General features: G+C 48.6%; 3 protein-coding genes across 4 annotated transcripts; 2 read left to right on the plus strand and 1 right to left on the minus strand.

The window, feature by feature from the left end:
* The first annotated feature begins 1,651 nt into the window (after positions 1-1,651).
* Positions 1,652-46,891, plus strand: LOC116949150 (plexin domain-containing protein 2-like). Its single transcript, XM_076069219.1, has 14 exons — positions 1,652-2,847; positions 24,916-25,109; positions 30,177-30,317; positions 31,292-31,361; positions 34,328-34,450; positions 36,473-36,591; positions 37,624-37,723; positions 38,485-38,580; positions 39,413-39,494; positions 40,820-40,880; positions 41,835-41,991; positions 42,872-42,910; positions 43,762-43,907; positions 44,575-46,891. Exons 1-14 carry the CDS (start codon positions 2,730-2,732, stop codon positions 44,683-44,685), a joined length of 1,557 nt encoding a protein of 518 aa, XP_075925334.1. The 5' UTR covers positions 1,652-2,729; the 3' UTR covers positions 44,686-46,891.
* A 4,784-nt stretch (positions 46,892-51,675) lies between these two features.
* Positions 51,676-99,598, minus strand: LOC116949124 (LIM zinc-binding domain-containing Nebulette). 2 transcript variants are annotated; one of them, XM_032966349.2, is made up of 8 exons: positions 98,714-99,598; positions 95,002-95,136; positions 71,722-71,816; positions 69,604-69,688; positions 68,097-68,204; positions 63,108-63,327; positions 59,756-59,838; positions 51,676-58,500 (listed from the first exon to the last, which is right to left on the minus strand). In XM_032966349.2, the coding sequence occupies exons 2-8, from the start codon at positions 95,068-95,070 to the stop codon at positions 58,327-58,329; spliced, it is 834 nt and encodes a 277-aa protein (XP_032822240.2). In that variant the 5' UTR covers positions 95,071-95,136; positions 98,714-99,598; the 3' UTR covers positions 51,676-58,326. The 2 variants fall into 2 exon arrangements, with proteins under 2 accessions (XP_032822240.2, XP_032822241.2); XM_032966350.2 differs by having other exon boundaries at positions 63,114-63,327; positions 98,714-99,597.
* Positions 99,599-111,853: 12,255 nt separating this feature from the next.
* On the plus strand, positions 111,854-121,620 carry LOC116949082 (uncharacterized). The gene is made up of 3 exons (XM_032966345.2): positions 111,854-112,588; positions 117,013-117,602; positions 118,363-121,620. The coding sequence occupies exons 2-3, from the start codon at positions 117,017-117,019 to the stop codon at positions 118,674-118,676; spliced, it is 900 nt and encodes a 299-aa protein (XP_032822236.2). The 5' UTR covers positions 111,854-112,588; positions 117,013-117,016; the 3' UTR covers positions 118,677-121,620.
* The last annotated feature ends 2,825 nt before the right edge of the window (positions 121,621-124,445 follow it).

Raw genomic sequence — 124,445 nt, forward strand, 5'->3', positions numbered from 1 at the left:
TGGGGATTCTCATACAGTATTTGAATGCCAATAGCAGAACTAAGAACGTTGATGTATTGGAATGACGATTATATTGGCATAATTCACAACATTACGCCTGGCAAGTGGTAATTGGAATGTTGGATGATGACTGTGCCCATCATTCTTCTAGGGTGGATAGAAATTAGTTTAATTCTGTGGCAAGTAAAATGGTGTCACTGGTTCACGTCACGGGAATGTGGAATGTAATCTTGCTTTGAAGCTTTTGTAACTGCAGGAATCCATACTCTTTGGTTCTTGCGGTAATTTATTTTATTTTATACCTACGTCACTTTACCGAAAGAACCAAAGAGAATGTGGCATGTACTGTAACAACACTGTTTTTTTGTAAAAGAAAAGAAACTGAGATCTTCACGCCAAATACGCGAGACTTTAGAGTGAGTGTGGAGTCTCCGTTGGGGGCAGTAGCGGGTAAATCGACTCTCACGCCGAAAGCGTGAGAGTGTTGTGTGTGTTGTGTTGTGTGCTGCTAGTAGCTGGCAGACTCGGGGAGCCACAAGCCCCGGACAAACAAAGGCTCTCACGCCGGATGCGTGGGCTGCGAGAAAGGCTGCGTGCAGATGCAGCACTTGTCGTAGTTTTAAAAAAATGGGAGAGCGAGAGAGAGCGACATGGAGTAGGAAGAGAGGGGGTAGAGAGAGAGGGGGGGGGGGTAGAGAGAGAGAGGGGGGTAGAGAGAGAGGGGGGTAGAGAGAGAGGGGGGTAGAGGTAGAGAGAGGGGGGGTAGAGAGAGAGAGGGGGGTAGAGGTAGAGAGAGGGGGGGTAGAGGTAGAGAGAGGGGGGTAGAGAGGGGGGGTAGAGAGGGGGGGGTAGAGAGAGAGAGGGGGGGCAGAGAGAGGGGGGGTAGAGAGAGAGGGGGGGGGGTAGAGAGAGGGGGGTAGAGAGAGGGGGGTAGAGAGAGAGGGGGGGTAGAGAGAGAGGGGGGCAGAGAGGGGGAAGGGGTAAGGAGAGCAAAGCGAGAAATCTTTTGTTAAATCTTTCATTAAAAAAGGGGGGGTTTACCTAAAGCAAAGCATTCAAATAAAAACTAAATGATGAACGAAGCACAGTGCCGACTACACCGAGCATCTTCTTGTTTCCTCTGATCGTAAAAAGAGAGGCAAAAAAGAGAGTGGAGTGTGTTGTGTGCTGCTAGTAGCTGACAAGATCGGGAGCCACGAGACACTCCCCCCACACCACCACCACCCTCCCGGGGTAAACAAAAGGCGGCGGGTGTCGACGTCAGGACGGAGAAACCTCGCATGGCGGAGTGAGCACGGCAGCAGCAGCAGCAGCTCGGCTGTGCCCGCCCACTCTTCCTGCTCCTCCTACTCCTCCTGTTGCTCCTCCCTCCTCCTGTTGCTCCTCCCTCCCTCCTCCTGTTGCTCCTCCCTCCCGCCTCCTGTTGCTCCTCCCTCCTCCTTTTGCTCCTCCCTCCCTCCTCCTGTTGCTCCGCCCTCCTCCTGTTGCTCCTCCCTCCTCCTGTTACTCCTCCCTCCTCCTGTTGCTCCTCCCTCCCTCCTCCTGTTGCTCCTCCCTCCTCCTGTTGCTCCTCCCTCCTCCTATTGCTCCTCCCTCCTGTTGCTCCTCCCCCCTCCCTCCTCCCTCCTCCTGTTGCTCCTCCCTCCTGTTGCTCCTCCCTCCCTCCCGCCTCATCATCATCAGCAGCAGCAGTGGAGTCATTATCAGCAACCGCAAGCAAGCAGCGGGGTCCGTCGCGACTCAACACGGCTCGCTGTGTCGCAGATTTGACCCCGCCATCTCGCGAGTGCGGTGCAGGGAAGGAGGTTTAGCGGCTTTGAAGAAGAGGGAGAGCGGAGATAGATAGCGAGCTGCGTGTGTTGTGTGTTGTTGTTGTGTGGCGAAGTTTTCTTGGCGTTGTGGTGGTGGAGGTGGTTCTTCGTCGTGGCGTGGAAGAGAGTGGTTGTGGTTTTGTTGTTGATGGTGGTGTCGGCGGCGGCGTTGCTAAACTTTGTTAGGGTTGTGAGCGGTGCCGTGTGAGCGTTGTGGGGTTTAGTGCCCACGGTGGGGTTGTTGTGTGTTGGTGGGTTGTTTTAGGTTGTTGTGGTGGGGTGGGATATTCACACACGTGTGTGTGTGTAAGCCTGTTGTGCATCGGCAATACTGCCAGTGTGTGTGTGTGTGGTGTTACGCTGGTGTGTTTTTGTTAACCGTGTGCGTAACGAAAGTGTGTTTGTTGCGTGTCTGTACGGTGTTAGGTTAAGGCGTATTCGCCAGGGTAACAACTGTGTGTTTGTGATAGCGTATTGGGTGTATTGTTTTTATATCGTTACGCATGCCTGTAACGGTGTTGCAAGTGCTTTACGTGTGGTATCGGGACACACTGCTTGTGTTGAACTCATAGGGCGTGCTATTTGCAATCACTTATTCCAAAGCCTCGGCGTATAGGCGCGCGTGTGACATTAACACGGGATGTGGTGAGCGACATTTACTGGGTGGTGTGAAGTTTCAAGGTGTGCACGATTTGTGGGGTGCGTTTCACATACCGTGTGTGTGTGTGTACAGGGCTTGTGTGTGTGTACAGGGCTTGTGTGTGTGTGTTAACACAATACTAGCTAAGAGTGAGAGAGAGAAGGGTGTGTGTCGGCGAAAGGACACAACACCCCACACAACAAACACAAAGGGTGAGAGAAGTTGTTGGGGGGGAGGGAGGGAGGGACGAGCGAGCTGCTTTGCACACCTGCAACACGATGGGTGCCCAGCTGCTACCATCATCATCATCACCACTCCTCCTGCTGCTGCTGCTACTGCTGCAGCAGCTGCCATCGCCTGCCTGCGGGATGGCCTACAGGGACGAGACCAGTCACGGTGAGCACATCTGCCCTTGGCTCCCTGCTTGCCCTCCTCCCATTCATCGATTCGTCGCGTTGGCCACCTTGTCAAGCTATGAAGAAGAAGAAGAAGAAAAAATGGGGCAAACGGCCAGAACGTCTATTTTTATACGTATGTTTTTCAAGACCGTGGTGGTTTACTAATGTGTGTGTGTGTGGGGTTGTTGTTATTTGTGCCTGTGCGCCACTGCCAACGGCAGCGTTGCCATGCAAATGTTTATTAATCGAATGCATCATCCGTGACTTGTTCATCTCGCCCGCTGGTGTCACATCCCGTGGGGATGAAATGCGAAGAACGGTCGCTCGGCTCCGCTGTTTTTTTTTCTTCTTCTGTAGCCGATGTCGATTATAAACAATCGATTCGTTCTGATGTTGGCCGAGCACTTGGGGGGTGGTGGGGGCAAAGTTGGACGATTGGAGGAGACGTTGCCCCGCCGTTTTGCAATGTCCATTTACTTAACTCCCGAATTAGCACGGCTTAATACTTACTAATTTTATTTTTCTACCTCCGTGACTTTACCAAAAGAACCAAAGAGTATGGGGATTCCTGCAGTCAAGAAAGCTTCAAATCAAGATTACTACGACTAACTTTTCTTTTTTAACCAGGCAAGGTCCACTGAGCGATAATATCTCATTTTCAGAAGGGACCCGGTCGCAAAAAGTTATCTCGGCGAAAGTGGTTTATCGTCATTGTGTAAAAATTTAGAGCAGCCATAAGTACTCGTTAAGCTCACGTTTACTGTAAATGCGGAGGGGGAGGAAAAAACCGGAGGAACCGGAGAACAATCCACGTGACCACGGGGAGAAAACACGCAAACTCCAAACATAGAGCAGGCGTCGGGGTAGGGATCGAACAATCCACGTGACCACGGGGAGAAAACATCCAGACTCCAAACATAGAGCAGGCGTCGGGGAAGGGATCGAACAATCCACGTGACCACGGGGAGAAAACACGCAAACTCCAAACATAGAGCAGGCGTCGGGTTAGGGATCGAACAATCCACGTGACCACGGGGAGAAAACATCCAAACTCCAAACATAGAGCAGGCGTCGGGGAAGGGATCGAACAATCCACGTGACCACGGGGAGAAAACATCCAAACTCCAAACATAGAGCAGGCGTCGGGGAAGGGATCGAACAATCCACGTGACCACGGGGAGAAAACACCCAAACTCCAAACATAGAGCAGGCATCGGGGAAGGGATCGAACAATCCACGTGACCACGGGGAGAAAACACGCAAATTCCAAATGTAGAGCAGGCGTCGGGGTAGGGATCGATCAATCCGCGTGACCACGGGGTGAAAACACGCAAACTCCAAACATAGAGCAGGCGTCGGGGTAGGGTTCGAACAATCCGCGTGACCACGGGGAGAAAACACGCAAACTCCAAATATAGAGCAGGCGTCGGGGTAGGGATCGAACCCACGACCTCTTGCACACCAGGCGAGGGAGCTAACATCTGACTTCTTTCGCGCACCGTAAGTAGCCAACTACGTACGGTGCCAAAGATTTACCGGCTACATTTTCACTGCACTGAGTTTTGTACTCTACAAAACGACTCTGAATCGTTACAAAAAAAAACCAAGGCCCGTTGTAAATGAGTCTTGAGACTCGGGTGGTCCGGTGGTTCACAAGGTCCGAGCGATGAGCCGGCACCGCTGTGATCCTGGATTTGAATCCAGATTTTCTTCGGTCACCTGTGATCTTTTTAAAACCGCGTTCCCCGGTCGCCGATGACTGCACCAGAAACAACCCACCGTCGCATTTCGTTTTTGGTCAGCAACTCAATTTATCTGAATTCCAAGCTCCCCTGAGAATTGCAAAATGTATAGGTTTGAGTGTCATGGGACGAATATGTTTAATCTCACGTGACAAGCTAGTGGGAGAACTTGCTTCCCGCACATGACTGCCTGGACCAGTGGTAACTTCACGGCATGATTATCAGTGGTAGTGTAAGCACTTTCATAGCCACTTCTGTAGGCCATTCTCTTATCTACTGCTTCGAGAGATGCGGATGGCTGCTTTCTCTTGTGATTCGACGGCACAATAGGCACGCACAAATAAATTTGTGCTTGGAAATGCGTCTTGGGGGATTTTCTGGATAAATTACTTTAATATTGCCGTGTTATTGTACTCTGCCCGTAACGATTTTGTTGATTACTTTGTACAGATTTGGTCATACAATCGGACGGCGGACGGAGTGTGCGTGAATTAATGTGAAATGTTGTGGTACTTGAATAACAAGACGTGGTTCTGTATTTCCACTTAGGTTGTTTGAATACTCTTTCCCCACCCCCCAAACTCGGTAACCATCATGAGAACCAACACACTTGTGACCTCAACCCAGACTTTTAACATCTTACCCATGCAATGCCCTAAACTAAGCCCATAACCACACCTCAAATGTTAACTGCAAACTATATATTACAGCGCAATGGATCAGCTGTGAACGGTGTTTTTAGCAGAAAACCGGTTTAGCGTTCTTTTGGAAATTTGAGAAGCCAGCCAAACGTTGACGACCCTTCCAGTAATCTCGCCATGAATGTAGTAGTGGTAGTCAGATGTTTATCACAGTCGGCCGTGTGACGCTTTCTGAATGTATCGCCATCGGACAGATATAGGAAGCATGTTGCATAACAAATGTTGTTGTCAATGGAGTTGGTATTTCTTAGCTGCTGCCCTCTGCTGCAGCTGCATAACACTGTGCATCACGATGTGTCTGTGTATATAGCATGTATTTGTAAGGTTAAGGATTTTGATTTATTGCGTGCCTAAATGTTCCAGCATCTCAGAGCACCTTGCATCACATCTCATTTCAGTCATGCCAAAAGGTCAGTTGTAGTTTGTGTTCTTCTAGCCAGGGGGAGAGACCCCCCCCCACCGATGCCAGCTTTTCCCTGTGCAGCAGAAGGGGACACAGCACTGACAAAGCAAGTGGTGGGCATTCGTCTGGCCAACGGACGAGACCAGTGATGGAATGTCAGCTAAAAAGAGGGAAAACGCCCGAGAGGATGGCCTCCTCTATGCAGAGTGAGCAGTGTGGCGTTAGCTCGGGTGCAAGGGCGAGACTGGCATCGCAAGACCTCGAGGGGACGGTGCCGATTTGAGAATTCCTTCATCCAGCGGTGGATTGATCTTGGCGGCGGCTGTTGTTGATTGATGATGATGATGAATATGTCTGGGGAGTAGGCAGAGGATTTGAATGGCCTGGCAGGCAAGGTGGAAGATGTGGCTATAAGTCAGGTGTTTGTGCTGGCAGATTGCTCAAAGATAATTATGATACCAGCACTGGGTATATACGAGTCCTGCTGCATCTTATGTATGGAAGACACCACTAGAACCGGTTTGTGACCGCACCCTCACTTGTTGCCTTGCTGCAGCATTCGCGGTGCAGAACATCGATGGATTTATTTTTCCCACTCGTAAATACGCGACCACTGTCTTACACGTAAACGGCAGTCAATGTACGAATAAGACTGGCCACCGTCGGAGAACTGTGGAATTTTGACCAGTGGCTCAGGCCTGCCAGTGACGTTAAGGGACGACCCAACAATCCTCTTTGAAAGTATTGGGACACACTGATTTGTCAACACCATGCAGCAAGGCACGAGCAACCTAAGATGTGTGATTCGTGCGTGTTTGTCGTACGTATGGAGTGGTATCGGTGTAAGTCTGAAACAACCCTTTATGACCACATGTTACAAACTTGTGCCACAGTAGTCAACAGTGATTCTCGGTTCCTCTTGATTTACAAACGGAGTGTCCCGAGACATCTCCAAGGGTACAGATTGCGAAGCGCTCCTCGTGTATGGTTGTGAACGACGTAGCTTGGAGGACTGGTGCGCGTTTGCAAAAACACGCGGTTACGTATGTATATATTTTTTCTAACTTTTTTGCTACAGTGTGATATCCGAGCGAGTCAACTTAACCTTTCGCTCGGGGTGGTGGGGGGGGAAAGCATTTGTGAAAAATACGATGGGCGAAAAAACATGTCCCGACCCATCTAAGATACGAGCTGGTTCCTCGCTTGAAATAGATGTCCCCTCAAAGTTTGACAGCGGTGGGAAACGATCCAAAAGTAAATTTATATTCCCCGCGATTGATGCGACCTCTGCCGTCGCCTGCGACTAAATGACATCAGCTGCGGTGAGTCTGCATTTTGAGGTCTGTGCTGGCGGGGCGGGCGGACTCGTTACCCGTGGAGCCAGGCCTGAGTGGGAACGTCAAAAGTGTGGGAAAGGAGTCGTGGACCACGAGCTCACACCCCCCCCCCCCCCCTCAGGTCGGGCTGGTACGCGAGCTGGCGAGACACGACTCGCATTCGTTCGCCTGCTGGCACGGGGCCACCTCCACCGGCGCTTTTAAGCGCCCATTTGTTTTTTAAAATTTTCACTGCTTGCGGCGTTGGTCGCCTAATCGTCCGTCTGCCGTGCCTCCTTTTTGAGTGCAGTCGCACCACTCGGGCTGAGGGATGATGAGGTCGTGTGTGACCATAAGGATGTTAGAAAGTGACGCCGCAACACTGTATGGCATCTTAAAACAATGTAAAGCCATGCATTAGTTGAATCGATGTTTCTATTGTAGAGGGGTGGGCTTGCAGTTGCTCTGGATATTACCATCTCCCCTCTTCCCTCCCATGTGTGACCCTGACATGGATATATATATAACTTTTACCAGAATCGTGGACATTCATAAAGAAAATGGAACAAAAACATAAAATTGCATCAAGGAGTGTGGTGGTGATGCATGCTAGGATCACACGAATTAGACTGAAGAAAAGTAAGTGGGCTTTGGGCGCAGGCCATGTTTCTAGGAGGGACAATGATTGGTCGGTGGTCGAGACTAACGTTGGAGTGGAAGTCCAGGGAGAGAATGCCCCCAAGAGGGCGTCACCACAGAGAAGCTCGTAGCGATGAAATCAGCTCGTGTGCCTTTTGAGGGATGACACTGGCTTGGGCGGACCTTCATCGAGCAATGGATCTGTCATGGCTAATGACTCTATTTGTGCAGCTGCCACACCGTGTGGCTGTTCTTTACACGCAATGCGTGCGATTTGGGTGCCCGATCTGGATTCATCATGCTCACAATGTGCAAGCAGCAACCGTAGGAAGCATCTCCCAGTGAAATCAAACAAAAATGTGTGACCGGCCCCTTCATTAGAGGCTCCGCATCGATGGGACTTGTTTACCCCAAGCTGCAGATTGAATCCGCCCCGTACGTATTGCCGCTGTTGCTGGGGTGGCGCAGCAGCGTTTTTGACGTGGCGCATCAAAATGTTTGCCCATAGCCACGGGTAACGAACAGCGGAGCAGGACTGAAATGAGTTGATTTTTGTTGTGCGAGCTGGCTGTGGGTGGCGGCAATTGTCAGCGTGCCACGGAGCACAGCTGTTGGATTTGTGCTCGGGTCTTATTGTAAAATTCCTATTGCACAATTGTTTTCAGCGCTATGGACGAAAAGGCATTTAAAAATAATAATTGTTCACTCGGTTGTAACTAATTTACGTAAAACTTGTGATTTAAAAAAAAAAAAATGTTGGGCTTGTCATTTTTGTTTGGGAGTTTTGTCTCCACGGTGTGGCGTTTTCACATCACGATTTTTGTTGGTGTCTTCGGAGCACTCGAGCAGTGGCTGTGGGCACGCTGCACGAGGGGACCCGTCGCGGTGACCTCCGCTCGATTCCTGGCCGTGGCTATCGTCGGTGGCCAGCAACATCTGAACCGGTCCTGGGTGAAACCCAGCTGTTCGCCGATGCACACTCGCCACGTGTATGGTGATGGTGGGGAGCGTCGAACAATTTCCCCACGACTGAACATGGCCCGAGGGAGACTTGTTTACCAGCAGGGGATTTTGTATTGCATGTTGTCTTTTCATGAAATGAAAGTCCTTGTGCTGCAGTCGCTCATAAGGCCCTACGATCTTACAAGCAGTGTCTTAAGGATGTACGGATTTTTGACACTGCGTGCGGATGTAATTATGAACGCCCAAGATATGAGAATTGGCATTCTGAAAAACCTTCTCTCCCAAATCCGTGAAGCGTGTTAAGAATAAGATCCCGCCTAACTCCACCGCGCGTCATTTCGCACCATGCCTTGCTCCTGTCAAGAGCGCAGTAGTAGATTGAATCTCTGGCCGTTGCCTTTAGCTATGCATGACAGCAGATGTAGGAGTAGTGTTCTGGATTTCTGGCTCTGGGCATCGCTATCCTCGGCCCACCGATGAGTGAAGGCTTTTTTAATGCTAGAGTCGGAAATATTATTGCCGCGTTTGCCCTTTTTCACGTCCACTTGGCGGCTGTACCGTTGTAGGTGTAATGGTGGCAAAATGTTAACTTACCTCTACCTGGTATGGAGGAGGTATTGGGTTTGATTCCGACCCTGACGCCTGTGTATTTGAAGTTTGCATGTTTTCCCCGTGGTCGTGTGGATAGTTTATACATTTTGTTGTTTTACCTTGCCTCTCGATTATCGATTTTGAGCCTCTAGTTGTCTTTTCTGGTGACTTGCTATGTACCCCGTGTCCTTGCTTTCATCGAGTGTGATTGTAAACAATTTGGTGTGCAGTGTTTTAATTTATATTGCATCGCTATCCTGCGATCCTGCGACGCGATATCAGTGGCTAGGCATGGCCTTCATCCAGCAGTGCGTTTTAACTGCAGTGTGCGAGTTGTTAGCTCTGCTACGAGCCGGGCCCGCCTCTAGTTGGATTCGTGGCCATTGCTAACACCAGTGGGGAGTGACATCCGAAACAGTCCTTGGCACCCGTTTCACCAGCTCCCATTTTCACCGGCGTGGTGAGGGTATGGTTCATCAGTCCTTGCGACAAAAAGGCATGGGGAAGGCCTCTGTGAAGGGCCATTGTAATCCGTACAATTTTAAGTTGCATCTCCAACACAATTGGAAATACAGTGCAATGTTTTCAGTATTATTGTTTTTAATAAAAAGGCCAAATACCAAGCAACAACAGTTACGGGTGTGAGATCCCGTGCAAGTATATGCCAAATCTGCCGGTTAGCCTCCAAATGCGGAGTTGTGCGCAGTGCTTACTGTGTACCGGACGGGAACCGAAGTGAAAATGGTCGCACTGAATTGGGCACAGATGCCCTCCACCTCCGCCTGCATCGCCCTTTCCGGCCCGGGCACGTATGCTCACCCGCTCGCCCACGCCACGACCGTTGGCACCCACCGCTTCACATGTGTGATTGCAGAGGGGGAGAGGAAAAAAAAACTACTGGGATTGGATAAAGGTGCAAATAATCAAAATCTGTGTCTAACAAAAAAATATATCTTTCCAATCGTGCGAACAACGTCTCGTGGCCAAAAACAATCCGTTCCACGACCAGCGTGTGTGAACATTTAACGCATCTGCCTGAACAGCTACTGGCCGCGTTGGCCCTCCGATGGGGCAGTTGCCTCTCCTACCTTCCTCCCTCCCTCCTCGTTGCCGATGGTCGGAGTGAGAGGCACAGTAACTACATCCTAACGGGGAGCGTCTGCACGTACAAGCAGCGCATTGTGTGGCACTGCTGGCAAATGGGCCAACCCCGGCACAACCACCACCACCGGCGGCAGCGGAGGAGGCGGCAGCGTCTCCGCCCCCCACAAAGGGCCGGTTTGTTAGAGCTAGGAGCACAAGGCCCCTGTCATCATCGCTAAAGATGCCCGCTCCTCGTTATCTCTGCTGGGCACCGGTGGTCGCTTCTGTTGCCTGGATCGTGCCGGGGGAAGTGCGGTGGTCGGGTCCGCGAGTGCGTGTGCGCACTGAGCTACGAAGCCCAGCTGAACTGGTCCTGGGCCTCGCCGAGGTCGCCTCTGCCCCAAATGAGTACCTGGTGCGGTGTGTAAAACATCACCGCTTGGGAGACAAAGGCGGCCGCACGTGGAGTTGGCCACCCTCCCACCTCGTGTGCCGTGCCGGCCTTCATAGGCGCTGCTCGCTAACAGCACTTGCCCCTACGAGTCTGTTAAGGCTAGACGCGGGGTGGGGGAGGGGGGTCTTTGTGCGAGAGTTGGGGAGGCCGTTCCCTGTCTGTCCACGCATGTTTTGTTGTGGGCGCAACTTGGCTGGGAATGCTGATGCTTGCTTTCGAATCTAATTGTATGCAATTCCGTATTCGACACAAGGGCAAACCATTAAGTAAATGTCGCATATTGACGGTTTTTTTCTCCCCAAATTAGTTTTGCTGTCTGCATTGCGTTCTCAGAATAATAAGATTTCTATGCTGAAATTAGCAGCAAGCAGTGCATCACCCTGTGTCAGAACAGCCCCAGATGACGATGTCGCAATATTACTTGTTACATGTGTAGTGGAGTGTTGTGGAAACTGCGCGATTGCATGATCACACGGACAGTGTGGGTTATCTTGGGTCAGCCTGTGGAGAAGGCAAAAACAGTGTGGGTCGTGTTAGGACAGCCAGGTGCAAAGGCTGGGATGATGAGGTAACGGTTGGGCCAATTAAGCCAGAGGATCAGCAACGGCGGTGATTGGCTGTGGCTGTTGTCAAGGGCGAGGAGGCGTCGAGATGTCTGGAGAAAGGCAGGTGTTTGAGGACGGGAAGCTCTGCGGAGGCACGCGGGCCAATTAATTAGCGATAATGAGAATGGGGATAAATTGGGGGGGGGACAGAGAGAAGGAGAGTTGGAGTTGGGACCTGGACGAGGAAGACGTGGAGTTTGGAACCAGAGTTTGAAACCGAAGTTTGAAACCGGAGTTTGAAATCGGAGTTTGGAAACGGAGTTTGAAATCGGAGTTTGGAAACGGAGTTTGGAACAGAGAGTGAAGCAAGACGAAGTAGTTAGCAGTGGAGTGAGCGTTGCGATAGCGGAGCTGAAGACGCTGTGTGCGGAGTTGCTGAACGGGGAGTCGCTGAGTGCGAAGAAAGTGAAGTGATAGTGGGGAGACAAAAGTGGTGAGCGAGACAAGCGGAGCACGGCGAGCGAGCCGTGGTGACCAGGATACTGTGGAGTGTGGAGGACATGTTGAATGTTGTAAATAAAGCGGTGTTCGAAGAAAGACGGAAGTTGTCCGCGTAAAGTCGAACACTGCACATGTTCCAATAACCTCTTCAATCCACACGGGTCCAAACTTTTGTTTGCACTTAAGCGAACGTGTCATCACGTCAATAACACCAAACGTGGTAATTCTCATTGGAAATGTAGCCAAATTTAAGTGAAATCCAAATTAAACGAGTTTTTTTTTATTGTTGTTGTGCATTCGTTGGTGACTGGGCCTAGACCATCAACTCCGCTGCGCTGGAACCCGGTTCAATCACCGGCGTCTGCAGCTACGCATTTGAATCCTAACATCACGCGGTGGTTTGTTTTTAACGGCACGTCTTTTTGATGGTTCTTCATCGTTTTCAAAAATGTGGGTCATAACAAAACTAAAAGTAAACACATTTTTACTTGACCCACTGAGCTACATAGCTCTTTTTCAGAAGCTGCTTGACCACAAATGATAGCCCAGTGAAGCAGTTTAGAAACATCGACAGTAGAAGAGACGGCAACCTATTTGCTCTTCTGTTTCACCACGCACCGTTATCTAACAGCACAGCCCTCAAAGCCTTGGCTGCAAGAGCACACTTGAACCATGTGTGTTTGTTTTCATAAAAGTTCTTGGCTGGCCGCTCTGCGTGTGTGGAGAGTGGTGGTGCAGTGGTTAGCACGCTGCGCTACGGACCCGGCGATCGGATTTGGATTTCTGCTCGTGGCCGACACCGGTGCCGATTATCATGAGCCGGTCATGGGCCTCCACTCTGTCGACTTGGCCTCAAATGAATACTTGATGTGTGTGTAAACATCGCCACTGGGGAGATTAAAGGCGGCCGGGTGTGGTGCTAAACACCCCCACCCCCTCGTGTGCCGTGACGGCCTTCATAGTTACTCACTAACAGCACTTGCCCCAAAAAGTCTGCAAGACCAGGGGTCCGGCAACCAAAATAACGAGCCATTTTTTTATTTGGTTAAAAAAACTCTATTTCAAAAGCTGCAATGCACGTGGTGAATACCAGATGGTTGGTCCTTAACGAATAATATCACGAAACGGTTTCCGACCCCTGGTCTAGACTACAGGGGGAAGAGGGGACAAGATCTTGGTCTTTGTGCGTGTGCATAAAACTTGGAAAAGAGAGACTCTGTGTGAGAGAGGAAGCTGACAAGTGGCAGAGAAGAGAAAATATAAAAGGAGACATTGAAGACTAGGGTCTTTACAGTGAAACACCTGCCTAAACATTGAAAGGCCCGTGTCAATATTAAGGAGCTCTTGGCTATGATGACAGTTTTTCGTCATGAAGGCTCACAGCTCCCCACCTTTGCTCTTTAAAGTATAATTAAATGTCCACTCCCTTGGTCAATCCGCTGCTGGATGAAGACACCCCACCCACCCATACATGTCAGTCATGGAATTGTGTTTGGCCATACTTCCCCGACGCTGGTCAGTGCGGATTTGTGACGGTTTGAAGGTTGGGACCGCTTGGAAGTGTGGTAGAACGTTGTTTTTTTCAGCGCTCCGCTGTGGATGGGTCTGGTCAGGGGCCAGGTGTCGTCTAACCGCCGATGTTAGCCTTGGCCGTGTATCAAACCTAGGTCGCCAGTCTCGTAGCGCGGTGTGCTTAAGCGATGCGCCACCGAGCTGTTTACCGCAATCGTAAAAAAAAAATCTTTGGAAAATCCCCGGCTTTTGGTTTTCTGCTCTCGATTTAAATGCTCGCCATGTGCAGCTGCGTTGTTATAGATTGGTGCGTTTAGGACTCGGATAGATTTTCGTGGAAATATCAGAATCTGAGTTTATAATGGAGGAGGAATCCGATGAGCTATCCTATAAAGAGTTCTTTCACAGGATGTCCAGTCGGGGCAGGGGGTCAGAACGTTACAACAACAAACAATACAAAAATATGATCGGAGTGCAAAGTAGAGGTAAGGGTAAACCAAATCGCTTCAAAATATACCTACCAAAACTGAACTCTTTACCTTACCAGGTAAGGCCAAACGGAGGTATTAATGATTTTTTCTGTGGTTTAGGCTGGTGGAAGACCGAGAGCGGAAGATGACTGTCGTCAAACAACATTGTGTTCCGTACTACGGCGTTATGGGTAATTAAATGTATCGTTGAATAGCATTTCGCGTGCATTCGGAGGTGCTGGTACATTTATTACGCCTCCTGATGGTGAAATAATTGTAATGTTCAGTTCTGCTGGATGAAGGCCTCCCCCCACTCCGTGTGAGTCATGGGGGTGTTTGTGACCCTACTGCACCACGCCGGTCAGTGCGGGATTGGTGACGGTGTGGAGGGTGGCTCGGGCACCGGTCCAGATGTCACTTTCCACCGACGTTAGCCTGGGCGCAAGAATGAAACTTACGCCACCGGGCTCGTAGAGTGGTACGCTCACTACTGCTCCATCACTCCTGACGGAGATGCAGATTTGATGTTGGTGTGCGTTGCACAGAACGGATTTCTCAGAATGAAGGGCCGAGGAAGCCTGGTGACGTGGAGTTGCGTGTGCAGTCGTTTCGCAGTTGGCACGCTGCGTTGCGAACCCGGTGACCCGAAGATCAATTCGAGCTCGCAGTCACCAACACCAGTGACTATTATCTACACCGGTCCCGGGCCTCCCATTGGTCGACCCGGCCTCAAATTAGCACCTGGTGCGGTGTGTAAACATCGCCACTAGGGAGACAAAGGCGGCCGGACGTGGTGCTGGCCACCCACCCCCTCATGTGCCATGCCGGCCTTTGTAGGTGCTCTCTATTAGTACGACTATTTAAAACCATTTTTTATTTTACCAGGTAAGACCCACCTAGCTATATAGCTCTTTTTCAGAAGTGATAGCTCAGCGAAATGGCCGATGCGGACATTTATAGCAGTCAAATACTCTAAACGCATGTTTTTAAATGTGGAGGGGAAAAAACCGGAGGACCTGGAGAAAAGTCCACACGGCCATTGGGAGAACTTGTTTACTCCAAATATACAGGCGTCAATGTTGGGATCGAACCCACGACCTGTATACCAGGCGAGGCAGTTAACATCTCGCCACCGTGGCAACTGCTACGGGGGGGGGGAGGGGATGTTTGTCTTTGCGTGTGTGCGCGGCTTGCTCGCTGCCACACAACTTGAGTGACACGCCATCCCATGTGCGCCCTCGTCCGTAATCTTTAACAAATGTACCGCTGTGACTTGCGCCTGGCAAATAAGGGGACCTATTTGTCCAATACGCGGGAACACCTAAGTCCTTGGGCTCAATGGTGAAATGACAGCATAAGTACACTTTACCCTCGCTTCAAATGCTTAATCTCACCATCGTTATACATGGCAATAATGAAAATGAACATGTTTAAGTAAGCAACTCGGTATGTGTATATACAAATAATCCCATTTATTGCCATGGGAAATCCTCGCCAAGCCTCTAGACTCGTTTTCAGGAAGGTCCCACATTGGGATATTTGGCCCAATTTCATTCATGAGCAGTGTGGGAGAAACCGGAGTGGTAGGGGTTGGCAGGGGGGGGGATCCACAACTCTGCACTGATGGATTCAACAATCCATTACACTAAAACTTGGCCACCTTGCAGCCGACCAAACATTACTTGGCTAATAATAAAAGTACTGAATGTTTCGGTGTAACTGTGAATATTTTAGGAGCTGACTAATAGAACAAAACTATTAATGGATACTCGCTCGCAAGGAGTCTTCACTCTACATCAGCTGACCACACGTGCCCATGTCATTTACAGGCCTACAGAGACGCCTTGCAGAGCGCGGCATCCTCGTGCACCGCTAGCGTTTGCCTTGCAGAGCCACCCGTGGACAGATACCCCTCTAAGTTGACAGGGATTAGAGGAAATCAGAGTCGTGTTTCAAAGCCTCCCGACGTGTCTCACCAGGATCACCAATGCAAGGTGTAAAATAGCTTAAAGCACCCTCCTCTGCGGGAGATGGAGCTGTCGCTTCACAGCATGCGTTCAGCTGCCGGGACGAATGTAAGAGGGGCATTGGAAAACCCCCAATGGGGCATCCTTATAAATGGCTCGCCCTGTGTAACGAAGCAAACTCCCCTCAAGGACTGTACGTGCCACAGGCGCGAGTGCGGTGACACCACCAAGACAATGTTGTCACTCGCTCGATGACCTCACCGCAGCGGTGACATGGATCACGTGCGCAGTCTGTCCGGCTACGCTTTCGCCACTGCTCGCTCTGTGAGCCCAGACCAGGTGTCCCGCTTGTCCGCACCCACTGTGGCTGGGGGCATCACTTAATTGGTTCCAATGACTTTTGTGGTCAGTAACGGTGAGTTGAGTGAATGCCGTGTAAAATTGGTGCGGGTTATCAAGTAATTTGCCGTGTGCATACATCGGTGTGACCTAAAACGTTGTGCTACCTCAGGTGGACTCGGGAGGAGACGAGGCGATGATTCGCTCGAACGCCGATGGAATAACTTGTCGCCTCCATGGGGTTGCGATCTGATTTGAGAATCTCGAAACAAATCCAAATTGTTGCGTCTCGTTTTCGCCATCTCGTTTTATTGTTTTTTTTCTTCCCCCTGCCTTATTTATACCCTCGTCTATTCTGTCTGCCTAACGGCGGTGGCGTGAATAATGTAAACTACCTCGCCTTGTATACAGGAGGTCGTGGGTGCGATCCCGACACTGATGCCTGTATATTTGGAGTTTGCATGTTCTCCCCGTGGTCACTTGGATTATTCACCAGGTCCTCTGGTTTTTCCCTCCCACATTTAGAATCAACATGCGTTTAGAGTATTTAGCGGCTATAAATTCTGCATTGCAAGCCACTTCGTTCAGCTATCATTTGTGGCCAGGTCACTTCTCAAAAAGAGCTATACAGCTTCTGGGCCTCAACTTGTAAATAAAAATAGATACTTGGCGTATATTATAATCGATCCTCGTGCTCGCAATTCCCTGGCATCAACAACGGTGTTGACCACGTTGACTAAGACCTGACATTCTTGACCTTGAAGAATCCGACTTTGACCGATGAGCCGTCAACATCCACCGCTCACGATGGGCCCCTGCGGCGGCGATCGTTCGCGACTCCCCGCTGAGCGGTGCCCATCGTTGGGGCGACGAGCGTTTTCACCGGTGGCGTGGAAGATCGGACGAGCGTTTTCACCGCTCGTCCGATATTCCATGCCACCGCCCCCCCCAGGTTTAATCTGCAGGCCGACGTGCAGTTAATAGGGTTTCTCTGCAGCCGGTCAACCAATGGCACCTGGGTCTGTTCCGTAACCTCCTGCCAGCGGGCGTTCGATGCTTCACTTGGCCTTAGAGCGCGCATGGCTTGGAATAGGCGCCAAGTTTGACGTCACTGCCACTTGGTGGTGAATGACGTTGTTGTTGTCGGGTGGATGAGTGAGGTCAGTGCGTTTGTTGTGACCCTGCAGTGTGGTGGGTGAGGGGCCTAGTTGGTGGACGGTGGGTTGTTGAGTGACGGTGTGTTGTAGTGACCTGCAAGTGTGGTGGTTGAACGCAGCAGTGTTCGTGGATGCGATGAAACGGTCTGGTAGCCCGGGTCTGCAAGTCCCAGCAGAGCGATGTTACGTGGAGAGTCCCCCCCCCCTACACTCTGCGTGCAGCTCCCCCCTCCCGCTTCCCGTGCCAGCGGGTGCCAAAAATACACCCACGGCTGTTGGGGTCGCTGCCTCGGTGACATTAATGCAGTGTAATGAGAGGCCTAAGTAATTTGAAGTTGATGCCGATCCGGGGTAGGGATGGTGGAGGCGATCATCGTAAAAGTATTAACTTATCTTGTGCCACGTGGGTGGGGTTGTTTGACCATACCTCACCGCACTGGTCTGGGCAGGTTGGAGGCAGGGAGTGCAACAAAATGGGGTTTTCTGCACTATCCTCTGGTCTCGCCGCCATGTCAACAACCCCTGGTACTGGACATCTGTGAAATAGAGCTTCATAGCTCATCGGATTTCTCCAGGATAAAGATTCTGATTCCGGTGACCAAATCGGCAGAGATGCGTACGACCCCGTCATGCTAAGCAGGGGTGAGCCTGGAGAGCGTTCTATTGAGCAACCCACCAATCGCCTCATGTTATTATCCATAGGGCTGCATGGCCACATTGTAGCCACGGTGCCGCGGTGGAAAGAAGTTAACTACCTCGCCTGGTACATAGGAAGTCGTGGGTTCGATCCCGACTGACGCCTGCTATATATTTGGAGTTGGCATGTTCTCCCCGTGGTCGTGTGTTTTTTTTTTTCCGGGTCCATCGGCTTTTCCCTCCGCATTTTTTAGAAACGTGCGTTTTGAGCGTATTTGGCTCTTTATAGATTTCCACGTGATAAGCCACTTCGTTGGGCTATCATTTGTGGTCAGGTCGCTTTTCAAAAAGAGCTGCATAGCTCAGTGGGCCTGACCTGGTAAAATAAAAATGGTTTAGTTTACATTATGGGTAGCAAAACGTATTGCTGCCCGGTACTTATACACGCTCCCATGTCTCTGCTACCCGCCTTCATCGCCCGCAGTAACCAGCGTTGAGAAGTATGGCCAAATTAATTCACTACCCACATAGCATTGGGAGGCCCTCATCCAGCAGTAGATTGACGGGAAGGCCTGTACGCTGATGCACTACAATGCACTCCGTGTGTGTGGCAGTGCAGTGGTTGGCGCGCTGCGCTATGAAACCGGCGACCTGGGTTTTGCGTGTGCTTGTGCGAGTGCCGCTGTCTTGGATCGTCTGCACGTTCACGCCCTGCACGTGGTCGGGTTTCCACCGCGAGCACGCGGCCGGACACGCCGGTGGGCGTGCTGCGTTGTACCTTGGGGGGGGGGGGTGGGGGTAGGGCACAGACCACCGGTGAGCCGGACAGATTGACATGACCAACCTGGCTGGCACTCGGCCAACATTAAATCCCGAACGCGCTGGACAGGGGGAATAAAAATTAACGCCGCCCATAGATGCGGGGCGTGAAGATCTCCGATTACCCGGCTGCCTGTCGCGTGATGTGTGTGCGCGCCCAGGCAGAGCCAACACCGCTGCTTTTTGCCTTCACTTGGCATCCCAAAGCCCTTCAAGAATGTTAATCAAACCCTAAATATAAGACCGGAAAGTGCGTTATTTATATTTTGCCAAGATCTCCTTTTTCTTATTTTTAATAAGTGAGTGATTTTTTTAATATTGCACAATTTTATGTTTACCAGCGTTTGTCAGGATTGATTGCATGTGTTTTGCACAGTTCAGGTTATTATGACCCCACATTAGTATCTGTGTCTTGTGCTGATTTGGCACCTTTGAGCGAACCGATTGCCCAAAACCGTCTTGTTTCAGAAATGCATTGCTCCTCATACATGTAACCCTCTTACAATTTAGTTTATTGTTAACTTTCAGCCCTTTGTCCACCACTGGATAAAGGCTTGCCCCCACACCGTGGTGATCATCGGGGTTGTTTGACCATACTTCACCACACTGGCACTTGCGGTTTGGTGAAGGTGGGGAGCATAGAAATTCAGTCCAACATTTACTGCACTGGGCCCACTGTTGCCCACACCGTAGGCCTGCGGCAGCCTCTAACACCTGTTTTATGAATGGTGGTTGCCCATCCCAGCTCGTACTTGACTGATATTTTCCTGCACTTTCGAGTCCTTGGGTAGGTTTCTAGTTAAAGACCCGGTTGCCAGTTGACTCGTCTCCTCCATACTGCTTACCGGGGGGATAAAATATCAAACCACTTTGTGGAAAGTCTGCAGTGGTTTGTTATTAAACTAAACATTTTTTTTATTTTACCAGGTAAGGCCCGTTGAGCTACATAGCTCTTTTTTTCAGAAGCAACCTGGCCATAAATTATAGCTCAACAAAGTGGCTTATCATGCAGAAATGTATCACAGCCAAATACTCTGAACGCACGTTGATTCAATAACGCATGTTATTGCGAGACTGCTCTGCTCTGGCAGTGGCATTTCCATCGCTGGAAAAAATAAAACCCATCGCAGATTAACCTCAGCTGGCAGTGCTGTGGGACTGATGAGAAACGCTCCGAGTGTGATGCTCTGATTTAAACCAAGATTAGTTCTTGGTACAGTCTTAGGTTAATGAAACTGGATCGGTGAAATGCCACGTGGCACGAGAGAGAGAGTAATTACCTTTCAACCCTTCACGCCGTCCATGTTCCCCTTCACGCCGCACGTGGTTGTTGTGTAGCTGGTGCGGTTTGTTGTGTTTACCGCGAGCAATTGACCGACCCTCTCAATGGCAATGCGTTTTGAAGCTCCACTCCACTCCCTCGTACACAGCAAGCTCTCGACGGCTGATGGGTTCAAGCGTGTCATCAAGGGTGTGTGGTGCATCGGATGTGCCGCTGCTCCCCATCGTGAGCTCTGTCTGTTTTTTTTTTCTCGCTTTGATGTTTCCACTTTTTTGTTCTTTTGTGAAAATCGAATGAGGGTGGCCCCATGGGCAATGAGGGCCACCATAAACTTTCACACCCCCCCCCCCCCCCCCACTTTGTTTTATCGCCGCGTGACCGTGAGTGTAAAAATTGTGATTGAGGCTTCGGAGAGCGCCGCACCCCCATCAATGTTTCCTCGCGAGTCTCCGTTGTTGCGCGAGACATTCCGCAGCAGCTTCGGCAGTTTGTCAACTGCATCATTTCCGGTAATTCTCTCTCCATACCTGGTGCTGCCACAGTGCAATTTCGGCCGTGGCAATCGGTAGAGCTGCGTTTTTTTTGTAGACGTTCATGTGGTGCCATGTGGTGTTTACCATGGTTTTGTGCCGCCGTCGCCGCTTGATCGTTTTTATCGGGGAGAGTTTTTGTGGTCTGGTGCGGTCACGTGGCCAGCAAAGAGATGAAACTACACTCTGGGCTATATAACTCATTGTATAAGAAGCGACCCGGCAAATGATTGCTCTGAGAAGTGGCTTTATCACGTGGAGATGTATAGCAGCTTGATCTAAATGTGGAAGCGGGACACCGAAGGAGCCGGAGAAAAATCCACGCGACCATGGGGAGAGAGACATGCAAACTCCATATATACAGGCGTCAGGGTTGGGATCAAACCCACAGTCTCCTGTACACCAAGCGAAAGAGAACATCTCGTCACCGGGGCACCCACTCGTCTACCCACCCCCCCCCCCCCCCCGGATTATATTGGGGGGTAGGTGCCTACAATGTAAGAGTCAAAGTCGCAGCCTTTGCGGTCATGCACAGGGCACGGCTGGGAGGGGCACACAAACCTGCTCCTTCGATGGCCGTGGACCACCGTTGGAGCGAAAAGCGTGGCTCCGCTGGGGTCGATATTGGCAGCGATGGCGTGTGACTGCTTCGAACCACAGCGTCTCGCACGCGAGACTGAAACAGGCGGCTGGTGGCGGTGGCGCAGTTGCCCTGTCAGCGGCCTTGGCAAGCGATCCCAAAATAAACAAACATGCCACAAAGGGCAAGTGTGTGCAACACAGTGCAGTCAAAAATATTTAAATTCCAAACACTAGCGCCGGAACTTCCTGTTGGCTTTTCCAACTATTAAGATTTTTTGAGAATACGTTTTTCCCCTTTTATTCAACGGTTTTACTTGATTCCGCTTTGTCATGGTCAAATCTTGTAATCAACGTTTCATCCACTTCCTGTTGTCCAATCAATTCCACATTTTGCACACGTACTCAGATCCGGTGACGATGCATGCCAGTATCCAAATCGACATCAATTAATCAATTCGCTACTTTAAAGCAATTAACTTTTTGTATGGACGCCTTGTTATTTATATATATTTGTGTAGGTCAAAAACGCCGCGGTCCCTAAACTGTGGAATCGGCTCGCACAAAAAGTAAGCGCCGCGTGTCTCAGGCGCCATTGACGTACTTCTCGACCGTGAGTTAAACGAAGTTGTTAAAAAATCCGTTTAATTTTTTTAAAGGGGTTTATCTGGCAACAAAGCAGGTGTTAAGTTGTTAAAACACCAAACTTAAACCTTTTACAAGGAATCATGTCTACATTGACCACAATACTTGTGGTCAAAATGCAAACAAAAAAAATACTCTGATAATATATGGCTGGTCTTTGAAACTGATTGGTCCACATCAGAGACGGCTTTCTTTTGAACGTCGTTTCAAATGGTGTTAGACCAGAGGACGCCAAAAGGCGTACAGCACAAAGATAATGCACTATCAGAGTAATGAGAGCTTGGGGTGAGCATCTACATCATGGGACCTCCTTTGCCAGTACACCTGTTTTGTTTAACAGATAAAAGGGGAAAAACTTATTCTCATATTTTGGTACTGGGTAACAACTCAAGAGGGCAGGATAGTCTCATTTGCAAGAGTGACCCAAAAGTTGTTCTGGTTAGTGACCATACTTAACTATGCTGATCAAGCTGCCGAGTCCATGTACGTGTGTATGTCGAAGTGCTTTCGCACCATACTTGGGCAACTGTGCTCATCGGAGGTGCAGGGGGAAGGACGACAAACTAAACACAAAGCACTTCTAAAGGAATGAGTTGTCATAATCTAGATTTAAAAAGTCCACAGCTCCGGTGGCTTCCTAATATCGGAAGGAAAGTGTTCCAGACGGCCGCAGAAGCGCATCCGAAAGCGCGCGATGTAGTGACCGTCTTTGTTCGATGGCTGGCCATAGGCCACTGCAAGGATGACCGGGGTACGTGTAACGGCTTATGCTCCTTCGACGAGATCAGAAAAGTGGGGGGTTTGTGAAGGCGGGCAATGTAGAAGTAAAATAGAACAGTGGATTTTTGCAAATCGTACGCTAATTACGCTTTGGTTCTTTCGGTAAAGTCGCATAGGTGTGGTTGTCCCACCTGATGACGGGCGCTTGTGTTGCGCCCGAAACGTCGTGATTTAATTGATTAATTTTTATTTCATTTTTTCGCCTACGTGACTTTACCAAAAGCACCAAAGAGTGGATCCTTGCAGTCACGAAAACTTCAAATCTAGAACGTACACTAATTGTATGCTATATGCTATATATATGAAAACAAATTGATCTCCCCAAGAAAGCCTTGTCCGAGTCTAAATTATTTTTCAGTGGGCTGTTTGGTAGGAAATCGGGAGGACTTTGAGGGGGGGGGGGCGGGGTTGAACCTACTGGGTTCATGAGGTGAGGGTTACGGGTGAAATACTCGGCGCTGCCATCTTGCCCTGTAGCCCCATGCCTGCTGCAGACTGGCAAGCCCTGGTGGTCTCCCGTGCATGTACTGACCAACCCCGAAACCAACGGGACCAGAAGATCTAAATCCATTCTGGAATGGATTGTGAATCCCGAAACTTTGACCGGACGTCAAATTTTACGGCACGCGCGGTTGTCCACTGGCTCATGTCGGGGGTTCATCATGAACGTGGTTCATGGGGGTCGGCTCATGTGTGGGTGCTGGGTGGATGGTTACAGCGTGGGACCGTGTGGGTTGGCGACGGCCTTCATCCAGCAGTGGAGTTGTTGACAGCCGCTGCCGATGACGACGATGATGATTATGATGCTTGATGGCCGTCGTTGAAAGCTGGGTTGGTCTGGTGTGGTGCTCTGCAGCCTGGAGATGAAGCCATGCGCTGAGGAATTGGAAGCTGCCAAAGGAGTCCGTTTTAGATTCGTCCTATGTCTTAGTTTTGACGTTTCACTCTCGTCCTGTTATAGCATCGACAGCAAAATTTAAGGAAGAATCTGATGGCGGTGGAAGTGAGGGGGCGGGGTTGTTTGGGATGTGTGAACGTGACGTTTGAGGAAGAGGGGGCCCACAGCCCTCTGCGAGTTGAGCAGTGGCTTAGTAACGACGTTATCAGCCCGGGGGGGTTCGGCAATCTGTCAGATGGGGCCACAATATTTGATTTGTCTCACAGGGTCGCACCGAGGCTATTGTATATCCCGACGACACTCGCCTAATCGCATCATTATGCTCACGGTCGTGAACATTTAACGCAGTAGGGGCGCTCCGTCTTCGCATAATGCAGCCACTACAGCTCCGGAGCACCTCTCTGCAATATAATTGACGTGTACCTAATCAAATTAACTATCCCAAAAACGGAGTTCTACGTCGAATGTTCTTTTACTCGAGCGACAGGGTGATTTGTCAAGGGGGCCCCAGCTCATAGCTTTTACCAGCAGGTGGGGGGCCAAGGCGCTCCCTACCCTCACGGTCGTTACACTGCTGGAGTCGAGTCAAACTCAGTGTGGCTCTCCGCCCGCTCAAACAACATTTTGATGGGTTTCGGCTATGTCGGCAGCTCCTGGGCCAGTTGAGGGAAATTCCACGTTCCTATGGTGGGACCCAGCCTTGATTTTTATGAAATGATCACTGTTGACTTGGTACAAAATGGTGTTCATTGCAGTGTATGGCCTCGGTGGTCTGTAGATGGCAGAAATAGCTACGGACTCTTGACTGTCTGTGCGGAGCGTTGCTTGACCTGCACGCATTCTGTGACCTGTCCGTGCCATGTGAACTGTGCATGGGACATTTGAGACAAAAATGATCCCCCAGTATAGCCTTAATAGTGTTGGGGCAAGTGATGTTAGCGAGAACCAAATGAAAGACCTGAACAACAACCGAAATTCGCCACTAAGTGGCGGTGACATCACCATGGTGCTTGTGCCAGGCTATGGTCAGTTTAAGGCCACGAAGTGTTGAACACCTGCTGGCAGGAGGTCACGGGACAGACCCAGGTGCCATGGGTTGACTGAGATGACTGGCCGATGCACCACCTGTGCCCCCCACTGTGCCGACTTGTTGTGTTTTAGCCGCCCGGCGCTCCACTCGTTGTGAGTATCCGCTCCTCTGCCTTCCATTGTTGCTAGAGGGCGGCTCCATCCAACTGCCCAGTAGCATCCTTCACGAGCCTCATCCACAGAGGCCGATCTTAACACCACTGGTACTGGTCATTGGCAAGGACATCGCACACTGCGTGATCTGCGCGCTCTGCGAACTCTGACACCACGTGACTTTCACGCAGTACGAGACCTCCGAGGCCACGTGAGCCATGCACGTACCGCGTGACTGTGCACCGTGCGTGACCTCTCGCGCCCTCTGACCTCTAGCGCACTCCGTAACCTCTTGCGCTCCCCTTGACCGCTCGCTCTCTGTCTCCGCGCAGGGCTGGCGTTTGTGGCGGTCGGGGCAGCCCGGGGTGGTGCGTCGCGCTCCGCCAGGGACGTGAGCCCCCTGCCCAACGCGGCGTCGGCATCGCAGCCGTTGAGCACCGGAGTCAACGACGTGGACGACGACAACGAAGACCCCTGGGGTGGCGAGAGCCAGGACGGCGCCGACAACGGCACCGCTCACTTTGAGGTACTGGACATCTGTGGGGTGGGAGGGGGAAAAGAGCTTTTATAGCTCATGGGATACCTCCTGATATCAAATGTTGCGATTTTTTTTTTTCCGTATGGCGGCCGCTCGGCCCTCGCGACAGAAGCGCCGCCGATGCGCCAGTCAGCATTGATGGATCGGCTGTCGTAATAATAATATTGTTTTACATTTGTTAAAGTGGCGCATTACATTCATAGATGCAAAAGTGCCGCCACGTATGGAAACCAAGGAAATAAACGGAACCTGCAGGGTAAACGATCAGAGCTACGCGGGGGCTAAAGGCCACTTCAAAGTGGTGAGTTTTCAAGACAGACTTAAATATAGCCACCGACTAGCTTATTAGCAAAGCGTTCGGAAGCTTGGGGGCTGCAGTGGCGTAGGCCCCATCAGCCCCAGGAAATGAGTGTTGACCTCGGAGTACAGACATACCTCTTATAGTGCTCAATGCATTCTTGTTCAATGGAGTGCTATGCAAAAGAGCGCTATAGGAGGTCATAACATGCTTCCAGTGGAGATGTGTACTAGCAGCACTGTTTTTTTTACCCACGAGTGCTACGTGATGGCTTCATTGGGGTTTTGGTAATAGCCTTAATGATACTGTACACATGATGAAGGTATTAGAGCACTTTATAAGTTAATATAATAACTTTTGACAATGACGTGAACAAAATACGATGAGTTATGTACTGACCGGTGCATTTGGTTGCAGCTTGCGTAAGATTAACCACCGTCTGCCCTAAACACACATTCCGCGGGAAGCCGCACTAACCAATGGGATTGCTCGATCTGTGGATAGCCAATGAATCGACGCAGCGATGAACCCTCGGTGAATCGATACTCTTAACGTGGCTGTCGGATTGACTATGATCAGATCGATACAACAGACACCTCGATTCGGCTTCCGCAAGACCATATGTGGGCAAAGGCACGCCCCTGCGGGCAAGGCCACGTCTCCTTTCTTCCATATGGGCTGATCTGCGCAGTAATTCTCCTCCGGTACAAAGAGCGTTATGTCGAAACGAAGCGATAAGAGGTATGCCTGTACTTGGAAGAAGCCGATCCAAAGATCTCCATAGGGTGGACGACAAGAATTCCAGGAGCAGGGGGACACCATTGGATCTGACCCCTGGGGTGAGAATTCCATATCTTCCCCAGCCACATTGGGTCATGGATTTTTTTATTTTTTTTATTCCCCGTACCTTTGGAGATGTGGCCAATCATTATATAAGGGGGTGGGAATGGTACGCGGACCCCTGGGGGTACGTGCCAATGTCCCCAGGGGGTTACGCGAGGTGATTTATAAATGTGTGAATAATCATATATAAAATCTGCCATTATAAAATAACTGCGCTAAAATGTGACTCTATATTGGAAGCAGCTAGAACGACATAAAAGGCCTTTATGAACACATTGATGGTGAACAATGTGGTTTCCAGGAGTGACCAGCGAGTGCGGACATATTACGTTACACGCGCAGAGCGTCCGTTAGTTTATTTTTTATTCGCTTGCAGTTACTCGCAGCCAGTTGATTTACCTCGCAATTGACAATTGGTTAAAATATTGATGTTCATTATTCATACTTTTTTTCTCAATTGTGTTGGGTCAAGCAAGGGGGGGGGGGTGGGGGGGCGGGGATACATACTCGGTTGAAATAAAATTCAACAAGTGGGAGTATAGTAGTTGCACAAAAAAGGGTTGACAACAACCACTGATGAAGGTACGATTTGTGAAGTAGATTGTTACCTGGGCATGGTGCGTCAAACATTGAGCCCTCCTTCTTATGGGGGAAAAAACCCGTCGTCTTAAATTGATGAGGAGGGCACAGTTTGCTCGAATAAAATCTCCACTGTGTCAGATGTACTTGGGCAAGAAAGCATTGGAATCCGCGCTAGCCAGGTGGTGGTGCCATTTTAGTTTTGTGTAGTGCGTTGAACCGTCGACCTCCATAAATGAACCAGTTTGTTTCAAACCGTAGACTATTACCTTCCAATTGGACAAGCCACCGCATTAAGATTTGGATAATTTTGAAATGTTCACTGCGAGTTGGCCTAACTTTTTTTAGAACTGCTCATTCTGTGAACTCAAAACCGAGGTTGCATGGATTTAACGGTGAAATTCTGATGGGGGGGTGGGGGGTGGGAGCCTTGCCTTGGCAGTCCCTTAGGGCGACGGATTAAGAGCCTATTAGCGTCATTGCTATTGGCAATACCCCCTTGCCTGTTCATTGTCACTTACCACAAGCATGGGATTTCATTAACAATGAAACGTTGCAATGCTGTTCCTTTTAATGCAGCTGCTAGAAAAGAAAACTGCAGACTCGTTTTAAGTAACAAAAACAAACCTGTGGATTATTCAGTGATTGAAGTCAGTTGGCGTTCTATAGAACCTGCATTTAACAGGCGGCGTTCATTTTAGTTTGGTGACGCAGCGCGCTGCCACGGCACAGGCAAAACCGCTCGTCCAAGTGGGGATTTTTTTTTTTTTAAATGAGAAATTCATTTTTTTGGCTTTAAGCTGAACATATGTTAAGTTGAAACAGCAGGAAATGCTTTCCTTGTCTTTTGTACAGTCTGCAGAGCTCAAATACACATGCCTTTTTTGGGGGAGGGGTGTGGGGATCGAGGCCTCGGCAAAAGGCTCGGGAAGGCTCGCGACCCGAACTCGGAGCCAAGAGAAACAGAGATGTTTGTACTGCTGGGATTGAAACCCCAATATTATGGACGTTTCAACACATTCCTCGGCTCAACGTTCTGTGTTTATGCATGCCGTTTTTTAGATGTGTAGAGATCGTGGCAATATTTATTAGCTTATAAATGGTAAACACTGCAGGCATGAAACGCGTTGATTCTATTCCGCTTTCTTTTTTTTTACGCTGAATAAATAAATTTATTTTGTTTGTTTTTTTGGGATTTAAATTGGAAGTCTTCAGATTCTTGTAATAATGATGTGTTTGCCCTGCATTTTAATGACATTGACTCTCAAGCGAACATTAACAAGCCCTTCTGAAACCTAATTTTTCCACGTGCCGTGGGAGTGGAGGCCGTTTAAATCGAAATCCTGTAGTGTTGGGTGGAGCGGTGGCGCAGTGCTTTGCACACCACAGTACCTTGCCGATCTCGCCAAGGAGCATATGGACCATAACGTGAACTCCCGTCATCCTCGCAGCGGCTTTTGGCTGGCCATCGAACAAAGACGGTCACTGCATCGCACTCTTTCAGATATGCTGCTGTGACCGTCTGGAATGCTTTTCCTTCTGATATTAGGAAGCCTTTGGAGCTATGCACTTTTACATCCAGATTGAAACGAATTTCCTTCTAACTGCGCTTTTTGCTGTTTAGTTTGTCCTTGGCGTGCTTGGCTATGTACAGTGGTGAGAGTTTTAATAAAATACGCACACATTACTTACAATGGTGCAATGAACTCTGGCGAGCCGAGTTCAATTTTGGACCACTGCTAACATTGTGGGGGAGGGGGAAGCCTTCATCCAGCAGAAGATTGAAAATTTTTCATAAATTAAGCGGTCACTCGAAGCGACCTCAAAAGCAGTTTTCAGTGATATCCTCCTATTCCTCCTACCAGCAAATGCCCTTCGCACGCGGGTCGATGGTGCTGCTCTACGAGAGCTCCGAAAGTACTATAAACAATGTTTTTTTCTATTTTACTAGGTAAGAACCACTGAGCTATATAGCTGTCTTTCAGAAGCGACCTGGCTACAAATGATAGCGCGACAAAGTGGATTATCATGCGAAAATTCACAGCCGCCAAATACTCTAAGCGCATGTCGATTCTAAATGTGGAGGGGAAAAACCGGAGGACCTGGAGGACCCGGAGAAAAATCCACACTACCACAGGGGAGAGACATGCAAACTCCAAACATACAGCAGGCGCCAGGGTCGGGATCAAACCCACGACCTCCTACGTACAAGGCGAGGCAGTTAACATCTCGCCACCGAATGTAACCTTCACCGTGTGACGCCCATCAGCAACAAGTCAGGTGAAGTTTAACGAATATTACGCGAGAAACAAATTTGAGAGCAGGGCTGTTTGCGCAGTTGCTCTGAAAAAAACCCACAGCTCGTGCCGCTCAAGCCAGCAGGCCCTGAGCTAGCGCAGTTGTGCGTGTGGCGACGCCAGCTGGAACGCCACGCGATGCGAATGGGTCCGTCCGTCCGTCCGTGCGCAGCTGCGTCCCACGCCGCTCGTAGCGCCCGATCCTGCTGCGTTGAAAACGGATTTTGTTTCTGTCGCTTAGATCGTCGGTCGAACGACGCGGCGATTTTAAATGATGACTGCCCCGTTGGGAAGGGTGTGTATCTGCCCGTGGCTGTGGCCAGGTCATCGGCAATGCGCATCATCAGGGTTTACTCAGAATCCTCCCAGCCAGGGACGCTCTCGTCGCCACAGCTGATCCACTTAGTCCAGCCACTCTCTCGTACTAGCCCCACCTCTAGCCAACTAAAGAACAGGTAACCATACTAGTGCCCTAGCCACAGGTCCACACAGGCGGGTACAAGAATCCACTTGCTGCACTGCCATCTAAAAAACAGCGCTTTGCCTGCCCCCCTTCCTCCCTCCTCCCTCTCGACCGCCGCCTCCAGAGTGGTGGATCTCTGGCCCCGAGCCCCGGTGGAAAATCACCGCTTGGCCGAAAAATCCTCCACGCCGCCAATGCTCATGTGCCGCGCAGAGCGTTGGGTTAAAAAGTGCGTGGCGAACAGCCACCGCAGGCCCCCCCCCCCTCCCCCCCACCTCACCGGCGGGATCTCGCAGCCAACCTCGATGGCGTTGCGTGCGTCCGGTTTTCGCACAGAAGGCCGCCTTGTCTCCCACGGTCCGGGACGTCGCTTCTCGAGCGCCACAGCCGCCGCGGCCGCGGTGACTTGCACAGGAAGCGTGGCTGCGTTGTAAAGTATTTGAAAAATGTCGAGGGTTTCACCACCCAGGAATTTTAAGCCCCGTGCCAGTGAACGGATGAATGGGAGGAATGATGGACGTTTTATTTATTATTATTATTATTCGGTGCAAACGCGCTCCCCCGTGCGTGGACAGGACAACCACAGCTACTACACTTCGCGAACCTACCGGCTCGCCGACCCGCGAGGCCGAGAGCTCTGGGTCAACATCGACAAGATGCAGAACCAACACGTGCGCGTGCACGGCATCCTCTCCAACACGCACCGGCAGGCCGCGGTGAGGCGCACGTATACACGTGTTCACGCGCACGGCATCCTGCCCAGCGCAGCGCGCACACCGCCCCCAGGTGCGCGTGGTATGCACACACGCGTTCACTTGAGCGTGTGTGCACCGTTCTGTTTGTGCAATGTTTTTTTTTATTTCTTGTGCTTCGTTGCTGTACCGACAGGGCTTCGTTTTATATTTGTTTTGCTCTTGTGAATGCGACTCTTATCCTGGTCTGTAGGGTTCTCGCCTGCAGGTTAAATTATTCGGCAAGCGAGTGCACATCCATACTTGTACACGTGTACACATGCACACGTACGCTGGTGCTTGCTAACAATACTTGCCCCGACAGTTTGTGTTCACTACACGATGGATTTTTGTCTTTGCATATAAAAAAAAAACGTTGAATTGAGATGCAATATGAATCCAAAGTCTACTGCATTTTCTTGGTTCTTTCGGTAAAGTCACGTAGAAGGGAAACAATAAAATAATACAAATATAAAACAATAAATTTCTCACGACGTTTCGACTGCAACACAAGCAATCATCAGGTGTGAAAACCACAGCAAGAATTTTTTTTAAAAAGTGGCGGTTTTTCAAAAAAAAATGTCATTTTTTTGCTGTTGTTTTCACACCTGATGATGACTGCTTGTATTGCAGTCGAAACGTCTTGAGCATTTTATTGTTTTATATTTTTATTATTTTGTTTCCCTTCTACGTGACTTTACCGAAAGAACCAAGAATATGGAATCCCTGCAGTCACGAAAGCTTTAAATCCAAAGTCTACTGCATTTGTTTGCATGGCTCTGCGAGTATAAATTTGTGCCGCTGTGTGTGTATTTTATCCTTGTCTTTGTGTTATTGTTGTTGTGAGTCACAGCATCATAGTAATTTAGTGCACTGCGCTACGAATCCAGCGACAAGGAGTTTGATTCCCACTCGCGAGCAATAAGTGACGTGTGTTCCGTGGCGTGTGTTCCCATCAGCGGGTGAATCTGTCGTTCCCGTTCCTCTTCTACGGACACCACTTGGAGGAGGTGACCATCGCAACTGGAGGTGACCACACGACCCACCTCCCCATGCGACCCCCCCCCCCCCGCCCAGTGTTTGTAGACGCTAATCCCCAGCGGGCTCTTGTGCATTGTGTGTACACGTACGTACCGTTTCGTTAATCCACTCCTTGATGAGGATGTAGCGGGCCTCGGAGGATGGGCGGGGGGGGGGTGCTATTGAACTGCGGAGCATAGTACATTTCAACAATGGATCTCCCTGCGCTCCCCACAATGTAGGCACGCAGCCTACAGGGCCAGTTTGACGTGTGGGTAGGTAGTCGCCCATCCAAAAGCAACTCTCCAGGCTCAATGTCGCTCTGCTTCTGAGGTCTGATAGAGCGGGCATATTGCGGGTGAGACTCAAGTGGGCTTCTGGCCTGGTCATCTGTCTCTCGCCACGAGGGGCAGCTCCTAAAGGATTATAACAATAATAATATTAATAATTGAATGCTATTGGGATTCATGCCATTTTTTCATAAAGCAAGGTGATTACGGGGGGCCGGGGGGGGGGCTTTGTATCACAGGCTGCAGTAGCTCCACAGTAGGGGCAGAAGTCTCCATGCGTAAATTCCAATTCCGTAAGTTGCAGGCAAACTTTTCAAATTCCCGCACCTCCAATTTAGCACGGTTGGCTACAAACGGTGCAAAATAAATTCTACATGCATACAAATTTTGACCACGACGCTGGCACGGGAATCTCTAACGCCCACCGAGTGAAGCGGGCGTAGTTTACGATGATAACTGGTGCGGCCTACTGCTGGATTTAAACCGCGAACCTGCGGAGCAAGTGCCGAATGCTTGCCGGCTGGGGCCGCATCACCGGCGCCCCCCCCACCCCCCCACTCCCCCCGTGTGTGTCATGGAAATAAATGGAGGACTCTACTGACGCTCTTCCTTCCGACATTAGGTAGCCATTGGGAGCTATGCGCTTGAAAATCGTTGATGGAATTTTTATTTATTTCAAACTGCTTTTTGTGTTTAGTTTGTTGTCCTTCCCCCCCCCCCCAACCCTGCACCTCCGATTGGCGCCACTGGCTACGTACGGTGCGAAAGGTTCTACATACATCCATACATGGGCCCAGTGGCCTCGTAAAGGCTGGGAGGGAAAGAGGAAGTGATGTGGGGTGGGCGAGTTGGGGAGGGGGGGGTGTGAATTTATGCGCTCGTCGCGACCTGTCAAAGCGTGTCAGACTCCCCGCGCAGGTCAGCGTGTCAGGTCAGCGTGTCACCGCGGGCGCCCGCGTGCGTACGTGGGCGCACGTGCAAGCGGAGGGACAAAACAAAACCCAGCGTCCACCCCACCGTGGGGGCGACGTCTGGTGCCCTGGTTCACGGCAGCAGCGGGAAGCGGCCTAGATTCGTTCTCTCCAGTTGTATTTTTTTCCCACTTTTTTTTATTCGGCCAAATTGAGCAACAACAAAATGTGAACAACATTAATGTGATTGGATTGTGAGTGGTGCAGTCGTCTGACCGGTGCTGGGGACCATGGGCTCACTACATTGGGGGGAGTCCCTCGTGAGTTCTGTGGTTTATGGTGCAGTAGGATTACCACATTTCAGTGGTGAGGGTGGCCCAAAAATGGCTTATTGGTACCACCCAGGGTGGCTTGCGCTAAAAAAATCGATTAATTTTTTTTCATTGGATCACCAGCTATATACGGAAGCATTGTCACCGTAGAGTAGCTTTTCTTATGAAAAGGTCAAAGAAGATGTCGGAATACGTTTGGATAGTATTTTCGTTTTGTATATGAAACGTGGAGAGGATATGTGGTGGGTACTGCCCATGCTGGAAACCAATAGCATTTGCAGTCCCAGGTGATACTGACCACAATCCTTTCTTTTTGTTTAGGCGATATAAACCCCAGCATATTACCCTGTGGTATAGCTTACAGCACTGGGTTAATGTTTAGCTCTGAGGTCATGAAAGTAAGCATCGGGTTTCTGTTCTCTGGCTGAAGTGTTTGAGTGGGTAAATAAACAGTTTGTTTTTATTGCCCGTCATAGTTGGGCAAAGTAAATACTTGAGTAAGCATTTTTTTTCCCACCCGGCTTGGTGGCTGGGAGCCACCCGTCATTGCTCTACAGCAGTAGCCGCGAGCTAACAAAATCTCGCTGGTCTTCCTTAGTAGATGCTTTTGGAAGTCGCCAAACTGGCACAGATAAACCAGCATGTACCATCACTTCCGTTGCCCGCGACATCACCTGCATCCTTGTGAGCGGTGTGATGACTGGAGGGGCGGGGCGCGGGAACAGATTTGTCAACCCACCCACCCGCCCAATCCTGGATCTGTCAAATAGCTGCCAATCCTTTCGCGCCTGTCACTCTGTGAGACTTGGGAAGAGGAGGCCATATGCATGGATGTGTCCCGCAGACCCCTGCGTCAACCTCCTGCCGTGTGTGTAATACTTTGCGTGTCTAGCGCTCGGTGCATTTGGTGCCACGGTAGTGATATGTTAACTATCTCGCCTGGTATACAAGAGCTCATTGGTTCCATCCCAACCCTGACGCCTCTATATTTAGAGTTTGCATGTTTCTCTCCCTGTGGTTGCGTTGAAATTTTCTCCTGGGTTCTCCACATTTATAAACTTTCATTTAGAGTATTTGGCTGCTGTAAATTTACACAAGCCACTTCTTTGAGCTATCATTCGTGGCCAGGTCGCTTCTGAAATAGCCAATAAGCTCGGTGGGCCTTACCGGGCCACGGTTAACATTAGTGGCGGGTGATATCTTAACCGGTCCTGTCTACCCCCCCCCGCCCCACCAATATGACAAAATCGCTTTGACCAGCGCCACTCTAACCATTGTGGCCTTCCGTCCAGTCATGGATTGACAGAGGGCTGGCACTCGTACTGTCCGGAGATGTCACACGACGCATGTCTAAATATGTCGGCGCCGGTATTTACCGCTCCTCCGCGTGTCAGCGGTCGAGGTGAGCTGTCCCTTAATGCTCGCGTCCGCCCGTCCGGCAGGGTTCATCTACACGGGGGAGGTGATCCACCGCATGCTGACGGCCACCCAGTACATCGCGCCGCTCATGGCCAACTTTGACCCCAGCATCTCCAAGGAGTCCACCGTGCGATACTTCGACAACGGTGAGGGCGCGGGGAACGGACGCGCGGCGCTGCGGCATCGCAACGGCGGCACGAGTGGCCGCCACCGCCAACGCTTGCTCGCTTTCTCGGTCGATCATTTGTGCGACGTCGAAATCCAACCGCAGAGTGGTTTCCACGACGAGTGTTCACGTTGAACAGGACCCGCGTTATTTATACGCAGTGCCCTTGTTTGTAACAGCTGGCAGCTGAGCAGCATTTGTTTTAAGGATGCCGACTGCTGATTGAGGCCCAGAAGGTCGAAACCGGTCCAGAGTCTGCTGGACGACAGGGGGGCTCGGGGGAAGCCAGGAGGTCGATGGATTGACACGCGCAGTTTTATTTGTGTGGAGGCACAGCCCGGGGTCGGCTTGTTGTGTTTAGCTCACGAATCTTCGGCTTGTAACAACGCGGCAGCGAGTCATCGATTAAAATCCTTGCCTATGCTCACGATGCACACTTTTAGTTGCATGTGTGGGAATCCCTGATTGTTGATGATGCTGAACACATGTTATTCAGTCGCTCATTTTAGAGTTGATATCACTAGCTCATGATTGTGTGTTTCGCTCGCTCGCTTACTCGGCTCATTCGTGGATGTTTTATAATTTGATGTCTGGAGGTTAGATGAGCGTCGCTCTCGGGCAGAGCATTGTGGGTTAAACTCCTGGTCAGAGGCTGACAGTTGGGGCCTCCCCATCAATCCGTTTGTGCATCGGTCCACTCATTCCGTCACTGGGGTCGGTCTGAATTATGGTAGCCAATCACGATAGTGTTTTCTGGAAACCCACAGTGGCGAGATTATATTTATCTCACCTGGTATAGAGGAGGTCGTGCGTTCAATCCAGACCGTGACACCTGTATATTTTAAGTTTGCATATTCTCTCTGTGATTGCGTGGATTACACTGTAATAAATAAATAAATTTGCTCCTGGGTAGTAAGTGCTATTTCCAAATTGCTTATGCCTCAAAAGTACAGAAAATGGTTATTATTCCCCACAAACTTTGCTTTTGTGACCAGGACAGTGATTTTGATTTAAAGCTTTCGTTACTGCAGGGATTCATATTCTTGGTTCTTTCGGTAAAGTCACGTAGAAGGGAAACAATTGGACAGTGACATTTAGAAATTTATCTTTCCGTTCACGTAGTCAGAAAAAAACTGTGAATCAAAATTAACATGTATTTATACGAAAATGATACAAAAATTACTACAAAAGATTTACACCAAGGCGCACTACCACAGGCAGGACTGGCCACAGTGGACCGAGTTCTCTGTGGGGAGGAACAATCACGAAAAATTACTCCTAAATCTTTTGTGGTCATTTTGGCATTACTGTATAAATACATGCTAATTGTGTTACATTGTGTTATTCTCCGGGCCATTACCACCTTTTCTGTGTTGCAGGAGATCATTCTGTCTGCCCCTCCCCCCCTAATGCCACCCTTCCTCCCCTCACCCCCATCCTATCTACCTCTCCATGCATCTCTCCAACCATCCAACCCACTCATCACTCCTAGTCGCTCTCTCTCTCTCCGTCTCTCTCGCCACTCTCATTAATTCGTTGACGTGTTCACTCGTGCACCCGTTCATTCATCGCTTTATTTATTAGGTGCCCACCGCAGACTCCCGTCCCCGACGCTCTTTGTCTCTTTGTGTCGCAAGGAGCCGGGCAAAAAGAGCGGGTTCCGTCAAACGCACGGCCGTCGCGATCGTTCGGGCTGCAGTTCTCTCTCTCTGTGGATGAGCGTGCAGTTGAAACAACTGTTTAACGAGATGCAGGAATTTGCTTGGTGCATCAAGAAGAATAGGGAAATGCATTGTCCAAATAATTTCGAGATGTCTCAATGTCAGCTACCTCCCAGCGGTGGCAGTAGGCAAATGCTGCCGTCAGCGTTACTCTGCATGGCAGGGTGGGGTGGGAAAGAGGGTTTGGGGGGGCAGGAGGACCAGCTGTCAAATCCTCAAATTGGTCACTTGAGTGTTTTGCTTGCTCCCCCGCCTTGTCGTGCATCCCTGGGCACGTGCAGGCACGGCACTCGTGGTGCAGTGGGACCGCGTGCACCTGCACGACAACCCCGGCGCTGGCAGCTTCACCTTCCAGGCCGCGCTGCACAGCGACGGCCGCATCGTCTTCGCCTACAAGGACGTATGTCCACTCTCCGTCCCACCGTCCGTCCCACTGTCTGTTCGTCTGTCCCACCGTCTGTCTCACCATCAGTCCGTCTGTCGTGTTGTGCCATTGTCGATGTGTCTCATCACAGGCCAGTGTCTGCACCTTTTACGTCCGTTTCTGTACATGTCCTTCTGCCTGTCCGTTGGGTTGCTCTGTCGTAGCGTCCATGTGTGTAGGTTTTCAGTGTGTCCTTTGTCCAACTGTCATTGAATATATATATCAGTGTCTGTCAATATATGTTAGCCATTGTCCGTATGCCCTGTTTGTTTGGTTTGTTGTCCGTCTAAGCATCTTTTGTTATTTTGCATCTGTCGGTATTTGTCTGTCTGCCCCGTGTCTTCCAGTGTATATCCCGTGTGTTTGTCCGGTAACCCATCTGCCTGCACTGTGTCTATGGGCAGTCTGCACGGTCCGTCTGTTTTTCAATAATTGGCAACCCTCTGCAATGTTATGACCCGACCAGTGCTGCCCCCTACTGTATTGAATAGAGTTCACGTGGGGATCATTATCCCGCCGTGGCGGTCATTGTGGGATAATTACCCCTTTTGGGATCGTGACAAAAGTTGTAAAAACGATAGTTCTAACATTTTTTTCGGCATTTAAATTGGCTGCATTCAGTCACGTGACCTCTCTGGTACGGAGGAGGGTTGCGGTGCCCCGCGAGACCTCTGGAGTCTGAAGCTCCTGATGCCCACAAGCCATCTCTCCTCCCGAGTTCATCCTGCTCTGGCTATTCCATGCGTTGGTCCCCCTGCTATGACCAGGCCTACCCCTATCACAACCGCCTACCCACATCACTTCCACAACCCCTAACCTTAATCCCAACCCTACTGTAACCACTCCCACCTGTTTTGCACAACCACACCACCACTTTTAACAACAACGCTAGCTCTTTATTTCAATCACCATCATAAGTATAATTGTTGTGAATTGCCTTTTGAATAAGGCGCTGATACGATAAGGAATTTAAACAGCCACTGGACTCTCCTTCCCCCCCACCCCCAGATCCCCGTCCCAGTCACGAGGATCAAGGGAGACAACCACCCGGTGAAGGTCGGCCTGTCGGACGCCTTCATGGTGGTGGAGAGTCTCGGCGCACTGCCCAGTACGTCCCCCCGCGCCTCCCCCAAGCGTGGGATTCGCTATCATCGATGGAATCGTGCATCATTCAATTCCTAATTGGTTGGGGAGGGGATGGGCGACTGCACATTTCGCTTAACGTGCTGATGGCGATGAATGTCCGTTATCCATTTGTCAATCCACGGCTGGATGAGGGACTTCCGGGCTGTAGGGGGGGGACATAGACACAGGAATGGTAAAGCACTGAGCTCTGTGGAGGGACTCTTCACCTGATTACACCAATGGCGCAGTCCGGTTAAATAAAATTGGTTTCATTTTTTTTTCTTTAATTAAAATGAACACTTATGTTGTGATTACCGCCGCTGGCAACTCGTCAGATGTGGTGAGCGCCGAGCGTTTTTAAAGGTCGCACTCGTCAAACACGAAGCGCTTGCCTCAAATGAACCACAATACCTTGCCGGTCTCGTTCGGGAGCATAAACCATCGAGCGATCTCCGGTCATCCTCGCGGCAGCGGCTTTTGGCTAACCATCGCACAAAGGCGGTCACCGCATCGCGCGCTTTCAGACGTGCTTCTGTGGCCGTGTGGAACGCAACTCTCCCTTCCGATATTCGGGAAGCCACTGCAACTGTGCACTTTTAAATAATTTTGATTGGAAACGAATTTCTCGAACTGATATGCGTTTAGTTCGTCTTTCCCCTGCAGCTCCGATCTAGCATGGTTGGCTGCGTACGGTGGTGCGAAAGAAGTTCAACACATACATGCGAGCGCGCGCTGTGCCCCCAGTTCTGCGGCGCCGGACGATCTACGAGTACCACCGCGTGGAGCTCGAGGTGGTGAAGGTGACCAACCTGACCGTCATCGAGATGGCGCCACTCCCCAGTGAGTGCTCTCCCTCCATCCCTCCGCCCTTCAGTCCCCATCCCGCGTTCTTGGCAGCGACACGCGCACCTGTCTCCCAAGCTACAGTGCATTGTGGGTCATATTTTATTAACCAAAAACTCGGCTATTTTATTTTACCAGGTTAAGGCCCCACTGAGCTACATAGTTATTTTTCAGAAGCGACCTGGTCACAAATAAAATGAGACTACAATGAAGGGACCTATGTGGAAATTTATAGCAGCCAAATGGTCTAAACACGTGATGTTGATTCTAAATGTGGGGGGGGGGGAAACCGGAGGACCCGGAGAGACACGCAAACTCCAAATTTACAGGCGTCTGGATTGGGATTGAACCCACGACCTCCTACATTCCAGGCGATGTAGTTAACATCTCACCACCACGCTGCCCCAATGTGGCCCAGCGGTAGCGCGTTCGGGACTTGTAGCAGACGTTCACAGTTCGATCCCCGGTCGTCGCCCTGGTTAATACTGGCGGATGTATTCACCATAAAAACCACACGCCGTCCACTTCATTGCCGGTGTCATGGTTCAAATTTGCCCAATTGGGACAAATGACTCGTAACATATTTAATTAGGTAAACCACATCGCCAGATTGTCCCCTTACTGGCATACTTTACTCATCTGTCCGTGTGTACGGTGCGAGCGAGCCCATTGGCTCTCTGCTGCAGTGGCGATATCGTCCGACTTCCCGCACGTGACGCTGTCACGTTCCCAGTGTCGGGTTGCAACTTTAAATTCGATACTTGGACGGCTAACAGAAAGATACCACTCACCGCCACCCTGTACCCCCCCCCGCCCCTCGCCCCCGCAGCGTGCCTGCAGTACACCAGCTGCAAGGGCTGCCTGACCGCCCAGACCAGCTTCAACTGCAGCTGGTGCGGTCACCTCCAGAGGTGAGCTTGCTCCACTGCTGGATGACCCCCACCACCGCTGGCACCGCAATGCCGTGCGAGTCCTTGGGATCATTTAACCACCGTGACCACGATGGCCAGTGTTTTTTTTTCCCTCGCCTGGTGTACAGGAGGTCGTGGGTTCGATCCCGACCCTGTGACGCCTGCTGGTGTATATTTGGAGTTTGCGTGTTCTCCCTGTGGTCGCGTGAATTTTTTTTATCCGGGTCCTCCGTTTTTTCCCTCCACATTTTAGAAACATGCATTTAGTATATTTTGCTATGAATTTCCACATGATAAGCCACTTCGTTGAGCTTTCATTTGTGGCAAGGTCACTTCTGAAAAAGAGCTATATAGCTCAGTGGGCCTTACCTGATAAAAAAAATATAGTTTTTTGTCAGTTAGTTAATCGTGTGGTTAATGGTTCGCAGTCAACGTTGCTGAGATTCTGCGTCCAAATCCTTGATTTCGGCCTCCCGTGATGTAAACCGGGTTCTCAAGGGTTGTGAGTTTGTAGTCTCAGCCCAGTTAGCCAATGTCTACTGTAAAAACACATCATGTTACTCAATGCGGTTTTTAGTATTTACATTTGTAAGGTACAGTTCATCTGTAGATCCCAATGACTTTTTTACTAATTTAAGCTACATTGCATCTGAGTGGGGAAAAATTATAAAATGTAGCATTGGCTACCATGTCGCGAACTTCTCTGTAGCAGATTTCGTGGGGTTTCAGAATCTTTATTTATCCTGGAGAAATCCACAGATGTCCTGGGTTTCCTTTTTGCATCTTTGTGGTGCGGCTGGGTGGCTCCCGATTGGAAATGTTGCGAGTTCAACTCCTCGCCCAGGGTTCACTCAACGCTCCTTCCTCCTCCTCGTCGTCCATCTGGGTCACGAGAATGAGGGACAGTGCTGTTGAAAGTCGCCCGCGGCTGTGTCCTGCTATGAGGAATGTGAAATTTCCACCACCGTCTCCGGGGGCTATAAACAGGGAGACGAGCCTCTACTCGCTGCCGCCTCCTGTGAGGAGCTCAAGAAGTCTGCCTCGGATATCCAGGCCAAGCGACCGCTGCGCCCTGCGCTTGTAGAAACCAGTGCCACCGGCTGTGGGCCCGCTAGAGACTCCACGGGTTGCAGGAAAACAACATTCCGAGCTCCTGTGTCGTGGGATGCCTGGATGGAGAAGCGGGCCAGGGATGGGGGTCAGCGGGTGCGAGGAAGGGGAGGGGGGATGCGGGCGGGTGGGGAAGGGATGTGGGGGGGGGGTTGGGTGGGGTTGGGGGGATGGTGTCAGACGCCAGCTGATGCGGGCGTTTGCTCTCATTGCAGGTGCTCCAGTGGGTTTGACCGCCACCGTCAGGACTGGATTGACAACGGCTGTCTGCAGGAGGTACCGTCCAACTATTCTTTTCTTCTGCTGTGCCCACAGTCTGGAACTCCCCTTGCCCCAGCTATCCGTGCTACCGACTCTTTCCCCCTGTTCAAGTCCAGGCTCTCAAGGGATTTTTTTTTATGATACATAGGCCCACTGTTTCTATAGAGTGGGCGCGTGCATGTAAAACGCTCTCCAAATCCACTGTTGATTGATGAAACAATAATAGGCTTTACCCATCCTGGCAATGAAACGGGAGGTATTAGGATGTTCAAACACAAAATAGATACCTTTTACAAGGTATCAAACAAACATGATCTCTTAATGTATGCACATGAGAAGGCCTTGTCTAACCACCGGTGTTTGCACAGTTTCATCTTTTGGCGTTCTCTGGTCTAAGACGATGCACGTATCAGAGCATTTATCGCTCTGGTTGAGCAGGACTACAAGTTAGTTGCCGGTTGCTGTGGTGGATGCATCGCCCACAGATGCCACTGGGGGGGAGAGGGGGAGCGCTTTCTTATCGCATCGCACGGCGGGGGAGGTGCAGCAGCGGCTTGGAAAGCCAGGAAGTCCTGCAATGACCCCTGTCGATGGAACAATCTCGCGTCGATAATAATCAGACCAGTTGCCACAAAAGACAGCTCAGCGGAAGTGGCTTATCGCGTCGAAATTTATAGCGGTAGCCAAATACTGTTAAGTGCACATCGGTTCTAATTGTCGAGGGGAAAAACCAGAGGGCCCGGAGAGAAAAATCCACGTGACCACGGGGAGACACACGCAGACTCCATATATACAACAAGCGGCACTGTCCGGATCAAGCCCACAATCTCCTGTATACCAGGCGAGATAATTAACATCTCACCACCGGGGTGTTCCACCGACCGTGCCGGGTGACCGGGAACTCGCGCCTTCCGTGTACGTCTACCATGTGTGACGACCGCGCTTGTGTCGTGTGTGCGCTCTGTGCAGTTACGCGAGGAACAGTGCGAGGAGGAGGAGGGGGGGGAAGCAGCCGGGAACTCGAGCGACGTTTCGCCCTCGGGGCCATCGGCGCGGCACAGCACCCAGCCCAGCTCCACCGCGGCCTCCACCGCCAAAACGGCGACCACCAGCTTCGGCCCCAGAGGTAACGCGGCCGCTCCGTGATGGCCGCCCACTATTGCGCCTCCTGGACCAGCGACGAGCTGTAGAGTCCGTTGGTTGATGTTGAATCTTAACGCCTAGTCGCGAGATATTAGCTACTTTGTCTGGTACACAAGAGGTCGATCCTGACCCACTGATGTGTGTGTATTTGGAGTTCGCATTTCTCTCGCCCTCTGTGGCCGCATGTATTTTTCTCCGGGTCCTCCGGATTTTGCCCTCCACATTTAGAATGGACATCATGCGTTGAGAGAATTTGTCTGCTGTAAATGTCCACGTGATGAGCCACTTGATTGAGCTATGATTTGTGGCCAGGTCGCTTCTGAAAAAGAGCTACATTTCTCAGTGGGCCTTGCCTGGTCAAATAAAAAAACTTCAGTTTTAGTCTACTTCACTAACACACCGGTTTGTTGGATAAAATTTTATTTTAATACACTTGTTTATCCAAGCGTAATAAAGCCTCTATTTCAGAAGGATCTTAAGTTATCACGGTAGTAGGCTGTGTTGCTGCTGTGCCGTGATCCATATTTGAGAAATTTGCGGGTAACTTTCGATGTTTGGACCACGACGCTCGCACACAACACTGGCCTACTCTTGCGAACGGCTCCATGGGATATTTAACGTCCAGCATTTGAGATCTTTTTGGCCGACACCAGCGAACATTTCAATTATGGGAGCGAAGCGGAGAACCCGGAGGCAAACCCACGCAGGACATGGGGAGAGAACACACAAACTCCGCACTCGCGTTGGATGTTGAACTCGGTCCCGTTCTTGTCGTTAGACAATTGGTACTTCTGCACCAGTCTGCTTGGCCTCTGTGAAACCCCCTCCTGCGCCTGTCCGTTCTGTGGTCTGCTCCATTTCAGATGAAGGCAGCATGTCTCTGCATCTGAAGAAGTCTGCCAGTAAGTGCTTCTCTTGTTTTGCGAGTTGGAATGGGGCGACAAAGGTGGAGTCTGACATGGGCGCACACCTGTGGTGCAAGCGCTTTAGAGACGAGGGGGGTTGGTGGAGCACGGAGAGATTTGTGACACTCCCAAAATGGGGTTGTGGCCCCACCTTCCCTACAGCGAATTAATTGTTGTCAGCCCGGTCGCATATCGCTGTACAACAACCCCGTCATGGTTGACTTGGCAATTCACGCAATTGATAAGCAGCTGAACAGGGAGAAAAAAAATCCAACTCTTGAGAATAAACACCACGAGTTCGGTGTTCGCTTGACTGCCACCAAGCGACTACCACCGCCTCTACGTCACTGGGCCACGTAACGAGAATGTGAGACCCTGATCTATCCACGACTGGATGAAGGCCCTCCCCAAGCGGCGTCGCCTCTCACGTTGCAGCGATCCGCCGGCTCGTGCGCACGGGGGGGGCGGGGCCCACCCAACCCGTCGCTCCGGAGGCACAGTGGGGACGTCCCCTCGTCCGCCGCTAACTAAAACTCAACTTTTTATTTGAAGAGGTGAAGCCCACTGAGCTATGAAGCTTTTTCAGAAGAGAACTGGGCACAAATGATAGCTCAACGAAGCGGCTTATCACGTGGACATTTATAGCAGCCAACTAGTCTAAAACGCACGTTGATTCTAATTGTTGAGGGAAAGAACCGGAGGACCCGGATAAAAATCCACGCTACCATGAAGGAGAGACGCAAACTCCACAGAGGAACCGGCGTCGGCATCGAACCCACGAGCTCCTGAATACCGAGGCGAGGTAGTTAACATCTCGCCACCGTGTACCTCCTCCTCCTCCCCCCTAGTGGAGAGCTACTCGCACTCCCCGTCGCTCTACGTGGGCTCCGTGCTGGGCTCGCTGCTCGCCGTGCTCATCCTGGTGGCACTGTCGCTCATCGTCCTCTACGTCTACCGGCACCCGACGTCGCCCGTCGGCCTCTTCATCATCGAGGTGAGACTCGTCGAGGCGGCCGCCACTCGCCCCGATGGTCCGGCTGAGGCTGCACGGGGTGGGGATCATTGTGTGTCTGTGTGTGTGCGTGCGTCTGCGGCGCTCGCGCTCAGCGCAGCGGGGTTAGCGCCACGAACCCGTCGACCCGAGGTTCGATTCCCGCTCACGGTCAACGCCAGTGACGGTTATCTGAAGTGGTCGTGTGCCTCCCCTAGGTCGACTCGGCCTCAAATGAGTACTTGGTGCCGTGTGTAAACTTCACTACTTGGGGAACCAAAGGCGGCCGGGCGTTGTTGGCCACCCACACCCCCTTTGTATGCCGTGCCAGCAAACAGCACTTTTCCTCAACAGTCTGTCCAAGATGTATGGGGTGGGGGTGGGGGGGGAGTGTGGATCTGTGTCTTTGTTGGGTGTGGTATTCGCACTGCAGCAGAGGCAAATTTTGCATGGAACCCCCCACCCAATTCCAAATCGTGCTTAATCCGTGCAGCGATTGCACGACCGCGTTGACGCGTGTGTGCTCCGGTGTTGTGTGCTCCGGTGTTGTGTGCTCCGGTGTTGTGTGCTCCGGTGTTGTGTGCTCCGGTGTTGTGTGCTCCGGTGTTGTGTGCTCCGGTGTTGTGTGCTCCGGTGTTGTGTGCTCCGGTGTTGCTGCGTGCGTGTGCAGCACCGACCCAGCCGCTGGCCGTCGATGCGATTCCGCCGCGGCTCGGGCCACCCGTCCTACGCCGAGGTGGAGTCTGTGAGCCTCGAGAAGGACTGCTTCGTCGAGTCATAACGCACGCCCGCCACCCTACTGGGGAGGGGGGGGGCACGGTGGTGGGGGGAGGGGGGGGGCATGGTGGGAGGGTGGCGTGGCGGGACTGTGTCCGTGGAGGAGGAGGAGGAGGTGGTGGTGGTAAGGCAGCGTTTCTAAAAAGCTCCGGTCCTCGCGACCGGCCACGGTCCGTCATTTCCATCTTCGCCGGTTCCCTCCGTAAAAAAAAATAAATCGACATTCAGTTGGTTCACGCCGCACGCGCCTGACGCGTGCGGCCCTTGATGTTAAGAGAGCCGCTTCAAGTTCACGGAGACGTTTCGCGCGAGTGCAAGTGTGTGCGGCGCCCCTTGCCACGTAGAGGCCGCCGGTTCATGCGCACATCGTCAAACCCAAGTCGCATGGGGGACGTGTTGATCAGTCATCTGGCGTGTGCGGTGCCTAACAAATACATTTCGATTCGGGATTGAGGAGAGGTGGGGAAAAGTCTGAAAGGCCCACGGTGGTGGGACAAGGCGTGGGAAAGGCTGGGTGGGGTTGTAGGGGGGGGGTGGAGGGGTGGGGGATGGGGGAGGTGGGGGATGGGGGGGTGGGCGTGGAGACATGGGGGGAGATGCCTCTGTGATCAGCATGCTCTGTCTACTGCTGGGTGGATGTGAGCCCGGGATTGCTGCACGGCTGTCTTGGGTGATCGCCCAGCCAGCGACCCTGCGAATGGATTTAAAGTTTCCCGTCGGATGGGGGGGGGGATCCTTTGCCGGTCCGTCGCTAGCGCAGGATGCACTGCCGCGAGGCTTTGCACGCAGAGCCGGCGCGCCGTGCCTGCCGTTTTGCCTGCTGGGGGAGAGCATGGCGGCGCACTCGCTGTGCACGGGAAGCGAGGCGCGCGGTGGTGCGAGTTGGCACGGAACGATGCCACGTGTACGGTAAACACCGGCAAGCGTTCACCCGAACACTGGCGAACGTTCACCTGCACCCCGAGCGCAGATGTGCGCGCGCACGCACGGAGCATAAAGTTGAGAGCACGCACGCACGCACGCACACGAACGAACGAACGAACACGCAGCACACGTTTTTTTTTTTTTTTGCACAGGTTCACGATCGCAGTTGTACCGGTTTGAGCACGGTGTGGACTTGAACGCCGCCACGGATTAAACACGACTTTGAATTGCACGGCACTTGGGCGCGGGGGGCACACTGCACGCTGCACAGCGCGAGCGCACGTTTTGCATGCATTCGTAGACTCCGTGTTGACTGCGCCGTGGCTCAGGAGAACGCGTGCCGCTCGCTCGCCCGCGCGCGGAGAGGAGCACAGCGGCAGGCGCTGCCGCTTGTGGGGATGGACGGCGCCGCCGACGCTCACTTGGTGGGAAGTGCCTTGTCTTTGTTTTTAGCCGACGGCCCCGAGCGCGGTCGCCCCGTCGTTTACGGGGACACGCGCCTTACCTTGTCGTTAAGAGGATGAGTATCGACGGGGGTGGGGTGTTTCTTTCTTTTACACATGCCGTGATGGACTGATAGGTTTTATAACGAACAAAACGATCGCGTAAACGTCATCGTTGGGTGTTAAAAGGTCAAGTGGTGCATTCCATGGCAGTTGTTTGATTCGGCTGTGGTTATGGACTACAATATTTTTTTTGGGGGGGGAGAGGAGCGGGTTGGTTTCGTCTGTAACCCCCCTCCCTCTTGTCCATGCCCTCGCGCGTCAATGCGTTTTTTTAAGGAGGGTGGCATCGCACCCCCATGGAGAGGGGAAAGGATGTACAAATTTAGACGGTGTAGATTTTAACAGTGAGAAGACTGATTGACGTTGCTTTTTAACCACGTGTTACTGACTTTTCAGAGTTGTGGAGTTCGTTCGAGGGAGATATTTTATAAACGGTATTTTAACCGCCATGCTTTGGTTTAAAATGTTTTAACATTTTCACGGTTGTTAGAATGAATTGAATATCGGCTCGGGGGTGTGTAAGGTACATGACGAGGATGATTTGGGGAGACGTGGTTTATTTTGTAAGGCTCTGCTTGGCCACGCGTGTTTTTACGTGGCGTTTTAAACGTTTTTAACCGTTCACTTTTTGCTTTATGCAGTACCGAAGATTCCCGTTTAGTCGTTCCACATGGTACGATGGGGTAAGGGCTTGGACAATGCAGTGTCGTTCTTTACACGTGTATATATTCTTGTAAACCTGGCTGTAAATAAAGATTTTACTCCCTATCGCAACACAAACCGAACTCAAATCGTCCAGTGTTTTGTGTCCCAGCGTCCGTGTGTGTGTGTGTGTGTATATGCGGTTTCAGAAAAGGGCGGTCCTGCACAGATGCCATATTTTCTGTCTGTCCTGCTACAGCAGAGGTGTAGGGAATTCCAACAAGACCTACATCTCTGCTTTATTGACCTGGTCAAGGCCTATGATACCATCAGTAGGCCTGGGCTCTGGGTTGTTCTTCGTGTGTTCGGAGTCCCTGACCCTCTGCTCACGATCATTAAGGACCTTCATGATGGTGTGCGGGCCCGGGTAAAACTGCATGGCCGGGAGTCGGAGCCATTCCCTGTACACCTTGGGGTGCGACAGGGATGTCCTCTGGCTCCCAAATTATTTAACATATTTTGACCACGTTTGTGAAGCCTTCAATAGCTGTACCGGGGGAATTTCCATTTGGTACAGATATAATGGGAGGCTGATCGATGACCGGGTGCGGTCAAGGGATGGCTCTCCATTGCTCAACCACGTTATGTGTAGTGCCATAGATGGAACGGTACCTCGTACCGTCATGGGAGGGGCTGTGGCGCCAACCCTAAGAGGGGAGGGGCTGCTGGGGGCTCAGGATCCCCAGACAGCTCAGCCCCTTGGTGCCCCCAACGGGGGGGGGGGGGGGGCTGTGAGGGTTCTAGGATCCCTCGCAGCCCCACCCCTCAATAGGCAAGGGGCGTAAAAGGGGACCTCCCCAGCCGATCTGGGACCAGTTGAAGGCCGAAGACCAGCAGCTAGAGAGAACCCTGGACCCCCTCTCCCCGCTGTCCTTAGGGCCGGGACGCTGTGCGGTCCAGTGGTGGGACTCTGGGACTCCCAGCTCCACGCCCTTGTGAGGGCGAGGTCCGATGAAGCCAGAGTCTCGCACCGCACCCTGGCTGGGTCGGGTCAGGGTAGCCTCCCCTAGGGTAATTACAGCGGAGGACCCGAGAGCGTTGCCAGTGTCACGGCACGCTAGGAGTGGGCTGTGTCCCTAGGTTGTAGCAGTGGTATGAGGAGGACTGTTGGAGTGCTGTATTGTAATAAAGAAGTTACCTATCCGAAGTGTCTCTGGAACCCACTACATATGTATGCCGATTATTTGGTAATAGCTGCTCATTCAGAGGAGGAGTTGGAGACGCTGCTGCTGAGACTGGAGCGTGCCACTAAGAGGTGGGGCCTTACCATCAACCCTACCAAAACTAAGCACCTGCCTGGGCATTTTGTACGATCGGACACTCCACCCCCACGGCTCCCAATCGGTAATGGGGCAGTTGTGGAGAGAGTGGAGAGTTTCCCCATACCTGGGCAGTGTGCTTATGACCGGCTCCAGTTTAACAGCAGAGGTCTCGCTCCGAATCAGTCGAGCGGAAATATCTTTTCATCGGTTACGTAACGCTGTGTGGAAGCTACCTGGTCTGTCGCTCCGCACTAAGCTTCAGGTCTTCTCAGCCACAGTCCTTCCCTCCCTTCTCTACGCTTGCGAAACGTGGACCCCCTAATGGAACATCTTCGCCGGTTAGAAACAGGCTATCCTGTCTACGATCCATCCTGGGTTTAACCAGGCTGGATTGTGTGAGGAGCTCACAAATCCTTAAAAGATCTGGACAAGGTCCCATCGGTGAGCTCCTCCGGCAGTCAAGGCTGCGTTGGCTGGGTCATGTAGCCCGCATGCCCAGCCACCGCATGCCTAAAAAGCGTTTTGTTAGGCCGGATCGAGGGGGCTAAACGGGCGTGGCATGGGTTAGAGAAGAGATGGAGTGATGTGGTACAGGAGGACGTGGAGCTGAGTGGACTTGCTGATGACTGGTACCAGCGATGTCAATATCGGCCTCAGTGGAGGAGGCTCGTGAAAGACGCTACTGGGCAGTTGGAGGCAGTCACCCTCCAACAACGGATGGCGGAGGAGCAACGCTCACAACAACGAGCGGAGCGCCGGGTGGCTAAAGTACATCAGGTTGGCACAGTAGGAGGCACAGGTGGTGCATCAGCCAGTCATCTTAGTCGACCCGTGGCACTTGGGTCTGCCTCGTGACCTGCCAGTGGGCGTTCGACACTTCACGTGGCCTCAATGTGCACATGGCCTGGCACAAGTGTCGTGGTGACGTCACCGCCACTTAGTGGCGAATGGCGGTTGTGTGTGTGTATATGGAACGGTGTCGCAGTGGTTGGTGCTGCGCTACAAACCCAGCAACCCCAATTCGATTCCCGCTCACGGCAATGCACGGTGACGATTTTCTGAACCGGGCCTGGGCCCATCCTCCCCTAGGTCGACTCGGCCTCAAATGAGTAACCTGGTGGGATGTGTAAACATCAGCACTGGGGAAAGAAAGGTGGCCAGGCGTGGTGCTGGCCACGGACTCCCCTCGTGTGCCGTTCCATCCTTCAGCGGTGCTACTCGCTAACAGCACTTGCCCTAACAGCCTGTCGTGGCTATATGGGGGATGTTTGTGGGGAACTGTTGCTCGATTCCCGCTTATGGCCACGTATTGATGGTTATCTCAATCAGTTCTGGGCCTCCACTTGGTCGACTCGACCTCAAATGGGTACCATGGTGTGGTATATAAACATGGCTTCTGGGGAGACAAAGGCGGCCGGGCATGGTGCTGGCCACCCCTCCCCTCGTGCCTCATGCCCCAGCCTTCATAGGCACTTCTAGATTTAAAGCTTTCGTGACTGCAAGGATCCATACTCTTTGGTTCTATTCGGTAAAGTCACGTAGATAAAAAAAATAAAACAACAAAAATCACGACGTTTCGGCCACAACACAAGCGGCCTTCATCAGGTGAAGGGATCAGGCTGTCTCGAGGACAGCGCTGGAGTGAAACAGCCACGCTCAGGCACCTTGTTTGCTCGCACACAGCTTAAAGGTCGCGGTCTGAGCGTGGCTGTGTTTCACTCCAGCGCTGTCCTCGAGACGGCCTGATCCCTTCACCTGATGAAGGCCGCTTGTGTTGTGGCCGAAACGTCGTGATTTTTGTTTTATTTTTCATAGGCACTGTTCGCTAACAGCACTTGCTCCAACAGTCTTAAGGCTATATAGGGGATCTTTGGCTTTGCCTCTGGGTCTGATTCATGACGTCCGTGCCAAATAGCGTGTGATGAAGACCTGATTCTTGTTTGTGCTGCGTGTAACGGTTTTGCGTTTATGCTGGTGTAGCATCTTAGCCACACTAAGCGGATGTTAGTGGGGAATATTTTAAACTTGGCGACAATTCTGCGTTTCTCATTTGAACATGCTTAGGTGATCTTTCATTATCGGAGTGTAGATATATATATATTTTATTAAGAAATGGCATTGACGATGGGTGAACTCAACCTGGCATAGCTCTGTGAGAGAACAGTCGGTGGCACTCAGAAGTCGGCTGGGGTGGTTCTGAGGATGAAGTGGATCGACGGCCACGATCGAGACGAAGGCTGCCCCACTTCCACTTGCCGGCAGGGAGATGCAGGGCCGTATTATCCAATAGGCACAGTCGGTGTTCCTAGACCTAGGGCATACGAAAACTAAAGGGCCTACAAAAAAAATGGTAGCATGTGTTTTTTTGTTTGTTTCTATGATAAGTATTTAAGCTTAAACGAAAGTAAAGCAATATGGCGCTCGCCATGCGGTCATCCTATCAGATCATTGCAATTATTGATGGAAATGAATGGCATGATTCGATGTGATGATCATTGTAAAAAATAGTTAACATTTTCGCTCATATTTTGAGGCTGACTTTTTTAAAATTTCAAATGAAATCCCAGTGGGGTACGTGAGGTGATTTATATAAATGTGTGCAATTATATAATACGTGAGAGTCATTGGTGAATAATCATATATGAATCTGCCAATAATGGAATAACAAGAACATTTAAATCCATATGGTATCCGAGAACAAATATAAGCCATTTCTAAGCTCATTGACCTTAAAAAATGTGGTTTCCAGCGGGCGCGAACAAATTACATTGTGCATGCACAGCGTCCATTGAATTTTGTTTTATTCGCTTGCAGTTACCAGCTAGTAAATTTACCTCAAAATTGACAATTGTTTCAAATATCGATGTTACTTATGCGTACATTTATTTATCAGAACCATGTTTGCTCAAACAAAGGGGTTAACACTGTACTCTGTTGAAACCAAACTCAACAAAGGGGTACCAGTAGAAGCCAAAAAAAGGCGCTGGGAACCACTGCCCCACACGATAAAACCACTAAGAATTTAATTACACCACTTGTCGTGAATGCCTAATGTAGACAAAAACAAAGTTGCTGTACTGCCCCATCTTCTGGCAGCTTCCCTGGCAGTCTCCAAGCCAAGGACGAACCAGACTCAACCCCACCCCTTTAGTTTCCACAATCAAATAAGATCATGTGCATTCAGATCATAATGATGAAACCTTGTTCAATTGAAATATGTGCAAGTCCCAACACGGGAGCGGCAGTCAGTGTAGCGATTAGCGCTGTGCGCGGCGAGCCCAGTTGGATTCCCGCTCACGGCCAACACAAGTGACGGATTTCTGAACGAGTCCTGGGGCTCCCATGGGTCGATTCAGTCTCAAAATGTGTGCCCGGTGCGATGTGTAAAAAGAACAACATCACCACTGAGGAGACAAAGGCGGTCGGATGTGGTGCTGGCCACCCACTTCCTCGTGTGCCTTTCCGGCCTGAATCGGTGTTCGCTTGCACCACTTGCCCCCAAGTCTGTTAAGGCTATACGGGGAATATTTGCATTTGTCCCAGCACAACACTGGCACAAATGTTTATTTCAAGCGTAAAAAAAACTATTACAAAGCAACATGGGTTATACATTGTAATGTTTATTAAGCTGAAAGCAAATATTACACTTCCTTTCAAATATGCATCACTTCAACAATTACGAGTATGGAAATATTTGTCTGTGTAAAACCAGTACAGGACCATCATCAATATAACAATGCCTCTGTATGGCCACTAAAATAACCTCTATTCTTAAGACAGAAGTGTGTTCAAGTCGGGGTTAGAGAGCACTTTTCACAATTCCACTCATTTCCCTGAACAGGCAATATTCAGTGCCACCGGCCAAACAAATTCACGGGCCCTACACCAGACATTTCACTTACCACGCCTGGGTTGTCAGAAATTCCGTGGTAGCGATATCCTCACCGTCTTCACCCGCCTCGATATATGCACTGCTGTATGGCAACGCATTTGTTTTACACGGGGCAATAAATTTAAATTACGCTACTTCCTTTTCGAAACGAGAATGCTGGCACACGATTTACTCTCGCGGGAACACGCAAGGGGAAATGTCACCACTGGAAATGTTTACTGCCTCTGGTGGCACAGGATGAGTGTGCAGCGGTGTCCATGGGCAGCACAATATCGCCATGTGCTACGGCGAGCTGGTGAGCATGGTTGCCGTTTCATTTTTGCGCTGGTACTGAAACCCGCGGACCGATTTGTGTCCTTTACAATCCGATGAATGCAGCGAGGCTCTGCATTTGGGATGTTTAGCCAATTCCACGTACTTGCGTTTTGGCTTCACGTGGGAGGAAACCGGCGAACCCGGAGGAAATCCACCGGGCCACACCTTAAGCGAGGATCATAGTAAAAGCTCCGCAGGGGAAGATTCGAGAATCCGCTGCTGCACTGCCATTTCTTGTACACCTCGCAGCCCGCGCATACGAACACCGAGTGTAGTTAAGGCAGCTTCCAGGCAGAGCCCTGCTTAGCTTCACGCATCTGATGAGACTGGGTGTTTTTAGGCGATTTAGTAACAGGAAAAGCTGTCCCTGCTGAAGGCGTGGGGTGGTGGCAACGACAGTGCTCCAGGTTTAGAGTACAGAGAGATCCGGTCCTGGTTTTTTGTTGAAATACAAAGTGCTTCCCGTCTTAATTCCAAACACAATGCTGCAATAAAAAAAAAAGTAAAACCTGGACTGGGTCTTTCTGTCCTCCCTCATATGGATCACTAACTTCGGCAATCAATCGCACTAATTGATCAGTTAAACATTTTGGGCTTCGTTGGCTGTTGTGTATGTAGGCTTGGGTGAACAATTTACACCAGTTCGTGGTCATATTGTACGTTTCGGGAAATCTGAGGCGGATTCATATGATGGAGGAAAGGCACATTTCCGTCAATTTAAAACGGAAAATAACGGCCCAAATTTACTACAAACGGTGGCGGTTGTGGCCACTTCTCTGATGAATATCAGCGGAAACAGCTTTGCTGCCAACACAGGCTCACAACTGAGCACAGATTCTAGATTTGAAGCTTTCGTGACTGCAAGGATCCATACTATTTGGTTTTATTCGGTAAAGTCATATAAGTTAAAAAAATAAAACAAAAAATCACGACGCTTCGGCCACAACACAAGTGGCCTTCATCAGGTGAAGGGACCGGACTGTCCAGAGGACAGTGTTGGAGTGAAAACAGGCAAGCCCAGGTCACGTCCTTTGTTTCCTCCCACACAGCTTAAAGGACGCGACCTGGGCTTGGCTGTTTCCACTCCAACGCTGTCCTCTGGACAGTCCGGTCCCTTCACCTGATGAAGGCCACTTGTGTTGTGGCCGAAACGTCGTGATTTTTTGTTGTTTTATTTTTTTACCTACGTGACTAGCACAGATTGCTAAACGTGTCGGCTAAAGCTCGTTCAATATTGGAACGACGTGCGTTTAGAACAGAAAGAATATGAGGTTATAAAGTCAAACTATTTTTTATTTCACCAAGTAAGGCCCAGTTAGCTATATAGCTCTTTTAACGGAAGCGACCTGGCCATCAATGATAGCTCAACGAAGTGGCTTATCATGTGGAAATTTATAGCAGCCAAATATGCTAAACGCACGTTTCTAAATGTGGAGGGGAAAACCGGAGGACCCGAAGAAAAATCCTCACGGCCACGGGGAGAACACGCAAACTCCAAATATACAACAGGCGTCAGGATTGGGATCGAACCCACAACCCCCTGCATACCAGGCGAGGTAGTTAACATCTCCTAGCCACCGCGGGACCCCAAGAATTGAATGCCCGTGACAGAAACGACGACCACTGGTGGCTTAATGTACAACAGCTTTAGCTTTGATGGACAACTCACATCGTGAAGGTGAACCAAGCATATCGATTACGCCATGAGACGCAGGTTAAACAATCTTAAGTCTTGCCAAGCGGTGAAGAGGCGGTACAAGTCAAGCGACCGACGCAGTTGGCATCACTTGGCAAGATTTCTTAGTCCACGAGCCCAGAACGGATATCTGACACGACGGGACCACCTCCCAAGTGGCATCACATTTTCAATTTCTCTACATTGGCTAATAACGGTGAATTATGTGGTAACCATTTGGAACGAGTGGGGGTTCATCGAGCAAATTAAATTGGCACTATCGTAGAGGTGGTGCGGATTTTTACTCTGTGGCCCATGGACTATCTTGCAGGAAAGGGTCACATCTGGTCACACCTGGTCTGTCTGGAGATTTGGAACCCTGAAGAGTTGGTCTAAATTCATCACAAAGTTCCCCACCACGTCCCGAGCCCTGAATGCTACATCGCAGAATATGGCAGTACAACTAAGAGCTACGCATTGCAAATAAAGTCAAAAGTTTATAATTCAGGAATGTAAATATATATTTCTTACCATTTCATTCGTTACTATTTAATATAAGCAAAGATTAAAAAAAAGTGTTGAGTGAGAAATACTACTTTTTGTTAAAACGTCTGGTTTTTTTCATCAAACGTTTCATTTCACGCAGCAAGGGGTGACATTTACACAGCCGATGGAATGTTGTTCAGCATGCACATGAGGCACCAGTTGGGTTAAAATTTGGAATGGTAAAACTGTAATTGAGAATAAGCGAGTTTTTTTCTGCTTTGTGTGAAAGCCAAATGCCTTCTAGCCCTGTTCAGCAAATTGAACACGTGACCTTCCGCCATCGTGAGGCCTGGCAAGTAAAACACGCATTTTTAAAATCCAAAACATATCATCGCTGCAGCCAAACCTGCCTCCCGACTCCACAGATAACTTACGCGTAACCTTTTTTTTTGTTTTCTCAGCAAACGTTCCGCACTTGCCAATGCCGTTACCCAATAATGCTCGATGTAAAAGTTTTCTAAAACGGCACTTTGGAGTTGGGGGAGCAGCTGCGCGCAAGTGGTGGGATTGGTAGGCACACATGCAGAAAGCTGTACGAAACTGCGGGCTTAGTCTCCCAAAATTTGACGCCGATCTAAAGGGCGCAAACGACGCATCATAGTCGAAAACAAGATTCTTGCGCTCGCGATGCACGTGTCGACCTGCCTGTGCTGAGAAATCCATTGTTTGTTTTCTATTCACAGACGCTGCGTGCAATTCCTTCGTGTGAACCCTGCAGCCCACTCAAGGCGCTACACATTTAAAAATGGCAACAACAAAACATGCACGTATACGAGTGAATCGACCAGTGAGGCGAGTCATCGAACCGGCGCGAGGCGCAGAATCGTTGTGTTTTGTTTTTAAATCAAGCCCAAAACGCCAAAGCTGCCAGCAACGAACACAGAGAGTTTGTGTCCCAGGACTGAGCACCAAGACAGCTGCTTTATTACCCACAATTGTTTGTGTCCACCGCAACATAGGCCACACTCACTGTAGGCATTAAACTCAAAACACAGTGTGTGCGAGTCTAATTAATATTAATAAATAAGAGTAGAGCCCTTTGGCAATCCACTGCCGGACGAAGGCCTCCCCCCGAAGGAACTTTAAGACATCCGTCCAGGTTGTGCAACGGCGGTTAGAGCATTGGGCATGCAATCAGAAGGATGCAAGATCAGATCTCAGGGATCGATTCGGTACATCATCCCTCCGGGTTGGATAAGAGAGAAGTGAATCCCTTGTGGAAAGTCAGCAGTGGATGTCTTCCGGAGAGACTGGTCCCCACCATAGAAATGTGGAATTTCTACCGCTGGTTAAAACCACCAGGGGGGAGAGGCACGCTTCATAACGTCTGCATGCGAGTCCGCATATGCGATGAACTTGGTCAGACGAAGCCTGTCTGACTGCAATGGAATGTTTCAGAAATAATGTAGTAAATCTAAAAATAACTATGTTTTTATCAACTGACTGGCTAATAAAACAAATTACGAGCAACTCAGGAAAATGAAGCTTAATTCATCTCTCATCCGTTTACTTGCACGGAAGGCGTTGTGTTTTTCAACTGACTGGCACGGCACCACAAATGCTGGTACACCGTGTGATGAAAGTATTTGTTTTGGCCGCGGCGGGTGGCGGAGGGCCTCACGACACGCATTTTGGCCAGATCATTACGTGTGTGGCCAAACCGAAAAAAAAAACAGCGGCGAATCAAAGCACGATTGGAGTTTGCGAGTTTGAGCCAGTGGAGAATCTCACACCGACACGGCCTCTGACCCTGCCAAATCATCACAACTGCAAACTGTGCACGTTGCTAAGACCAACTAACAGTCCATTGTTTTCAGGTAGGGGGGGGGGGGCAACCCCTCCAGCAATGAAAAATGATAGAGGAGTTGTTAGTAAGGACTTGTCCCTTGCTTTTTATTCGACGTGTGTGTGGCGATGGTGCAGCCATCGATCGAGGGTCGCGCTCGCTGAAGGTGAATGCCTTCAGGGAAGTCGTGTACTGTATAAATAACTGCACACAATTATGTGAGTCACTTATAACTGCTTTGCCGTTACCTATTGCCAATTATGGACTCAGACTATTGTCCTATCATCTCATAGAGTCCCTGGCACGTAATAATATGCTACTCAGTGGCAGTGGGGGTCGCAATATGCCGATTTATTACTAATAAACCCCAATGATCCGATCGAAATTAGGGATTTCGATCGGATCATTTGGGGAGCACGTGCCACCCCACCGGCTCCGCCAGTGGTCAAGTAGATAGCAACATCTCTGTTATCCGCCACTGTACCATACGGAATGCTCAATAAACCGGCATCTGTCACAGACGGAAATACAAATCTATCTATAACGTATCCGGAAAAAAAATCCGACAGCCATCTGGCATCTTGCCATGCGTGCACTTATCGTAGATCCGTTGTTGTTTACGGAAGCTTCAGGATGCTGCCGAGTGTTGGCGCTAGCGACATACAGCACTCTACCACTGTGCTTTAAACTGTCCCCTGCTTCTCTACAATCAACTTAGAATGCTCAACAACTGACAGGGAAAGTCCCTCTGTAAATTGAGCACATTGTGTCTTACATCATCGTTAAAATTAGGACTTCGTTTCTTTCTTTAGAAGTTTAATGTACTTGGAAAATTTGGTGAACCGTGAGTATAAATCTCAGATAAACGGGAATATTTGATGAACCGGCACCCTGCATTGCCCATGGATGCCAGATCACAGAGCTTTTGCTGTACTTTGTTTTCTCATTTATAAAAAAACAAATTGCTATATTAAGTTTATTTTTTTATTAAAGGCTGGCATAAAAAAAAATTCTACGTCGGTCTTAATATGCTAAATGCAACTTTGTAAATCAACTTGGAAACTACGAGTCTGAAAAGAAAAATAACGTTGGTAAGCCCTGACTTAAAAAAAAAAGTGTTCATATATTTTTAAGGATTAAAGCGTAAACTACATTAAAGTAATTGGAGAGAATAAGGAATCATGTTGTTGCTATAGTTGGCCCTGGCACTTAAGGCTCTTTAATAATTATTATTTTAAGACAATTCGTGCGTTAAGTGTCAATTGTTTGAAGCCAGCGCTGTCAATGGGATGCGGCTCCAAGCTTGCCTCAACGCACCGAGAGAGTGAAGATCAATGAATCACAGAATATTATTTTTTGCGTTATTCTAGAAAATGCGCCGAGATAGAAAAAAAAGACATATCAACCGTTCATTGGTCTGCAAATTAACAAAATGTTTGTAAATGTAAAAAAAATTTGCGACGAAGCATTTCAATTCAGCACCCCCCGCCCCCCGACCCCCGACCCCCCGGCCTCACAGTAACATAGAGCAGGGACTCGTGTTCGAGGGTTGGCGCTTTGGAGACTCAGTCGATATGCTCGTGTTGTGCTGAGAGTAGAGCGGTGGCGGTGGTGGTGTTGAGAACGTGGTGTTAATGATGTAGTTGGTGGTGGTGGTTAGGGTGTTGCAACGATGGTGTTACAAGCGGTGGTGGTCGTGACATTAGACTGTAATGACGCCTGTGTAGAGACTCAGTCGATATTCTCGTGTTGTGCTGAGAGTGGAGCGATGGCGGTGGTGTTGCTGGGAACGTAGTGGTAACGATGTAGTGGTCAGCGGTGGTTATTGAGGTGTTGGTGGTGAAACGATGGTGTTACAAGCAGCGGTGGTCGCGACGTTAGACGTGTAATGACGCGGGGTACAGCGGCGGTGTTTAGAAGCGGTGTGGTGCCGTGCTGCGACTATTGCCGTCAGAGGAGTTAAACGATTCTCAGTGGAACTCGGTGCTTGTGGGTCGAAGCACGGCGCCCCTCGCCAGCAAAAATGGGCTCGCCCCCTCACAGCGGCTGCAGGTAGTTGGCGGGCAGCATGCCCGTCTGGCCGGTCCTCTGCACCGTGCCATACATCCAACCCTCGTCGATCTGCTTCACGTTCTCGATGACGTCGCCGTCCAGGAACGACACCTCGTCGTCGTCGGCCGCCGCGTAGTCGTACACGGCGCGGTACGGCCTCTGCACCCCCAACGGACACGCACGCACGCACGCACGCACCCCGGTGAGCGCGCATCGTCACACGCGCTCGTTCAAATGACGTGAGCCACGTGCCGAGTGACCGCGGCGATTCTCGCGGCGACGTCAACGCGCGCTGCCGTGTGGGGCGCGTACGAATCGACGGCAGATTACCGCGCCAACCCTACGAACCCTGGCGACCCGAGCGCGATTCGCGGCCGCGGCTATGCACGCATGCACGCTGGGCTTCTATCGCGCCGTACATAGCCAACCATGCTCAATGGCTAACATCAGCGGAGCGCGATATCTGAACTGGGGTGGCGAGACGCGAGTGGTGATGCAGTGCAGTGCGGCAGCACGGTGTGGGTCGGCGGTGTGGGGTGACAGTGTGGGTTGCTCGGCAATGTGGGGAGTGGTGGTGCTGCGGTTAGCACGCTCCACTACGAACCCGGAAACTCGAGTTCGATTCCTGGTCCTGACCTCACCTAGGTCGACTCAGCCTAAAATGAGTACCTGGTGCGGTGCGTAAAAAGATCGTCACTGGGGAGGCAAAGGCAGCCGGACGTGGTGCTGGCCACCCACCACCTTGTGTGCCATGCTGGCCCTCCTAGGCGCTGCTCGCTAACAGCGCTTGTATTGATATACATACTTGTAAATAGGTATGCATGTGTGATGTGTGTTGTTAATGTGTACGGTACATATGTGTGCTTGTGCATGTGTATGTTATTGTGTGTGTATATACGTGGCATATGCATGCAGATTAAACGAATACATACGGGTTATACCCATATAGACTGCTGAGACAGAAATGCACAAGCTGAACAGAGCTCTGTGCTTAGTAAGGAACATGCATGTGTCTGTATGTCAATCTGTACACGTATGCGCACCTCCGACCAGCACTGTCGGCTATGTACGGTGCGAAAAAAGTTCAACAACACATATACTGCATATGTATCAATGTCTATTCGTATACAGTACACACACGTGTGAGCATTCTGCTGTCTTGCTCCACGCCCAATGCCATCTCCCCCCTCGCCTCGTCCTCACCTCCGCCCCCCATATTTCTCATCGCCATCCTCATCTTCATCTCGACCCGTACCTCCACCTCGTGTGCCACAGTGCCGGCCTTCATAGGTGCTACTCGCTAACATAACTTGCCCCAACAGTCTGTTAAGGCTACGGCGGAGGGGGGGATCAATGTCTTTGCGGCTCGGTCAGGGGTTGTGCGGTGGGTGCAGCGTGGCGAGGCTCCTCTCACCGTGGCTCTGGGGGTCTGGGAGACCGGCCGCTGCTGCGAGGAGGCGGCGGAGGATACGTAGCCCTGCCCATGCTGGGGACCACCTGGGGTGTGCACCACAGAGCACGAGGACAGCAGCAGCAGCAGCAGGAGACGACGCAATGAGCACGTCGCGCGCAGCAGCCACCCAGGCGGGCCCAGGGGGACGGAGACGTTCACAGTGTTCACAGAAGTCAAGCGCTACGGCCATCGGAGAGGACGCACGCACGCGTTAACCCCACCGGCGATGGCCATCGGCAAAGGGCCTCGTCGCGATCTTTGCAGTTGGTTTACTCCATGCAGTTGATTGCGAACTGATTTTGTGTTCAAAGTGTTCCAGGTCCGGTGAGTTGCACCCGGTCGTCAGTGTCCGCTCATTTGCGTGCAAGTGTCAAGAAGGTCGCCTTTGTACGCGCGCGTTAAGAGATGCGTGTGTGATGATAGATGTGCTTATCCAGGAGAGCTTAATCGAGCCTCCAAATTCAGTATTTAAAATAAAAATTTAATGCAGAAAGAGGACATTCAGAAGAAGTATAAATGCGAGTTAAAACACACGGATTAAAAATGGGATGCGTAAATTGTCATGCTTGAATCAATGAACTTGTTAACTGTTATTTATACCTCTCTGTCGTCTCTATGTGCTGTGAATAAGGGTCGGTGCCTGAAAGTTGCCTATTGTATGCGTTTGTGTTTTAAGACAGTGCTATTAAAGGATGCGTTGAGATTTTTTATTTGTACAAAAATCAGGAGACATAAAAACAGGACATTTAATGTGAATCTGTGCATGCCCTATTTGTCGTTTTCATAATAAAAAAAAAACTTTTTTCTACCAAATATAAAACAGCGCTGCATGTGAATGAGCCACTGTAATTTTTGAGGAACGATTTCGTGACTTTGTCAAACATCTTTTACTTCATCATAAAAGTGGTTAACTTTAAACGACAAACACACCGGTTGTCGTAAATATTGAGATGAAACAATTAAAATTAACTCATATCCTTGGTTCTTTCGGTAAAGTCACGTAGAAGGGAAACAATAAAATAATAAAAACATAAAACAATTAAATTATCACGTTTCGACTGCAACACAAGCAATCGTCATCAGGTGTGAAAACCACTTTTTTCAAATTTTCTTGCTGTGGTTTTCACACCTGATGATGATTGCTTGTGTTGCAGTCGAAACGTCGTGATAATTTTATTGTTTTATATTTTTATTACTTTATTGTTTCCCTTCTACGTGACTTTACCGAAAGAACCAAGAATATGAATCCCTGCAGTCACGAAAGCTTTAAATCAAAAATTTAAATTAACTCGTAATTTTTTGGCCAAACAACAAATATTATTTATCGATTAAGGGACGCTACATTAATCATATAATAAATTAAAAAAAATACCATTTTGTAAAATTTATTTGCCACTTCATTTCATACAAAAACTGTGGTTTGGGAGAGAATGTGAGCAGCGAGGCCTGGAACTAAACTTTTTCAGGGAGTGAAGCGACACGAAAAAGGGCGCTTCATGCGCAGAGGTTTAGAGAGACAGCTCGGGCATGATGAGGCACAGGGAAGGAAGAGGCGGGCGTCGGAGCAAGGAGAGGTATGAATACAGCGGCTCCCTCGCTCGTCTTACCCGTGGGTTCTAATAAAACACGATTTGAGAGCAAGGAGGAAGAGGCAGCAGCACCAAAGGAGAAACCAGAAAGGGCTTAGGCTGAAAACACAAGAGCGGTGGGAGAGAAAGGTGACACGGGAGGATGCAGGCAAACAAGAATAACAAGGCAGAGGAGACCAGACACGCGCCGGCACGGAGTGGCACGACGCCGACGCAGCCCACCAGAGTTGAATTACGTCTGCGGCTAAACAAACGCGCCCCCGGTTGGGCCACGCGCACCACCAGGTGCAAGCGCGACGAGGGAAATTGGAGAACGCGACGTATATATGCAAGTGTGACTCGTAACGCCGATGGCTGGGGAAACAGGAGCCGGCACCCCGCCACGCTCGTGGATTTTGAGTCGGAACTGACGACACACCTGTGATTAATAAACTGGGCGGCAGTGTTGTCGTCAGCTGACTGCATGCCCAACGCACGTTTGGTTTAAAAAGTATTTAAAAAATCTCTACATATTCGTCAATGACACCATGACCTGAAGAGAAAATACAAATATATATCACAGGAAAAATGTTTGGCAATGGCCCTTCTTCACAGCACATATACAAAAATGTTATAAAGAAGGGTCATGGCCTGAAACATCGCCTATGACATGTATTTTTTTTTATTTTAAGGCAACGTTATTGACGAACGTGTGTCTATAGTTCTTTTATAAGCTTCTCACGTTTTAAGGCCTTGAACGTGCTGGCTCCTAAATATTCCACCAACCTGCTCAAGTTTTATATACCACTGCGAAAACTTAGATCAGCTGATTCTGGTCTACTCGTCGTTCCAAAGACAACATTGTGATCTTGATTTGAAGCTTTCGTGACTGCAGGAATCCATATACTTTGGTTCTTTCGAGAGTCGGAGATAACAGCCAAAAGGCAGGGACGCAAGCTCATTTCATGCTAATCTCTCTCTCGAATCTCTCTCTCCCTAATCTCCCCCATTAACACAACTGATGTGCATGCGTGCGGGGATGGAATTGCTTTCCAGCTCAGACCCCGCCTGCATGCCCTTCGCCACATACATAACGTCTTGTTGTAACAGCTCTCTCGCTCTGTGTTCTTCCTGGTTCAGCAGTTCCACTGCTGGATTATTTTTTACGCCTGAGGACGACCGCTTTGTGTTGCGATCGAAACGTCGTGATATGTTATTTTTTATTTTATATTTCTACCTACGTGACTTTACCGAAAGAACCAAAGAGTACAACATTGTGATGTTCTACGGGAGACGGAGCATTCTGCAGCAAGGCTCCGCGCGATTGTGGCATCCCCTTCATGGGTCCATTAGGGATTCCAAGTCTATGTCACTTTTAAATTAACGTCTTAAAACTCACCTGTTTGTACAGGCTTTCCCTGTAACTTAAGATTTAAAAAATAATTCTGTTGTCTGATTGGATTACTCTGCAATTATTATTATTATTTGCTTTGACCACAGTTCTTCATTATATTGGAATTTCAAAAGGAGTCATTGATGTTATCAGCTTTCTATCTCGCTTAGATTTTATCTATATTTGTGAGTGTAGTTTTATTTTTACAGACAGCGCTTTGAGATACTTCAAAATGGAAAGCGCTTTATAAAATAGAGGTGATTATTTGTTTTTCCCCACACCACCACACGTCGCCTCGCAAGCGAGCGACTCTCTTGTCGCGCAACCGCACACAGTTGGGACCATGGCATACCGTTACCTCCGCCACCTTGGTACCCGTGCTGCTGCTGCTGCTGCTGCGCGTACATGCCGCCCTCGTCGGCCGAGTAGCGGGTGCTGCCGCGGCTGTAGGCGGCAGCGGCGTCACTGCCGACCTCGTGCATGCTGCGCCGCTGTTGCTCCATGGTGACGTTGTCCGTGACGGGCGCGTAGCCCTTGCCCTTGTTCTTCTCAAACTCCTCGTGGTACTTGGCCTGCGTCAACAACACCAGCAACGCACGGTGCGACGTGACCACGGTGTGCAAACCGCGCCGTCGTCACGTCACCAAATGGGAAACCGGAGTTGATCATGAAAACCCAATGTGCCTGAACAAGAACGTTTCAATCGGTGAAAAATTCACCACTTTCACAAACCTTCATCGGTGTCCAGAGACATGGACACCGATACATAAATTGGAGCAAAAGCTGAAAAGTACACCAAAGAAGTGTGGGGCGACACATTCTGTGGCATTGCGCCGAGAGGCAGAATGAGGAGAACATGGACCATTGAAGAAACAAGCGAGATACGTCAATGCAGGCTGTTAGAAGCCAGTGGGTTTGGCAGGACACATCTCTCCAAAGAGTTAATAATAATATAAAAAATATTTCTAACACTTTTTTTATTTTACCCGATGAGACCCACGGAGCTATGTAGCTCTTTTTTCAGAAGTGACCTGGTCACAAATGATAGCTCAAGGAAGTGGCTTCTTATCACGTAGACATTTATAACAGCCAAATACTCTAAACGAATGTTTATAAAGGTGTGGGGAAAAACCGGAGGAGAAAAATCCACACGACCACAGAGAGAACATGAAAACTCCAAATATACAAGGCACCAGGGTCGGGATCGAACACAAGACCTCTTGTATAACAGGCGAGTTAGCTAACATCTCATTACCGTGGCACCCCATGGCCGAGGGACGAGGCTGGTGCCCACGAGGATGTCCACCATGCAGGTGGAACAATATAAACGCTTGCTGTGCAAGGAATGAGATGGATCGTGGCAGTAGCAGTCCGTGCGGGAGGGTGACAGGGTGGGGGGAGGCTTTCATCCAGCAGTGGATTTATCATGGATGCTGCTGCTGTTGATGATGATGGAAACATGATATCAGTGTGAGTTTTTTTCGATGGCATGGGTCAAACAAGAGGGACGTGAGCCAGGCTTGGCACAGTGATATGTGCGTGTGTTTCACCCATGCACACAACAATTTCTATACTGTACACTCCAAAATAAAATTTAATAAGCAAATTATGTAATATTGCATATATTTTTTTTTATTGATGGCTATTAATCTTGGCAAAGGCTTGGCATTCGGATGAATTTGTGGCATGCAAAGCATCGAACACCTGGCAGGCTCGACTTGGCCAAATACCAGCCTTGGGGGTGAACATGAAACATTTGAGAGCCCCTCTAACAGCACACAGCGTACGCAGGCTCTGGCCCATGCTCAGGCGCGCAATGCTGCCGCATCCATTCATGAACATCGACGCGGATGCTCACCATCCAAGCTTAGAAAATGCACGCGCAAGGCATCGATGATTTGCCGATTCATATGCACTGCTCTAGGATTTGGTGTTACATGTTATTTATGTAGTTTATTGTAAAAATTCGGTCACAGTCCTTGTGATCACCGTTACGTTGCAATTATGGCTTTATTTTTTTGGTGATTTGGAAAACGTTTTTTGGTTGGACATGTTTGTTTTGTTGTAGTACGGAGTTAGACTGATGGCCTTAATCTAAGTTTTCTTGTGGTTGTTGTTGTTGTTTGACTTGCATCCCACTGGGATTTTTTGCTGTTTTTTTTCCATGGATTTTCTGTTTGCACAGTCACATAGTCACTTTAAGATGTTTTTCTTGTTCGTGTTTTTGGTTTTTTGGTTTGTTGTGGTTGCACCCGATTCAAGAGACGAATGGCTCACAGGGCTATACCAAAATAAACTGAACTGAACTGAACGTGACTCCCCGCGAGCCACTAGTGGGCGCTACCTTCACCATGGCTCTTCGCTAACATTGCATGAATCGATCGTTTACCGTTCGCGCGAGCATGATGAGCGAATGTAAAATATAGGTGAATGGAGTGAAAAATAAAAGACACCCCAAAAGTAAAAACAAGACGAGCGAATTCATTCTTGTGTCGAATCGAGACAAATCATCAATCCCCTGGAAGGGGGGGGGGGTGCATCAATACACGTCTGCTCACACACACACATAAAGACACACTAATATAACGGCATACCAATATTGAACACGTGCACGAAAATACAGACACGTGCACGCACACACAAACACACGTCCATTCCAACATTCACGCATACGAAACACACATATGTGCGCAGGCAGTGACACCAGGTGAGCCAACTTGCGCACGCAAACTCAACTAGCGAGGATCAAAGCGTCATTGTATACACGTATGTGCACACTCGCAAGAGTAAAAATTCTGCCCAAAAACGTGCGTCACGCGCACAAACGTGCACACACACACACACACGTGTGGACACATGCCAAAGCATATGCCGCCAGATATGACTATTAAAGTGAGACGCAGTTGATGTACATTTGTTTCTAATGTGTAACTTTCCTGTACTCGTGTGAAAAGGGAACAAAAAATATATCTCGATGGGCTCTCACCTGGTTCTCAACAAAGGAGTTATTCAGACCACACGGCCACACATACAGCTGCGCTGCTGCGGACGCAACACGTGCAACCGCAAATGTGCAGCTGCACACGTACAGGTACACACATACAACTACACACAAAAGACAAAGACCCCCTGTATAGTCTTAAAAAGACTGTTGGGGTAAGTGCTGTTAGCAAGCACCTATGAAGGCCGGACCAGCACACGAGGGGGTGAGTGGCCAGCACCATGCCCGGCCGCCTTTGTCTCCCAAGTGGCGATGTTTACACACCACACCAGGTACTCATTTGAGGCTGAGCCGACCTAGAGGACACCCAGGACCGGTTCAGATAAGCGTCGCTGGTGTTAGCCGTGAGCCGGAATCGAACTCGGGTCACCGGGGTTCGTAGCGCAGCGTGTTAACCATTACACCACCGCTCCCCACACTACTACACCCACCTATAAACTTACAAATGTATACAGGTACACGCACAAAAGCATACAGGCAAACAAAGACACAATTGCATATACAGCTACCCAACACTTGTTTCCAAAGATCCCCTGTATTAGGGGCATGAAACCGGAGAACCCAGAGAGTCACCCATGTGGATAAAACAGGGGTAGAACACAAAAATGCCACTCAGAAAGATGCCCGAGTAGGGAATCGAACCCAGGCTCTTCTTGATGTGAGGCAAGAGTGTTACCATTGGGCCACCCGGGCTGTTGGGGCCAGCACCACGCCCTACAGAGATATAGAGACAGCTGCTCTATTTACACAGACACACACATAATTACTGGACACACAGCAAGCCAAGTAAATGCTCGTTTACACAAGCACAGCTATACACACGAAAGGTACATAGAGTTTGAAATGTAAGCTTTCGCGAACAACATCATCCATAACACAGGTTTTTTTTTGGGTTAGAGCGCGTAAATATAATTGCGTCGATTGTAAACGTTGTGGATTTGCTCTCCAACGCGCGGTGTGCCGTACTAGTAACAAATTGGCATGTGACAAACCTTACTAACATTTTGGCTGTGTCAGGTGGTGGCGGGTTTAACGACACATTTATATTTACACGATCTAACCCGAAAAAAAACCTGTATTATGGAAGGTATATATAGCTACAAGGGTGGGCAGAGCGATACGCGTGTACGGCCACACACAGCTACGCATATGATGACGTACAAAAATGGATACAAAGACCTACAAAGCTACGTGCATTTTTAGAAACAAGGCGATACAAAGTTACACAAATAGACGCATGCAAGACACAACTCCATACACGCACATACACACATCGATGTACACAACTACATATGCACATAACTACAAGCAGGCTCACGTGCCATGACAAAGGGTCATGGCACGTGTGTCAATGCAATGAACTGTCACGATTCCACTCAAGAATCTCTTACTTTTGTCTCAACTTTAAGTTTCATTTGCTCAGTTTCATTTGCCCCCAATTCCGACATGCATGATTCGGTGGACGTATCGCGAGCCTAATAACTGGTTGCCATCGCAAAAAGCAGCACACGCAATCACATCGAAGTCCACGGTGCACCCCGCCCTCCCGTTGCAACGGCACTCGACGCCCCCGTGCGCAGTGACACGCTGTGTGGCCTTCGTGGGCTGCGTGGGAAGGTGCCATTAGCGAGCGCCTGTGAAGGTCGGCAGGGGCACAATGGAGGGCAGTGCCGTCAGCACCACGCCCGGCTACTTTTGTCTCGCTCGTGCTGATGTGTTACACACCGCACCAGGTAAACTCTTTCAGGGCAGAGTCGACCTAGAGGAGGCCCAGGACCGGTTCAGATATTCGCCACTGATGCTGGGCTTGGGAGGAAATCGAACTCAAGTCGCTGGGAGCTAAATGCAGTAAGCACCAAAGACAAACATCTCCCGTATAGTCTGAACAGACTGTTGGGGCAAGTGCTGTTAGCGAGTAGCACCTCTGAAGGCCGGTACGGCACACGAGCGAGTGGATGTCCAGCAACACACGCCCGGCCACATTTTTCTCCCCAGTGGTGATGTTTACACACCGCACCGGGTTCTAATTTGAGGCCGAGTCGACCTAGGGGACGCCCGGGACCGGTTCAGACATTCGCCATAGCAGGAATTGAACTCATACCCATGTCATAAACACACACACACACACACAACAGCCGCCATTTACCAGTAATCGGCGGTGACGTCACCACAGAGTTTGGTGCACTTTGGGGCCATGTGACGTGTTGAAGGCTCGCCGACAGGGCACAGAGAACGAGCCCAGCCAGTGTGGGTTAACCGCCTGAGACGACCGACACACTTCCCGTGCTGCCCACTGTGCACGCGCACCGGCAGCACAGATGGCGCGCGCGTGTAACGTACATCGCTGATCTGGTCCTGCGCCTTGCGGATGCGCATCATCTCTGGCGTGTCCGACACTTGGCTGCAGGCCCTGCCCTTGGCCTTCTCAAACTCCTCCTTGTACTTGACCTGAGACAGAGAGAGGATGGTGCAACAAGACGTCAGCGTTTCGTGTGCGTGCGTGCGCACATGCGCGTGTGTCCCTGTGCGTGCGTGTCCCGTGGCTGTGCGTGCGTCCGTGTGTGTGTGTGTGTGGGAAGCGGTGGAGGGATGGCGTAATTAAACAAACTATAAATGTGCCCATGAAAACAACAGATAATATGGGACATCACTGCAATGGACATGGTTATACAGTTGATTAAAAATACGCCGCTTAAAAAGAAAATGGCCAAACATCCACATGCAGCATGCTCCTAAAAATAGTCACTAAGACTCAGTGAGGCTGGATACAAAAATGTTTGTGTTATTATAAGAAGTGGGGACAGTGGTTGTGCAGTGGTTGGCGCACTGCGCTACGAACTCGGCGACCCGGGTTCGATTTCCGGCCACAGCTCACATCAGCGGCGACTGATATCAGAACCGGTCCTGGACCGACCGACTCGGCCTCAAATGAGTATCTGACGTAGTATAAACATCTGTACTGGGGAGACAAAGGTGGCCGGGTGTAGCTCTGGCCACACCCATTGTCTTGTGCGCAGCTGGTGTTCATCAACAGCACTTGCCTCAACAATCTATGTAGGCCACAAGGGGTTGTTTGTTTGTTGTTATGAGTGTGTGAGCCATTGACCAATCACCCAGAATGCGCCAGATCTCGTGAGATCTCGTGAGATCTCGTGAGCTGAGCAGGGTTGAGCCTGCATACTAAAGGAATGGGCTGCTGTAGAGCAGTACAGCAAAGTCCCTGGTTGTAACGTACGAAAGCAGTGAAAGGCCCACTGAGCTATATGGCTCTTTTTCAGACGCGACCTGGCTATCACAAATGATAGCTCAACAAAGTGCCTTATCACGTGGACATTTATAGTAGGCAAATACAGTAAAACCTTGGATTGCGAGTAACTTGGTCTGCGAGTGTTTTGCAAGATGAGCAAAAAAAATTTGAAATAAATATTAATTTGATAAACGAGCGAGGGTCTTGCAATACGAGCAGTTTACGTGTATACGCTTTGTCTGCCGAGCGTCACGTGATCACAACTGATATACGAGTGCTTTGATATACGAGTGCTTTGGATTACAAACACGTTTCCGGAACGAATTATGCTCGCAATCCAAGGTTTTACTGTATTACTCTAAGGGCATGTTTCTAAATGTGGAGGGAAAAACCGAAGGACTCGAAGAAAAACACACGCAACCACGGGATGAAAGACACGCAAACTTCAAATATACAGCAGCAGGCGTCGGGGTCGGGGGATCGAACCCACGACGTCCTGCATACCAGGCGAAGTAGTTAACATCTCGGCACGGTTGGGCTGCACACGCGTGTGCATGCGTGGTGCATGCGTGGGTAGGTGTGCGGCGAGTGTGCGGGCACCTGACTCTGCAGCTCGCTCTGCTGCTTGAGGCGCAGGTTCTCGGGAGTGTCCGCCACGGAGGTGAACGACTGCTTAGGGTAGTGCCTGCATACGAGAGGAGACGAGACCGGCGGTGGAACACAGCGGCAGCAGCAGCAGCAAGAGGTTTGTGGGGTGAGAGTGGCTGGTAGCAATAACCAGACATGGCAGACCAACACAGACCCCCAAAACTCACGCAACTTACACTTTTAAACTGCTGTCATCTTCGTCATCATACCCATAATTAACCAAAGAATCGGCACTGCCTAGCACTGGAAGATGAGCCTCCCTTTTCGGAATGAATAAGGCAGAAGGGGAGCAAGAGACAAAGACGGAAATGGTGGTGGCAGGTTTGGAGCCAGCTCATCAGGGGGCACGTTGAGACAGATTATTATCATGATCAGCCCTGGTTGATCCACTGCTGGATGAAGGCGCGCTCTTAAAGTCGAAGCACTGATGCACATTGACCGTCGACCTCCCGACCTGGAGCTGACACCGACGGATGGACGGACGACGGATGGAGGAGTGGAGTGCAAGTTTTTAGTGACCGAGATCCCAATCGGCTGAGCACAGCATGTCTCATATCTAGCAATCTGATCCTAAGGGACAGTTGCTGAAATATATATGTGTGTGTGTACGTGACACGTGCACAGAGGTAACGTATTATTGCAATGGCATGGCTTACGCAGGGAATGTATACAAGGGAGGGTACAGCAGCGGTGTGTGTAGTGGTTGGAACACGAGCTCGAATAAGAAAGAGGAACACAGATCAGGGGGAAGTGAGGGACGTCACATTGACTACCCGGCAAATCAAACGAGCCGAGGCAGAAACACCACTGGGAGAGGTGACGGCCGATGGACAAGACTGGTCATGGAATGGCACCCAACGGAGATGGAGCGAAAAGATCGGCTTAAGAGAGAGCTGCATCGTGATAACGCAAGAACATGAGGAATGGTGGCAGCCTTCATCCAGCAGTGGATCGATCGGGGATGATTATGATGATAACGTGCTGTTTCACTGCTGCATATTTATTTGAATCATCATGAATCAAGGTCGCGAATAAATACAATTATCTATTATTTTGGTATGTATTGTTGATGCCATTAGTCAAAACAATTATATATAATTTGCATAAATGAAAAATAACAAATTCTTGAACACAAGTGTCAATCTATGCACGGTAAGGGCAAGAACCAATTCTAATTAGCGAGTCGTGACGGTTGTTCAATATTATACCCACACATACGAGTATGTGGTAGGAGTGTTAGGAAATGCCCTTGCCAAGAATTGTCAGTGTACTGAGCTGGGATCCGAACCTATGTACTTTGTTCCCCGAGGTGAGAGCGTGCAGACAACTGAACGCCGGCAGCCAGCCACCTTTAAAAAATTTACGATGCGAATGACCCCCAAGCCCAAAGGCCGACGTTAAGGACAACGGCGCTTAAATGAACACAACTTGCTGGACCCTGTTAATATTAAATAGGGTGAAAAAAACCACAAGCCGAGGTTTCATGAGTGAACTTGGTAAACATTCCTGCACAAACGCCTGTACATGTGTGCGTGTGCGAATGCCTATGCCCCACGCATGTATGTTTTAAACCCAGGGACCTGGCTTCGATTCCTGCTCATGGCCAACACCAGTGACGATCATTAGAACCGGTCCTGTGCCTCCCCTATGTCGACTGAGCGTCAAATGAGTACCTGGTGCGGTGTGTAAACATCGCCACTGGAAATACAAAGGCGGCCAGCTGTGGTGCTGGCCACCCACCCCGTGGCCTTCATAGGTGCTTGCTAACAGCACTTTCCCCAACATTCTATTAAGGCTATACAGGGGATATTTGTCTTTGTGCGTGATTTGGTGGGTGTGTGCACACGTGTATATGTATGCGTGCGCACCTGTGCGAGTGTGTATATGTAGGCACGCACGTGAGTGCAGATGTATGTGTGTGAATGTGCGCACCCATGCATGTGTATGCGAGTACACGTGCGAGTGCACGTGCGTGGGTGTAGGCACGCACACGCGTACACACACACGTGTGGGTGTGCGTGTTGTGTCCACGCGCGCTTGTGCAAGCGCACGTCACTGCAAACGCCTTACATGTTACAGTAAGGCCTCTTGTCGTAGCCCTTGTAGTTTTTCATGTTGAGGGCCATCTTGCAGACTTCACAGTGGAAGCAAGCCTTGTGCCAGGTCTGTGGACGGCAAGGAAAGGGGTAGGGGAGAGGGCGGGGAAGGGCGAACGAGGAGAAGGACCGGCTCAATGAGCTGTTGAGACAGCAGCACAGAGCGCTTACTTGAGGTCACCCACCTGAGATCACACGTAATAACCTTGGTTGTCTTTTCCTCAATAGCAATTGCAGTAAATCCCAATTGTGCTGTCGGCATGAGGTCACGGGATGCACAGGTTTAATTTTAATTCAGAACTCTGCAGGTAGCAGTGCATAACCGCGTGCTAGACAGTGATCATGACCAGGGATCGGCAACCAAAATAACAAGAGGAGACTTCTTTTTTTAGAATTCGGTAAAAAAAAATCTAAATTACAAGAGCTGCAATGCAGTGTGTTGGTGAATACGAGACGGTGAGTCCTTAATAAACAACGTCACGAAGTAGTCACTTAAAGAGCCGCGTGCGGCTCCGAAGCCCGCAGGTTGCCGACTCCTGGTCATGGCAGATGAGGTCACTGTGAGGGACACAGGTACAGTGAGGGAAAAAAAGTATTTGATCCCCTGCTGATTTTGTACGTTTGCCCACTGACAAAGAAATGATCGGTCTATAATTTTAATCGTAGGTTTATTTGAACAGTGAGAGACAGAGTAACAACAACAAAAATCCAGAAAAACGCATGTCAAAAATGTTATAAATTGATTTGCATTTTAATGAGGGAAATAAGTATTTGACCCCCTCTCAATCAGAAAGATTTCTGGCTCCCAGGTGTCTTTTATACAGGTAACGAGCTGAGATTAGGAGCATACTCTTAAAGGAAGTGCTAATAATCTCAGCTTGTTACCTGTATAAAAGACACATGTCCACAGAAGCAATCAATCAATCAGATTCCAAACTCTCAACCATGGCCAAGACCAAAGAGCTCTCCAAGGATGTCAGGGACAAGATTGTAGACCTACACAAGGCTGGAATGGGCTACAAGACCATTGCCAAGCAGCTTGGTGAGAAGGTGACAACAGTTGGTGCGATTATTCGCAAATGAAAGAAACACAAAAGAACTGTCAATCTCCCTCGGCCTGGGGCTCCATGCAAGATCTCACCTCGTGGAGTTGCAGTGATCATGAGAACGGTGAGGAATCAGCACAGAACTACACGGGAGGATCTTGTCAATGATCTCAAGGCAGCTGGGACCATAGTCACCAAGAAAACAATTGGTAACACACTACGCCATGAAGGACTGAAATCCTGCAGCGCCCACAAGGTCCCCCTGCTCAAGAAAGCACATATACATGCCCGTCTGAAGTTGTCAATGAACATCTGAATGATTCAGAGGACAACTGGGTGAAAGTGTTTTGGTCAGATGAGACCAAAATGGAGCTCTTTGGCATCAACTCAACTCGCCGTGTTTGGAGGAGGAGGAATGCTGCCTATGACCCCAAGAACACCATCCCCAGCGTCAAACATGGAGGTGGAAACATAATGCTTTGGGGGTGTTTTTCTGCTAAGGGGACAGGACAACTTCACCGCATCAAAGGGACAATGGATGGGGCCATGTACCGTCAAATCTTGGGCGAAAACCTCCTTCCCTCAGCCAGGGCATTGAAAATGGGTCGTGGATGGGTATTCCAGCATGACAATGACCCAAACACACGGCCAAGGCAACAAAGGAGTAGCTCAAGAAGAAGCACATTAAGGTCCTGGAGTGGCCTAGCCAGTCTCCAGACCTTAATCCCATAGAAAATCTGTGGAGGGAGCTGAAGGTTCGAGTTGGCAAACTTCAGCCTCGAAACCTTAATGACTTGGAGAAGATCTGCAAAGAGGAGTGGTACAAAATCCCTCCTGAGATGTGTGCAAACCTGGTGGCCAACTACAAGAAACGTCTGACCTCTGTGATTTCCAGCAAGGGTTTTGCCACCAAGTACTAAGTCATGTTTTGCAGAGGGGTCAAATACTTATTTCCCTCATTAAAATGCAAATCAATTTATAACATTTTTGACATGCGTTTTTCCGGATTTTGTTGTTGTTATTCTGTCTCTCACTGTTCAAATAAACCTACCATTCAGATTATAGACTGATCATTTCTTTGTCAGTGGGCAAACGTACAAAATCAGCAGGGGATCAAATACTTTTTTTCCATCACTGTATATATGGCATGCAAAGATTGGTCATAGCATGTCAATCCAAGCAAAACATGACAAAAGCAAACAAGTAGCATTTATCAAAATTAAGTGCCAAATCAAATATAATATTTATTTGTAATACTATGGGGTTCATTTGTTGCGGGCTGAAACCACAAACTTGCTACGCTAGAGAACTCCGCTTAATCACGAGTCGCTGAACCTGGATTCGAACCTATGCTCTCAGCGGTGCCAGCTCGCCGCTCTGACCTCTGAGCCACATCGAAACAAACCCGACGACATGGTGTCACAAAATACATTTCCCCGAAAACAAATAATCAGACCCAAACCACGGAATCAGAATCTTTGTTTATTCTGGAGAAATCTGACAAGCTATGAAGCTCTTTTTCACAGAACGTCCAGCACCACCATGCCTCCCGCTGAATCATAGAGCTGAGAAGGGACTCATAGAGACAGGGACTCAAAAGGAGACAGCGGGGCTTGGTTTGAGTTGTGTCGCAGCGATCACACACACGCGTTCTCCGAGCAAAAACACGATCGTCACGGCAAAGCAGATCGCCCCAGCTGGGGCTACGTTACAGTCGGTCATTGGTCCAGAGGAGAAGGTGCCCTCTCAGTCAAGCAATAGCAACACGGACACAGAACAAACAGCAGTTGGCACCCTTTTAGAAATCCAGGCAGAACTGGAGCCTCTCTCCAGCGTGCCTAACCTCTCTCCCGCAACCGTGGCGGGTTTTGTGCAATGAAGAAATATATACCGCGTTTTTGTTACAGGGATGAGACAAATCCACACAGTGGCGTTAGCACTGTTGGCATGGACCCTGGCCGCAAAGGATTCAATGGGGCCCTCTCTCCGATTTCCACCCTCTCTTCGTAGCTCGTGTGCCTAGGTGCTGGTGCAGTTGCACCACCTGCACACTCAGTAGCTAAGCCACAAATTCAATGTCGCCCCGCCCCACTACCGGCCCCAACCGCCCCAACCAGAACCCACCGTTCAGTGATGCGATGAAATGTCACCAGATAGCCTACAGTTCGACTCAGGAGTTGATTATTTTAGTCTTTAACCATTGCGGCGAATGGTAGCGGTTATGGGGGTTACGTAAATATATCGCATACAACACGCTGATGATACGATATTGAAACATATCGACGCTTGCACACACACAGACACACACGATTAAATGCCGAAGAATCGATATAAATTCATGAATTGATTCCCTGTTTCACTCCCAGCGTGTTTTCATTTATATCACATGTGCACTATTGGCAGCTAGACTGAAAGCAAAAACATGTCCCACTCTGCAGCGTCCACTGACAACAAGCAGAGGCGCCTGTCGCTAGGCAATTTACAATCAAAACAATGTGGATTTATACAGCCTCACACTAGCACATCTCCAGACACTGTATAGAAACAGTGGCCATGTGTATCTTGAAGGGAGAGCTGTTCATTTCCAGGCAGAGGTAAAATAAACTCCTTTAAAAAAAAGTTGCTTTAAAAACAACGGCTTTATTAACAACTTCGTTTAACTCGCGGTCGAGAAGCACGTCAATGGTGCGGCGCCTGCTCCCACATCAACGCTTACTTGAATTAATTGATTACTTTATAAATGAATCTTCAATGTACAACTTTTGTTTGTGTGGAGTGAGGGTGGCCGTAACTCGTTGACACGGAGCAGGCGCGCCTGAGACACGTGCCGCCGGCTTCTTGGGCGAGGCCATTCGAGAGTTTAGGGACCGCGGCGTTTTTGACCTACATAAATATACATTTAATTAATAAGGCGTTCATACAAAATGCAAATTGCTTAAAGTAGCGAATTAATTGATTAATTGATACAGGCATGCATTGTCACCGGATCTGAGTACGTGCGCAAAATGTGGAAATGATTGGACAACGGGAAGTGGATGAAATGTAGATTACAAGATTTGACCACGATACAGGAATCAAGTTAAGTAAAACCGTTGAATCAAGTTAAGTAAAACCATTGAATCAAGTTAATTAAAACCGTTGAATCAAGTTAAGTAAAAACGTTGAATCAAGTTAAGTAAAACCGTTGAATCAAGTTAAGTAAAACCGTTGAATCAAGTTAAGCAAAACCGTTTAATCAAATTCTTGGTTCTTTCGGTAAAGTCACGTAGAAGGGAAAAAATAAAATAATAAAAATATTAAACAATAAAATTCTCACAACATTTCGACTGCAACACAAGCAATCATCATTAGGTGTGAAAACCACAACAAGAAACGTCGTGAGAATTTTATTGGTTTATAGGTAGGTAGGTAGGGGAGAAGGGCGTTCGAGACAGTGGATACAATGAGTGACCTCCCACTCAGAGGAGATTGACAGGGAGCTTCAAAATAAGGCCTTGATTGCTGAAGCGGAGAGTGCTTAGAGGGTGTAGAGTGAGAGGGGAGGGGTAGGAAACTGCAAAGAGGGAAATGGAGTGAGATCAGAGGGGAGAGAGGTAGGAGAGAGCGTGGAGTAGAGCGAGATGGTTGTTTGATCTTACATTACCCCTCTGGTCTATGCAAACCCGGCTAAATGCAATCTGATCCTGGGGACCGGTTAAAATTAGTGGCGAGCGATATTTTCACCAACATGAGCATATCATTTGCATAAACCACAATCAACAGACAGCGTGCACGATTGGATCCATGCATCGCGAACGTGAGAACCGCTTTTAATCCACCAAACCAATGCGGAGTTAAATGCATTAATTAGGACACAAACATCCCGACGCGTTTGTGTCTGGTTTCACATCAGAAGGGAACACTGGAGTTGAACCCCCCCACCCCCCCCAGCAGTGCTGAACGCAGCAGCGGCTTTCTCCCGGGACAACGGGCGCAGCAAAAGACTACTCCCCCAGAAGCGGCGGCGGCGACGACGACCACCACCCCACCCCTCCTGCCCTTCTCTCCGCTGGACCCCCAGCCTCCTCTCCACCACCATTTTTGGGCAATGGCCCGTGGGGCTCCATAGCCACGAGAGCACAGGGGCAGCGGCGGTGGGCGGGGGGGGGGGGGTGACAAGGGAATCGCTGTGAGGGGCTTTGGCCGTGACACCTCCGTGCCAAACCTCACATCCGCAGCCTCGCTCGGGGGGGGGGGGGGGGGGGGGGCAGGGATAGGGGGGGTGTGGGGCGCGTGACGTATGCCGCAGCCGACACCAAAGTGCCACGAGAGCCACGCTCTTGAACGCCGTGTTCACACGGGACGGCAACAAAGCGGAGTCGAGCCAAGGGCCAGCGCGGTTCCCCTTTGGCCAGAGACGGACGGCCGGGGGTTCCTCGGCAACGGAGAAAGTATCGTCGTGGACGTAGATTCGCGAGGCCAAGGTGGATGGACACTGCTCGTTGTTGTGGCCGTGGATGTTCCGTGAGAGAGGGACTTCATTTAACACCATAGATGGGGGAAGAGCGGAAAATGCACTGATGGTGATTTTTTTTTCATAATTCTGGAAACGGCAGCATTATTTGCATTTTTATCCCAAAATTGTTATTGGACTTTGTCCACTTCCCATCGGCTACCAAATCACACTTACAAAGAAGTACTCTAAATAAATCTAGTCATAAATGTAATCACCATGCAAACCTCCAAATACAAATTATCCTGGGTATAATACTGGTTCAAAAACCAATAACATTTTAGATACCTGATGTCAGGGGGTCTTGGAATCGAACTCAGGTGGCCAAGTCGCATACACTTACATGCAACTCACATTCACACCAGCGCAGTAAGACAAAGCCTCACCACGACTGGCAGCCCTCTGCTGCCCGCACCTGACCAAAATTATCTGGAAATGTAGATCTCATTGGATATCTGAAAGTTAATCAGGACTGAGCCTGGGCAGTGCTTGAAGATGCGACCGCCATGGTTATGGGATGCTGCGGGGGCTGTGTTTTGTGGCGTCAATGAGGGTAGGCGTTAGGTTTACGTGAGATGGTGATACCATCACGATACATAATCATGATATATGATCCACGATAATTGTATCGTCCACTTTTTTTTGTCTTTCAACAAAAATTCCCCCCACCTGCTGCAAAGTTAAAAACAATCGAAATAGTTCTACTTCCCAACAAAATCATAATTAAACAGCAAACTTTGTCATCATACAGTTACACCCCGATTTGCGTCTGTCCCTTTAACGTCGTTTAGCAAATTGACCGTCACTTTATTATTAACACCGCTAACCGATTTGCGTCGCCTCGACCCACACACGCGTCGCTGACAGTGTCGTCGGTCCTCTCTCGTATCCATCGCCTCCCAGCCTTCGCCTCCACCTACAACCCTATAAATCACTTTGACGTCGTTTCCATATTCGTCACCGCACTTTTCAGGAACGCACCCCCAATGCAAATAGTGGTATTACTCTACTTATAAACAAATAGTTATTTAGCATTAAATTCGCGCTTTGAAAAACGTTTCCAGAATACTGGATGGCATACCAATTACATATGATGTCACCATGTTTGCATTCTGCACATTTTTTAAAAAATATTTCTGGCGGTACTGACAGGATGTGTTTGCTAGCATTACAGATTGCAAATTTGTAATGATCGGAACACTTATGCCAGCCTGCTGCCGAGTTTGGCAGCTGTAGAACGTTTAAGATAATGTAATATGTATTTGAGCCAGACATGCACCAAAGCACAAAAGTAATGGAAACACTAAATACAGTGACAAGGTCAGGAGAAAAAATTATATCGTGCTAAACCATCACACCGTGAAATTAATTATCGTATTGTGAAAAATAATATCGTGGCCACCCACACGGGATCCAGTTCACACGCGGAGCTCGGCAAGCACAACACGGCAGTGTGTTCTTAGCCTGCGACGTAACGCAGGCGACCAAAGTGCCAACGAAACGTCCATTTTGTTTTCAATCAGGTGAGGTCCCACTGATACATGGGGAAATACAAACTGTTACAGAGTTTCCAATCGGCTCTTTTGCCCGAATCGCCATCATCATTATGAAGACCTATGATCCGCAAGGTGTGGGCGGGCACTCGTCCAGCAGTGGATTGATAAAAGGGGTTGCAAGGAAGCCACAGTAATAAACCGACTCGCTGCCATGCTTTCATAGACAAGACCAAGACAAAGATCCCCCGTATAGCCTTAACAGACTGTTGGGGCAAGTGCTGTTAGGGAGCATCTATGAAGGCCGGCACGACACACGAGGGGGTGGGTGGCCAACACCACGCCCGACCGCCTTTGTCTCCCTAGTGGTGATATTTACACATCGCACCAGGTACTCATTTGAGGCTGAGTCGCTCGTTGCCTCGCAATGTAGGTGTCTCTGCACAATCCACCAGGCCCGCCGCCGTGGCCAGATATTAACTGCGTCGCCTGGCATACAGGAAGTATTGAGTTAAATCCCGACCCTGACGCCTGTATATTTGGAGTTTGCATGTTCTCCCCGTGGTCCTCCGGATTTTCCCTGCACATTTATAATTAACACGCGTTTATAGTATTTGGCTACTGCGAGAAATTTTCCACGTGATAAGCCACTTCGTTGAGCTATCATTTGTGGCCATGTCGCTTCTTAAAAAGAGCTGCGTAGCTCAGTGGGCCTTACCTGGTAAAATAAAAAGTTTAAAGTTCAAAGCCACCACATTACAAGCGAAACTCATCGCTCCCGACTCATAGGAGACTCGTGCCGGTGTCCTGCCCTTCGCACGTTTTCAACGCACGCCATCGTACATATTGTACAATCCATGAGCCAGAATAAAAAAAAACACCGGACATCCACGAGTTTGTGTTTATACAGTAATGGTACGCAAAACATGAGTGAGCTTCCTGAGCTAGATCAGTAGGAAGTGAGGGCACAATGGACAAAAAGTGTGGTTTCAAAGCGTTACGGGTAAATTGAACGTCAATAATCCTTGGCTGTGAACCGTTACTTTCGGGCAGCAAGTGATCGATAACACTGCAGCGTTCAAATGCCATGCGTCAGGCTCCATTCCATTGTCCTTATTTAACCATGTGAAAGAGCATAGATTTTGCGCAATGGGTACTTTGGATGACCGCAGTGTAATTTAAATAGGGGCAGGTATGGAGTGCTCGAATCCACTTTGAAATTCAGCCGGAGGTGTTTTTGTTTTACTTTGATGACATCGAGGATGTGCTCAACAGGTGGAGTGAAGGAGGCCAAATACAGGTGTAGAAATGCATTGCTTCACCAATTCATATTGATTGTTAAGCTGAAGATGTGCGCATATAATCACATTTTTAAGACTCAATGAGTTTTTGTTCCACGAGTATGCCTTTGCGATGGGTTCAGATGAGCACTGCAAGAAGGCACTGCGTTCACAACAATTGTAAATTTGAAAAAAAAAATACTCTTTAATCGAATCTCGGCCCTAGAGTGGGTGGAAACGTCGGTCTTGTAGATACTACCTGGCAACTGCGACGGGAAATAACACTGTCGGCTTCCTGCCAACAAACAGGCCTGACGACTGCAACACTGGCAACAGTGGCTACCAAAAGAATGTCCTAATTAATGAGAATAAAGCTTAATGCTATAAATCAATCCAGTCAATCACACCTTTTTATTTATAACCAGGTGAGGGCCCATTGGGACAGGAAGTCTCTTCACAAGGGAGACCTGGGAAACACTCACTTATTTGTCATAATGTGGTAATTTTCCCCTAATATAAACTTTCATTTTATTTCACAATGCGCAATTAGTCACTTCACGACGTATCGATTCATGTATTCAATAATATATTATGAAAGTGAATGGCAAAACCCTTAAGTGCGATAAAATCATGAAATTGCAAGGGGGCAGAATCGTTACAGACCTGGCGCTTACCCGGTATGAGTAACGGAAGTAGAAATTAGAACATATTCCTGGCAACGTGGTGCTTTAAGTGATGTCTGGTGACTGCCAGGTGTAGGGGGTTCTCCTCGAGGACACGACAGCCTTTCCTGTTCCACACTTCCACTTTTAAATGTTTGACAGTCAACTGAAATGCTCTCCCACTTCTTCAAACAAACCATTTTTTTCTAACTCCTGCTAATTTCCTTTGCTTCAACGAGTTCCTATCGAATCTCCAGTGCCTTTAGATGCAAAGTAGTGCACAGAAGCAGCACGGTGACAAAGCCTCACGTGCTAAACTGGACTTACACTCACGCTGCCATATAAACATAAAATAGATTTTAGTCCATCAGTCCACAGGCATATCAGACTCACGTTATCCAGCAGTATTCGTTGACTAGCCTTGAGCATGAGAATCAGATTAATTGTTACTTGCCTACTTGTTATATGCCCAATATAAACAACCATGCCAAGGTGTAAAACGGAAACATTTAAAACAATATAAGATTAATTGAAATGTAGGCATTAAACAAAAGGCTCTGTTTAGCTGAGACTGCTCAGGAAATTTAAGTTCACGTTACATTCTACGCGCAAACCTGACTGCATTAGTCTCCCTGTACGGACTGTTAACACACCACATCGAGTTGTAAATATAGTCTTTAACAGGCTGTCCGAGGCAAGTGCCGTTAGCGAGCACCTAATAAGGCCAGCACTGTTCACAAGCGGAACTTTTCTCACCAGTGCCGATTGTTAATACTCCAAACTAGAGTAGTAATCTAAGACTGACTCAACCTATACACTACACCAAACTATTTTTTTTATTTTACCAAGGATGGCCCACCGAGCTAGAAAGCTATTTTTCAGAAGCGACCTGGCCACAAATGATAGCTCAACGAAGTGGTTTATCATGTTGACATGTATAGCCGCCGGACACTCTAATTGCATGTTTCTAAATGTGGAGGGGAAAAAAAGCAGGACCCGGAGAAAAATCCACACAACCACAGGGAGAACATGCAAACTCCAAATATACAGCAGGCATCAGGATTGGGATCGAGCCCATGTCCTCCTGTATACCTGGCGAGGTAGTTAACATCTCGCCACTGCGGCACCCAACCTCGATGAAACCCAAAACAGGTTAAGTTATCACTCGCCACCGATGTTAGTTGTGCCTGGGAATCGAATTCAGGTGGCCGGGTAATGTAGCGCAGTTGTAAACACACACACCCTCCATGTACAATGTTGTCACACATGAAGAATGTCTCTCCAATACATGCACAAAGCACGTAACACGTGTACACAATCACACGTGCCAAGAAAAACGCCTAAAATAGCACACACACACACAGGAGGCTACACCCAAAAGCCATATAAAGAATGGTTTCCAGATGATAGCGAGCCAAGATATGCGTGTACACTTGCACAACCATAACCATTGATTACTTACAACTTGCTGTCAATCCACCACTGGATGAAGATCTCCCCATTGTGCGGTTGACACGCGGGCTAATTGACCAAACTGGACCATGCTGGTTCAGTGCTAGTTGAAGTAAAGGGCTTCCCAGGAGTCTACAGCCATCACTGACCAGTGATGTCATCTGGGTGTTAAAAAAAAATCCCCATTGCTCACGTTATATCCTTTAAGAGACAACTTAGTACCACGATAATGGATTGGCGGGCCCAATCCATGTCTTCCTCTCCCTGTCTTCTGCATAACTAAGTGTTACTTCTCTGGATATGAATATTTAGAGGATGTGTCATGCGCGTTGGGAGTGTTTTCTGTGCTGTGAAGACCAACTGTAGCTGGCACATTTACAAATACTGCAGAGTTAATTGAAGTAGATGAATCACGTAAAGGACTGGCCTATTGCAGATTGTTTATGACGCACAACACTGGAGCACGTGTTACATTAAGACACTTTTGGCTACGTTGGGAGATGACACGAAAGCCCAACCATGGTACAGTGCAGTACTGTAGTTATTTCAAATTCCAAGGCATCACAAGCTGCGACGCAGAAGCCAATTACAATTGCCGTAAACGTTTCTAATGGCTTACCGTTAGAGGCAGAAAGTAAAGATGTTTAAATGTAATGGGAGTTTTTTTTTAACACGTAAGCATCTGTTTGCAATCATTTTATATTTATCTTCTTTGCGCTAGAACTATTTCTGGGGGTGTAACGATGTGTCAGATAAATTTCGATTTAAAGCTTTCGTGACCGCAAGGATTCATCTTCTTGGCTCTTTCGGTAAAGTCACGTAGAATGGGAATAAAATAATAAAATCAAATAAGACAATAAAATTCTCACGACGTTTCGGCCACAACACAAGTGGCCTTCTTCAGGTGAAGAGACAGGTCTGTCCAGAAGACAGAGACAGACCTGTCTCTTCACCTGAAGGCCACTTGTGTTGTGGCGGAAACGTCGTGAGAATTTTATTGTCTTATTTGATTTGATTATTTTATTCCCATTCTACGTGACTTTACCACCGAAAGAACCAAGAAGATGTGTCAGATAATTTAATATCGCGTCCTAAATTGTCGCGACACACACACACACATCGAATCACATTTGTAATAATCGTAATTTTTTAATTTGCATAAATACGTAGTGCCGTATTTAATGGATTAGTGTGACCACTGCGGCCACTAGAGGCCGCTACGTTCTCCAATGTTAAAAGAAAAATTTATTGGAAAATTTTATCTAGACACAGTAATGTGCCAAATCATCCATTTGCCGGGGAAGGGAGTGAATTGCTACACCCAGGGCATAATTCCGCACCACTGAGTATTATCCGGGTTGCTGGTAGCCTGGAGTTGGCACGTGACGAGTACTATCCACATAGCCATAGCGAGAGGAACTGGACGTGGCGTGCCACCTGCCAACCCAGACAAACCTGGCTGAAATTAAGCCCTTAAGAAATATGCCCAGTGTGACTGAACAGACAGCATGTAGATGACATTATTATAAACTGTACAGCTTTGGCATCGTACAGCCCGTTGTAAATCCACTGCTCGATGGAGGGCACCACACACACCAAATGTCGGGTACGGTGGTTGTTTGACCATACCTCACCACGCTTGAGATATCGCTCGCCATGTGTTGTATCTATACTGTGTTCAGTTTGCACCTCCAATAAGCACGGTTGGCTACGTACGGTGCGAAAAAAGTTCAACAGACATATATACATCTCTGTTGAGTGTTAACATGAACAATTTCGATTTAAAGCTTTCACGACTGCAGGGATTCATATTCTTGGTTCTTTTGGTATAGTCACGTAGAAGGGAAACAATAAAATAAGAAAAATATAAAACAATAAAATTCTCACGACGTTTCGACTGCAACACAAGCAATCATCATCAGGTGTGAAAACACAGCAGTCGTGAGAATTGTATTGTTTTATAATTTTATTATTGTATTGTTTCCCTTCTACGTGACTTTACCGAAAGAACCAAGAATATGAACAATTTCATATTTTCGGTTGACTGCAAAGCTTCCGATTTACCCCAAATGTCCCACCTCCCCCCCCCACCTCCATCTAAAAGAACACCCTCGTGTTGGTGAGCTCTCTCTTTTTCTGTTAGTCCTTGAATAACTGGACGCCACTCAAGCGACACAAAGAGAAGGAAGGCAGCGGGGGGGGGGGGGCACGCTGGGTAAGCCGTGCGGCTGAATACACCCCCACAATGGCAGGTCATCAGAGCAGAAATGTCCCGAGTGCCATGCCGTACGAAGCAAGGCCAAGGGCCCTTTGGGTTAACACCTGCGAAGCACAGAGAGAAACGCGGCTCTTAGAGGAAGCAGGTCGCGGCCCTGCTCTTGGGAACAGACACACACACACAAACGTTCCTTTCACCCATGGGCTCTTTGAGTGTAGGGCTAAATGTACGTCGACTTTTAAATTCAACGCGTAGGCTTTTTGCAACCAATATTATTCATAAGAGGTCATTTTTGGGTGATGTCGTGCAGATTTTAACCCGCCACCACCCCACAAAGCCAATTATAGTAAGGTTTGTCACGTCGTACTCGAATTGTAAATGTCGTAGTGGGTTTACTCTCCCAACACACCGGTGTGCTGAACTAGTAACTAATTGGCATGCTTTGTTTACATGACAAACCTTACTAATTGCCTGTGTTGGGTGATGGCGGGTTTAATGACAAATGTATATTTATGCGCTCTAACAAAAAACCCTCTATAGTGAACTTACCGATTATATTGTTATTAATGTTTAAAGCTGTGCACACTGGTATCATTTGGTGCAAGCTCTGAACTTGTTCGCCGTAGTTGCATCTTGTAAGCCAGGCCCGCAGCCACAGGTTTTAACTCACACCAGGACTGGCATAATTATCGCACAGCACAAAGTCACGGATGTGAATCGTTGAGGACTAAGGTAAAGGTGGATACGTTAAAAAATAATCGGATGTGAACTTGACAGTTACACCATGCACAAGTACTGCAATGGGTGTGGGCAATTAATTTATCCGGGCGGCTATAAATGACCGTAAGCTGTGACGTTTTTAATGCGCAAAACTATTATTTGAAAAATTCAAAGCTACGAACGATTGTTCTTTGATGCGTGCTTAAGAAACCGATTCCTGTAGCCGTATCTTGTAAGCCAGCCCACAGCCCAAAGTGTTCACTTACAGCAGCAATGTTAGGGATTGTTCAACGGATGGTACCGTGTGTTGCACAATTAGCCCACAAGAGTTGGGGCACAATCACTAAGTGGGTGCTGGGAACGCATCTCAAAAGCGCCGCCCCTGGATGCCTGTCACGACGATTTACCAGGAATTGGGGCCCACAAGTCCCGTATTGTCCTTGTTACGGCCCAGACAGCGGTCCACATTCTGGAAACAATCACCACTTTATTGTCACAAATCAATTGTTCATTGTCGTCTCCCCACGGTGGTTCTTGATTACAGTACGTGGGATTAGGGTTAGGGGTCATAACGCTACGTGTTTAAGCTAAAGTTAATCCATTAGCTACAGTAGCCACCAAGTTAAATACAACTAAGACGTGGCAGTCTCTTGAGCTAGATTAGGGCGGTGCAGGTTTTGTGCAATACAGCGCTGTACTGTATTGTTCAATGCTGTTATGTTGATGATGACGATAAGTGATTCTATTTTGACATGCGGGGAAATTATATGGCGGGATGTTTTGACACATGTGGGTTCATCAGAAATTACAACTTTTAAAAAAAATGGATCGCTATTTTGTAATGTGGCTAGATAGGTGGATTAATATTACTTTTTTTGTACCATGGAAATTCTCAATGGGTATCAACTATATTTTTGAAGGTGGGTCAAGCCAAGTTTTCAGTGGGGGACGATGTTGCTGCTGCTGTATATCATTCAAATTAAGTAATTTGCCGGTAATGTTTCAGCATTTGGACGTTTGGCCAACACCAATTACGTCGTATGTATGGTGTTTTTTTTGCTATGGGAGGAAATTTGAGAACCTTGGGGAAACCCGTGGGAAACGAGAGGGAATATCATACAAACTCCACACAGAAAGGTGCCCAAGTCAGAAATAGTAATAGCTTAATTATGCTTATTAGGTATACAGATCTAATGGCCATGTTTTCATAGCACGGTTGATTCATTACATCATTTCCGGTAATATCACAATTCACCAACACTCCACCTGCCCCCCCCTCAAGTTACCCCCTTCACCCACGGGCCCCGACTTGACCCTGTACATCCGATTAGCATGGTTGGCTACGTACGGTGTGAAAGACGTTTAACATGCACACATACACATCATCACCTTCTTAAGTGTATTGTTCCAGCACCCCTTATAATAACCAAGGTCTCATGCCTGTGGAATTTCTATAATCTTAAGTAAGCAATTTCAAAACATTAAAAATATATAATACAACTGCAGAAATCACCAGCGGATGGACAGCTAACAGTTATTTTTTTAACAGACAGCAAAGCGGTAAAGATGATTGCGTGCAGCTTATTCATCAACTTGTCTACTTTACTGGAGTACATAACAAGAGTTTAAATGAGTAACAAAGGTACCTTATAGTACCAACGCATTCAGAGCAATGACTAGACACTTCGCTGACTCAGCTTCTCAGAGCAGAAGCCACACGTATGCGAATAAGCACGTGTCTTCGAGGCCTCATCCACCTCTGTGTAGGATTACCACACCACAACAATGCAGCCTTGTTCTGAATTCAAATTCTTTGAGTCACTTTGACCAAGCCACCAGGAATGCACCCCAATATCATCGTATTTCAGAGGCTAAGCAGACTTTGAGCCTGGATAGTGCTTTGAGGGGCAACCACCACGCATAATTTAGATTACTTGGCTACTATACATTTCCACGTGAGAAGCCAGTTCGTTGAGCTTCCATCTGTAGCAAGGTCGCTTCTGAAAAAGAAGCAAATAGCTCAGTGGGCTTGACCTGGTAAATTAAAATAGTTTAGTTTTATTTGGATATGTTTTGAGTGATTTGCTTACCTATCCTATACTTTGCACTCCTATCGTGTTTATTTTATTATTTGTTGTTGTAACGTTCTGATCAGCCCCGACTCGACATCTGTCAAAAATAGCTTGACATCTCATGGGATTCCTCCAGTATAAATAAAGATTCTGATTCAGAAAAACAGCTGGTATAGGTTGTTGCTGGGCTACATTGTCAGTGGAGGGCATGGTAGCACAATCCATAGTTGTCCTGTACCATGCTGCAACGTCAATGTTATCCTACCGTCACCGACCTGTACTGGCCAGCGTAGTGAAGTATGGTCCAATAATCTCGTAGATGTTCACGATGTACGGAGGCCCTCATCCAGCAGTGTATTACAAGGGGACTGTACATGTAAAACTTAACATGGTCTTTTGGCGTCCTCTGGTCTAACACCATTTGAGACGAGGCTCAAAAGAAAGCTGTCTCTGGTGTGGACCAATCAGTTTCAAGGACAATGCATATATTATCAGAGTATGTTTTTTGTTTGCATTTTGACCGCTAGTATTGTGGTTAATGCAGACATGATTCCTTGTAAAAGGTTTCAGTTTGGTGTTTTAACAACTTAACACCTGTTTTGTTGCCAGATAAAAAAGGGGAAAAACCTATTATCATGGACCAGGTTAAACGCACATCTTATCAATTATTATGAAACGTACTGTAATAACCATACACGCCAAGATTTCGCTAAAAGTAGTTGTGATGGCAAAGAGCCAAAGAATGCCATGAAAGAATGCCATGTTGAACGCACACATGCTCTACGGATGGGAACGTGGCCTCTGTGTGGCAAGTTAGCGGAGTGCTAACATGCTTCAGTACTGTACTCACTGCCCCATCCTGCCCTTTGGCAAAGGTTACACTTAAACCCACATCTCACTGTAAAGAGACATTTTGGTCTCAATGGACTTAACATGCTTATAAAGGTCATGTTTCCATTCAAGTGGACAGGCAGTGGCACAGTGGTTAATACGCCGCGTTTTGAACCTGGCGACCATGACTTTGATTTCCGACTATGGCTAACATGAGTGGCAAGTGGTCAAGCTCCAAAGCCTTCATGCGAACCCACGCTAATCACGGTGGAGAAGTAAGATCAACCTCGATGACTGACACGGTGTGGGGGAGGCCTTTATCTCAGATCAAGTGTATTCAGTTTAAACAGGTGAGAACTCAACAGACGGGGATGGTGTCATTTTCAAGAGTGACCTAGGTCACCGAAATGACAAAAGGAAAACCAATTCAGTACATCAATGAAAAAAAACAATATCAGAGCATTTAAAACTATGTCACGTGAGAAAGACAAAATGCACAAACACCCAGCAGTTGATTCACAAAGGTTTGATTGAACCGGTGTATCATTACATGCCGATTTGCATGAGCAAAAAAGGATGTTAATATTATTTGGGTCTTTTGGTAAAGTCACGTAGATAGGTTCAAAGAAATGTTAATGGCAGATCGCAGACAGCAATCTCATGCTAATCTCTCACATTAACATGGCCACCTCAGCGCGCCGTGGAAGCCGCTCACCGATCTTACATTAACATGCTAATTTTCACCAGGCAGCCCTTTGATTGGTGGAAAACCAACCACCGTCGTGGTTGTTGCCCACCACTTACATTAACATTGGCTGCTGACATTTGGGCTACGCCCATTTCAAGCCCTTATAAACAGTTTGCCTTTAGAAGCTAACCCCCTTTTCCTGACGACGACCGCTTGAGTTGTGATCGAAACGTCGTAGTTATTTGTTATTTTCTTTGAACCTATCTACGTGACTTTGCCGAAAGACCCAAAGAATATAAATTCCTGCAGTCACGAAAGCTTTAAGTCAAAATTTAAGGACGTCAGTGACTGAATCATTGGCAAGGGTGAATATCACAACAAAGATACTCAATGTATCTTTGACAACGTTTTGTACATAAATACTGCCTCTAAACGTATAAACTATGTGACGTTTACAGCAACTGCCACGAACACAAGACCTTGTGTCTTATCCATGGGCAGTGGTGCTACACGCAACGGGAGGGATATGATAACGGACTTCTCTTCCACTTCCTCTTTGCTTGCTCAGGGACTTTTGCCCACGCTGCAATCACAGCCAATCAGAATACCCAGTCATGGGTGGTCACGCACAAATGAGAAGTGGTAGGATAATACCGTAAGCTTTAAAAAAAATTTTTTACACGTCTTTGCAACACTAACATTCTGCTCACTTACGTTCATGCATCGCAGCCCACCAATCGATAATCTCGGTGAGCTGCAGAGTTGGAAAGTATGAAACTGACGCCGAAAGTGTCTTAACCGCAGCCAAAGAACCAACACCGATCATATTGCAGTTTTGTACGGAAGCAACAAAGACTACTTTTGCACGCAATTTTTTTGGAAATGAGTAACAGGGGAGGGCAGCACCTGCACCTCCCCCAGATTCTACAGAATTGCAGCAAGCTATATGCGGCAGAGTAATGAACAATTCTAAAACGCATGTACAACTGGAAACTACTCCACACTGTCTTGTCTTGCACGCATAGGTGGCAGTTAAAATGACCCGAGAATAACAGAGAAGTAATAGCTCCAGTTCAAAACCCTACCAAGATCGGCTGGGCCCCATCAATCCCAACTGAAATAAACCACGGAATTTCATATGGGGGGAAGTGGTGACACATTGGTTTACGCACGGCACCGTGAACCCGGATGCCTGCGTTTGATTCCCAGCTGCAACCAACACGAGCGGTGAGTGACATCCGAAGCAAACACTGGGTCAAGTACAGTCAAACAACCCCCATGAGCCACATGCGACAGGGAGACCTTCCATAAGTGAATTGACAAAGGGCAGTGAATTATATATCATTTGAAATACAGTAAACTACAGTACAGTACTGTATATCCAATAAATTACCTTCAAAAATGGGTGTAGTCATTGAGCAAGTTTTTTTTTTATAATATACAATAAAGGCCCATCAATCTATCACGGTGGAACTAAATTGTCTGTTAATGGACCACGCGGGAGCTGGTATGTTTTGACATTCTGATTTCATTCAATGTGGCTGTCATCCACACAGGCATGTGTTTTACAGCTTCTGCCTTTGCAATAATGTCTCCGCTATGTACATGCACAGCTCTTTCTCAATCCAGTCTTCAGATGCCCACCATGTGGCACCACAGCGGCCTGTAGCACCCTGTCATGCATGGTGGTCCTCTATCCAAGCACTATCCAGGCTCAATCCCGCTTTGCTTCTGAGATCCTGGGGACCTAATGACATTGTGTGCATTCCGTTTGCTTTGGTCATGGTGTCTCAACTATGAACTGCAGCAAATCACAACTCATGACTCACGTGGATTTATGATTGAGTCATCAGCATCACCACAATCACGATCACCATCTAAAAGGGTAGTTTGGTTTTTAAGGCGAATCTTTCAGTGTTCATTGTGTGGATGGAGATGAAAGGCAGCATCCGTCTCACATTTTACTCCCTCATTCACTCGTTTCAACTCTCATGCTTTGCTCTCTACTCCAGCATCTGGACTATCCCTACAATCTGACCCCCTACCTAACTCATTGTCTATCATCTCACGCTTTACATCGCGTGCTACACACACACTCTCTACCCTCCAGTACCTCTATACTCTCTCGTGCTCTCGTCTGTTCTCTCAACACAGTGATCACTTTAAGTCTACCCAAAGTCACTCTTCTGTCTCTCTCCACTCTGAATCTTTATTTATCCTGGAGAAATCCGATGAGCTATGAAGCTCTTTTTTTCACAGATGTCCTTTCACTTTCTTTCCTCGCTCTCTTTACTCACGCGTGCTCTACTCACGCGTGCTCTGCACACCCTCTATTCTGTTTACTCTCTCTCTCTCGCCCTCTCGTCTGGGGTAAAATTGTCTACTCCTTCAAACTCAACACTCTACTTTTTTACTCTCCTCTCACGCTCTACTCTAACACATTCCTGCGGAGGGAGTTGGTAGGAACGTTGGGTTGCTCGGTCAATGGCCAGGGTCAACGGCACCACGTGGTGTATTCCGCAAATATGCCCGACTGTGAGGGCGGGCACAAGCCGACGTGAGTAGGTTAAACGTTGAGTTTATAAGGGCACCACGGGGTGACCAGCCCCTCCCCACCCAGCCCCACCCCTCCCACCCCCACCCAGCCCCACCCTCCCCACCCAGCCCCTCCCCACCCAGCCCCTCCCCACCCTCCCCACCCACCTAGCCCCTCCCCACCAAACCCCTCCCCACCCTCCCCTCTCCACCCAGCTCCACCCCTCCCATTTTTGGATGCACGACGGACGGACACAATAATCCCCTGTGGGCTGGTGTAACCAGGAGGTTCCTACCAGTATTATCGTGTCCTTGTCTATTCTCTCACGACCTTCTCTCCTCTGTCACTGTACTCGGTAGTCAAGAGCTGTCACTGAGTAGGATTGGGGGGGGGGGAGCTGTGTACACGTGGAAGAGATGGATGGATGGGGGGGGGCTCGAGACTGACACGGGGAGAGAGAGAATGGAAGAGACAGCGAGACACAAGAACGAGACGCAGAGAGACAAGCACAGACACTGAGAGACGTAAACAAGACACGGCCAGTGATAAACAAACACACACACACAAAGCACGACAGAGACACGGCGAAGGACACCGTGGCATGGAGGCACAGTGGCGCAAAGAGATACATACACACGGGGAAACAAAGAGGGCGACACAAGAACAGAAGGGACACGGAGGGACACGGAGTGAGACCAACACACGCGCGCATAGAAAGCACAGTTACAGGACCTTTTTGGCAGTACCAAAATAATGAACAAAAATTGTTTAAAATATCCCATAGATGTAACTGCTCAACCCGAGTTGTTAATACTGTACTTTGATACTTGCATTGCCTTGGGGTACTGTTTGCCTGTTGGCGTTCTCTGGCCTAACTAACTCTGGTGGTGAGGCATGGCCATAAAAAGGCTGGTGGAAGCCAATCAATTCCAAAGACAATGCATGCATCATGATCAGAGCATGATTGTTTGCATGTTTTGCCACAAGTTTGTGTGGTTAATGCAGACTTGATTGCCTTGCAACAAATGATCTATTTGGTGTTAGAACATCTTAAAACTTTTTTATACATGTGTCTAGATTGAAAACGAATTTCTTTAAAACTGTTTTTGGTGTTTCGTTTGTTGCCCTTCCCGCGCACCTCCGATTGGCACGGTCGGTCTACGTGCGGTGCGAGAAAGAAGTTCAACATACACACAGAAAGGCTAAAGCCTATAATAATTATAATGTTTTGCTTCAACAGAAAGCGGAGTCTCCATGTTCTCGACCCTACAGCTCCCTCCCCCTCTCATGCTCCACTCCGACCCCACAGGAGCGACAGCCGTGACCGAGACAGCATCCATTGCCTCGCAGCGAACACAAAGACAACAAAAGACAAAGACTCCCCCCCTCCTCCTGCCCGGCATATAGCTTTCAAGCGACCGACTGAGTGCTGTTCGCGAGCACCTATTAAGGACAACACCTACACCCCGCCGCCCTCTCTTCTCCCCGGTTGTGATGTTTACGCACCGCACCGGGTACTCGTTCGAGAGGACGGAGTCGATCTCGGGGAGGTCCCCGGACACCGGGTTCGGGAATGTTCGCCACTGGTGGTGAGTGGTGAGCGGCGGTGCGCTAACCATTGCGCCACCGCTCCCCCGCAGAGAGAGGGGGGAGTGATGGCACATCCAGAGTTGGGGTTTGGGTGAGGCCACGTAGGTTAGGGTTCGTCCCAAAAGCCTTTGTCGTGAACCCTCCACCACCTGACGGGATTTTCACGTTGACAGGCAGTGGTAAGTTGTGTTATTATTTATACTGCACGTGCCCAATTACCAGGTGGTGGAGGGGTTAAATGACACGAATTTTGGACTAAAACAATGGTTGTGGCCTACACCCCCCCCCCCCCAAAATATCAACGCGCACGGATCACTACGCTTGAAGTTATCTGCGGCACATGTAGAGAGGGCTTTCTCGATCCACTGCTGGACGACACCACCCGCGTATTGGCACGACACACTCCGGGCAGCGGCAGCAGTTACACACAGTGCAGGTATCTTTGCAGGGTATTTTCGGACCTGCAAGAGCATGCGTTGGACTTCTTTCGCACCGTACGTAGCCAACCGTGCCGATCGGAGGCGCGTGTGTGCATTCAAGGCACATCATTCGGCGCGTGTCGCGTACGCGTCGTTCTTTGGCCGTTCACCAAGTGCAGTATGCAGCGCTGCATCGTCCCGGTGAATAATTTAGTGCGCAATTATAACTGTAATACTACCTCCGTGCACGCGTCGCTGAATAACCCCAAAAAAGTGCTTGTGGTGCAATGTACGGAGGAGACGGGTTGACTCGGCCTCCTCAAATGAGTGCCCGGCGGAGCGGTGCTGGCCACCCACTCCCTCGTGTGCCGAGTCGTCCTTCGTGGGTGCTACTCGCTAACAGCACTTGCCCCCAGTCTTGTCACAGGCTACACGGGGGGGGGGGGGGTGGGGGGGGGATCTTTATCTTTGGAGGAGACAGCACACCTACGGAATGGCAGTGTACTGACTTGCACACGCTATTCTGTAGGGGCCGTCCATAAATGACGTCACGCGATTTTGGGCGATTTTTGACCCCCCCCCTCTTCGTCACACGGCGTCACAAAAAGTCAGCCCCCCCCCTCAAATATGACGTCACAAAGCTCTGCCCCCCCCCACCAAAAAATATAAAAAACATGCTTCAAATCGCTTTAAACTAATGTCATTGTAGTGCGTATTTAATGTGGCGCTGCACTCTGATGTTGTAGGAGAAAACATTTATTAAAAAGTCTATTTAATTAAGTAGAACGTGTTGTCTATATTTATTTATAAAGTTGCGCATTTTGATGTGACGTCACATTTCTCAAACTCCCCGCACCCTCGTCACACATCGTCACAAATGTCTGACCCCTCCCCCCCCCCAGGTACGTGACGTCATTTATGGACGGCCCCTTAGATCGCGTAAATATAAATGTGTCGTTAAACCAACCACCACCCGACACAGTCAATGTAGTCAAGGTTTGCCACGTAAACAGCACGTGGCCAATTCGTCACTGGTACAGCACACCCGGTGTGTTGGGAGAGCAAATCCACAACATTCACAATCATGAGTACGACGTTTCGCCGGTAATTACAACTAGCTTCATCAGGCGGACAGCCAGAAAACCCTGTATTATTATATTATGGATGATATTGGTCGCGAAAGTCTACGTGTTAAAAAAAAAAGACTCCCCACTACTGTCTGCCCCTTGCCAGCATACACAACCACCGTCTTCGCCTGTTACACTCTGCCCCACCACCACACACATACCCTGGTGATCTTCTACCCTACACAAACCTCTCACCCAAACCCCTGAAACAACAATGCACCATATATAACACACACACACACCTGATAAAAGTACATCCCTTAGGTATCTCACTTACCCCAAGTGCCCTCCACCTGACAGAGAGCCGATAACCCCAGTGCGTGCCCCCTCCACCTGACGAACCTACCTTATGTTAGTTATACAGTACTTCCACGTGCCTTCACATCCCAACTAACAAATCCTAACTTTGATGCCCCCCATCCCTCCGAGACACAGTTTAACCTACGAGTGAGTCCCACCGACCTGATAAAGCTTTCACCCTCGATGCCGCCGCAGTTAGCACGACCCCATGTGTGTGACCTCTGCTACACCACCACCACCAACCAAATCGATAAAGCTCTTCGCTGGCTTTATCAGCTGGTGCCCTGCACCACCTCCCCCCAATCCACTTCGAGGTCCCATCTCTCACCTTGTCCAAGCAGCTGAGCTTCTCGATGGGGTAGACCGTCTTGTTGCAGCGGGCACACGGAGGGTTCATGGTCGACGCTTTGTTGGGGGTTGCGAGCAACAACAGCAGCAGCAGGAGCAACAACACTCCGTAGATCTGCGTGCAGAGAGAGAGAGAGAGGTTAGAGCGATAAATCTTTTGTTAAATCTTTCATTTAAAAATGGGGGGGGGGGGGGGTTACATAAAGCAAAGTGTTAAAAAAATCGAAATGATGAACGAAGCAAAGTGCCGACTACACCGAGCATCGTCTTGTCGTCTACAGCTGGGCTACACCACTACAGGCGTGCTGCGTGCGTGTCAAACAGCCCTGGTGTGTGTGTGTGGATCGCTATGGCCGCGTGTGGTGTGTGTGTTTGTTGTGTGTGTGGTGTGTTGTGTGTGTGGTGTGTGTGTTGTGTGTGTGGTGTGTGTTGTGTGTGGTGTGTGTGTTGTGTGTATTGCTATGGCCGCGTGTGTTGTGTTATTGTTGTGTGTGTGGTGTGTGTTGAGTGTGTGGTGTGTGTTGAGTGTGTGTGTTGTGTGTGTGTTGTGTGGTTTGTGTGTTGTGTGTGTTGTGTGTGTGTTGTGTGGTGTTGTGTGTGTTGTGTGTGGTGTGTGTGGTGTGTGTGGATCGCTATGGCCGCGTGTGGTGTGTGTGTTTGTTGTGTGTGTGGTGTGTGGTGTTGTGTGGTGTTGTGTGTGTGTGTGTTGTGTGTGGTGTGTGTTGTGTGTGTTGTGTGTGTTGTGTGTATTGCTATGGCCGCGTGTGTTGTGTTATTGTTGTGTGTGTGGTGTGTGGTGTGTGTTGAGTGTGTGTGTTGTGTGTGTGTTGTGTGGTTTGTGTGTTGTGTGTGTTGTGTGTGTTGTGCGTGTGCTGTGTGTGTGTTTGTTGTGTGTGGTGTGTGTTGTGTGTATTGCTATGGCCGCGTGTGGTGTGTGTGTTGTGTGTGGTGTGTGTGTTGTGTGGTGTGTGTGTTGTGTGTGTGGTGTGTGTTGTGTGGTGTGTGTTGTGTGTGGTGTGTGTTGTGTGTGTGTGGTGTGTGTGTTGTGTGTATTGCTATGGCCGCGTGTGTTGTGTTATTGTTGTGTGTGGTGTGTGTTGTGTGTTGAGTGTGTGTGTTGTATGTGTGTTGTGTGGTGTGTGTTGTGTGTGTGGTGTGTATGTTGTGTGTGTGGTGTGTGTATTGTGTGTGTGTGGTGTGTGTTGTGTGTGTGTTGTGTGTGTGGTGTGTGTGTGTGTGGTGTGTGTGTTGTGTTTTTTGCGTGTGTATAGTGTGTGTGGTGTGTGTGTGGTGTGTGTATTGTGTGTGTGGTGTGTGTATAGTGTGTGTGTTGTGTGTGTAGTGTGTGTGTGGTGTGTGTGTGTGTTGTGTGTGTGTTGTGTGTGTTGTGTGTGTGTGGTGTGTGTTGTGTGTGTGTGTATTGTGTGTGTGGTGTGTGTATAGTGTGTGTGTGGTGTGTATAGTGTGTGTTGTGTGTGTATAGTGTGTGTTGTGTGTGTAGAGTGTGTGTGGTGGTGTGTGTTGTGTGTGTATAGTGTGTGTTGTGTGTGTGTGTTGTGTGTGTTGTGTGTGTATTGTGTGTGTGGTGTGTGTATAGTGTGTGTGTGTGTTGTGTGTGTATAGTGTGTGGTGTGTGTGTGTGTTGTGTGTGTTGTGTGTGTATAGTGTGTGTGTGTTGTGTGTGTAGTGTGTGTGTGGTGTGGTGTGTGTGTTGTGTGTGTAGTGTGTGTGTGGTGTGTGTATAGTGTGTGTTGTGTGTGTATAGTGTGTGTGGTGTGTGTATAGTGTGTGTGTAGTGTGTGTGTAGTGTGTGTGTGGTGTGTGTGTGTTGTGTGTGTGTATTGTGTGTGTGGTGTGTGTATAGTGTGTGTGTGGTGTGTGTGTAGTGTGTGTGTTGTGTGTGTATAGTGTGTATAGTGTGTGTGTGTTGTGTGTGGTGTGTGTATAGTGTGTGTGTGGTGTGTGTGGTGTGTGTGTGTGTTGTGTGTGTAGTGTGTGTGTGGTGTGTGTGTGTGTTGTGTGTGTAGTGTGTGTGTATTGTGTGTATATAGTGTGTGTATAGTGTGTGTGGTGTGTGTAGTGTGTGTGGTGTGTGTGTGTTGTGTGTATAGTGTGTGTGTTGTGTGTATATAGTGTGTGTATTGTGTGTGTGTAGTGTGTGTGTGTTGTGTGTGTAGTGTGTGTGTATTGTGTGTGTGTGTTGTGTGTATTGTGTGTGTAGTGTGTGTGTTGTGTGTATATAGTGTGTGTGTAGTGTGTGTGTGTAGTGTGTGTGTGTAGTGTGTGTGTAGTGTGTGTGTTGTGTGTGTGTGTGTTGTGTGTGTGTGTGTTGTGTGTATATAGTGTGTATATAGTGTGTGTGTAGTGTGTGTGTTGTGTGTGTGTGTTGTGTGTGTGTGTTGTGTGTATATAGTGTGTGTATTGTGTGTGTAGTGTGTGTGTGTGTTGTGTGTGTGTCGCTCTAGGCGAGTGCTGCGTGTGCCAAAGCGTGGCCCGTGTCGTGAGGTTGTCGATGTTGTACATAACTCGAGTTAAACAGTACGTGTCGTATAACATGTACACACGTGTGTGTGTACAACTACCGCATTATATAACATGTACACACGTGTGTGTGTGTACAACTACCGCATTATATAACATGTACACGTGTGTGTGTGTACAACTACAGCCTTATATAACATGTACATGTGTGTGTATAACTACAGCCCTATATAACATGTACACGTGTGTGTGTACAACTATAGCCTTATATAACATGTACACGTGTGTGTGTATAACTACAGCCCTATATAACATGTACACGTGTGTGTGTATAACTACAGCCCTATATAACATGTACACGTGTGTGTGTACAACTACAGCCCTATATAACATGTACACGTGTGTGTGTACAACTACAGCCGTATACAACATGTACATGTGTGTGTGTACAACTACAGCCCTATATAACATGTACACGTGTGTGTGTACAACTACAGCCCTATATAACATGTACACGTGTGTGTGTGTGTACAACTACAGCCCTATATAACATGTACACTTGTGTGTGTGTCGATGATTGTGTGTCTATGATTGTGTGTCTATGATTGTGTGTCCATGATTGTGTGTGCATCTATGATTGTGTGTGTCTATGATTATGTGTCTATGATTGTGTGTGTCTATGATTGTGTGTCCATGATTGTGTATATGATTGTGTATATGATTGTGTGTCTATGATTGTGTGTCTGTTTATGATTGTGTCTATGAGTGTGTCTATGATTGTTTGTCTATGATTGTGTGTGTCTATGATTGTGTGTGTCCATGATTGTGTCCATGATTGTGTGTCTATGATTGTGTGTGTGTCTATGATTGTGTCTGTATGATTGTGTGTGTCTATGATTGTGTGTGTCTATGATTGTGTGTCTATGATTGTGTTTGTGTCTATGATTGTGTTTGTCCATGATTGTGTGCCCATGATTGTGTGTCTATGATTGTGTGTGTGTCTATGATTGTGTCTGTCTGATGGTGTTTGTGTCTATGATTGTGTGTCCATGATTGTGTGTCAATGATTGTGTGTCCATGATTGTGTCTATGATTGTGTGTGTCTATGATTGTGTGTGTCTGATTGTGTTTGTGTCTATGAGTGCGTGTCCATGATTGTGTGTGTCCATGATTGTGTGTGTGTCTATGATTGTGTGTGGTGAACGCCTTACCCCTTTTTCCCGAGAAGATCCCGGTTCGTCCTCCGACTGTAGCTCGCTGTAACGTTGGAAGCGTGTGGACGTGTGTGTTGATCGTCTCTGTGTGTGTGTTGATCGTGTGTGTTGATCGTCTCTCTGTGTGTGTTGATCGTCTCTCTCTCTGTTTCTAATTGCAGACACTCAAAAAGTCTCTCTCTCTGTGTGTTGCTCGTCTCTCGGCACTGTCTCTCTTATTGTAGATACTCAAAAAGTATCTCTGTGTGTTGATCGTCTCGCTCTCTCTCTGTATCTTCTTGTAGACACTCAAAAAGTATCTCTCTCTCTGCGTGTGTGTCTCTGATTGTAGACACTCAAAAAGTCTCTCCTCTCACCCCCGTGTGTCTCTGTCTCTGCTGTGTGGGGCCCGTGCAACGGAGATCGGCGCAGGAAGTGGCGACACCTCCGACTCCACCCGCTCGGGCGTGGAGGAGGAGGAGTGGATGATGATGGCTCCGAGTGCACATAGCCTGGCACCGGGGCACGCGTCGCGACAACTTCGCGGCGGCTGGACTTAATAACGTGCCGCTGCCACTGCTGCTGCTGCAATTGTTCAATCCGTCAGCTTTGTGGAGGGGGGGGAGGTTTAGTTTTGTTTATGACCGCGATAAGTTGCGTGCGTCATCTCACGGCGGTGGTAGTGTTGGCCTTCTCAAGGCGTGAATCTCCACTGCTGCCGTGCTGTTGTTGTTGTTTGATGATGGTGATGTTGTTGTTGTGTGGCCAATGTAGTAGCAATGCACCGCACCGTCTCCTCTCTCCAGCCCTGTTGTTGTTGTTATTCTCAGGCCGCCATTAGTCAATCTCACGCCCTCCTTTGGCCAAACGCTCGCATTGACCCAAACCGCTCGATGCTGAACCGGTGTGAATTGAAGGGAAGGGCATTTTTATACTGGTAGGAACGAAGTTGTAAACTGAGTGTACCAGCCTGCAATAGATTAATGTGTCCGTACGTCCGTCCCCTTTCAAAAGCCCCATACTACCGTATACCGGGAAACAATTCCTCATTTTAAAATGCAATTGTTGTCATTTTCGGCCCAGCCCTTAACGATTTTATGATACATTGCTCCAAAATGAGCAGATTTCAGTCAATAAGGATTTGACCATTCCATTCCTCTACAGAGGTTAATTTGTCCGAAGAACCCTCAACGATTTTGAGGGCAAAAAGGTGGGAAGACGCTCTCAATTTGCACAATTTTACGTAACAATGTCATTAAATTGCGCAAAATTCCAATGTTCCTACCAGTCCACCCTGCAGGGACCTGTTATTTAAAAAAAAACATGTTCTGGAAGGGATAGAGAAGGGGGGGGTGGCTGAAATGTATCTAAGACTTCTGATTCTAAGTGTCCCGAAACCAACAATATGAGATGTTGCCCCCAGCCCCAAAAAATTATTATGGTGCGGTTGCACTCATTGGCCGCAGTCTGCCGAAACCTCTGGTTTGTTTTCATTCTCGTGCTGAGTTTGTGAAAATACAATCACCATCAGTGAACCAAGTGATTTGCCACCCGTCGAGTGGTCAGTGTGGGTGCGGTATGATCAAATCAGTCTTCCATGACCGCCAAAGCAGTGCTAGCATGCCTCCATTCGGCAGAGGATTGTCAAAGGGTAGCAAAATAATATCTCACGTTAAATGGCAAGTTAGTGACCGGCTTAAACGACCATTGTTTACACAATGGGTAAACAACCCTATGTATGAGTAGTATATACAGTACTTCACGTGTGTATAAGTGCTCCAACACGAACCAATGCTACGTTCAATATACCACATTGATAATGGTGGACATCATATGGGAAGTCATGCAGAGATGGTCAAAACCAAAGATAATAATAATGTTAATCCCATTGAAGGCCTCTCCACGCCGTGTCGATCATGGAGTTATTTGACCATACTTCACCACGCTGGTCAATGCGGGTTGGTGAAAGGAAAGTGGAGTGCCCTAGATTTTTGTTCTGATGTCAAATTGCCACTGGGAGCTGGTCTTTAACGGCCATTCAAATCTTTCCCAACGTGAGCATTTTCTGAGGTTGAACGCTGCATGAAATCTCCTTGCCTTATAAGTCTTGCAGAAATGCGGTATTCAATCACAAACTCCATGCATACTACAGGAGATACATTTTTAAAATTTCATCTTGCGAACGCTTATGCACTGTTTAACATTGTAGTTGTACAATATATTGCACTAATTAAGTCGAGCAGTGACAGGCATTACATGTTTGTAAATTCCAGGAAATTCCATTTGCTGGAATGTACAACTACAGTATTTCCTTCAATGCTAGCTGTATAGCTGATGTGTGAATGTGCGTGCATGCCTTGCCAATACTGTACCCCTTTGTGGGGAAACGTAAATTCAGAATTCATTGGTAATAATCACGATAAAATATAATCATTTCCAGCCCTCTGTCAATTCACTTTTGGTTGAAGTCCTCCCCACACCGTAGCACTCATTGGGGGAGGGTTGTGAACATACTTCACCACAATGATCACACAGTACTGCAGTAATACCCAAATGTACGCCATCCCCCTTTTACGGTGTTTCGCAAATACGCCGTCACTTTATTAACGCCGCTACCCGATATGCGTCGCCTCAACCCACACTTACGTCGCTGACAGCATTGCCCGTCCTCTCTCGTATCCGTCGCCTCCACGTACATTGCTTTGAATTTGATATTCGTCGTGTCACCTTTCAGGAACACATGCCCGACGTAAACCGGGGTATTACTGCAATCGAGGAGTACGCTGCTGTATTGTACGTATGCCATGTTGTCATAGGTGGCTGTGCGGTAGCGGGCAGCAGAGGGCAGAATAGCAAAAATTGCATTGTACTACAATTCTATGCTCCAACATTTATGTTGCACACTTTTACGAACCCCGGTCCGATTCTATTTAAACCATGACCCATTTGTACATAATTACACCAGTAACGGACTATTATCATTCCCCATAATCAATCCACCGCTTGATTACCATAATGTAGTCATTTAGAACATTGTTTACACTTAAAATGCTGTCATTTTGGCCAAATTGATATGTTTAAGACATTAGCCATGACGTGTCATAATTTTCTGTTCTTTGAGATTTAAACCATTTTACTTTATTTTAAACGAAGGGTTGAGGCAATATTGGTTGAACTTCTCCACCTTATCTTGTTTCATGTGCAAATGTTTGTTTCTTTAGGTGCGTTACAGCTCGCTCTCTTCCAGCAAGCAAGGCCTTATAACATAAACTCTTAACCTTCGTCCAATGGGAGGCGGTTCATTCTCTACTATTGTCCCTCCTTCCAGCCATCTGTACTGCAAATCCAGCTTCTCCTCTGGCTGTTACTGACTCATTATGAAGTGTCTTCAACCACACACGTTACTTTAAACATATATAACTCCCTTTTTGAAAGTCTCTGTAAAGTCCCAGTCTGCGTTGTTTAGTATCTGGAGATGTGGTTGGATTTAGACACCACTGCATTTATATGTGAATCGTTGTTATTTGTATTGCAAATAAATCGTGTTTTTATGGCCTTTCGTGAATGCTTTGAATAACATCGGTTGACCTAGAACGGGTTATTTTGTTCAGAGAAAATGACAATAGTGTATCATAATCCATGCCAATTTTAGCAAAGAATGAATGAGCTCCCAGTATCAGGAATCCAAACTATTACAACAACAAAAAGGCGATTCTTTAAACAAGTCTCAAAACGATACAGTTATATCCAGGGCTTAACTTTTGCTTGCTATTTATGGGTCGGCGATCTGAAATATATATACGTTGTGCCTGGAACACCACATCGAGTGTACCTCTCGCTATGGCTGTGGCTAATAGTCACATCCTTAGGGTGCTGCCGTGGCAAGATGTTATCTCCGTCGCCTGTTATGCAGGATGGTCGCGGGTTCGATCCTGACCCTAACGGCTGTATATTTGGAGTTTGCATGTTCTCCTTCATTGAGCTACCATTTGTGTTCAGATCGCTTCTGAAAACGAGCTATATAGCTCAGTGGGCCTTAACTCGTAAAATAAAAAAAATACCTTTGCTGAGTTTTACCCCAACTTACCACTGACCCAGTAAATATTCTGTGAGAATCTAAGCCCTGCTTATGTATTTTAAATATTCAAGGCAAGGAACTTATTTTTAAGATAAAATGATGTGATACATAACACAATAATAATATAATCGTTGTGAATATAAGTAGCAATACATTATGTTGCCCAGGTGGGGCCAACATTTGAAAGTTTGAGGCTATTCACTGAGAGCAGGGCTAGTGGTTGTGTGGGGCATTACGGAGGGAGGGGCTGCCAACAAGCCACGTGTCACGGTTGAGTCTGCCAGAAATGCCATAGCCTTAAGCCAGTCCCAGTATGACTTTCGTGCGCGTCCCTGCTTTGCTCCTCTAACGGCAATCACAGGGAGAATAAAATGGTCCGGCCGCCAGGCGGCGCTGTCAACAGTGAGAGCACCGAGTGTGGAGTGAGGGTCACTGATAAGGTTACTATAAATCTAGCCGGGTTGTGGCTTTTACCACATTATCCTCGGCTGCCCACAACATAGCCTCCTCACATTTGGTTCAAGAAAAACAGACTCAAATGTGACCTTCCTGCTTTGCTTCACTCTGGCTGCTTGTTAGAGTGTCCACGATAACTATGAAGTGTACATCACAAACAGAACATCACACGTGTTGTAGTTTATGTGTGTGGCCGACTGCATAACAACCCCTCGGTATTCACGATTGTGGTGTATATCTCTCTAATGGCGTTTTCCCACATCGTGGTACTTGGAACGAAACGTCAAACATCATGGCGAACAATACGTGATACAACGCGCACACACACCAGGAGCCATTACTGCCCAAAATTATGCCGAAAATGCGAAGGAAAAAGGGAACAAAGATGAAAAGTTCCAATAGGATCACGGAGAGATGCATGCATGGAAGCACATTGAGAGACAGATGAGCATTATACAAATCTAAATTGAAAATTCATTTCTTTGAAACTGCTTTTTGTGTATAGTTTGTTGCCCTTCTCCAGCACCTCCGATTAGCACGGTTGGCTAGGTACGGTGCGAAAGAAGTTCAGCATACATTACATATATATAAATTCTAAAACATAAGCAGGTTAATGGCATAATTTAAAGTGTTAAGAAAAGTGGGCTTGGGCAGGACATATCGTAAAAGGGATAATGGCCGATGGTTGAAACTAATGACAGAGTGGCAGTCGAGGGAGGGAACACATCCAGGAGGATTTGGAGCAATGAAGTCGACTTGTTTGAAGGTGCTCGGATTTTAGAAAGGTGGGATCATGAGTTATGGAGGTGGCTTTCATTCAGCAGTGGATTGACTATGGCTGCTGCTGATGATGGAAACGTGCCAGGCTCTGGCCATGATTCACACTAACTGGGGCATGACAAACGCGTGCTGTTTAAAAACTCACAATGATAACACCCAAAACCGCTACAGCAGCCATGAAACTATTTTAGGGAGTGGCCTTTGATGAGGTGGCAGGGGGTGGAGGGGGCAGGAGGGTGGAGGGGGCAGAAGGGTGGAGGGGGCAGGAGAGTGGAGGAGGCAGGAGGGTGGAGGGAGCAGCAGGGTGGAGGGGGCAGCAGGGTGGAGGGAGCAGCAGGGTGGAGGGAGCAGCAGGGTGGAGGGGGCAGGAGAGTGGAGGGGGCTGTGGCTGAAAGAGCAATTTTCATAAATCAAAAATCGCAGAAGCAACCTCCTTTCGATACGTATTTGGATTATGAGAACTCTATCATGATTCTCATAATCCAACTTCCTTTATTTTATAAAATGCAAAAAATACCATGTGGGTGTGAAGGAAGTTGAACAAAAAACATAAAAAAACCGAGAAGTATGCTGTTTACATCGTTTGGATTATGAGAAATCGTCACCATCCAGTTATGTTAGTTTTGACGCAATTGCTAACATTATCAAGTATTCCCTGTGAGCCTAAGCCATCTGTTGGTGTGTTTTATATTTTTTTTAAATTCAAGAGGCGACATTTCGCCAATGCCCCTTCTTCAAAGGAGAGATTACTTTATGGTAGTACATTATACATGTGGCAATTACATCGTTGGGGGAAGAAAGCGTTCGCATATTAAATTACAACACAATAAGTACGCCATACTCTTTGGTTCTATTTGGTAAAGTCACGTAGGTAAAAATAAAATAACAAAAAATCACGACGTTTCGGCCACAACACAAGTGGCCTTCATCAGGTGATGGGACTGGACTGTCCAGAGGACAGCGTTGGAGTGAAGACAGCAAGCACAGGTCGCGTGAATTTAGGTGGCATCTAAATGCTACCGGGTCTCAAGATTACCTAAACAGTGGGGGATGTATTTATATAGGGCAAAAGAAGGCAGTCATAGGCAAAAATATGAAGGTTTTGAGCCTGCAATAGGACATGGGCAAGGAGTCGACAGCACAAACGGGAGAGGGAAGGTAGTTCCAGACTTACGAGGGCAACATAAGAGCAGGATTGAATGTTGGGTTGGTCTATAGCGGTGTATGGCACTTAATGGATCTGCCTGTTGTCGCTACTGCACCATAGCATCTACACTGACCCAGTCACTTGCTGCTCCTCCACTCGTCACATTGTTTCTGTCTAGAGGGCTTCACCGCCAACTGCTGCCAGTTTTCCACTTTCTGCCTTCACTGTTTCCACGTGTGTTTTTTGGGCAACTATTTCATATTATTTAATATTTACAGAGGGCCTTAGCTCAAGGGACTTTACATCATTTAAAAGCGGCCACAAAATAGAGTGATCTAGACGACAAGGGCGTACAAGGCCCGAGGAATTAGTGGCCGTAACAGAGGACACATGGGGTCAGGAAAGGGCTATAGGGGAGGGACAGGAAATGGTTGGAGGGGCTAGGGGAGGGAAGAGGAAGGGAATGGGCAATGGAGAAGCGGTGAGCTTTGAGAAATAAACAAAAGGAGGTTAAGGAGGGGGGGGGGGGCTGCTTAGTGTACAGGGAAAGTTTATTCCAGTGGAAGGGTGCAAGGAGCGATAAAGATTGGAAACGAGATTGGGCACAGAGAGATGGAGGGACAGAGAGAGTCGGAAGATTGTGAACGAACAGCACTAAGCGGGGACGTAAAAAGAGATGAGAGAGAGGTAAGAGAAGGTGGGGGAAGGCCATGGAGAGATTGAAAGACTAGTCTAAGGTATTTGAAAAGACAGTGGTAGTAAACGGAAGCCAGTGAAGTTGAAGGAGGAGAGGCAAAGTGTGATAATTAAATGGGAAATTGAAAATAACCCACGCATAAGCATTTTAAATGTGTTGAATAGGAGTGAGTGCATAGGCAGGGAGACCGAGTAGAGGATAGTTTCAGTAGTACAGATGGGTAAAGATCAAAGCTTGAACCAGCTGTTCGACAGCAGAAAGTGAAATGAGAGGGCGGATTTTCCTGATATTGAATAGATGAAAGCGGCAGGTGTGAGTCTTCGTTGGCAATGTGGGAAGGAGATGGCGTGAATGGGAGGGGCTAGAGCGAGAGGCTGGAAATTAAATGAATGATGTTTGGGAGAGAGAAAAAAGTGAAGCGCCATTCAGGATTGCATGGCAGCCAGGCAGGAGATGCGAGAGGAAAGGTCGGAGGTCAGAGAGGGAAAGGAGAAGACTTGGATGTCGTCGGCAACAAATTGGTGAGGTAAATAGAAAGAGGAAATAATACATTTGAAGGGCGAAATATAGAGAAAGAATAGTAAAGGACCCAGAACGGAACCATGCGAAATGCCAAAATTGAGAGAGGTGAGGGGGGGGTATATAGTGATTGAAGGAGATTGAGGATGTGCGAGAGGTAAGGTAAGACTTGAACCAGGAGAGGGGAGTACCAGATATGCTGTCAAACGCAGAGGAAATGTCGATATGAATGAAAAAATAGTTTGCAAGATTGTTTTGGACACTAAGAAGGGCTACATCGGTGGAATGGAGAGGTATGGAGATAGAGGGAATGAAACTAAATGTGGAGTGGAGCCAGTTATTATCAAGGTATTCCAGAATTTATGAAAAGGCAAAACTAAGGCAAAAGAGATATATGGTGGAAATTTCCTGGAATGGTGGGGTCAAGGGAATGTATTTTTATGAGAGAAGAAATTATGGCAGATATGAAGCTGGAGGGTAAGACATTATTGGAGAAGGAGGTGTTGAAACGGGACACAAGGTAGGGAAGGATATAGGAGAGACGGCAAGGAAGAAGGGTGGCAGAAATTGGGTAGAGGGGGAGAACGGGGAGGTTGAGCTTCAGAAATGACCATGGAAAGCTCAGCTGGAGAAGTCAGGGTGAAGGTGGATAGAGGAGGGACAATGGTGCATGGAGGAGAAGAAAGGGCAGGCGATAGAGCTTTTGGGGGAGCGGTAAATGCATGGGACAACCAAATGAGCGCAATCTTAAGAGTACAAATAGTGGGAGAATGCCAGAGCAGAAGGAGCATTGGGATGAGAGGAAAGGGTAGAAGCAGAGGGATGGAGCAAGTTTTTGATAGTGGAGAAGAGTAGACGAGGTTGTGGGGCAAAGGAAGAGATGATGGATAAGAAGAAAGACTCATTATCTGCAATTTTGAAAGAAGAGAAAGGTAAAGCGCATGAATCTGGGCTGAGTGGGAGGCTTTGTAGACCGAATGCCGGTTAAGTACAAGGGAGGGAGAAAGCCATGGTTGAGGGGGCCCGAGGGGAAGAGGAAAATTAATGCAGAGGCGCGATAGTGTCGAGAGTGTAAGAGAGAATCAAGCAAGCGTAGAAACGGCATCATCAGGTCGGAGAGGGGGAATTCTGCATTCACCGAGCAGAATGAGGGGGTGGGGGAAGAGGGATAATGGAGGCAAGAAGGACGTCGAGAGAGTTGAAAAAGGAATGCGGGGGGACCGGGCGAGCGATAAATTGCAATGAAAGAATGGGACGAGGGAAGGACAAAGAAGAGAGTTGAGCCGACCACTGCAGAGCAGGAGCGTGTCTCAAGGGCCGTGTGTCACGGCGATGGAGCTGCCAGAGCAGGGCGACTGAGCTGCCTGTTGAGCCAGACGGCCCCGACGGTAGGTCGACCACCGCAAAGAGCGAGGTGGGCCGGTCAAGGGACGCAGTAGCCACGGAAGCCAGCTCCTTGGCAGCACGACAACCCGGTAGCCGGCCGGGAATCAGGTGGGATCTGCGTTGGAGAAGCTCGATGTTGAGGCCGTAGCGTTAATTATGCCGAGTCCCATCGGTTTCGCTGCTTAACAGTTGAAATAGAAAGTCAGTGCAGTCGAGTATGGAATGCATGACTAAACAAATTGTGGTTTATAAGCAGAGTTTTTTTTTAATCTCACAAAACCCATCCTGAATATTTCACCAAAACATACAATTATGATCAATATTTAAATACCCCACTGTGGTCGATGTGGGTTTGTGAACTAGGACTAGTTCAGATATCGCTCCGCACAAATGTCAGCCCTGGTCGGGAATCAAACTTAGGTGCCCAGTTTCAAAAGGTAGAGTGAGAACCACTTCCACCACTGCTCCACCCAGTACAATCTGTCATACTTTCTTCTACCTATAATAATGCGAGTACGTGCACGACAGAGATGGAGCGATGAATAAGCTCACGTTTGGGCGTCAAGATGGATTTTGAATCGTACAATCGTTAGAAATGAATTGGGGAGACCTTCATCCAGCAGTGAATTGATTATGGCTGGTGATGACTATTTAAAGTAAAATCAATTCCATTTCTGTGTGGTGACCCAGAGATGGTAAAGTACAGTTGCCAATGCCAGTAGTTATACAGTACAGCAATGAAAACTTTTGAATAAATCTGGAGGAACTTTTCAGTGACATCCCTTCGTAAGCGTGGTGGGTTTCCCCCCCCCCCCTACTACCCACAAAATGTAAAACTCTCAATAATGGGGAATGGCCAAACGTCCCAATGTAGCAGGACCCTCCTGAAAAAAGTCTTGAGACTCATTGAGGATTTCTTAGAAAAGGCATTTATATCACTGCTGTTAAATTGAAAGTGGAGTGGTGGTTCAGTGTTTTTTTTCTGACTGCACTATGAACCCGGCAACTTGAGTTAAATTGCCGTGCACGGCTAAACTTGAGAAGCGAGTGATATCAGAAACGTTATTGGGCTCCAGCCCATTTCACGAATCCAAACTTAGTCACCAGCGTGGTGAAGTATGGTCCAACAACACCCCACAACCGACACGGGATAGGGAGGTATTCCTCCAGCAGTGAGTTGACAATGGGCCGTAAAATATATTTTAAAGTTAAATCGAAGTGTTCAACAATTAAGTATGTAGACTGCAAAGACGCGAGTATAAAACCGCTCGTAAATATTTCCTTATAAACCGTTATAGCGCCTTCAAATCATCAGTTTGGCTCCAACATGTGAACATCCTGTTAAACACCCTCTTTGTTTCCGCGATATCCAAGTATGGGATTGAGCCCGGGGAGCAATGTGTGCGTGTGGCGTGTGTGTGCCTTTGGCATTTGGGCGCATTCCACGCGGTCTAGGGGGGGATGGGTTGGGGGGATAGTAGGAGCGATGGGCGGAAAGGGCGGGGTCGTGCAATGCAAGAGGTGACGAGGGCATCTCTACAACTGAATCGCCGATGTTGTACATATACAGTAGCCATTTGCCAATCCACTGCTGTATGGTACGCACACTAAGTGCTCATTTGGTCAAGGAGAAATTGAGAATGTTGGCTTTTATAACTTATTTGTACGTGTACATCAAATACATGGCTTTTAGCACCCATGTACAGTAGATGCACGTCCACGTTTGTCAATGCACTGCTGGATGAAAGTCTCCGCCACATCGTGCGGTTCGTGGAGGACAATTGACCATTACTTCACCACGCTGGTCAGTGTGGGTGGTTTGAAAGGACCGCTTTAGATATCACTCGCCGCTGATGTTCGCGTGGCCAGGAATTAAATGTTGGTCACCATGCTCATGTTGCAGTGCACTAACCGTTTGACGATCTGTCCCACCCACCCCATATACTGCTGTAGCTGAGACGGAATTTGGAAAGTACAATCGGGAGTGGCAGCAGGCAGGCATCATGATTTGTGACGTGTCCACAATTTCCCCGGCACTTTCTGCATCGAAACAACCACCACCAACAAGACAAAGATCCCCCGTGTAGCCTACATAGACTGTTGGGGTAAGTGCTGTTAGCGAGCACCTATGAAGACCGGTACGAGACACGAGCGGTGGTCAGCACTAACACTCCCAGCCAGTTTTGTCGTCCGAGTGCTGACGTTGACACACCGAACCGGGCACGATTTTAAGGCTGAGTCGACCTAGAGGAGAATCTGGACCGGTTCTGATGTCACTCGTAAAGTGTCACTAATGTTAGCCGTGGCCGGAGGGTACTTGGGGCGATTCATGGATGTGTGAAATTGTGTGATACATGAGTGTCATTCTTGATTTGAAGCTTTCGTGACTGCAGGAATCCACTCTTTGCTTATTTCGGTAAAATCACGTAGGTAGAAAGATAGAACATTATTTTGTATGTTTTATTCTTCTACCTACCGAAAGAACCACAGAGTATGAGTGTCATTGGTGAATGATCATGGATGAATGTGTCAATATAAAATAACTAGGATAAAATGTTAATCTATATTTTAATCTTGACCCATCTAAAATACCTTTCTAAACTCATTGATCGTAAGCAATGTGGTTTCCAAGAGTGACCAGCGAGCGTGAACAATTTTAATATTCGCTTGCAGTTACTCGCGAGTTAGGATACCTCACAAAACTGGTTAAAATATCGATAATGTTCATTATTCATACATTTATTTCTCAGCAACTGTGTTGGGTCAGGCAAGGTGGGTGGGGGGGTAGATCCTCGGTTGAAACGAAATTCAACAAGGAGGGTAACAGTAGCAGCGACAAAAGGTTGAGAATAGCTCCTCGGTTGAAACGAAATTCAACAAGGGGGGTAACAGTAGCAGCGACAAAAGGTTGAGAATAGCCACTGGCCGAGTGAAGCGTGGAGCCTGCAGCTGGTGACGAAGCTGACATCCCCAAATCCACTTCCTATTTTACGCTGACCACCCCCTAGCCTCGGGGTGCAGACCACGTTACTTGGTTGATGCTGCTGCTCTTACGTTGGCAGCGGTGCGTGGAGTACCGTGCGGATAACAAGAGCAGCACGTCAACGCGTTCGTCAGTAGTACCGTGGCGACGTTTCGGGCGATGACCCTTCTTCAAAGGAGCGAAGTGTGTTCGGCGATTCGCGCACTGGCACCACCAATCCACCAAACAGTTTGCAACGCCTCATTGCATTATTTAGTCTGACGTTAGCGCCTAGTAGATTTCTACTTTTATTAGACGCCTGTGCTTAGCATTCTGTCTCAAAGTGCACTGTGTCACACTTGATACTAAGCCAAAACTGTCAACCCCTGATCAGTGTCCTATCTTATTACAGACCAATCCAGACTTTATTGGTCACCCCGTGCCCTTATACATCTCAACGTTCATCCTTGACAAGTGAGAAACACAAACAAATAGACAAAAACATTTTGCCCGCATTGAAACGGTTGTACGCCGTATGCACCTGAAAAGAAAATTCCCTGCCCAAGAATACGGGTAAATAGTATGGCTTGACAGGTAAGGGGCCGTCCATAAATGACGTCATGCACCTGGGAGGGGAGGGGGTCAGACATTTGTGACGATGTGTGACGGGGGGGGTGTTAGAAATGTGACGTCACATCAAAATGCGCAACTTTAAATATAGACAACACGTTCTAGTTAATTAAATAGACTTTTAATACATGTTTTATCCTACAACAGCAGAGTGCAGCGCCACATTAAATATGCACTACAATGACAATAGTTTAAAGCGATTTGAAGCATGTTTTATTTTCAAAATGGAAATATGGTTTTGGGGGGAGGGGGGGCAGAGCTTTGTGACGTCATATTTGATGGGGGGGGTCTGACTTTTTGTGACGCCGTGTGACGAGGGGCCAAAAACCGTCCAAAATCGCGTGACGTCATTTATGGACGGCCCCTAAGCTAAGCCGCCTTCCAAGTGACAATTCTTGACGGCTGTAGGTTCACACAGTGACCTCTAGTGACCTTGCGAGGTTAGTTTGGCGACTTTCCGGTGTGTGCCGAATCTCGCACAGACCACGCCAATAGCGGCGTCACTCGCTTCCTACCCGGCCACTTCCTACAGCGCGTCACCCCCCCACCACCGCCGCCACTCATCCACTCCATCAACTCCACCGACCACTACACACAGTTAGACTTACAGTCCAGCACAACCACCACAACCAACTCCAACCACTACACACAGACTTGCAGTCCAGCACAACCACCACAACCAACTCCAACCACTACACACAGACTTGTAGTCCAGCACAACCACCACAACCAACTCCAACCACTACACACAGACTTGCAGTCCAGCACAACCACCACAACCAACTCCAACCACTACACACAGACTTGCAGTCCAGCACAACCACCACAACCAACTCCAACCACTACACACAGACTTGCAGTCCAGCACAACCAACTCCAACCACTGCACACAGACTTACAGTCCAGCAGCAGCACCACCGCCAACTCCAACCACTAAACACAGACTTACAGTCCAGCACAACCACCATCAACTCCAACCACTACACACAGACTTACAGTCCAGCACAACCACCGCCACCACCAAATTCCACAACCACCGGCATTCCTGCACAACGCTGCCCTGCGCAGCTACGCCGCGCAGCGGATACACAGCGCCCGGCACCAACATTACACGGCCATCACAACAACACTAGCAGTCGCCCCACCTCCTACAACTTTAGCTCAGCTCTACACATCCCCCTTACAACTCTGTAAGCCCCCGGTCGCGAGCGAGCTGCACTGGGGAGGAACAGGCGACTGTGAGTAACTCCTATCACTCACAGTGTCCCGCGGTCCGCGCTACCGTTACACGTGCGGAGAGAGCGGCTGCAGCCATTCTCTCTCTCCCCACCCCCCACACCTCTCATCTCTCTCTCCTTCCTCGCTATCTCTCCCCTCCCTCCTCTCTCTCACTTCCATTCCTTCGTTTGACTGCCACTCCGTCGTTGGTCTCGACCTCCGGCCACCCCGTTGATCCTTGCTGGCTGGTGGTGTGCAGGAGGAGCCGTGTTGGGGAGGAGGAGGAGGGGGATTTGCGTGTCGCTTGACAGACCCTGCGAGAGATGGCCTTCGGCTCGGCGGGGGGGGGGAAGGCGTGCCATCTAGCAGTAGATAGATCATGGGCGACGGTGGTGATAGGGGGAGGGGATGGTGGTGGTGGTGGTGATGTTGATGAAGCGGTGGCACCAAGTGTCGCGGTTTTTTTGTTCATGGATGTTCTGTTTGCACGGTCACGTAGTCACTTTAAGATGTTTTTCTTGTTCGTGTTTTAGTTGTTTTTGTTTGTTGCGGTTGCACCCGATTCAAGAGCCGAATGGCTCACAGGGCCATACCAAAATAAATAAACTGAAAACTCAACCGAGCTATGAACCCGTCGAGTTTAGTAACGCGATTCCCGGCCACGGCTAACGTCAGTGGCGAGTGATGTAGAAACCGGCCCTGCATGGGCAGGCAAGACAGGGCAGGCACACCCCGACTTAACCGTATGGCCAAACAACACCCATACACGGGTGTGGGGGAGGCCTTCATCCAGCGGTGGATTGTATGTATGTAGAACTTATTTAATCGGAGGTGCGGGATTGACAGAGGCTTGTGAAGTGTTATGAGTGATGGAGATAACTTTGGTTAACTCTGCCGTAATGAGGCGCTAGTGGACTTGCATGGGACGTGGAATCGTGATGCCCCTCTCTCTCTCTCTGCGGTTTTATTAAAGATGCTGGCAAACTCGATGCATCACGATTCGAATCGTGACTTTTAAGATTGTAGCGCCCCAAGCGGCTGTAGGGGTAACGTGCAGTGAACGTGTGACAACACTTTTGTCGACCCACTGCTGAATGGGGTAGAGGAGGCGGGGGGGGCGTTATGTGGCCATACTTCACCACGCTGGGTAGTGTGTGTAGGTGAAAGGGGGGGGGGGGGACACACGCGGGAGCATAGACTCTTTGTACAATAATTTATTTTGCTGCCACGGTGGCGAGATGTTAGCGACATCGCTCGATACGCAGGAGGTCGTGTGCTTCGGCCACGCTGCGCACTGCGTTGTGCCACGATCCGAATAGCTAACCCCGCATTCGGTAAAAACCGTCAGAGCCAGGTTTGAACATCTGACTCCAACGTATTTAATGAAGAGGTAAAACCGATGGGGAAAAAAACACAACACAAAATACAGCATCCGTTAGTACTTGTGTAGTGGTGTTATATTACACTCGGACAACTTATTTTCTCCGCTCGATCTCGCTCGCTCTGCTAGCCTGCTATGTTGCCCTCTGCTAGCTTCTCCACTGCTAGCCTCTCACTATACTCTCCACTGCTAGTCTCTCACTATACACTCCGCTAGCTTCTCCACTGCTAGCCTCTCACTAAATACTCTGCTAGCTTCTCCACTGCTAGCCTTATCACACCCACACTTAGGAGTCCGCTAGCCTCTCTACTGATAGCCTGTCTACCCTCACTCCTCCAACCTCACCCGTGCCTCCAGCGGGGGATCAGCCAACACCGCTGGAGAGGACGAGGTGTGGAGAGCGGGGTCCCGGACTCCTCTTGAATTCACTCTTGTCTTCACTCCCACCCACTCAACTCCTCTGCCTCACACGTTCCCCTTTTATCCCCCTCCTCATTAAGTGCCCCCAGATGGCCCTCATCAAGCCGGCGTCCTCCCCACGCCTCGCGCACGTGTTCTCCCCCACGTGTTCTCACGCACGTGTTCTCCCCCTTATCGCCACTATATCTCGCCACCGTGGCGCCTTCTCCACATTTGCAGCCAGCCAATCACTGCCTCTTTCCCTAATTGCTGGCGTCTCTCTGTCTGCTGTCACCCAGGCCACCCGCCTGCATCTGCTTATCCTTAGCTGACCTCACAGTCTGAAACCCCATTCACAATGCAACTTCTGTTTGCAAACCCTGCGAGCATTACTCCACTACATCTGCAATATCAATACAATAAATGAACACTGCAGCATCATAACATTGCCTTAGATAACATGAATCTCAACAATAGGTCCTGGATGGACCAGGCACCAACATTAACGCTGAATAGCTATACAAGAGAATAAGCTACTGTGTTAAAAAAGGTTACTTTATGTAATCACCATACTGCAGCCTAAATGTACAGTGCTGCATATAACACTGAACTGTGGATGAGATACGTCTTCATTCTTGCTCTCAAGAACGCATTAAAGTTGCATGGGCACAAGTCTGGCTCGACTTATCCAACTACAAGTAACATTCACAATTTTGCAAGTGGCAGGCTTCATTGTTAACTAGGCCCCATATTCAACGTAACAATTTAGCAGCATTATGAAGGAATTTACAGCATTATAACGGCAATCCCAACCTTATAACAGCATTCCCAGTATTATAAGGACATGAACGTACAGACAATGCTTCTTAAAGTCCAGCAATGAACAGATTCACCTGTCTTCACTGAGACGCTAATTGTACCTCCATTTTGTACTCTGTGTAATGGCTGACACCCCCTCCTGGCTTCGTTACTTCGAGACCCTTAACCCGGAACTTCCTATTCACGTGACCAAACTCAGCACCATCATATCAGAAAGTTCCTGTATAAACACAACCCTATATCTGCCGCGGGGTAGAACATCGTGGGTTCGATCCTGACCCTGATGCCTGCTGTATGTTTGGAGTTTGCATGTCTCTCTCACCATGGACGCGTGGAATTTTCTCCTGGTCCGCCGGTTTTTCCCTCCACATTTAGAATCAACATGCATTCAGAGTTTATTGGCTGCTATACATTTCCACGTGATAAGCCACTTCGTTGAGCTATCATTTGTGGCCAGGTCGCTTCTCAAAAAGAGCTACATAGCTCAGTGGGCCTTAACTGGGAAAATAAAAAAAATGAAGTTTAGATAGTTTTAACCCCGTAACCGAATGTGTATCTTCTAAGATCTGAACTAGGCGGAGTTATTATTATTTTTTATGACTACTACTCTTGTTTACCCAGGGGAAGTCTCATCGAGTCGCGTGAATCTTTTTCAAGAGGGTCCTGCCAAGCAATTGAAAACCGACACAGAAATTGTCACCCCGACTGCGAACTGCAGGGGGCGATGATTGCTGCCTATATTTCAATTGCTTCTTGTGTTTAGTTTGTTGTCCTTCCCTCCGCACCTTCGATGGGCAAGGTTGGCTCCGTGCGGTGTGAAAGAAGTTCGACATGCATACGTCCATACAATCGAGTGATTTGCAGTGTCATTTTCAAATGTGGATCATGACGTCAAATTTGGACCATGACGTCAAATTTGGACCGTGACACTGGCAATGCAATGGCTCAACTATCAAAATGATGTCACGGAGACCTCTCACTGTTCACTGTTGAACCACGTGGCGTGTAGTACTACTTATTGATGGTTTACTTACACCCGCGGTAATAACCAGGGCAGCCGCTGGGTTGAAACTGTGTCATCGGCCGCTTTTCAGACCTCATTGCAGCCGCAGAGAAGGAGCTATCTCCCGTGAGCAGAGTTGGCTGGGGGCTTTGCATTTCTCAACACAAAGGCTGTTATGAACCATGAACAATTTTTTTTATTTTACCAGGTAAAGTTCACTGAGCTGTAAAGCTCTTTTTTCCGAAGTGACCTGGCCACAAATGATAGCTCAACGAAGTGGCTTATGATCACGTGGATCATTTCTTGCAACCAAATACTCGGAACACTTGTTGATTCTAAATGTGAAGGGAACAACTGGAGGACCTGGAAAAAAATCCACACGACCACGGGGAGAGAGACACGCAAACTCCAAATATACAAGCGTCAGGATTGGGATCAAACCTATGACCTCCTGTATACCATGCGAGGTAGTTAACATCTAGCCACCGTGTACTCATAAATGGTTTAACTGTGACTATCATTACTCATGGCTATGGAGCCAACAATTAAAACGTCTGACCAAATGAACAAAGGCGAAGCGCTCACCTCCTTTGACAGCCCCTGAGCCAATTGTGGAAGTTCTACGTTCCCATGGCAAGGAAGGTCATTTATATCAGGATCACCTTCATCAATTTCCCACAAAGTCGTACAGTACTTATTTTATCCAAACCTAAGGGATAACTGAAGAACTCTGGCCACAGCGCTGACTAGTCGGATTATAAAGCGTATGCCTTACATTTAATATCAAGTATATCACTGAAGTTACGATTTGGATGTCTCACACTTTAACCCAAACACCTCAGGGGCATGGATGACGGAGGAGGGCAACAGTGGGAGGATTTAAAGTCCCTGCTCCCGTCACCTCCCGCGACGCCTGATGCATTATCCTCACCGGGCCACGGTGGGGCGACCCAACACACCATCAACATCTACCCCAACCCAACCTCGCGTCTCCTGGAGAGCGGCGAAGCCGAGCTGCACCTCAGGCAGGTGGAGCATCAGCAGCAGCAGAAGCAGCGGCAGCATCAGGAATCAGCCGCCACCATTGCTACGCCGCAATGGATGGATTTGGCCGACAGTTCCAGCATAGAGCCCATGGCGATGGCCTCTCGGGCTGGATCTGCTGCTGGAGCTGCTGCTGCTGGTAGTTCTGGTGGTGGCGGTTGCAGTGTCCTCCCGTGCAACGCAGCGGAGCGCACCGCCGGGCCCTCTCTGCTGCTGCACAAGCGGCTGCAAGAGGAGGCGCAGAGCCTGGCGCGGGACCGGGCGGGCACGCCGGACTTCCAGGCGTGCCGCGGGGGCGGCCCGCATGGCCACAGCGTGCTGTGCGCCACGCACAGCCACGGACGCTGCTTCCGCCTGCACTGGTGCTGCCTGCTGGGGTGGTGCCACTGTGAGTGTTGCTTCTGCTCCATTGTCTCGCCCCAGTGGTTCTCGACCGGGGGTATACTCGGAACCCCTGGGGGTACGTGAGATGATTTATAAATGTGTAGAATGATATCATATGTGAGAGTCGTTGGTGAATAACCATGTATGAGTCTGCCAATATAAAATAACTACGATCAAATTTGAATACACGTAGTAACCTATAGCGATTTATAATACCTTTCTAAACTCATTGATCGTAAACAATGCGATGTCCAAGAGTGACCAGCGAGCACAACAAAATGTACGTCACGCATGCAGAAGGCTCGTTGATTTTTCTTTTATTCGCTTGCGGTTACTAGCTAGTTGGAATACTTTACAAACTGGACACATTGGTTAAAACATCTGTGTTCATTATTCATTCATTGGTTTCTCAGAACCATGTTGGGTCAGGCAAGCGGGGGGGGTGGGGTACTGTGCTCGGTTGAAACAAAATTCATCAAGGGGGTACCACCAGCCAATAAAGTTTGAGAACCACTGATCTAGCCTAGTCCTCACCCCCAGCAGTTGGCAAACACTGCGGCTACCATGTTAGCCGGCCGATGTTGCACTTGGTGAGGTTGTGGAGAACCCTGGAACAACGTTTCATCTGGTTCCCTCCGGCGCGTGTCCCGATCTCGAGTTGGAAGTAAAGACTTCCCTCACATTCCACCGACTTGCACTTCTCACCTCTCCTCCCCCCCACCCCCACTACTCCCCCACTACCCCCCGCCCCCCCGTTGTCGCAGGTAAATACGTGTACCGAGCGTTCACCCCACTAGAACGGCTGCCCAGCACAGCGGTGCCTGTCCGGCCGGGAGATGCGACTCAGGGACGCCTCCTGCCCCTCGTCCGGTGGAGTACCGCCGCTGCCCCTGCCGCTGCCCTTGCTGCTGTACCTCCTGCTGCCCCTCCTGATGCTGTTGCGGCCGGCGAGGTGCCGGAGCCCAGTTCAACCCCAACCCGGTGTCTTGGAGCTCGCGGAGACCTCGGGTACCCGTGGAGTGCGGCGAGACGCCCCAAGCCCGGCGAGCTGATCCACAGCGTGGAGTCGGTCGTGTGAGCCTCTCAAAAGAGACGGACTTTTGGGGCAAGTGCTGCGAGCAACTATGAAGGGCGGCACGGCCGCCTCTGCCTCCTGAGTGGCGATATTTTTACGCACCGCACCAGATACTCATTTGAGGCCGAGTCGACCTTGAGGACACTCAGGACCGATTAAGATAATAGTCACTGTTTTTTGCCATGAGCGGGAATTGAACTCGAGTCACCGGGTTCGTAGCACATCGTGCTAAACGCTGCACTCCTACTCTATACGAATACACACTCGCACGTCCTTGTTCTACAGTTTGGAACAGACTTCTTGGGAATAGATTCCCTTGGGTAGCCAGTATTACTTTATCCAGTACTACTGCTCATGTTGCCTCCCACGCAGGGTCGGATTAAGGTTGAGGGGCATATGAAGTCATAGTTATTTATTTATTTACCTTTGAACGCATTCCACTCAATGTATATTCATCAAACATAATCACTCACTACACTCTTTTCTTAATTCGTTTTCATCCCTAGCTTTAGCTTGTGGCAAAGTCATGAATTATGTCAACGTTCATTCAAAGACAAAAACATTTACGAAGGCCGCTCTACCGACGCTCATCTGTTACTGCAATGTGGAACGGAGAGCCTAAAGGAGGGCCTTCAAAATATTCGGGCCTATACCCTGGAACAACGTTTCATCTGGCCCCCTCCGGAGTGTGTCCTGATCTTGAGTTGGGAGTAGAAGACTTTCCAACCAAATATGAGAGGGCCTAAGGCCCTTATTAGCCTCTGGGTTAATCCGGGATGTTCGTGTCTGGGCCCTGTCCTCTTTCCTCGACTCCGGCTCACTCGATTGTTTTCACTCCCATTTCCTCATACTGTCATTTACAGGTCAATGTATATTGATGTGTTGATTTGTTCTCACCAGAGAGACCGTTTACTGAATGCAGTGTTCAATGTTGCGCTGCTGGTGTTGGACGTGTCTTACAAAGTGTACGCGATTGCCGCACAATGGTTCATGGTATTTATTGTGCCATTCAAACACACAACTTGATATATGTATGCATATATATAATGTAAAATGTTTCTATGGCATAGTGGGTTATAGCTGTTACATGTACTGGCGATGAAATGTTCAGAGACTTCAAATCTAAACAGTTGCGCGTGACTTTCCATCTGGGGTGTGACGATCCCTCTCCCGGCGATTTGATGAATTGTCATCATTCAGGATTGTGTGATTCGATTGCAGTCAATTCGTTAAAAAATTGTGAATGTAGCGGCCAATAGTGGCTGCAGGGGTAACGCGAACCGAATACATTCAACGTACTAATTGAAAAGTGTTTGATTCTGAAACGTGCGTGTGTAGAAAATCAATAATAATAGGTTAATCGATGCATGGTCACACTACAGCTGAATCGTGTCATGCTAAAGCTATCCATATGTTTAAGACACTCTAAACGTAAACGTGTGTCTATACACTCCGGGCTTATCTTACAAGTATTTTACCAAAACGCACTGCTGAACAACAACAAATATATTTAAGTAAATGCTTATGCATTTTGTGTATATACATTGCTGTGACTGAACTAGACCATCAATGTGTATATATTTTTTTTATAAAAGCAATTACAGTACTGTATATAAAATGAAAAACATTGAAGCGTTTTTTTTTTCTTCACGAAGTCTGTTTGCAGGGTCGGTCTGGCGAACTGCCTTTTTTTTTACTTGACATCTGTGAAAAAGAGCCTCATAGCTCATCGGATTCCTGCAGTCGAAATAAGGATTCCGATTCTGAAACGATGAAAACGAAGCAGCGGGTCTCATCTTGTAGCCACTTAAAAGGTCGTCGCACTCATTACACACACAAAGTGCTTGCCACAAATGAAAGAACAATACCTTGCTGATCTCGTCAAGGACCATAAACCGTCACGCAAACTCCGGTCATCCTCGTAACAGCGGCTTTTGGCTTAACCATCGAACAAAGACGGTCACCGCATCGCGCGCGTTCAGATGCACTTCTGCGGCTGTCTGGAACGCTCCTCCGATATTATGAAGCCACTGGAGCTATGCACTTTGAAATCATCTAGATTGAAAACTCATTTTTTAAGAACAGATTTTTGTGTTTAGTTTGTTGTCCTTCCCCCGCACCTCCGGTTAGCACGTTTGGCTACGTACGGTGCGAAATAAGTTCGACATACAACACACACACACGCGCAGGCCGTGCGTCCCAGGCTGTCCCACAAGTCTGAAGCTTCATTTCGTGGGGATAGACTGCATTGACTCCACGAGTGAGACTCTGTTGGTGCCACAGAGACGCGTGAATACTTCACTGTGAGACAGACAGCCAGACAAAGAACTACGTAAACGCCCATCATTGATACCAGGGAAGTTTGTAAGGGCCTTAAATAAGTCACGTGCACATTTGGCGCATGGGTCCGTAGACAAATGTCACGTGCCGATTACATAGGGTCATCTGATATACGTTATATATATAAAAACAACATTCATCAATAACATAAACTTAACAAGAACAAGTATATAATATACAAGAGGCTAGAGGTAGAGTGACTACATCTCTGGCCGATATGCTGTGAAGGGCCATTTCCTGAAACGTCTATTATAATTTATTTTTAAAGTTACATTATTATTGAGGAACGGGTTGGGTCATTGTTGTTAATTGTGCTTGTGCACCACTGCCAACGCAGTAGTGTCACCAAATAATTTATTCAGATATAAGCTTATTTAGGTTACATCAGCCCACATGTTGATGGACATATTTCCGTCCAGATTATACCCAACACATTTCTAAAATAACCAAAGGCTGGCACTGTTCCACTTTTGTGCCGATGCTGAACAGCTTCTGACTGCTTCGTTATAACGAACGCTGCTGAACAGAGTTAACTGTGCCTTGTGGGATTTGTTGCTTCCCACCAGCGCAAGTTCACAGGGCCAAGACACGTGCAGCTGGACACGTTTCCTTCGGAAAAAAAATCGGACGCGAGAGGGGATTTCTAGACAACAAAACGCACGATTGTGACCATAGGCTTCAGTCCTCCCGTCATGCCTTACATTTCACGTGACCACACCAAAGACAAAGATCCCCCTTATAGCCTGGAACAGACTGTTGGAGCAAGTGCTGTTAGCGAGCACCTATGAAGGCCGGCACGGCACACGAGGGGGTGGATGGCCAGCACCACGCCCCTTTGTCTCCCCAGTGGCGATGTTTATGCACCACACCAGGTACTTTTTTGGGGGGATGAGTCGACCTAGGGGAGGCCCAGGACCGGTTTAGATATTCGTCACTGGTGTTGGCCATGAGCAGGAATCGAACCCGGGTCCCTGCCGGGTTTGTAGCACAGCGCCCTAACCGTTACACGACCGCCCCCCACCCCTCCAACACCATGCCGTGTGCATCACACACGTGCAGTTATTGCTGCTTGTATTGACTCAAGTGTACGTGGCTTTTGCTGGGCCGCTGCCTTGCACTCGAAACAGAACGTAATTTAGCCCGATCCAGGGTCCTGAATCTCTTTACAGAATGAGAATCTTTATTTCATCCTGGAGAAATCCGATGAGCTACGAAGCTCTTTTACACAGATGTCCACTTGGCATTTACAGCCCTGGAGGTGCAGGTCTGTCCACGTTGTCGCAGTTTAAATGCCACTGTGTGCTGTGGCTTTTCAAGCAGGGGGTCACGCAGAGGTGGACTGGGGAGCTCAGGAGGCCGAGACCCCCGGATTCACACCTGGGTTACAGCACTGATGATGGTCTCAGCGTGGTCACCAAAGACTGAGCGATAATGCCATCTTATTTCATGTAGGTTTTTCATTTTTCACACTCAGTCTGGCTTGTCTGCAGCTCTGGAGGAATGTCGTGTTGCAAGCACTTCTATAGCGGCGCATGTGGGTTTTTGCATCACCGATTGAGAATGAGGCAATCGAAGGGACCTCAAGTAGTTACGTGATGTCAACTTTTCCAGAGCACATTCTCTTAACACGGGGTACTTTCGACTCTCTGCTCGCATTGCATACGGAAATGTCTTCACAACACACTTGGAATCATCATTATCATCAGCTGTGAGCTATCAATTGCTGGATGAAGGCCTACCCGGTCGTTGCCATCCCTCACGGTCCAGCGATGTAATAATCCACCAAGCACCTCCACATGAGCCAATTTACAAGAGGGCTGTAATCCGGGACAAATATATGCGTATTTTTTAAATCAGTACGTGCGCTGAAAGTCCGGCCAAACATTCCGACCACGAGGTGCTCTGTCGACAGAGGTTTCGGACTAAACATCTGTCAGCAGTCTTCTTTCGTACGGCCAATGTAGATGCAGAGCAGCAAGTACACTTTCACAACTGACGTGGTCAAGCCACGACAAACCGCGTCAGGAGTAGCGGAGGACATCATCGCTGTGATGTTCCCTTCGTATTTGCGGATTGGGGCATTGTATCGTCATGTGTTGTGCGGTCTGTTCTGGATGACCACAGTCACAGACTGGAGCGTTTTTATGCATCCGGTAATCGCATCTGCCATGGTTTGTGCGGGTGTGGTTTTGGGTGGACCATGAGCTTCGTGGATGATCAAACGCCAGCGATCTGCTGTGTTGGGTCTTTTACAAGATGTTTATTTGTGAGCTATTTTTAACTCCATTCAGCTCGCCAAACTTCGTTGGGGTTGAACTCGCTTTGTTGAGAAGGTTAAGCGCACGGGTCCAAAAGGGGCTCGCGTGACTTCAAGCGATGCCGAGGGATAGTTATTGAGGTCCTGATGAATGGAATGGTGACTGTCAACAGTGCCAGGCCGCACACGGGGGGGGGGGGGGGGAGGGTGAACCCAGGAATCACGTGGCCTCCCACGCTCACGCGGGCGCTGACCCCACCCCAGAAGGAGGAACCACACGGGCAGCACCGGGTCAACGACGCGAAAGGCTTCAGCTAACAGTTGTGGAACTTATCTGACCGGCTAAGGCCCACCGAGCTATACAGCTCTTTCATAATAAAGGTTCTTGGGTTAGATCGCGTTTATTTATAAATGTGTCGCAACCCTCCACCACCCGACACGGCCAATCAGCAAAAAAAGGTGTCACGTTGACAAAAAGACAAATAATTCACTACTTCAGCCCACCGGTGTGTTGAAGAGCTAATCCACATTTACAGTTTGAGTACGACGTTTCGCTGGTAAATACTTCCAGCATCATCGGGCAATTCGCCAGAATGGTAAAGCCCTCGCTTGCTCCCGGTTTTATATAGAGCAGCAGGGTGACGTCATCACTTAACTCATCAGGTGCAGTGATTAGAGGCGGAGGGGGGGGTGTAATGGAAGCGTATTATTAAATAATACACATTACATTTTGATTTAAAGAATTACTAATCTACAACTCATTACTAATCATAACCAATGACTGATTACTAATCGATTATATAATTACATTACACCCCCCCCCCCTCCGCCTCTAATCACTGCACCTGATGAGTTAAGTGATGACGTCACCCTGCTGCCCTATATAAAACCGGGAGCAAGCGAGGGCTTTACCATTCTGGCGAATTGCCCGATGATGCTGGAAGTATTTACCAGCGAAACGTCGTACTCAAACTGTAAATGTGGATTAGCTCTTCAACACACCGGTGGGCTGAAGTAGTGAATTATTTGTCTTTGTCAACGTGACACTTTTTGCTGATTGGCCGTGTCGGGTGGTGGAGGGTTGCGACACATTTATAAATAAACGCGATCTAACCCAAGAACCTTTATTATGAATAATATTGGTCGCGAAAGCCTACGTGTTAAACTATACAGCT

Source organism: Petromyzon marinus, chromosome 2, assembly GCF_048934315.1.
Source record: "Petromyzon marinus isolate PM22_M1 ecotype Great Lakes invasive population chromosome 2, UKy_Petmar_22M1.pri1.0, whole genome shotgun sequence".
Lineage (NCBI taxonomy): Eukaryota > Metazoa > Chordata > Hyperoartia > Petromyzontiformes > Petromyzontidae > Petromyzon > Petromyzon marinus.

Coding starts and splice junctions, on each gene's coding strand:
- LOC116949150 (XM_076069219.1), top strand. CDS start 2,730: ATGGGTGCCCAGCTGCTACCATCATCATCATCACCACTCCTCCTGCTG. Junction 37,724..38,484: donor GAGTCTCGGCGCACTGCCCA/GTACGTCCCCCC, acceptor CTGTGCCCCCAG/TTCTGCGGCGCCGGACGATC. Junction 39,495..40,819: donor TGGTGCGGTCACCTCCAGAG/GTGAGCTTGCTC, acceptor CTCTCATTGCAG/GTGCTCCAGTGGGTTTGACC.
- LOC116949124 (XM_032966349.2), bottom strand. CDS start 95,070: ATGAACCCTCCGTGTGCCCGCTGCAACAAGACGGTCTACCCCATCGAG. Junction 69,689..71,721: donor AAGAGGCCTTACTGTAACAT/GTAAGGCGTTTG, acceptor TCTCGTATGCAG/GCACTACCCTAAGCAGTCGT. Junction 68,205..69,603: donor AGAGCGAGCTGCAGAGTCAG/GTGCCCGCACAC, acceptor TCTCTGTCTCAG/GTCAAGTACAAGGAGGAGTT.
- LOC116949082 (XM_032966345.2), top strand. CDS start 117,017: ATGGATGACGGAGGAGGGCAACAGTGGGAGGATTTAAAGTCCCTGCTC. Junction 117,603..118,362: donor CCTGCTGGGGTGGTGCCACT/GTGAGTGTTGCT, acceptor CCGTTGTCGCAG/GTAAATACGTGTACCGAGCG.